Source organism: Rana temporaria, chromosome 3, assembly GCF_905171775.1.
Source record: "Rana temporaria chromosome 3, aRanTem1.1, whole genome shotgun sequence".
NCBI lineage: Eukaryota > Metazoa > Chordata > Amphibia > Anura > Ranidae > Rana > Rana temporaria.
In genome coordinates, this window is record NC_053491.1 from 37,459,782 (window position 1) to 37,603,960 (window position 144,179).

Sequence of the window (144,179 nt, forward strand, 5' to 3'; positions counted from 1 at the left end):
ACAACAACAAGTTCAATTAATGGGCCAAAAACCAAACTAAGGCACACTCATTCATCCCTAATGAAAACATATTGAAGAAAAAAACTTGCCTTTAGACTGGCAATTCCTGCTACCATTGGGCAACCTTCTGATGGTTTAGAATAGTGGTCTCCAAACTGCAGCCTGGGGGCCAGATACGGCACTTTGAATGCTTTTATCCGGCCCTTGGGGCACTATTTCATCCACTGATACCAACAATGGGACATTATCCCCCCCCCCCCCCACTGAGACCAGTGAAGGGGCACAATTCCTCCCAAGGATACCAACAATTGGGCCCAATGACATCAATTAAAGGGCACAATTCCTCCTGCTGACACCAAAGATGGGACATTGTTTTTTTCTGCTGGTGTTGTGACCTTTTCTAGTTTCAATGGCGGTGTACTGCGATCGGGTCACAGGAGCTGAAGAACGGGGAGAGGTGAGTGTAAACAAACCTTCCCTGTTCTTCTCTGTGGCAGTGTCAGTGATTGTCTGTTCCCTGATATAGGGAACGACGATCACTGACGTCACACGTCCAGCCCCGCCACCCTACAGTAAGAAACACACATTAGTGGTTAACCCCTTCACTGCCATTGTCATTTTTACAGTAATCAGTGCATTTTTATAGCACTTTTAGCTGTGAAAAGGACAATGGTCCCAAAAATGTGTTAAAAGTGTCCGATGTGTCCGCCATAATGTCGCAGTCACGAAAAAAAAATCGCTGATCGCTGCCAATAGTAGTAAAAAAAATTATTAATAAAACTATCCCCTATATTGTACATTTTATAAATTTTGCGCAAACCAATCGATAAACGCTTATTGCAATTTTTTTTTTACCAAAAATAGGTAGAAGATTACGTATCAGTCTAAACTGAGGAAAAAATATGTTTTTTTATATATTTTTTGGGGGATATTTTTTATAGCAAAAGGTAAAAAATATTGAATTTTTTTTAAAAATTGTCGCTCTATTTTTGTTTATAGCGCAAAAAATAAAAACAGCAGAGGTGATCAAATACCCTCAAAAGAAAGCTCTATTTGTGGGGAAAAAATTCAAGCAAAGCTCTATTTGTGGGGATATTTTTTATAGCAAAAAGTAAAAAATATTGAATTTTTTTAAAAATTGTCGCTCTATTTTTGTTTATAGCGCAAAAAATAAAAACAGCAGAGGTGATCAAATACCCTCAAAAGAAAGCTCTATTTGTGGGGGAAAAAGGACGCCAATTTTGTTTGGGAGCCACGTCGCACAGCCGAGCAATTGTCAGTTAAAGCGACGCAGTGCTGAATCGCAAAAAGGGGCAAGGTCCTTAAAGCGGGGGTTCACCCTGTTAAAAAAAAAAAAATGTTTTTTTTTATTATTCCATTACTTTCGGCATCGTAGCGCGAGCTACGGTATGCCGGTCCTAAATTTTTAATCCCCGTACTCACTGTGCTATCGTTGATTGAAGAATCCGGGGAATGGGCGTTCCTATGGTGAGAGAAGGTGATTGACGGCCGGCCCTGGCACGTCACGCTTCTCCGGAAATAGCCGAAATAGGCTTGGCTATTCACGGCGCCTGCGCATAGCCTGTGCGCAGGCGCTGTGAATAGCCGAGACCTACTCCGGCTGTCTTCGGGGAGCGTGACGTGCCAGAGCCGGCCGTCAATCATCCTCCCTCTCCATAGGCACGCCCATTCCCCGCGGGAGTCGGATTCTTCAATCAACAATAGCACAGTGAGTACGGGGATTAAAAATTTAAGACCGGCATACCGTAGCTCGCGCTACGATGCCGAAAGTAATGGAATAATGAGGTGAAGGAGGGTGAACTACCGCTTTAACCTCCATAATGGTCCGGGTCTTAACAGGTTAATGTATATCGTGTGTGGCAGAATCCTTCTATATTGTGTTCACCTTCCTGTCTTTTTTTTCTGATGAAAAGTTTTGCTCTCTGAGTTAGTAAGTGCATTAATGATGGAAGTACATTAAAGTACATTAAAGTCTCTTCCTTGATGGGTGGAATGCAGAAAACTGCACAATCATCTGATCAATACAGCTACTGTCAGTGCTCCAAATCTTTGATTTCTCGGGATTCATTAAAAGAAGAAAAAGACTAGCGAAGATGAAATGCACGGTCATTGATTTTGTATCAAGTAGGTTTTTGATCCTTTGACAAAATAACTCTGTGTGGATGATGACAAAATCAATTTCCTACTTCGGGAGCAACACTGTAACCCATGACCTGTAATCACAGTGGAAAGTCTATTAAGGAAGCGTTGACAGAGGAGACCTCCTGTGCATTTGTTCTCAGATAGTAGGTGTGACAGCGCTGTAACTGGCAGCTACAACGTTATGGGCAGATGAGCTCACCTGGCCTTGGAGACACTGGAACTCTAGGTGTCAGCTGCTATAAATCAAAAAATGTCAGTGGGGATCCCTTGACAATGAAAATGTCAGTGTAGATCTACTTCTTCGCTAAAAAGAAAATTGAAATTACGAAAGAATTATAATTAGGGTATTGCTGGCCAAAGTGTTGAAAACTTTGATTACAGGAGTCTCATTTTAACCACTTCAGCCCCGGAAGAATTGGCTGCCCAATGACCGGGCCATTTTTTGAGACTCGGCACTGCGTCGCTTTAACTGACAATTACGCGGTCGTGCGACGTTGCACCCAAACAAAATTGAAGTCCTTTTTTCCCATCAAATAGAGCTTTCTTTTGTTGGTATTTGATCACAAAATACAGTGCTCGTATTGCGAAACGCTCGTTAAACGCGTTACTTGCAACCTGAGGTTCCACTGAATTATATTCTACTGATTACCCAAGATGGCTGCCTTGCCAGCGGCCCCCAGGGAAAAAAGGATCATATAATCAATAAAATAAATTATAGTTCATTACAAAGTATACACATTTTTAACTTGTTTTTTTAGTAAAGTAGAGCATTTTCGGAAAATTAGGAGAATTTACCAAAACTGGAGCACAAAGGATCTCGTGCAGCTGTGCATAATAACCAATCAGCTTCTAGGCTTTATTGTCAAAGCTTAATTGAACATGTTGTAGTTATCAGCTTCTAACTTCAGCTAGGGGGCGATTAAGGGGTTAAATATGTGTTCCCTCTGCATGTTCTAACTGTGTGGGGGATGTGAGCAGTGCCGATCCTGACCTCCCTGGGGCCCTAAGCAAAATGTCCTGGCACATTAAAAATGAGAAGCGGGGGGCGCTGACGACAGTGACATGTCACATTAAAGAAAATTGAGAAGCGGGGGGAAATAACTCAGCCAGCGAGTTTAGAAGCAGGGTGAGGGGGCGAAAATGACTTCTCACAAGGCGGGGCCTCTAGTAATTTGGGGGGCCCTTCGCAGCTTTGCTGGGCCCTAAGCGGCTTGCATAGTGAGCCTATAGGGAGGATTGGCCCTGGATGTGAGTGACTAGTAGAGAAGCCCTATCGGGCTCCTGGCAATACAAAGAAAAAGAAAAGGCATTGAAAGTCATTGATTAAAAAAAAAAATGCCTGAGGGTCCCCCCAAAATCAATTACTAGGTAAGTGTCCTAATATTAAAAGTCAGCAGCTGCAGTATTTGTAGCTGCTGGCTTTTAATATTTTTTTTTTTCAGTGGACATCCGCTTTAAGTAGAATCTGTTTGTAATTTTGAACTGGTACTTTTTTAAAGTGTCGCTCCAGCCAAAAAATCTATTTTTAAGCTTTTTGGAAAACATAGAGAAGGGTTATCACCCCTGTAACATTTGTTTTGCTGTCTGTGTGCATCTGTTCAGAAGATTGCACCTCACTTTCTGTCCCAATGACAAATGATTTTTTGAAAATTTGGGTTTTTTAGTGAAACAAGGATTGATGATAAAGGATCAGTGGACAGGAGACACCTCTTACAGAAGAGAATTTCCCTTCGTATGGGTAGATTTCCTCTCACTTCCTGTTGTCTCCTTCCGTTTGCAAGTAGAAGTCGTTTGTAAGTTGGATGTTTGAAAGTATATACTCTGCATAAATTTGGGCCCTAGGTGTTGGTGTTGCCACAACACTGTAAGCCCTCACAGTTAGTTTCGGTGGACGCTGGAACGCCCTGCTGTGTGAACTATTATATCAAGAATTGTAATTACACCACGTGAAAATACTTGCAGAATGATCCCCTGCCTGTGGTATTAATATGAGCAGATCTCTGCCTGTAGGAATTAATATGAGAACACCAGCTTTACCTAGCTTTAGGTGCACACTGCAGAGGACACAGACAGTGCACACACCAAATAGCTTTAGGTGCACACTGTGCAGAGGACACAGACAGTACACACACCACGTAGATTTAGGTGCACACTGTGCAGAGGACACAGCACACCACGTGAAAATACTTGCAGAATGATCCCCTGCCTGTGGTATTAATATGAGCAGATCTCTGCCTGTAGGAATTAATATGAGAAACACCAGCAAATCTATTGACGTAGCTTTAGGTGCACACTGTGCAGAGGACACAGACAGTACACCACTTGAAAATACTGCAGCTAGCATAATCACCTGCCTGCCTGCAGTATATTAGGAAGATCGGATCTAGCTAAACTCAATACAGTGTATAAATATATATACAACACCTGGGATGCATATATATCCTCTACATACTGTAACTCTAGCCTGCCTGCCTGTCTGCTCGATCTAACTCCAAAAAATGACACTCTCTCTCTCTGTAAATCACCGCACCACACTACACAAGGCCGACTTCCAGGCGGCCTTATATAGTGTGGGGCGTGTACGAAACCCCCCAGTGGCGGGCGGTGCTTAAAATTTTTGGGGGGGCGCAAACAGAAAAAAAAATTGCAGCCTCACTGTGCCCATCAAATGCAGCCACTGTGCCATCAATTGTCACCACTGTGCCATGCCATCAAACACAGCCACTGTGCCATCAATTGTCACCACTGTTCCATGCCATCAAGCGCAGCCACTGTGCCATCAATTCGTACCACTGTGCCATGCCATCAAATGCAGTCACTATGCCATGCCATCAAACACAGCCACTGTGCCATGAATTGTCACCACTGTTCCATGCCATCAAATGCAGCCACTGTGCCATCAATTGTCACCACTGTGCCATGCCATCAAACGCAGCCACTGTGCCATGCCATCAAAAACAGCCACTGTGCCATCAATTGTCGCCACTGTGCCAATTGTCACCACTGTGCCATTTAATTGTCGCCACTGTGCCCATTGTCGCCACTGTGCCCATTGATGTCACTGTGCCCTTTAATTGTCGCCACTGTGCCCATTCATGCCGCTGTGCCAATTGTCCCCACTGTGCCTATTGTCGCCACTGTGCCCATTGGTGTCACTGTGCCCTTTAATTGTCGCCGCTGTGCCAATTGTCCCCATTGTCCCCACTGTGCCTATTGTCGCCACTGCGCCTATTGATGTCATTGTGCCCTTCGTCGCCGCTGTGCCCCTTCCCCCCCCCGCCCGACACTTACCTTTACTGGAGTCAGCCATCCACGTCCTCGACGTCTTCTCCCGCACTCGATGACGCTTCAGCCAATCAGGTTACCGGTAGCCAGAACTGACCAACCTGATTGGCTGAGACGCCTGTCAGTCTTATCCAAGGGACTGGCTTTGATAGGCACTTCCGTACAGCCAACCAGCTGCCGTTATTCAGATGGTCGGTGCCTCGTGTCCGGCCATCTGAATAGAAGAGCGCAGCGGGGACAATAACATAGATTTGTGCAATGCATGAATCTATGTTATTAGACTTAGTGGCGGTGAGAGCCAGAGGGGGCGGCGCTCCAGCGCCCTCTATGGATGAACCGCCACTGAAACCCCCTGAGCCATAATTGGCCAAAGCTTTGCCAATTATGGCTCTCCGTTTTTTGCAAGCTGTGATTGGCCAAGCATGCAGGTCATAGTGCATGCTTGGCCAATCATCAGCCAGCAATGCACTGCGATGCCGCAGTGAATTATGGGCCGTGACACGCCACTCGAATTTGGCGTGAACAGCCCGTTACATTCGTATTTCGACGAACGGTCGAACACACGATGTTCGAGTCGAACATGAGTTTGACTCGAACACGAAACTCATCCCTAATCCTAACCATTCTTCTATCAGTTGTAAATTTTTATGACAGGTGAATGAGCATTATGATTTGGCAACAAAAGTATTTTATTCTGTGTTAGCTCTACTTAAGGGGAATTGTCGGCCCCCAAAATGCGCCAGGTACCTTTTTATCTCCTTGCTGCCTCCCTGCTACAATAAACAATTATGGACTCCTAAGATGACCATTTGACACTCTTTCTGCTGAATTCAGATTTCCCAATTCGGGAGGTCATCAGGGACACAAACAGCAATGAGAATCTGATAGAAGTTCTTGTCCTACATCTCTGAGTCAAAAACTAGAAAAAAAATGTGACTGTTTATCCATGGTGTTATTTTGAACACAGAAAAACTATAGAAGACAGTGTGGATTTTTCCAAGATTTATTCAGTATCATACATCATAAAAAAAGAATCATTGCAAAGGTATTTCTCAATAAATAGAAAATAATCATAAAGACAAATCTTTCCTCTTGTTGGCCTGCCTAACATTTGCACATCGGCTGTGCTTTTCTCTGAGGTCACAATGAATGGTGCCTCTGCTGGTGATCTGTAGAACTGAGAGATACTTTATAGTTCAGCATTGTACAGCAGCCATTTTCAACCAGCGTCCCGTGGAACCCTAGAGGTTGCTTTTGCTTTGGCTGATTGACCTCCCATCTGATGATGCCTGCAGGGCCAATGCTACTTGGCAAAACCAGCATCATGACTCAACTATCCTTTTTAGCTGTCTCTAAGGGTGGCATTCTGACCACCACTGTAAGGGTTGCATTATTCCTACTCACCACCAAAGGAAGGGGCATTTTCCACATTGGCTCCTGATAAATTGGTTTTAGTAAGGGTTTCCCGAGACCTAAAAAAATTATTTTAGGGGTTTCTTAGGGTTTCCTCTAGGGTGAAAAGGTAGAGAAAGGCTCTTGTACTCTGTAGCAGTCAATATCATTCTTCCATGCTGTAATATATTTACCCTAAGTAAAAAAAAAAAAAAACACAAGGCCCCTCATGCACACAACCTCTTCTGTGTTGTGGTGTTTATAGTCTATATACTAGACTTTATGGGAACGGTAAGTCGTATTGTTACATCATCGTTAGTATTATCCTTACATTCCTTAGAAAAAAATAAAATATAACAACTTGAGAAATAGTCCTTACACAAATGCAATAAAATTTGACTATATGACATTGCCGATATGCCTTCAAGGAGCTCTCTGACTTATTTTTACAAAAGTCTTTATGATGCCATCACTGTAGGTGACATATTTGCCTGGCAGAGATTGGCTCTCCTTTATCCATATGTCCACCTTGTTACCCGGCCCAAAAAAAAAGTTCTTCTCTAGGTACATGTTCAAACTGTCCTTGAGTGTTTAACTCATTTTATAGCAAAATACTCCAAATTTCTTGTGTTTTCCTGGAAATCCAAAGCTTCGAACACCGGGTTCCGGAGGTCCACAGTTAAGTCGGGGGAAGGCAATGGGATATCGGACACTGCCATCATCCAGCCATCCAGCATCGCAGCGATCGAAGTCCAGAAATTTCCATGCAGCAAAGAGCTGGCCAAGTTTGGCGATCTTAGCGTTATCTTGCTCACACGCTTCTTTGGCTTCAGAAAACGTGAGCTTGTCAGGATGCTCTAGGAAGTAAACCCTACCTGTGGAACAGGAAATAAAACAGGTTCAACAATAGGTAGAAGAAGAAACGTCTAGCATTGATAGGTGCAAGGTTTATCATTTTCAATGGAAGAAAGTTTTTGGGTTAAAGTATTTGTACAACCAATTTTCTTTTTAGCTTTGAATAGAGTTCTAATATGGGTTAAAACCCTTACCAAGTTTTTATTGCCAACTGTGTCCCTGCTGTGGGGATTTACCTCTCTATTTTTCCTAGTCATTTGGATTTGAATATTATGGAAACTAGGGTTGTCCCGATACCGATACCGAGCATTGGCCTCGGGCCTTAGCTCCGATGCTTTACCCGATACCTGTACAGTCAGGGATGATCAGTGCGGCCGGGGGACTTACAAACACTGATCTCCCTGTAAAGATTTCAGAAAAAGCCTGACAGCTTCTCCCCGGACCCCCCCCCCCCTTTTCAGCTGCTTTAGTGAAATTTATACAGCGGTGATCGGTGCTTGTAACTTCCCCCAAAACCACACTGATCACCGCTGACTGTATCCTCCTCCAGGCCCCCTCCGTACTGCTGCTGCCCTCCTCCGTGTCCCCCTCCATTGTGCTGCTCTCCCCGTCTGTGCTCCGCTCCGTGTCCCCCCTGTGTGCTCCGTGTCCCCCTCCATTGTGCTACTCTCCCCGTCCGTGCTCCGCTTCTCCGTGTCCCCCCTCCGTGCTCCATGTCCCCCTCCATTGTGCTGCTCTCCCCGTCCACGCTCCGCTACGTGTCCCTCCTCCATGCTCCGTGTCCCCCTCCATTGTACTGCTCTCCCCGTCCGCGCTCCGCTCCGTGTCCCGCCTCCATGCTCCGTGTCCTCCTCCATTGTGCTGCTCTCCCTGTCCACACTCCACTCCGTGTCCCCCCTCCATGCTCCGTGTTCCCCTCCATTGGGCTGCTCTCCCCCTCCGCGCTCCATGTCCCCGTCCATGTGCTCTTCGCCCCCTCTGTACTCAATCTGTCAGGATGGAGACCGGAGGTAGGAGCCGGTAAACCCGACTTCTTCTTTTCCGAATGAACAGAGTCAGTGATCACATCGTAACTGGTATTTATGATGCTTCAGTTTATGAATGGAGAGGAGCTTCTGTCTCCTGTCCATTCATTTTCAGTGCAGCTGAGGCTGCTGAGAAAGGGACTGGGGAATCTGTGTCCTTAGTCCCTTTCTCTTTCTCAAATGTGAGATGTCAGGGGTCTGTTAAGACCCCTGATATCTCACCAAAGCCCTCCAACACGGCTTAAAAAGAGAAAAAAAATTGCAATAAATTATAAAAAAAAAAGAATTGTAAAAAATAATAAAAAAATGAAAATAAAAAAACACACTGACACCACCCCCCCCCCCCCCCCCTCTAAAAAAAAAAGAAAGCACTGTAAAAAAAAAAAAAAACATAACAAAAAAAAGTAAAGAATGAAAATTGTAAAAAAAAAAATACTGACACATGTGCCACTGTCACATAACATTAAAAAAAATATTAGTAATCGGTATCGGCGGGTACTTGAAAAAAAGTATCTGTACTTGTACTTAAGTCTTAAAAAAGTAGTATCGGGACAACCCTAATGGAAACCCAAGCATTTAGAGTTGCCACCAAATTAGGAATAAAGAGGAAATCTTCCAGTAAGTATACTTCTTCTAGTGACAACTGAAGGCATTCCATCATTTTGGAGAGATTTCCTCTTACTTCCTGTTATGTTGATAGCAGATGCAGTGAAGCAAATTCCACCCAATGGGACACAGATTCCAAAAAATAGCCTCATGGGGTTTTTTATTTTTTTGTTACTTTTGGTTCTAGATATACCGTATATACTCAAGTATAATGACACAATCGGATTTTCCTTCGGAAAAATCTTGGATGGTTTTTCCGACAGAATTCCGCTCAAGCTTGGCTTGCATACACACAGTCACACAAAAGTTCTCTGAACTTTCGACCGTCAAGAACGCTGTGACATACAACACCAAGACGAGCTGAGAAAAAGAAGTTCAATGCTTCCGAGCATGCGTCGAATTGTTTCCGAGCAATTTTGTGCGTTAGAATTTCCGATCTGATTTTTTTTTCCGTCTGAGAAATAGACAACCTGCTCTCAATCTTTTGCTGGCCGAAATTCCGACAGCAAAGGTCTGATGGAGCTTACACACAGACGGAATTTCCGACCAAAAGCTTACATCTGAGGCCCCGTACACACGACAGAGTTTCTCGGCAGAATTCACCGAGAAACTCGGTCAAAACCCGGATTCTGCCGAGAAACTCTGTCGTCTGTACAGTTTTGGCTCGATGGAGCCGCCGAGGAGCTCGACGAGAAAATAGAGAACATGTTCTCTATTTTCTCGTTGTTCTATGGGAGAAGGCGGCCCGCCGAGCTCCTCGGCGGCTTCATCCCAGAACTCGACGAGGAACTCGACGTGCTTGGCACGTCGAGTTCCTCGGCCGTGTGTACGGGGCCTGACTTTTGCTGGTGGAATTTTCAACCGTGTGTACGTGGCATTAGGCAGTTTTTCAGCACATTTTTTTGTGCTGAAAAAGACCCTCTCGGCTTATACTCAAGTCTCCCTGCCTCACTGTGCCCATCTGCAGCCTCAGGTACGTGATCTCGAGCTGTGACATGCAGTCCTAACTGCAGTCGGCGGCCGTGCAGTGTAACAAAGCCCCGCCTCCTTCTCGTCCTCGTCCGTGATAGGTGGAACACTGACTCACTGCTGGTAAACTGAAACAGTGTTCCGTCACGGACGAGGACAAGGAGGAGGTGGGGCTTTGTTAAACTGGATGGCCGCTGAAGATGTCAAAGCTCGAGATCAGGACATGAGGCTGCAGATGGCCACAGTGAGGCATGCATATGGGCACAGTGAGGCTGCAAATGGGCACAGTGAGGCTGCAAATGGGCACGTGAGGCTGCAAATGGGTACAGTGAAGCTGCAAATGGGCACGTGAGGCTGCAAATGGGCATTGTTGACCCTCTTTTCCACTTACAGTAGCTGCTGCATTTCTCACCCTAGGCTTATACTTGAATTAATACGTTTTCCCAGTTTTTTGTGGTAAAATTAATTAGGTGCCTCGGCTTATATTCGGGTCGGCTTATACTCGAGTATATACGGTACCTTATGTTTCATTTATTTTCACTACAACATAAGTGAAAGCTTCTTTTTATTAAGAATTATTAAAACCTTGCATTACTGACATAAAAAACAAACTCTGTAAGAGATGCTTGCAGGTACAAATGAGGCTCTTGTAATAAACTATTTGTGGATTTCCCGTAATGCACCACCGAGCTAAAAATAAAAGCTGATTTATATAGAAAGAAAATATAGGAATACATCAATCAGCCTATGTTTCACCAGTAGGCAAATAACCAAAACTGAATACGATTAAAGGGAATGTACAGTGATTTTTGTATGATTACCTTCTTTGTTTATTGGGCTTAGGGCTTAAAAAATATCAAGTTCCTTTTTGTTTTTGGCAGGGTCAGGTAAATATGAAGTATTGAGGATAATTTAAAGTGATTCTAAAGATTTTTTTTTCTTAAAATAAAAAGATATTATTTACCTGCTCTCAATATTGCATAGAGCGGTCGTTTACCTTTCTTTGACGGTCCCCCGCTGGCGCTTTCCACTCCTTCAATGAGTGCCCCTTTAGCAAGCCGGGTGCTAAGGGATAAAATAATAGTGGCGGTAAGCTATGCCCCCGATTCCTCCTCCCAGGAGTGTGCCGGACAGGAGAGGAGCCCATGGCTCCCACTGCCCTTATTGTCTCCTGAAAGCAGGAAGAGAAGAAAGCGGGGCAGCAGCCAGGACAGCGCTGGATCGGTGACTAAGTCAGGTAAGCGTTTAGGGATGGAGGGCAGTGCGTTCATAAAGGGCGCAGGAACGCCACCCCCTCTCTTCTGCACTGCTCTCTCACCGTAGATAGATTCATGCAATACATGACTCTAACTATGGTCTCTGCTGACACGCCCTATTCAGGTGTCCGACCCTTTTCGGGCGCCGGGCACCTGAATTACACCATAGGCTCTAATTGGTGCCCAAAACAGTGATCAGCGGGCGCCATGATGGGCTTCTCTAATCACTCAAAGGAATTTGCTTTGCTAACACTGAATCAGCCTCTCAGCCAATCAGGTGGCTGTGTCTGTTACCGGTCACCTGATTGGCTGAAACATCAGGTGCTGTGATTGGACTCCTGAGAGAGGACGGAAGAAGAAATGGAGGACGTGCAGGAGACCACCGTAGACCAGCTCCAAGACTGGTAAGTGCTGGGCAGCATCTGATGGGGCACACTGGCGGCATCTGATGGGGCACACTGGCAGCATCTGATGGGGCACACTGGCAGCATCTGATGGGGCACAGTAGTGGCAATTGATGGGCACAGTAGCAGCAATTGATGGGCACACCGGCAGCATCTGATGGGGCACAGTAGCGGCAATTGATGGGCACACTGGCAGAAATTGATGGGCACAGCATCAGCAATTGATGGGCACAGTGGCTGCATTTGATGGGCACAGTGGTGGCAATTTATGGGTACAGTGGCTGCGTTTGATGGCACAGTGACTGCGTTTGATGGCACAGTGGCTGCAATTGATGGGGTTTTTTCAGTTTGTTTGCGACCCCCCAAAAATTTTGAGCACCAGCCGCCAATGATGGGGGGGGGGGGGGGTAGAACAGGTAGATTAGGTAGTGCATATATTTTTTTTTCACCTTAATGCAGATAACGCAACTCTGGGCAAAAAAAAAAAGGTTTCCCATCCACACTGCACAGGTCAACTGTTCGTTTTTGTCTAGGGAAAAAAGGAAACTGTATACTCACCTAATCCTATGCTCCACTGGCAAATGGCGCTCCGCCATGATATAGTGGTGGACTGTTCCTGATGACCTCATGTCCAAAGCAGGTCTATGGGCGTAATGATGTCAGGAACAGTCAACTGCACAAGTCCACTAGACCATTGGGGGGGCAGGAGCCACAGGGACTGGTCTTCTTGTGCAGGAAGGACCGAAGGATTAGGTAAGTACAGCTACATGTTTTCCAATCCCCTAGACAGAAAAGAGCGGTTAACCCATGCAGTAAAAGCACAGCCCCAGTGCATGGGAAAACTTTCTTTTAACTGAAATATGGATTTACGGTAGAAACAAACTTGAATTTAGAACTACTTTAAAGTGGACCTTCACTCTCCCAACCCACTTTGTGTCATCTCAGCCCTACCCTATTCCTCTCTCAGAATCAGACTTTTTCTTGAAGCCCTCCTCAACACTTCCTGGATTCTCACCAAGGTGAGAATGATGTATGAAGTAGCCTACAGCCTCCTGGGAAACCCACATCATGGATGCCAGGAAAGTCTCTACTAAGCATGCCCCATGGAATATCAGGGGGCAGGCTGCCTTTTTCTGGTTCTTGCAGCTGACCCCCTGATGACACACAGCAGCATATGCACATCATCAGGGTATATATGTGTTCTACATCTGGAGGTAGTGGCGGAAGGGCTCCAGAGAAAGATGGGGGGGGGGGGGGGAATGGGAAGGGCGAGTGAGAAGAGGGGTGAGTATTTTTTAGGTTTAACCCAGTGAAATCGGTAAGGGGGTGAAGTTCCTCCTTAACGTGACTCGTGCCATACCATAACAAATATGTCATACTTGCCACCACTGTGCAGAGTGGCAAAAGAATGCATGAAGGTGAAAAATCTTTTACCTTTACAACCCCTTTAAGTGACATTTGATCTGTGCCCATAAGTGCCACCTCATCAGTGCCACCTCAGGTGCAACTTGACTTCTTTATTTAACCAGTCTAAGAATAAAATATGCAAAACTCGACTCTGAACCTCCAACCAGAAGCCTGAGCATATCATATCAACAGATGGAAACTTTCTCCAACATAAGCATTCATATGTGCCTAAGCAAATGTAAGAACATTCCAGGTACATTATGTTCATTTGTGGGGTTTTTTTTGTAAAAAAAAAACATATTATTTTAGAACTTACTTTTAAATAAAAACATATTACTTATATGCCAAATAAAAATATATGACAGTTAAATTAACCCTTACCTACACCCTTATATAAAAGATGGGTATATTTATATTGCTATGATTTTCATCCCCAAAAGGTTAGGATAGGAAGACCGGGCAACGCCGGGTATTCAGCTAGTATATATATATATATATATATATATATATATCTACAGTATATATATATCTATATATAGATCTATATTTAGAGATATCTATATATATATATATATATATATATATATATATATATATATATATATATATATATATACTAGCTGAATACTAACAATATATATATTGTTTTTTCTTTTTGCATCTTACCTTTTAAAGCAGAAGAAAAGCAGAAAACATCAAATCTGTGCAGGTGCTTGTGACGTTCTCCGTAGTTCCTCACCCCCGGAGCAGTGTCCTTTCCACCACAGGGTTCTCTGGGTAAAGTGATGGGGTACTGAACAGTACCGTCCATTACCCATCCAGCATTGCACCAGTCCAAACCCTCCTCCCAGGCTCTAAAAAGTTGTTCAAATGAAGCCATCATAGCGTCTTGTCCTTCACAGGCTTTTTTAGCTTCGTGGAAATTGAGCTGGTAGCGCCCATGGTGAGGCTGATAGGGAAATACAACACCTGGACAAAGAAACATTTGATCAGCAAAAAAAAATCATTACAAACTTCACAACTGTATGAACCATGTCTTTGTTTATCCAGTAAATATGACCAGACCATTCTATACAGTAATACCTTGGTTTGAGAGCATAATTCGTTACAGAAACATGCTTGTAATCCAAAGCACTTGTATATCAAAGCAAATTTCCCCATAAGAAATAATGGAAACTCAAATGATTCATTCCACAACCATTTATTCATAAGTCCTTCAGTTTATAGTCCATATAAAAAGATTATAGAAATGTGACCAGGTTGTGTAACCATAAAATGTCCATCCACAAATGGAAGCCTCTACAAGGGGGTAAGAAGCAAAATCCAGCAGGAGCTACAGAGTATAAAAAAGAAGAGAGGCGCCTCTAAGTGTAGCAATATGTTGGTAAATGTTGTACCTTCATTAAATTAATTCTTTACTGTTGGGACATGAAAGTTTTTAGAAGAATTTACCAGGTCCTGGTCTTAAAAAGTTTAAGAACCGTTGATCTAGATCAGTGGTCTCCGCTTGCATTTATTCAGGCTTGGGGCGCTATTCCTCCTGCTTAAATTAGTCATTATTCCTTCCAATGACACCAAAAACGAGGCACTATTCGTCCCACTGACACCAACAATGGGGGATTATTCCTTCCACTGACCCCACTGAAGGGGCAATATTCCTCCCAATTGTGGGGCATTATTCCTTTCACTGACCTCAATGATGGGGGTACAGTTTCTCTCACTGACATGAATGATGGTGCACTATTCTTCCCACTAGTACCAAGGATGGGACACTATTCTTCCCACTAATACCAAGGATGGGGCACTATTCTTCCCACTAGTACCAAGGATGGGGAACTATTCTTCCCACTATTACCAAGGATGGGGCACTATTCTTCCCACTAGTACCAAGGATGAGACACTATTCTTCCCACTATTACCAAGGATGGGGCACTATTCTTCACACTAGTACCAAGGATGGGACACTATTTTTCCCACCAGTACCAAGGATGGGGAACTATTCTTCCCACTATTACCAAGGATGGGGAACTATTCTTCCCGCAAGTACCAAGGATGGGACACTATACTTCCCACTAGTACCAAGGATGGGGGAACTATTATTCCCACTAGTACCAAGGATGGGACACAATTATTCCCACTAGTACCAAGGATGGCGCACTATTCTTCCCACTAGTACCAAGGATGGGACACTATTCTTCCCACCAGTACCAAGGATGGGACACTATTCTTTCCACTAATACCAAGGATGGGACACTATTCTTCCCACTAGTACCAAGGATGGGACACTATTCTTCACACTAGTACCAAGGATGGGACACTATTCGTTCCACTAGGACCAAGGGTGGGACACTATTCTTCCCACTATTACCAAGGATGGGACACTATTCTTTCCACTAATACCAAGGATGGGACACTATTCTTCCCACTAGTACCAAGGATGGGACACTATTCTTCACACTAGTACCAAGGATGGGACACTATTCGTTCCACTAGGACCAAGGGTGGGACACTATTCTTCCCACTAGTACCAAGGATGGGACACTATTCTTCCCACTAGTACCACGGATGGGACACTATTCTTCCCACTAGTACCAATAATGGGGCACTATTCTTCCCACTAGTACCAAGGATGGGACACTATTCTTTCCACTAATACCAAGGATGGGACACTATTCTTCCCACTAGTACCAAGGATGGGGCACTAATCTTTCCACTACTACCAAGAATGGGGCACTAATCTCTCCACTACTACCAAGGATGGGGCACTAATCTGTCCACTACTACCAAGGATGGGGCACTAATCTTTCCACTACTACCAAGGATGGGGCACTAGTATTTCTCCTACTGACCACAGGTGCTATGTAATTTTTTTTACTCCCAATGACCACCCAGCCTGAGAAATTTTCTACTGCCACTGGCCACATTCTGTCCTTCCTAAAGTCTGAAGGACAGTAATCTGGCCCTTTGTTTTGAAAGCTTGGACACCCCTAATTTAGATTAACACTTTATTAGCTTTACCCTTTTGGGGGTGCACCACTAGGGTACCTGTACCTCAATATTAGCCATTAGTGAAGTTCATGAGCTGAAGGGGGGGCAGATACAGTATATGGCGTAACATCTCTAGCACACACACCAAATCACTGGAACAATGACGGAGTAATGGGATCACACCTCTAACAAAGAACCTTAAAAACCTTCCCCTTGTTCCCCCATAATAGGTTTTCTCCACATACCCTCCACTACAGAGTATTAATATAACATCCTTGTATATTAATTTTTTTTTTTTTTTTTTTTTTTCATGTAACATAATTTCTACAATTAACAGTGTTGGGTCAGAAAGAAACAATTCATTATGGTCCCCCGATGTTCAGTATTTGTCATACACCCCCCTTCCCTAATTAAACACTCATTGTTATTTTGTAAAAACAAAATATTTTAATGAGGAATAAACATTTAAATAGGTAATGTTGGTTAATGATTATGTTTAATGACATCTATTTCTTTTAATGTGTATCCAGACCTGGGGAAGGAGGATAGATTATTACTATTAGGTCTATTGAATATATATTTGTAGACAGTGACATCTAGTGGCTACTTCTAGAAAAGCTCCATGGAATTTGTGGCTTTTGCACACGCTATGGAGAGCATTTATTATTATTATTATTAGGCTTAGAGGGGTTTTCCACCGTTTTTTTAAGTTTATTAAAAGTCAGCAGCTACAAAAAGTGTAGCTGCTGGCTTTTAATAAACAGACACTTACCTGCTCCACGGGTCCAGCGACGCGCCGGCCGGGGCTCCGCTCCTCGCCCCCCCTCGCCGGCCGGCGTCTTCATTCTTAGTGTGGGCACCCGGCAGTGACAGCTTTCGAATTCAGGGTCGGGCACCCACTGCGCATGCGCGAGCGGCAGTGCGCATGCGCGAGCGGCGCCGTCCGATTGGACAGGCGCTCGCCTACAGTGAGGGGCTGTAAAAAGGCGATTAAGCTAATCGCCTTTCCAGCCCCTCGGCGGAAGGAGGAAGTGGGACAGGAAGTCCCCTTCTCCTGAAGCCCCCACTCCCCCCCCCCAAAAAAATTACATGCCAAATGTGGCATGTAAGGGGGGCGAGGAGTGGGTTAAGCGGAGGTCCATTTTTAGGTGGAACTCCTCTTTAAGTCACATTGTTGTTTTAAAGTGCGTCATGCTGTGCATTGGGGTACGGCATTCTGTTCATTTGATGGGATGCCTATTGCAACAAAATGGGTGCTTGAAGTATTTTTGTAATATAGTGTCCCATAACTTTCACTTCAGTAAAACCTTGGTTTGAGAGTAACTTGGTTTGAGAGCGTTTTGCAGGACATGCAACATTTATAAATACATTTGACTTGATAAACAAGCGGTGTCTTGATATACAAGTAGCGTCATGTAACATCTGAGTATAAAAGAGAAGGGAGGCGCCTCTAAGTGTAGCAATATGGTTACATTTATTGAAGGTACAACATTTAGCTACATTAATGCCACGGACACACGGTCGGAATTTCCGATGGGAGCTTTTCATCTGATATTCTGATCGTGTGTATGCCCCATGTGGACTTTTTCCATTGGAATTTCCGACGGACTTAGATAAGAGAGCAGGTTCTCAATTTTTCAGAGGGAAAAAATTCCTATCGGGAAATCCGTTTGTCTGTATGGAATTCCAACGGGAAAAAAAACATGAATGCTCGGAAACAATTTGAAGCATGCTCGGAAATAATTTGAAGCATGCTCGGAAACAATTTGAAGCATGCTCGGAAACAATTTGATGCATGCTCGGAAGCATTGAACTTATTTTCTCGCCTTGTCGTAGTGTTGTACATCACCGCGTTCTTAATGCTCGAAAGTTCCGAGAACTTTTGTGTGTGTGCAAGCCAAGCTTGAGCAGAATTCCATCGGAAAAACTATTGTGAATAAATGGTTAAAACTTGTGAATAAATGGTTGTGGAACGAATCATTTGAGTTTCCATTATTTCTTATGGGGAAATTTGCTTTGATATACAAGTGCTTTGGATTACAAGCATGCTTCCGGAAGGAATTATGCTCGCAATCCAAGGTTTTACTGTATTGCATTATACCATATGTTGTGGTGCAAGTCATAGCAGGTGCATTGGTAAGGTATGTAGAAGTGCCATTAACAAATAATGGCATGGCACCGTACCAAAATGCATACAGTTAGCTAGATTCAGAAAGACTTAGGCCGGCGTATCAGTAGATACGCCAGCCTAAGTCTGAATCTGCGCCGACGCAAATTTAAGCGTATTCTGGTAACCAGATACACTTAAGTTAGGCTAAGATATGAGCGGCGTAAGTGTCTTACACCGTCGTATCTTAAAGTGTAATTTTTAGGCTGGCCGCTAGGTGGCGCTTCCATTGCGGTCGGCGTAGAATATGTAAATCACTAGATACGCCGATTCACGAACGTACGCCCGGCCTACGCAGTACAGATACGCCGTTTACGTAAGGCATTTTCAGGTGTATAGTTATTCCATCAAATAGCTGGACTAGTAATGTTAAGTATGGCCGTCTTTCCCGCGTCGAAATTTGAAAATTTTACGTTGTTTGCGTAAGTCGTCCGTGAATAGGGCTGGACGTAATTTACGTCCACGTCGAAACCAATACGTCCGTGCGGCGTACTTAGCCGCAATGCACACTGGGATATGTACACGGACAGCGCATGCGCTGTTCTTAAAAAACGTCAATCACGTCAGGTCAACCCATATTAACATAAAACACTCCCCCTCAGCCTATTTTGAATTAGGCGCGCTTATGCCCGCCGCATTTACACTACGCCGCCGTAACTTAGCAGGCAAGTACTTTGTGAATCATGTACTTGCCTCGCTAGCTTACGGCGGCGTAGTGTAAACACGATACACTACGCCACCGCAAAGTTAAGGCAGTCTTTCTGAATCCACCTAAGTGTGTTTTTTTGCATGTAAAGCCGGCCCTAGATGGAGCTATTTTCTTTCCTGCAACCACAGTCAGTGTTGATGTGCTGAAAAACTCGGCGAGTATATACATTATTTTTTCATTAAAGTGTATATTTTTCCCCCCAAAAAATAGCTTTTGCAAAACGGCTGCATAAATATCATGTGACATAAAAAATTCCCATTTGATCCCCTAGGGTCCCTGCTAAAAAAGAAAAAAAAAAAGTACAATGTTTGGAGGTTATAAGTAATTTTCTAGCCAAAAATACTGATTTAAACTTGTAAAGAAAAATTGCCAGAAAAAAGCCTGGCTGGCAAGTGGTTACATATGGACGTAACGTGAAACATGGACCAAGAGGTGAAGTTAGCCATAAAGTGCATATTTTGAACACAAAAGTGGCTATGGGGGTTATTTATAAAAAAAAGAAATTCTGGATGAATGTCACAATGAAACATCTTTTTGAATTCTGACCATATTTTGCTTATTACAGAGATTTCCTATTAATGTTGGCTCCATCTAGTGGCCATAGTGTGGTATTTCCTGATGGATGTATTTCAGAAGAAATGCTACATTATGGCCACTAGATGGGGCTAACAATCGTAAGAAATCTCTGTATTAGACAAAACATGGTAAGAATTTGTGATAGCTGGGTGAATCCTTTTTATATATATATATATATATATATATATATATATATATATATATATATATATATTGTTTTATAAATAGACCCCTAAGTGTGCAGCACATTATCCTTGTAGAACTGGGGCTCTGGCTTTGATCCCCTCTATCTGTAAAATCTCTGGATAACCGGCAACTTACTACCTGGCACCAGTCTAAAAACTCATTAACAAAACTCAGGTCATTTTAACAAGAACAAATGAGAGGGGAAAGGTCTGCCAATCTATTTCTGCATCCTGACAAGGAAACCCGGTGGAGAAAAGCAACTAGAGAACTATACAAAAGGTTGACATCAGCGCCATGGCAACAGACAGACAGTGGTTATTATTTTGTGATCAGAAGCCGTTATGACGGACCTTCATGGGAAAACAGAATATTCAGTCTGGCCACGATAATTGTGCAAGTTTACTTATTAAAGGGTAAGTTCTCCTGTACACACATTACCCCCAAAATGTCCCCATGCACCAAAGTGTCCCCAATATATTAAAATGCTGTGCTCCATCCCCCAAAAAAATGGCCGCCGCTGTCCCCAATCCATCCTGCAGGTGGGGGGATGCACCCAGCGCCAGATGCCTGGTCCCAGAAACCCACAACTGAGCCCTCCCCCGTCCTCCCTCCTCAACCGCGCATTTGCAGTCCACTCGCTTTCGCAGCTCAGCTAATTTTGCGAGTTAGGTTCACATCTACGCATGTGCGGCTGATGCGTTTTTGAGGCCCTTTTTTCTGGCATGTTTTGCTTTCTTCTTTTTTTATGTGTTTTCAATGTTTTTGGGATGTGTTAATGTTGCTAGGAAGTAGTGTCGGTTGTCATGCAGGAAAACGCACCAAAAATGAATGTGCATGCATATTTTATGTGTTTATGACACAATTTTATTAAGTCCTGGTTCACACTGATGCGGTGTGAGATTTGCAGCGATTCCTGTGCGTTTTCCACATCGCAAGTGATTGTAAAGGTTAAAGTGATACTAAAACTTTGTTTGTTTTTTTGTTTTTGTTTTTTAAATAACAAACATGTCATACTTACCTCCACTGTGCAGTTCGTTTTGCACAGAGTGGCCCCGATCCTCGTCTTCTGGGGTCCCTCAGGGGCTCTTGCATCTCTTCCCCACATCAGATAACCCCCTCTGGAAAGCTCTCCTCCAAGGGGGTTACCTTGCAGGCACGCTCCTATGTCATACACACAGCGTCCATAGACGCCGAGTGTATGACTCGGCCCCGCCCCTCAGCTCCTGTGTCATTGGATTTGATTGACAGCCGCAGGAGCCAATGGCTGCGCTGCTATCATTTTATCCAATCAAAGCCAGGACTCGAGGAGAGAAGGACGGCGGGGACGCGCCCACAGAAATTCGGGGCTCGGGTAAGTAAAACAGGGGGGGGGGGCAGTGACTGCAAAGTGTTTTTTCACCTTAATGCATAGGATGCATTAAGGTGAAAAAACACGAGGGCCAGATTCACGTAGAATAGTGCAAAACTGCGGCGGCGTAACGTATGACATTTACGTTACACCGCCGCAAGTTTTACAGGCAAGTGCTTTATTCTCAAAGAACTTGCCTGTAAAGTTGCGGCGGCGTAGCGTAAACGTCCCTAAAATTTACCGATGTGCATTGCGTTAAATGACGTCTCAAGGACGTCATTGGTTTCGACGTGAACGTAAATGGCGTCCAGCCCCAATCACGGACGAGTTACGCAAACGACGTAAAATTTTCAAATTGCGACGCGGGAACGACGGCCATACTTAACATTGGATACGCCACCTAGGGGGCATGTTTATCTTTACGCTGCATATCTCTTACAGAAACGGCGTAAATTTACTGCGACGGGCAATCGTACGTTTGTGAATCGGCGTAACGACTCATTTGCATATTCTAAATCGACCTCAATGGAAACGCCACCTAGCGGCCAGCGTAAATATTGCACCCTAAGATACGACGGCGCAGTGTATCTCAGTTTGAGAATACATTTAAACATACGACGGGATTTGGAGTTACGTCGGCGTATCTACTGATACGCCGGCGTAACTCTGGCCCACGAGGCTTTAAAACCCCTTTAATTTTCTTTGTTTGAAATAACAAACATGTCCTTCGTACCGCCTCTGTGTAAGGGTTTTGCACGGAGTGGCCCAATCCTTCTATTCTGGGGTCCCCCGGCGGCGCTCCTACTCCGCATTGAGTGCCCTCACAGAGAGGCACTTTCCATGGGGACACTCGTACGGGCGTGTGCCCGAGTCTTGCTGCTGCGTCCATTGACCGAGACAGCAGGACTTGGCTCTGCCCCCCCTGGGCCCCATGTCACAGGATTTGATTGACAGCAGCGGGAACCAATGGCCCCTGCTGCTATCAATTTATCCAATGAGGACCCGAGACACCGGCTGGAGCTGCTGGGCTCGTTCTTGTCGCTGGAACGATCGGGCTCAGGTAATTAAAAGGGGGGGGGTCTCGGGGGCTGCTGCACCCCAGAAGGCTTTTCATCTTAATGCATAGTACTGGTTCTCACTCTGTCACAAGCGATTGCGGGTGCCCGGTGCGAGCAGGGGGCACCTAGTGGCCACAATGCAAACCTGCTGCTGTAAAACTACGGTGGGCGGTCAGCAATCGGTTAAGGAGATATTTTTTGCACCTACAAGTAAGCCTTAATCTAGGCTTATCTGTAGGTGCAAGTTCTGTGGTTGGGTTTACAACCACTTTAATATAAAAAGTGGGCCAGATTCACAAAGAGATACGACGGTGTATCTCCTGATACGCCGTCGTATCTCTGAGTTCTGCCGGTCGTATCTATGTGACTGATTCATAGAATCAGTTACGCATAGATATTCCTAAGATCCGACAGGTGTAACTGTGTTAGGTGGCGTTTCGGTTTATTTACACAATGAATATGCAAATGAGGAGATACGCCGATTCAGAAACGAACGACCGCCCGGCGCTTTTTTTTTACGTCGTTTGCGTTCGGCTTTTTCCGGCGGATAGTTACCCCTGGGTTTATGAGGCGCAGCCAATGTTCAGTATGGCCGTCGTTCCCGCGTCCCGATTTGAAAATTTTACGTCGTTTGCCTAACTCGTCCGTGAATGGGGCTGGACGCCATTTACGTTCACGTCGAAACCAATGACGTCCTTGCGACGTCATTTAGCGCAATGCACATCGGGAAATTTTAGGGGCGGCGCATGCGCAGTATGTTCGGCGCGGGAACGCGCCTAATTTAAATGCTCTACGCCCCCTACCCGGCTCATTTGAATTACGCGGGCTTGCGCCGGAGGATTTACGCTACGCCGCCGCAACTTTACAGGCAAGTTCTTTGTGAATAAAGCACTTGCCTGTAAAACTTGCCGCGGTGTAACGTAAATGACATACGTTACGCCGCCGCAGAGATACGCAGATCTCTGAGAATCTGGCCCAATGTGTTTTTTCTCCTGACGAGATTCTGGCCCGTGTGTACAGGGCTTAAGGGAGAGAGGAATGGAAGGGGATTAGAGAAGAAAAGGAAAAAGAGAGAAAAGAAAAGGAGAGTCAAGAGGGGTGGTTTAGAAGAAAGGACCAGGTGTGGGAGAAAATCAAGAGTTCAGATTGATAAGAGGGTTTGATCTAATGAGGAGGGCAATGTGTAAACTGGGGGATCAGATCCAACATTTCAAACCCGTCTGGCTTTTTTAAAGTGCAATTTAAGTGCAAAAGAAAATCAAAGAGTAGAGGGCGCCAATGGTGGAAAGTGACCTCGGCCAGGGGGGGGGAGTAGGGAAAGAATTTCGCCCCAGTTCCTCACCTCTTAATTCCAGTTCTACAATGCCGCTTTCATCTTCCAGCCCATCAATGATCTCACACTTGTACTTCCCATGATCCTCCAGGCGCAGATCGGTAATGACGAGAGAAACCTCATGTGGGGCGCTCTGGAGAAGGTGGACCCGACCTTTGTACTCCCCGAAGCTCCGATGCCTCAGTCCAATGGCCACCAGCACGTCCTTCTCCTTTGTGTTGTCTTTGTGCAGCTTGGACCACTTCACGCGAAATCTTCTTGGAGCCGATAATTTCGGTTCATAGTGGAAAGAGCAAGGAAGAGTAATGTTACCTCCGCGATAACCAAAGAGGGCATCTTCGGGTGTAGTAACCACAAGCTTCACACCATTGAAGTGGGCCACTGAAACGGAAATAAATATGTTCATAAAGAAGGAATGGTAAAATCACAGCAATAATAACATATTCTTATTAATGAAACATCTCAGTAGAGTGTTATACGTACAAATAGGGGCAGCACAGGGGCTTACATTTGCCATACACTAGCATCATTTCATTAAAATCCTTCCCAGCTCCTCGCTAAGACTCTTTTTGTTCTCATTACTAAATAAAACCCCCAAAAAATGTAAATAGTGAAAACATTTGCTGCTGCAATATACACTATGGGCCAGATTCTCGTACATCGGCGTATCTTTGCGGCGGCGTAACGTATCCGATTTACGTTACGCCTCTGCAACTTAGACGGGCAAGTGCTGTATTCTCAAAGCACTTGCTCCGTAAGTTGCGGCGGCGTAGCGTAAATCGGCCGGCGTAAGCCCGCCTAATTCAAATTTGAGCATTGCTCCTAATACGCCGCAAGGACGTATTGGTTTTGACGTGAACGTAAATTACGTCCAGCCCCATTCACGGACGAGTTACGCAAACTACTTAAAATTTTCAAATTTCGTTGCGGGAATCTCTGGGGGATCTCTGATGGGGGAGTCTGTGATGGGGGATCTGTTATCTGGGCCTTTGTGATGGGGATCTGTTATGGGTGATCTGTGGTGGGGGATCTGCTATGGGGGGAAATCTGTGATGGAGGGCTCTGTGATGGAGAGGAGTTTATGATGGGGGCTCTGTAATGGAGAGAAGTCTCAGATGGGGGGGATCTGTGATGGGGGGATCTGCGGTGGGGGGGATCTATGATGGGGGTGGGGAGTCTGTGATGGAGAGGAGTTTGTGATGGGGGGGGATCTGTGATGAGGAGAGGTTCTGTGATGAGGGGATTCTGTGAAATACAAATAAGTTTATGTTGATTAAAATTCTTCTTTATTTTAAATATTGTATTGTTCTTCCATGTTTTTTTGGACTACAAATATGATGTGTGCATAGGAATTTGTTCCTATTTTTCCCGTGAACTGGCCCCCCTTTGTTATAGCATCCAGCAAGACATTTTGGCCCCTTTCTGTTCCAACATGACTGCATACCAGTGCACAAAGCAAGGTCCATAAAGACATGGATGAGCGAGTTTGGGGTGGATGAACTTGACTGGCTTGCACAGAGTCCTGACCTCAACCTGATAGAACACCTTTGGGCTAAATAAGAGCGGAGACTGCGAGTCAGGCCTTCTCATTCACATCAGTACCTGACCTCACAAATGCACTTCTGAAAGAATGGTGAAACATTCCCATAGACACACTCCTAAACCTTGTGGACAGCCTTCTCAGAAGAATTGAAGCTGCTATAGCTGTAAAGAGTGGGCCAACTCAATATTGAACCCTATGGACTGGGATGTCATTAAAGTTACATGTGCGTGTAAAGGCAGGTGTCCCAACGATTTTGGTAAATATACATACATATATATATATATATATATATATATATATATATATATATATATATATATACACACACACACACACACACACACACACACACACACACACACACACACACACACACACACACATATATATATATATATATATATATATATATATATATATATATATATATATATATGAAAAAAAGAATATATTGTTTTATGTAAAAGACAGGCAGTTGCATAAGATTACAAAGTTCGGAAGAAAGAATCTATTCTGCCCTTACAAAATGTTTGTGATTTTATATATGTGTATGTGTATATAATATATATATATATATATATATATATATATATATATATATATTTATAAATATACCGGTATTCGGTTTTTCATATATATATATATATTTTTATATATATACATACATATACACACACACATACACATATATAAAATCACAAATGTTTTGTAAGGGCAGAATAGATTCTTTCTTCCGAACTTTGTAATCCTATGCAACTGCCTGTCTTTTACATCTTGAACACTAGGTGGTGCTAATATATAACTGATATTGTTTCATGAGGCCATAAATACAGTATATGGAGTATATTTATATATATATGGCATACCAATGACAGCTACATTCCCATGATTCATAGCTGAGTAGAAATGTACAAAAAATAAATAAAGTTTTGAAGTATAATTTCTGGATAAGGTTTTGCAGAAACCAACTAGAAGTTCTGTATATGTATCTATACTCATTTTTTTTTCTTTCTAATTTTGGATAGAAGAATTAGAACCCCTGTCAGGTTTTACTGTTGTCCAGGACTCCATTAGAGACATTTCCCCTTATTCACTGCCCGAGGGATAACTTTCCCCTAGAAAGGAAGTGAAGGAAATTCTCCAATAGCAACACAACAGAAGTAAAAGGGTATATTTGTGAATGTACAATGTATATTTAAAGCGCTGCGTAAATTGACGGCGTTATATAAGCACCTAAATAATAATAATAATATTTTAAGTTAAAGCTATACTCCAGGAATGATCTTAATTGCATTATTATATTGGTCCAGCTTGGCATACTGTAAGTATGTATATCTCATAAGTGATGGACCACTAACTGACAATCACTGTAGTAGTCAGTGCTGCTACAATGGTAGCTGTGATCTTCCTGGTCCTTTGTCATCACTGTCCCCATTCACAGAACTACTATTTTAAGGCAGTCTCTGATTGGACAAGTTAGAGATTGTGACATCACTACCCCTCATCTCTGCCTCGTCTTGTAATCATTGGGATAGATTCAGGTACCTGTTACGGCGGCGTATCTCCAGATACGCCGCCGTAATTTCAAATCTGCGTCGGCGTTTCGTTACGCCGATTCACAAAGGCAGTTACGCTGAAAAAATAGGCTTCCTCCACCGACGTAACTTGATTGCGGCGGCGTAGAATTGTGTGCAATATCACTTTGGCCGCTAGGGGCACTTCCGTTGTTGTCGGCGTAGAATATGCTAATTTCCTAGATACGCAGATTCACAAACGTACGTGCGCCCGGCGTTTGTTTTTTACGTCGTTTGCGTTAAGGCTTTTTCGGCGTAAGGCTGCTCCTGCTATTAGGAGGCGTGGCCAATGTTAAGTATGGACGTCGTTCCCGCTTCGAAATATGAATTATTTACGTCGTTTGCATAAGTTATTCGCGAATAGGGCTGGACGTAATTTACGTTCACGTCGAAACCAATACGTCGTTACGCCGTACTTGGAAGCAATGCACACTGGGATATGTACACGGACAGCGCATGCGCCGTCCGTAAAAACCGTCAATCACGTCAGGTCATCATACATTTACATAAAACACGCTCCCCCTTCCACATTTGAATTACGCGCGCTTATGCCAGCCCCATTTACGCTACGCCGCCGCAACTTACGGAGCAAGTGCTTCGTGAATACAGCACTTTCTCCTGTATGTTACGGCGGCGTAGCGTAAATACGATACGCTACGCCGCCGTTAGATTGCGCGCCCCTACCTGAATCCACCCCATTGAAAACAATATTTTGTGAATGGCAGCAATGCAGAACAAGCAGCTTTCCTACTGCTCATTGACCACAAGGGGGCACTCACAGCTGCTGGAGGATCACAGCGATCACTGTAGTAGCACCAAATACTACACTGATTGTCACTTTCATTGGCGGTCCCAATGGTATGAGACATACTTACGTTGTGCCAAGCTGGACCAATGTGACAAGAGACAGATGGGAAGGTGGAGGGCCTTCTGACCTTAGGCAGATGATGAGTCCACCCGGGATGACACTGTGATCTCCCCTCCTCCTCGCCTCCACTGTTCGAGCCGGAGTGCTGGATGTGGCCGTCCATTGAGGCTGTTCCTTCTCCTCCCAGCCGAACAGGAAGTGGGTCCTGAGACTCCCTGGCCAATCGCATACCTCCCAACCGTCCCGGATTCCGCGGGACCCTCCCGCAATTTAAAGTGTGTCCCGGGGACTAGACTAGAGTCCCGGAAAACAGGGCCCCCGGGCGCGACATTTTGGTGGGGCGACATTCCGTGCCTCCATGTTTGTTTTGGCTTCCCGCCGCCATGTTTGAGTCCGGTGCCCTGTGATTGGGTGTATGGTGGTCATGTGCGGCGTGGGGCTGGCCTGTCAGCGATCATCTAGAAGTCCCGCCTCCGCACATGACCGCTACACGCCCAATCACAGTGCGACGGTACAGTGCAGTCATATTTGCACAGGTAGGAGACCCCCCCCCCCCCCTGCTGAACAACTTTGATCCCCCCCCTCAACAACTTTGATCCCCGGCCAGCGCCCCCCCCCCCCCCGCTCAACAAGATGTCCCGCATTGGATTTTTTAAATATTGGGAGGTATGCAATCGGGTCTCAGGACCTGAAGCCGCTTCCTAATTGGAGAATCAGGAAAACAATAGTGAATATTAATTCTCTATTGTCACACAACTGGGTGGGCTCAGGGCACAGTGCTCTGCGCCCCGAGCCCACCCTTTCTTGAAGCCAATTAGAGCCTCGAGCTCTTATTATGTGCTTAAAAAAAAAAAACATTGGAATCCATGCGTCCAGTGCCCTGCATGTAGATTAGGGGCCGGGCACATGCATAAGGGGGGCCCCTGCCCCCCTAATGAATGGTCCGCCACTGTGTTCAACTAACAATTTCCTGACGGGCTCTTTGGAATTGTCAATCAAAGGATGTTGAGTAGAAGAGGGCCACAGAAAGTGAATTTCAGTCAGTTCATGAACAATGAGCCAACATTTGAACAGTGTATAGTCAGCTTAACCACTTCAGCCCTGGAAGAATTCAACATCTATCTTCGCCCTCTCTTTGATATTATCAGTAGCCAAGAACTACTCTATCACTCTTATGCAGACGATACGCAACTGTATTTTCGCATCTGCAACAAAAAGGATCATCATCCCAGTTTAGAGAAATGTCTCTCTTTGATAGAAAACTGGATGACTAAGAGTTATCTCAAACTCAACAGTTCAAAAACAGAACTCCTTATGTTTCACGCCAGCCGAAAGAGTCAACTGGCAACAACCTGGACACCCCCGCCCATTCTGGGCCAAATCATCACCCCTAGCTCCAAAGTCAAAAGTCTCGGGGTCATCTTCGACACCTTCATGACAATGGACGCACAAATAGGGTCAGTAGTCAGCGGAGCGCACCATCTGTTGCGCCTACTACGCAGACTTATTCCATTTATCCCCAAAGAAGACGTAGCAGTCGTGGTGGGAACAATCGTGAATTCCAGACTGGACTATGCAAATGCCCTTTACCTCGGACTCCCAAAGTACCAAATCTCTCGTCTGCAAGTCGTACAGAATACGGCCGCCAGACTTGTGACTGGGAAAAAAAAATGGGAATCAATCTCACCTTCGTTGAGAACCCTTCACTGGCTGCCAGTAAAAGACAGAATTGCATTTAAAGCACTCTGCCTGACACATAAGTGCATCCATGGGAAGGCTCCGCAATATCTTTGCGACAAGATAGAACCTCACAATTCGAATCGCGTTCTGCGATCCACCGACCAAAATCTGGTCAGGGTACCAAAAACCAAATACAAGTCCAAAGGAGAAAGAAGGTTTGCTTTTCAGGGTCCTAGACTATGGAACGCTTTACCAACCAGCATTCGGTTGGAGGAAAACCACCTGACTTTCAGAAGACGAATCAAAACTCTGCTCTTTTGATGACATGAGACACGAACAACTAGCGCCCAGAAGCGATTCAGTTCGCATGCGCCGCGCTTTATAAGTTTTTCATTCATTCATTCATTCATTCATTCATTCATTCATTCATTCAAGAATTGGCTGCTCAATGATCAGGCCATTTTTTGCGATTCAACACTGCGTCGCTTTAACTGACAATGCGACGCTGTACCCAAACAAAATTGACGTCCTTTTTTTCCCACAAATAGAGCTTTCTTTTGGTGGTATTTGATGATCTCTGCAATTTTTATTTTTTGCGCTATAAACAAAAGAAGAGCGGCAATTTGGGAAAAAAAAAAACACAATATTTTGTACTTTTAGCTATGATAAATATATATTTTTTTTAAAAGTGAATTTTTCCTCAGTTTAGGCCGATATGTATTCTTCTACATATTTTTGGTAATAAAAATCGCCATAAGCGTATATTGATTGGTTTGCGCAAAACTTATAGCATCTACAAAATAGGGGATAGATTTATAGCATTTTTATTATTATTATTATTTTTACTAGTAATGGCGGCGATCTGCGATTTTTATCGGGACTGCGACATTATGGCGGACACATCGGACACTTTTGACACATTTTTGGGACCATTGGCATTTATACAGCGATCAGTGCTATAACAATGCACTGATCGCTGTAAAAATGTCACTGGCAGGGAAGGGGTTAACACTAGGGGGCGATCAAGGGGTTAATTGTGTTCCCTGGTGAGTGTTCTAACTAAAGGGGGGATGGGACTTATCTAGAGGAAATTACAGATCGTGGTTCCTAGCTATTAGGAACTCACGATCTACATTTCCTCAGCTCACAGAACAGGGATGTGTGTGTTTACACACACACACACGTCCTTGTTCTACCTCTCGTGCCCGGAGATCGCTCTTTGCCGGCGGTCATCGCAACCGCTGGTCATGAGCATCGGCATCCCTGCGATGTAGTGGAGCCAACCTGCCGCAGGTCCGCAAGCGATTAAAGTTCCACTTATGTATTTATTATTTTTTTATGTATATGTTAATTAGGGTTGTCCCGATACCGATACTAGTATCGGTATCGGGACCGATTCCGAAGTATTTGCGGGAGTACTCGTACTCCCGCAAATACCCCCGATACCGAAATAGAATACTCCCCCCCGCCGCCACCGTTGCCCCTGCCGACGCATCCCGCCGCATCCCCGCTTGGTTAATACGGGCGGGGAACATTACAGCTTTCATTTGAATAGCTGTAGTGTTTCCCGCCGCGTATAGACACTCCCCCTTGCTCGGGTGAACTGTCCAATCCCGAGCAAGGGGGAGTGTCTATACGCAGCGCGGCGCGAAAGACTACAGCTATTCAAATGAAAGCTGTAATGTTCCCCGCGCGTATTAACCAAGCGGGGATGCGGCGCAGCGGCAGCATGTATGGTAAGGGGGACATGGCTGCATATATGGGGGGGGCATGGCTGCATATGGGGGGGACATGGCTGGATATGGGGGGGGACATGGCTGCATATGGGAGGGGACATGGCTGGATATGGGGGGGGGACATGGCTGCATATGGGGGGGACATGGCTGCATATGGGCGGGACATGGCTGCATATGGGGGGGGGACATGGCTGCATATGGGGGGGGACATGGCTGCATATGGGGGGGGGACATGTCTGCATATGGGGGGGACATGGCTGGATATGGGGGGACATGGCTGGATATGGGGGGGACATGGCTGGATATGGGGGGGACATGGCTGCATATATGGGGGGACATGGCTGCATATGGGGGAGACATGGCTGCATCTGTGCGGGGACATGGCTGCATATGTGGGGGGACATGGCTGCATATATGGGGGGGACATGGTTGCATTTGTGGGGGGACATGGCTGCATTTGTGGGGGGGACATGGCTGCATATATGGGGGGGACATGGTTGCATTTGTGGGGGGGACATGGCTGCATATATGGGGGGGACATGGTTGCATTTGTGGGGGGACATGGCTGCATTTGGGGACACATTTAAAAAAAAAGTACAGGTGTTCGGTATCGGCGAGTACTTGAAAAAAAGTATCGGTACTTGTACTCGGTCCTATAAAAGTGGTATCGGGACAACCCTAATGTTAATGTATTCTTCACTCAAAAAAGTCAACTATATTGCTTCCTCCAAATCTCCAAATTCCTCTTTCTTTTTTAGCTGCTGTGACCTGATTTCCTCTTGGATGCAGGGCTGTCTTAAAGTGGGTATAAACCCCCAAAAAAATGTTTATGTCACAATGTAGAGTATAAGATGTCCTATCATCTGTGCCCAGTCTTGCCACAGTTAATGTTATGTTTATCATAATATGAGGTGATCCACAGTATAAAAAGTGAAAAATCCACCCCTCCCCCACATAACACATCCTGGTAATATACAATGAACTGTGGATCACCTCATATTATGATAAACATAACATAACATATGATAAACATGTCCAAGCTAGATATGTAAATAACCTGTCACTCAAAGCAAGGAGAGAGGAAAGGACTTTTTATTTAGACAGGTTTTTATCTGGAAGTCTGTTAATTTTCACTGAACAATAAAAGAGGATTGCTCAGAGCTGGATTAACTCTGTGTGGCAAGACTGGGCACAGATGATAGGAAATCTTATACTCTACATTGTGACATAAAAACAATTTTTTGGGGGGTTTACATCCACTTTAATGAGAGGGTACACCAGGACCCCTGCACTTTCCCCAAAGCAGCTGGTCTTTGAGCCCACGCTGCCCCGAAATTGGGGGGCCCATGATGGCACTGAGAGTGATAGATAGACAGGGGAGGCAGTCTGCCTACTTGATGTCTGTTTACCTGCACTGTCATCATTGTAGGGGCCCCAGAGCATTAGGCCCCATACACACGATAGAATCCATCCGCTGAAAAATCCCAGCGAATGGGTTTCAGCGGATAGATCCTATGGTGTGTACACGCCAGCGGATCTGTTTCCGCGGATATTTCTCCCCTGGGATGGATTCCAGCAGATCAAATATTTGCCGACATGCTAAACAAATCTATCCGCTGGAATCCATCCCAACGGATGGATCCGCTGGTCTGTACAGACTCACCGGAGCCATCCGTCCGAAGGGATCCCCCGCATGCGTCGCAATGATTAGACGCATGCGTGGAATTCCTCGAGAGGATTTATTGCGGAAACGGTCCGCTGGACCGTATTCGCGGATAAATCCTCTCGTGTGTATGGGGCCTTACTTTGCCCAGGGGCCCATGATGCTATTAAGACGGCCCTGGTTGGAGGAAGGCTATGTTGGTTCTCCATGGCCCCGCTGTATGTAGGAATGTAGCCACTCTCTCTTGCTTACTCCTGAGATGGACTTAGGGTTGCCACCTTTTCTTCAAGCCAAACCCGAACACTTTAGCGGCACAGGGCACATTTTTTTCGTAGTATACACAATCGGATAATAAAAGACCTGGGGCACCTTTGGGTGCCTCAAGGACAGTGGTATTGCAGCGCGCTGCGGCAAACAGTGGGTGTAGCCAAACTGCTCTTGTCGGCATCTGGGCTGATGTGATCTGGGCCTCAGTGATGCCAAACCTGACCCCAAACAGCGGCCCGCATCTCCCGAATGGCAACAGATTTTTGTGTGACTACCTCAGTTACTTGGGGAGCCACAGCCCAGTCTAAATGTGTCCGGGTTTCAGGCAGACTGAAACCCGGACACAAGATCCCAAACCCGAACTGTCCGGGTGAATCCTGGACAGGTGGCAACCCTAGATGGACTATGGGAAAAGAGATCTTGCCTACCTTCTCCATTTCCATTGGCAGAGCCGTTATTCAGGATGTGATCATAGTAGAATCCATTGTAGAAAGGAAGACATTGACACGTGGCAAAGATCAAGAGTAAAACACTGATTTCGGTATGCATTGTACACCGGTAGGGTCACTCCGATACCAATGGATCTGAAAAACAGGAAAAAACGATGAGGGTTTCATTAATAATACTTGCATCTGTCCTTCCCAGAATATTGCTCTGAGTCTCGGACTGTTATTATCCTAAAAGTTCCTTTCCCCTTTCCAAACACTGATCATGCAATGAGACAAGTTTTACTTCATTTAGCAAGATTTCATCATATTCATTACAGGTTTTTTAAGTCATTTTTCCAAGTATTGTTTGTACTCTATGAAGTCAGGGTGCAACTTCACTGAAAAACACATAAAAGTTGTTCCAGCCATGACTTCAGTTCACATCCCCTGGCATTACTTGGTGGTGAGGTCTGCTCATTAGTGCCGGACAGATGTTTATCTTATCATATCATTTAATGCTAATGCCGCGTACACGCGATCATTTTTCAGCATGAAAAAAAACTTAGGGCCAGATTCTCGTAGACTGGCGTAAAACAGCGGCGGCGTAACGTATCTCATTTACGTTACGCCGCTGCAAGTTTTACGGGCAAGTGCTTGATTCACAAAGCACTTGCCTGTAAAGTTGCGGGGACGTTAATTAAGCCCGCCTAATTCAAATGATCTGGGTAGGGGGCGTGGATCTTTTAAATTAGGCACGTTCCCACGCCGAACATACTGCGCATGCGCCGTCCCTAAAATTTCCCGACGTGCATTGCGCGAAATGACGTCGCAAGGACGTCATTGGTTTCGACGTTAACGTAAATAGCGTCCAGCCCTATTCACGGACGACTTACGCAAACGCCGTAAATTTTCAAATTTCGACGCGGGAACGACGGCCATACTTAACATTGGTTGCCCCTCATATAGCAGGGGCAACTTTACGCGTCGCAAATCGTATGTAAACGTCGTAACTTCACTGCATCGGCCGGTCGTACGTTCGGGAATTTGCGTATTTTGCTAATTTGCATACTCGATCGGGAAAACGACGGAGGCGACACCTAGCGGCGAAAAAAATGTTTGCATTTAAGATCCGAAAGCGTAAGAGCCTTACGCCTGTCGGATCTAATGGTTATCTATGCGTAACTGATTCTATGAATCAATCGCATAGATACGACGGCCAAGATTAGGACTTACGACGGCGCACATTGCGTTGCGCCATCGTAAGCCCTTTCAGAATCTGGGCCTTAGTTTTTCAGCATGTCCAAAAAACAAAGTTTTTCCAACTTCATCATTAAAAACGATGTTGCCCACACACCATCGTTTTTGAAAAATGATGAACAAAGCGCGGTGACGTACAACACGTACGACGGCACTCTAAAGGGGAAGTTCCATTCGCCTTGGGGCTGCTTTAGCTGATTCCGTGTTAGTAAAAGACGATTTGCGCTTTTTTGTCTGTTACAGCGTGATGAATGTGCTTACTCCATTATGAACGGTAGCTTTACCAGAACGAGCGCTCCCGTCTCATAACTTGCTTCTGAGCATGCGCTGGTTTTTTTCGTCGTTTTAGCCCACACACGATCATTTTTTACAACCCGAAAAAAGACATTGTTTAACCACTTGAGTACCGTGGGTGTTTTTCAGATTTGGCGTTTACAAGACTAAAACATTTTTTTTTGCTAGAAAATTACCTAAAACCCCCAAACATTATATATATATTTTCTAACACCCTAGAGAATAAAATGGCGATCATTGCAATACTTTTTGTTACACCATATTTGCGCAGCGGTCTTACAAGCGCACTTTTTTTGGGAAAAAATTCACTTTTTTTAATTAAAAAACAATACAGCAATAAATTTGACCCAATTTTTTTATATATAGTGAAAGATACTGTTACGCCGAGTAAAATGATACCCAACATGTCATGCTTAAAAATTGCGCCCGCTCGTGGCATGGCGTCAAACTTTTACCCTTAAAAATCTCGATAGGCGACGTTTAAAAAATTCTATAGGTTGCATTTTTTGAGCTACAGAGGAGGTCTAGGGCTAGAATTATTGCTCTCGCTCTAACAATCGTGGCGATACCTCACTTGTGCGGTTTGAACACCGTTTTTATATGCGGACGCTACTCACGTATGCGTTCGCTTCTGCGCGCGAGCTTGTCGGGACGGGGGGGGTTTTAAAAAAACATCTTTTTTTCTTATTTATTTTTTTTTTTTTTTTTTTTTTTTACACTGGAAAAAAAATAAAAATAAAATTGATCACTTTTATTCCTATTACAAGGAATGTAAACATCCAATCTCCCCCTGCCTCCATTGCCCCCTGCTTCCATCCCCCTCTGTGGTGCCACCGCAGCCACCATCACCCCCTGCCTCCAATCTCCATGCGCATTTCAAAGCCGAACCGATCTCGGCTATTTTCACTGGCACATTCCCGCAACCACGGACAATTACGAACGGGGGGAAAAAAGTGCTAATTTTTACTAAATGTCCATAAAAATACGGACGGTTGGCAACACTGCGCGGCGTGCTGGGGGAGGGGCCGAGTGATACACTTGGCGGCTATGGCTGCCGACTGTATCACACGGGGGCGAGCCCGCAAGCCAACCCCCTTGGGAGAGAGCTTACCAGAGGGGGGTTAGCTCTTGCTGGGAGGAGCTGAGACAGCCGCTGAGGGACCCCAGAGGACGAGGATCGGGGCCACTCTGTGCAAAGTGAACTGCAAAGTGGAGGTAAGTATGACATGTTTGTTATTTAAAAAAATAAATACCCCTTTAACCCCTTGGAAATCCCTATATGTTTGCAGTTGCATGGTTTTCACATGGATCTTATGTTAGCCAAAAAGTCAGATAAGATTCAGAACGGATCTGCACATGTTTTTTCAGTACTGGAGGTCGGGAAACACGGCCTGGATTAAAGCTCAAGGTTTTTGTGAAGTAACTTTAGTGTCTTGAAATGTTTTACGATGAAGATGTGGATTGCGGGATCCCTGGATTGTTTTACACGTCTCCAGCGGGTGAGAAATGCCTTTCGGTGGGCAGCTTCCTGAATTACAACTTCCTAGAAGCAGCGATCCGAGAAATTGTAGGAAGAAGACTCATTTTACCCCTCCCCCATAAATGGTTTATTGCTCATCAAATTTAGTTCAAAATGTTACGCGTTTTGATGTTTTAACCACTTCAGCTCCGGAAGATCTATGACCAGGCCCCATCTATTTGCGATACGACACTGCATTACTTTAACCACTTGCTTACTGGGCACATAAACCCCCTTCGTGCCCAGGCGAAATTTCAGCTTCTGGCACTGCGTCGCTTTAACTGACATTTGCGCGGTCGTGCGATGTGGCTCCCAAACAAAATTGACGTCCTTTTTCCCCCACAAATAGAGCTTTATTTTGGTGGTATTTGATCACCTTTGCGGTTTTTATTTTTTGCGCTATAAACAAATAAAGAGCGACAATTTAAAAAAATATATATATATTTTCTACTTGTTGCTATAATAAATATCCCAATTTTTTTTAAAAAAAAACTATTTTTTTTCTCAGTTAATGTCGATACGTATTTTTCAACGTATTTTTGTAAAAAAAAAAAGAAAATCGCAATAAGCGACTGGTTTGCGCAAAAGTTATAGCGCCTACAAAATGGGGAACAGAATTATGATTTTTTTTATTATTTTTTTTTTTACTAGTAATGGCGGTGATCTGCGATTTTTATTGAGACTGCGATATTGCGGTGGACGTATCGGACACTTTTGACACAAATTTGGGACCATTCACATTTATACAGCGATCAGTGCTATAAATATGCACTAATTACTGTATAAATGTGACTGGCAGGGAAGGGGTTAACACTAGGGGGTGAGGAAGGGGTTAAATGTGTATCCTGGGTGTGTTCTAACTGTGTGGGGGGAGGGGGGTGACTGGTGGAGGTGACCGATGCTGTGTCCCTATGTACAAGGGACACAGATCGGTCTCCTCTCTCCCTGACAGGACGTGGAGCTCTGTGTTTACACACAGAACTCCACGTCCCTGCTGTCACCGCCAATCGCGTGTACCCGACGGACATCGCGGCCGCCAGGTACACGCATCGGCTCTTTGGCGATACGCCGGGACAGTGTTTACCAGCTGCGCGCCCCCCAGTGGCGCGCGCGGGTAATGCACATAAAAGGACGTCTAAAGACATCCACTCGGCACTTGAGACGTCTTTTGTCTATAGCGCGGGTCTCAAGTGGTTAACTGACAACTGTTTGGACGTGCGACGCTGTACACAAATAAAATGAATGTCCTTTTTCCTCACAAATAGAGCTTTATTTTGGTTGTATTTGATGACCTCTGCGGTTTTTATTTTTTGTGCTATAAACAAAAAAATGCAGACGATTTTTTTTAAAAAAAACAATATCTTTTACTTTCTGCTATAAAGCACACCCAATAAAAAATGTAAAAAATCTAATTTAATTATCAATTTAGGCCAATATGTATACTGCTACATTTTTAGCGGGACTGTGATATTGTGGCGGACAGATATGACACTATGTGACACTTTTTGGGAACCAGTGACACCAATACAGTGGTCTGTGCTTATAAAATGCACTGTCACCAGGGCCGGACTTACCATTGGCCTTGACTGGGCTCAAGCCCAGGGGCCCCACCCAATAGGGGGCCCCCTTTAAAAAAAAAAAAAAAATTTTTTTTTTTTTTTTTTAGGGGTACGGAGGTCCCCAGGGGCCCGGAGGCCCCCAGGGCCCCGGACGGCAACCCCCCTTTTTTTAATTTATTTTTTGTAAAAAAATGTTTTTTTTATATATTTTTTATTTTTATATATATAATATATATATATATATATATATATATGTATATATATATATATATATTTTTTATTATTATTATTAAAGGGCCCAGGGGTCTCCAGGGCCCCCGGATGGCAACCCACCTTTTTTATTTTTTTATAAAAAAAATTACATTTTTTTTATATATATATATATATTTTTTTATTAAAGGGCTCAGAGGTCCCCAGGGCCCCATGTGGCAACCCCCCCTTTTTATTTTTTTTATAAATGTTTATTTTTTTATTTTTGTTTATTTTTTTATTTTTTATTAAAAGGCCCAGAGGTCCCCAGGGCCCCGGATGGCTACATATATTTATATATATTTGTTTTCTTCTTTATTTCTTCTTTTTTTTTGTAAAGGCCCCCCCGCTTCTCAATTTGCGGCAGCCCCCACGCTTCTCAATTTCAGGCGGCAGCACCCCCACCCCCCCTAGGTTCTCTGCTTCAGGGGGCCCATGCCTTAAGCTGTGCAAGGGGCCCCAAAATTCCTGATGGCGGCCCTGCGCATACCTCCCAACACGCACGGATTCTGTGGGACTTTCCCGCACAGACAGCTTCTTCCCGCAGTCCCGCAAAAGGGTTAATTTTCCCGCACTGCAAGAGGAGGCAGCACGGAAGCAGGAGGAACCGGAGTGGTGTGTGGAGGACTGTGGCTGCTGAAGGGAAGATAGCCGAGAGCCGGGCTAATGACAGTCTGTGGCCCCGGCTGTTGGCACAGGTGAGAGGCACTCCCCCCCTCAACAACTGCAAAATCCCCCCCCGCTCAACAACTTTAATGCGCTCCCCCCGCTCAACAACTTCAATCCGCCCCCCCCCCCCGCTCAACAACTTCGATCCCCCCCAATTCTCGGCTCCAGGGGGCCCCTTCAACACTCAAGCCCAGGGGCCCCCACCACCCTAAGTCCTGCCCTGACTGTCACTGTACTAATGACACTGCAGGGAAGGGTTTAAAGGGGTTGTAAAGCCTCATGGTTTTTCACCTTTATTAGATTCTATGCAGTAAGGTGAAAAACCTTCTCTCATGTTGCAGACCCCAGAGCCCCCCGTTTTACTTACCTGAACCTGGTCTTTTTCTCCCCGGGGACAAACACACCAGCTCTAGCTGGTGTCTTGTGTCCTGGTTGGATAGATTGATAGCAGTGCAGTCATTGGCTTCCACTGCTGTCAATCTAATCCGATGACGTGGGCGTAGGGTGACCACTTTCCAAATTACCATTCAGGGACACCCCCCCCCCTTCCCAAAAATCAGCTTGTGCTGTAACGAATCACAGCGCAGTGATTGGACACAAGAGGCGGGATTTATGATTTCTCCAATCACAGGCAGGGGGCGGAGACTGTGCTCCGCCAGGCATTCCCGGCCAGGACAAGTACTGTCAGTGAGTAAATCAGTGATGTGACCGCCTTTTTTGGGGGCATCAGATTGGCCCTGGGGGGGTGACTGTCTCAGTTTCATTTCGGGACACTGTATTGTCCTGGAATGAATGTGCCCGGGACAGACCTGCAAAATGCGGGACTGAATCCAGGACACACGGTCACCCTACGTGGGCACCAGGGGCAGGGCTCCGTCCTGCTTTCTGTGTCAATTGACGCATATGTAAATGGTGATCACGCCACACATGTGAGGTTAGTTGTTATTTATGGTATCTATTTTTAGTTTATTTTTACCTTGGTTAGGTTGATTTGCGCATTAGTTCCCCCCCATTTTCACACATGTGAGGTATTGTCGCGAACATCAGCGCGAGAGCAATAATTCTAAACCCAAACCTCCTGTGTATCTCTAAACTGGTAACCTGTAAAGGCGTTTAAAGCGTCGCCTAAGGAGAATTTTAGTTTGCTGTCATTCCACAGGGGGGGGGACGCAATTTTAAAGCATGGCATGTTGGGTATCTAGTTACTCGGCGTAACATCATCTTTTATATTTTACAAAACATATAGGCATTATATTTGTGGTTATGTGCATGAAAATCACATAAAGTGTATTTTTTCTCTAAAGTTTGAAAAACCGCTGCACAAATACTGTGTGACATAAGAAATTGCAACACCCACCATTTTATTGTATAGGGCTCCTGCCGAGATATATACCGTATTTATCGGCGTATACCGCGCACTATTTTGCCCTGAAAATCAGGGCAAAATCGTGGGTGCGCAGTATACGCCGATACCCGCTTTCCCGCCATGAGTTTGAATACTGCGCCCGCATATAGCGAGCGCAGTACACTCGTGAATCTTCGGCCAGTCTCGGCGCCTCTCGTACTGACGTCCTGACGTCCTGAGCGTACAGGACGTCAGTGCGAGAGGCGCCCGAGCCTGCCCAAAGATTCACGAGTGTACTGCGCTCGCTATATGCGGGCGCAGTATTCAAAGTCGTGGCGGGAAACGAGCGGGAGGACGCCGCCGAAGGACGCCGGACCCGCCGAAGATGGACGCCGGACCCGCCGAAGATGGACACCGGACCCGCCGAAGATGGACACCCGACCCGCCGAAGACGGACCCGCCGAAGAGGACACCCGACGAGGCCGCAGAAGGACGCCGGACCCGACGAGGCCGCAGATGGACGCCGCGCAAGACATCAAAACTGTAAGTACAAAACAACAAAAAATCTTTTTTTCCCACAGGATTGGGGGCTATATGTAATGTGCTGGGATGTGATCTAAGTGCTGGGATGTGATCTATATGTAATGTGCTGGGATCTGTATGTAATGTGCAGGGGGCTTTGGAATATAAAAGGGGCTGTTGAAAGTTTTTTTCCTAAAACTTCCCTCCTAAAATTAGGGTGCGCGTTATACGCCGATAAATACGGTATATATATTAGGGCTGTGGAAATTAACTTTTAATTAATCGATTAATCTTTAATTTTTTTGATCAATCAACATTTTTTTGATTGGTACTCACCTCTCAGCCGGCTTCAGGGAGTTCGGTCGGAGATCCGGTGATGTCACGGACACCGGCGGGGCTTGCCGTGTCCATCTGAAGGGCTCCTTTGCTGTGCCTTCATATCTGCATGCCGGCGGGACCTTACTATCTGCCACACGCAAGGGCTGTTACACTTCCCTCTATCACTTCCCTCTATCAACCTGGGATTCTCCAACCATCCACTGGGAGTTGTGATAGTTCCCTTCATGGGACATCTACATGCCGACGGACTGATGTTAACCCCTCCTCATCTGGATTCAGCAGTGGTATCTTTGTACACATTTTTATACCAGTATCATACTTGGCTACATGTTTTTATGACTGCTTTTGTTACCGTTTGGTATTACTCACACCATTTTTACAGTTTATGTAGCTACATCGATTTTATCTCCAGTGCCATATTTATTTTGTTACCTACTTGAAGACTATAAAAGTTTTAATGCTTTTCCCATCGAGCGCTGCCTTTGTGTGTTTTTTGTATCCTGCTATCCATTTTTCCAGTGGTTGGTAGCTGCACTGGGTATCAGCCTGCAAGGAGATCAGCTAAAAGTAGTTGGATCTGTATGTGCGTTATAATTAATCGAAATTAGTCGATTAATCGATAAAAAAAAAAAACAACGATTAATCAAACACAAAAATTTTGATCAGTAACAGCCCTAAATATTATATATATAGGGGCAGATTCACAAAAAAATTGCATGGGCGCAGCGTATGTGAGATACGGTACGCCGCTGTAACTTACTGTTCCCAGCTTCGAATCCACAAAGAATTTGCGCCGTAAGTTACGGCAGCGTAGTGTATCTCTCGCAACGTAATGGCGCTCAATTCAAATGCGGCGAGTAGGGGGCGTGTTTCATTTAAATGAAGCGCGTCCCCGCGCTGAACGAACTGCGCATGCGCCGTCCCTATATTTCCTGCCGTGCATTGCGCTAAATGACGTTGCAAGGACGTCATTGTTTTGACGTGGACATAAATTACGTCCAGCCCGATTCACGGACGACTTATGCAAACGAAATAACATTTTTAAAATTATACGCGGGAACGACGGCCATACTTAACATTGAGTACGCCACCATATAGCAGCTTTAACTATACGCCGGAAAAAGCCGACTAGAGACAACGTAAAAGAATGCGACGGCCGCTCGTACGTTCGTGGATCGTCGGAAATAGCTAATTTGCATACTCGACGCGGATTACGACGGGAACGCCACCCAGCGGACACTGAAGAATTGCATCTAAGATCCGAAGGCGTACGCCTGTCGGATCTAACCCAGAAGCCGTCGTATCTTGTTTTGAGGATTCAAAACAACGATACGACGCAGGAAATTTGAAAGTACGCCGGTGTATCAGTAGATACGCCGGCGTACTCTCTTTGTGGATCTGCCCCATAATGTTTTGGGGTTCTAAGTAATTTTCGAGCAAAAGACAGTCGATTTTCACATGTAGGAGCGAGGTGTCAGAATTTGCCCGGATGGCAAGTGGTTTAAATGCCTAATGAGGGGGATTTACAAAACTGGCAATTGGCTGCACAGAAGGACACAGGTAAGAAGTGGACAATATAATTGCTTGGAAATATTTTTTCCCTCTGACCGGCATTGCCGTATAATCTCTTCCTTTATATCAAATATCAATTGCAGAACAGAACACATTTTCTGTTAGGTTTGTTTAGGAAATGAATGCTCACAGACTCCTCTTTGTGAACTGATCTTTATCTTCAGAACAGATTCCTATTTCATGTTGGTTTAGCTATTATATAAAGGACAAGCCCAGTGGCTATGTATTTATCTACATTCCGTACAGATTGGATAATTAAAGGGCTCCCCCAAAAATGAAAGCAAACGATCTCGCTGGCTACTAATCTCGGCAGTCTATTAATTTCTCCAGACTCTTGTAAAACGTATTACTTTGTGACAATTAAAATGATTCAGCCAGCCAGCCCCATCTACTTTACTGAGAACACCTGGTCTCCTTGTCTGATGAATGTACAACAAAGACTTCTACATTCCCAGCCAGAGGAAAATTCATTGGTGCCAATTCAGGAAAACAGAATGGAACCTTCCTGGCCAATGTAGACATCAGCAACCAGCATAGGGCTCCGTTCACACTTCAGATTTCAGATACGTCTTAAAGTGGATCTAAACCCCAAAAAATGTTATTTATTTTTTGATGTCACAATGTAGAGTATAAGATTTCCTATCATCTGTGCCCAGTCTTGCCACAAAGAGTTTATCCAGCTCTGAGCAATCCTCTTTTATTGTTCAGTGAAATAAAACGGATTTACAGAGAAAAACCTTAGTCCGTTCCGCCCCCTTGCTGTGAGTGACAGGTTATTTACATATCTCATGCACTAGCCTGGAGACAGGCATTATTTTTTAATTCGCACCCCCACTTCTTTTCTGAAGTCATGTGGTTACTTTTCTGGATTTTGACTGGATGTTAGCGATCATAGCAGAATTAAGTGTAAGGAATACACAGGAAAAATGCATGTTGACAAGGGGAGTGTAGAGTGTAGAGGAGGGAGGGAAGTCTACTGACATCACGACTCCACCCACCAAGCTCCAGACAACAGACCCACCCACAGAATCTGCAGTTTTTCAGTTCTTATAACAGACATTTGACAGGTAAGGATACATGCAGGAGACATGTATATCCTTTTAGATCAGCACTATGGCAGTAGTTTAGAAAGGATGAGAGTGGCTTTACATCCACTTTAAGTCACAAAGAATCACATGACGGTGGAAAGAATCACAGAATCACAGAATCACATGACGATGTAAAGAAACATATAATCACATGACAATGGAAAGAATCACAGAATCACATGACGATGGAAATAATCACAGAATCACATGATGATGGAAAGAATCACAGAATCACATGATGATGGAAAGAATCACAGAATCACATGATGATGGAAAGAATCAAAGAATCACATGACAATGGAAAGAATCACAGAATCACATGACAATGGAAAGAATCAAAGAATCACATGACGATGGAAAGAATCACAGAATCACATGACAATGGAAAGAATCAAAGAATCACATGACAATGGAAAGAATCCCAGAATCACATGACAATGGAAAGAATCACATGATGATGGAAATAATCACAGAATCACATGATGATGGAAATAATCACAGAATCACATGATGATGGAAAGAATCACAGAATCACATGATGATGGAAAGAATCACATGATGATGGAAAGAATCACAGAATCACATGATGATGGAAAGAATCACATGATGATGGAAAGAATCACATGATGATGGAAAGAATCACAGAATCACATGACAATGGAAAGAATCAAAGAATCACATGACAATGGAAAGAATCACAGAATCACATGACAATGGAAAGAATCAAAGAATCACATGACGATGGAAAGAATCACAGAATCACATGACAATGGAAAGAATCAAAGAATCACATGACAATGGAAAGAATCCCAGAATCACATGACAATGGAAAGAGTCAAGGAATCACATGACAATGGAAAGAATCACAGAATCATATGACAATGGAAAGAGTCAAGGAATCACATGACAATGGAAAGAATCACAGAATCACATGACAATGTAAAGAATCACAGAATCACATGACAATGTAAAGAATCACATGACAATGTAAAGAATCACAGAATCACATGACAATGTAAAGAATCACAGAATCACATGACAATGGAAAGAATCACAGAATCACATGACGATGGAAAGAATCACAGAATCACATGACAATGAAAAGAATCACAGAATCACATGACAATGGAAAGAATCACAGAATCACATGACAATGGAAAGAATCACAGAATCACATGACGATGGCAATCACATTGTTTCTAATGGTGTCAGTTTACATCAATGCAACTCAGCACAGCACAATTTTGGAAAAGGTTCCTGTACTACCTTGGCATTATTCCAGCACAATTTTTGGCCCCTTAGAATATGCAAACCGTACCCAAGTTGTTTTAAGTTGTACCTACAATTAAGCCTATAATAAAGCTTACCTGTAGGTACTCTAAATATCTCCTAAACTTGCAACAGTTTAGGAGATATTCTCACTGCATGCAGCCAGTGACGTGACCAGTGCATGCGTTTGGAAGGGACGGTATACCCGTGACGTCCCTTCAGAGCTCTAGAGTCTGCAGGAGTGACGTCATTGCGGCACGGCAATCAGACGGCCGGAGGATGTGAACCTGGAAGGAAGACTAGGTGAAGATGGAAGTGCCTGTCGGCGGTGACAGTACGGCATTGGAATTGGAGGGCTTTGTTCTAAATTACGTATTTCATTATGTGCTAGTATTCGAGCATCAACAGCTTTAATCCTCCTAATGCCACTCAAAAGCATTGGGGTTTGTTGCTCTAAAACAGGGGCATCCAAGGTTGCTAGGCAAGGGGCCAGTTTACTGTCCTTCAGACTTAAGGGGGGGTCAGACTGCTGTCATTGGGAGTAGAAAAGATCTTGACGTCAGTCGGAATAAACAATTTCCCAACTTGGTGTCAGTGGGAGGAATTGTGCCCTATCATTGGTGTCATTGGGAGGAACTGTGCCCCAACTTGGTGTCAGTGGGAGGAATTGTGCCCCATCATTGGTGTCATTGGGAGGAACTGTGCCCTATCATTGGTATCATTGGGAGGAAATGTGCCCTATCATTGGTGTCATTGGGAGAAACTGTGCCCTATCATTGGTGTCATTGGGAGAAACTGTGCCCTATCATTGGTGTCATTGGGAGGAACTGTGCCCCATAATTGGTGTCATAGGAAGGAACTGTGCCCTATCGTTGGTGTCATTGGGAGGAACTGTGCCCTATCATTGGTGTCATTGGGAGGAACTGTGCCCTATCATTGGTGTCATTGGGAGGAACTGTGCCCCATCATTGGAATCATTGGGAGGAACTGTGCCCTATCATTGGTGTCATTGGATGACCATCTGCTGACACCCGTAATCGTCTGCCTCCGCAAAGATCCGCATTTGCGGACGGAAAAAAATCCTATTTTTCTTCCGTCTGCCGAATCGGATGAACATGGACATACGATCCGTGTTCATCCGATCCCCCATAGGGGAGAGCGGAGGAAAGACAGGGCGGTCCCTGCACAGTGTGGGGGGACCGCCCTGTCAGCTGCCAGCTCAGCGGGGATTTTACGGAGGATCCCCGCTGAGCTTTTGCGGACACACGGAGCGGATCATTACTGATCCACCCGTGTGAAAGGGCCCTAAAGCCACGGGTCTTAAGTGGTTAAAGTTGCTCGTCTTTCATAACCGCGTTACTCGTTAACCAAGGTTCCACTGAATTTTAAATACATCTCGTGTAAGTAGCTGTAATTGACTTGTTATGAGTCTCTAGTAATTCCCTGTACACTATTTCCCAAACTGGGGGACTGGGGCAGCACAAATAGCCAATCAGGTGTGCTGCTTGCTGACAGCAGAGTGAACAGAGGGGTGAGCTCATCACTTGCTGCTGCTTCATTGTCCAATCAAAAGCTGGGCAGAGAGGTGAACACGCTGCCCTGATTACCTGCAGCAGGAAAGGTCACCAACTTGGCTTTGCTGTCAGACAGTACCGTGTAAAGTTCAGGACTGGATGGGTAAGTCTAAAATCTCCTTGTCCTCCCTTTATAAATCCCAGTAACTGGAGTTCCCCTTTACAAATACTTTACAACAGCGATATTTTTAACCCCCATTCTCTGTAAAGCTAATCTGATTAACAAACTCCCCTGATGACAAAACAAAGAAGAAAACCATTGAATGACTTCAAACAAATCAGCGTGATTTAGATTACTAATCAAGACCATTTAATTACATGACAAGGTAGCGGAACAGGAGTCTAAAGAAAAGCAATTAACAATCCCATAATGCAACAAATTGTTATAAAAACCCAGATTGAGCCCTGGTTCACACTGGGTACGATTTGGAACGATTTGAGATGCGATTTGACATGTCAAATCGCATCTCAAATCGGCGGCAATTGTCGGCAATGGCACTGTCCTAATCAGTGCGACGCCGCATCTGCGATTTCAAAAAGTAGTTCCTGTACTACTTTTTGCGATTTCGGGCCGCGATTTACATTAAATTGCGGCCGAAATCGCGACAAAATCGCGGTAAAATCGCGCATTTTACCGCGATTTTGAATTCGCAGCAGTGTGAACCTAGGCTAAAGGGGTTGTAAAGGTTTGTTTTTATTTTCTAAATAGGTTCCTTTAACCACTTAAGGACCGGACCCATATGCTGCTAAACGACCCAAGGGGTTTTTACAATTCGGCACTGCGTCGCTTTAACAGACAATTGCGCCGTCGTGCGACGTGGCTCCCAAACAAAATTGGCGTCCTTTTTTCCCCACAAATAGAGCTTTCTTTTGGTGGTATTTGATCACCTCTGCGGTTTTTATTTTTTGCGCTATTAGTGACAATTGTAAAAAAAAATGCAATATTTTTTACTTTTTGCTATAATAAATATCCCCCAAAAACATATATACAATTAGTTTTTTTTCCTCAGTTTAGGCCGATACGTATTCTTCTACATATTTTTGGAGAAAAAAAAATCGTAATAAGCGTTTATTGATTGGTTGGCGCAAAATTTATAGCGTTTACAAAATAGGGGATAGTTTTATTATTTTTTTGATTTTTTTACTTTTTTTTTTTACTACGAATGGCGGCGATCAGCTCTTTTTTTCGTGACTGCGACATTATGGCGGACACTTCGGACAATTTTGACACATTTTTGGGACCATTGTCATTTTCACAGCAAAAAATGCATTTAAATTGCATTGTTTATTGTGAAAATGACAGTTGCAGTTTGGGAGTTAACCACAGGGGGCGCTGTAGGAGTTAGGGTTCACCTAGTGTGTGTTTACAACTGTAGGGGGGTGTGGCTGTAGGTCTGACGCCATCGATCGAGTCTCCCTATAAAAGGGATCACACGATCGATGCAGCCGACACAGTGAAGCACGGGGAAGCCGTGTTTACATACGGCTCTCCCCATTCTTCAGCTCCGGGGAGCGATCGCGAGGGGGCGGCTAGAAACGAATAGCCGCGCCCTCGTCCCGGATCGCTCCCAGAGGCTTACCGACCACTGTATGTACCAGGGGGGGACCCCCGACCCACGTCTAGGCAGCGACGCGCGGGCACGTTGTTCTGCCTGTCCGTGCCATTCTGCCGACGTATATGTACATGCGGCAGTCGTTAAGCGGTTAAGCTAGAGCATTGTTGGTTCGCTTTTATTTTCCTTCGATTTCCCTTCTAAATTTATTTTTTCTTTGTCTGAATTTCTCACTTCCTGTTCCTCCTCAGTAAGCTTGCCCCCATCATCCGAGCCGTTCTGGCTGGGGGTTAGTCAGCGTGCTCGCCCCCTCCCACAGGGATGTAGTCCCAAGGTAGGGGGCGAGCACGCTGACTAACCCCCAGCCAAAACGGCTCGGATGATGGGGGCAAGCTTACCGAGGAGGAACAGGAAGTCAGAAATTCAGACAAAGAAAAAAAAACATTTAGAAGGGAAATCTAAGGAAAAGGTAAGTGAACCAACAATGCACTAGCTTAACCACTTCATTACTGGGCACTTAAACCCCCTTCGTGCCCAGACCAATTTTCAGCTTTCAGCGCTGACGCATTTTGAATGACAATTGCGCGGTCATACAACACTGTACCCAAATTATATTTTTATCATTTTTTTCCCACAAATAGAGCTTTCTTTTGGTGGTATTTGATCATCTCTGCGATTTTTATTTTTTGCGCTATAAACAAAAAAAGACAGAACATTTTGGAAAAAAAACACAATGGCCCAGATCCACGTACCTCGGCGCAACTATAAGTCCGGCGTAGCGTAGCTCAGATACACTACGCCGCCGTAACTTACAGCGTATTTTCCGTATCCACAAAGAATTTGCGCCCCGGCGGCGTAGTGTAACTGTGTCGGCGTAAGGGCGCGCAATTCAAATGGATAAGATGTGGGCGTGTTTTATGGTAATTCCTATTGACCCCACGTAATTGACGTTTTTTTTTTAACGGCGCATGCGCCGTCCGTGGGGGTATCCCAGTGCGCATGCTCGAAAATTAACCCGCAACAAGCCAATGCTTTCGACGTGAACGTAATTCTACGCAAAGCCCTATTCGCGAACGTTTTACGCAAACGACGTACACAACGGAAAATTCTACACTGGCCCGACGTCCATACTTAACATTGGCTACGCCTCATATAGCAGGGGTAACGTTACTCCGAAAAAAGCCTTACGGAAACCACGTAAAAAAGTGCGCCGGGCGGACGTACGTTTGTGGATCGCCGTATCTAGCTCATTTGCATATTCTACGTGGAAATCAACGGAGGCGCCACCTAGCGGCCAGCGTAAATATGCACCTAAGATCCGACGGCGTACTAAGACGTACGCCAGTCGGATCGAGCCCAGATTCAGTCGTACCTTGTTTTGTGGATACAAAATAAAGATACGACGGGGGATCTTAGAAATTATGCGGCGTATCGATAGATACACCTGCGTAATTTCTTTGTGGATTTGGCCCAATATTTTTGACTTTTTGTTATAATAATATCCTAATTATTTTTTTATATATATATTTTTTTCCTCGGTTTAGGCCGATACGTATTCTTCTACATATTTTTGTTAAAAAAAATCGCAATAAGCATATATTGATTGGTTTGCGAAAAAGTTATAGCGCCTACAAAATAGGGGATAGATTTTTTTATTTTTTTTTACTAGTAATGGCGGCGACCTTCAATTTTTTTTGTCAGGCCTGCGATATTGCGGCGGACATATTGAACACCTTTGACACAATTTTGGGACCATTCACATTTATACAGCGATTAGTGCTATAAAAATGCACTAATTACTGTATAAATGTGACTGGCAGGGAAGGGGTTAACACTAGGGGTGAGGAAGGGGTTAAATGTGTATCCTGGGTGTGTTCTAACTGTGTGTGTGTGAGGGAGGGGGGTGACTGGGGGAGGTGACCGATGCTGTGTCCCTATGTACAAGGGACACAGATCGGTCTCCTCTCTCCCTGACAGGATGTGGAGCTCTGTGTTTACACACAGAGCTCCACGTCCCTGCTGTCACCGCCAATCGCGGGTACCTGGCGGACATCGTGGCCGCCAGGCACACGCATCGGCATCTGAGTGATGCGCTGGGCACAGTGTTTACCTGCTGCGCGCCCCCAGCGGCGCGCGGGTAATGCACATAAAAGGACGTCCAGGGACGTCCACCCGGCACTTGAGAGCCGCCCTGTGGACGTCTTTCGTCTATAGCGCGGCTCTCAAGTGGTTAAAGGAACCTATTTAGAAAAAAAAAAAACCTTTACAACCCCTTTAAAAGATAAAGAGAAATATATTGAATGCAGTTACTGGTCACAACACCCTAGGGAGGTCCCAGCCTTCCAGATGCATCATGGGACATTTTATGCCATTCCCTTTTCTAATCAATTATCAATAGTTACAAGAAAAGAAGCACAGTAAGGCTGCTTATGGGCACAGTGACGCTGCTTATGGGCACAGTCAGGCTGAAAATGGGCACAGTCAGGCTGCTTATAGGCACAGTGAGGCTTAAAATGGGCACAGTCAGGCTGCTTATAGACACAGTGAGGCTGCATATGGGCACAGTGAGGCTGAAAATGAGCACAGTGAAGCTGCAAATGGACACAGTGAGGCTGCATATGGGCACAGTGAGGCTGCATATGTGCACAGTGAGGCTGAAAATGGGCACAGTGAGGCTGCTTATAGGCACAGTGAGGCTGCATATGGGCACAGTGAGGCTGCATATGGGCACAGTGAGGCTGAAAATGGGCACAGTGAGGCTGAAAATGGGCACAGTGAGGCTGCTTATAGGCACAGTGAGGCTGAAAATGGGCACAGTGAGGCTGCATATGGGCATAGTGAGGCTGAAAATGAGCACAGTGAAGCTGCAAATGGACACAGTGAGGCTGTATATGGGCACAGTGAGGCTGAAAATTGGCACAGGAAGGTGGCAAATTGGCAAAGTTAGGCTGCAGATGGGCATTGTTGACCCTCTTTTCCACTTACAGTAGCTGCTGCATTTAGGCTTATATTCGAGTCAATAAACTTTCCCATTTTTTTGTGGTAAAATTAGGTGCCGCAGCTTATATTCAGGTTGGCTTATACTCGAGTACATACGGTAAGGACTATGAGGAACTAGATGCATCTGATAGGAAAAAGGCCACCTAGGCTGCGGGGAAGTAGCCTGGTGATACCAATCTCCTAAGACTTTTCTGGAAGCTTTAAGGACACTTAGGCTGCGAGGAAGAAGCCTGATGATACCAATCTCTCAAGATGCATCTGGAAGCCAAAACGCCACCTAAGCTAAGGAGTGGTAGCCTGATGATATCAATCTCCTAAAATGCATCTGGAAGTGGAATTCCAGTCTATATCCAACAATGCCGAAAACTGCTCCCAACTGCTATTCCAACTACCCTGTAGAAGAAAGATGCTAATACTTAGCTATTCTCAGGATGCTGCAGTCCAGTCACATGACCACCCCCCCCCAATGGCTGGCTTCAGGGGAAAGATTATTATTATTATCAGGGCTTTTTTTTTCAGACAATAGGTGCAGGAACTCCCCTTTTCCGAGTCACTTGGTTTCTCTGCCCCTACTCACCTCCGAGCAACGTCCCTTGGTCCCATTCCCTACCCACCTCCCAGTTCCGCCCCTTTTAGACAATACAGTACCAAGAATAATTCTGTTGCGCTAAGTCAATTGTTTGGAATTTGGTTTCCGCTTCAGCCAGCAACAATAGATCCCCCTAACATCGTACTACCCACAACAAAATTCCACCCAGCAACAGTAGACTCCCGGCAGCATCAACAGATCTCCGCATAGCCAGCATTAATAGACTCTCTGGCAGCCATCAACAATAGACCCCTCCCCCAACAGTAGATCTCCTTCAGAAACAACTGACCCCCCAGCAACAATAGGTCCCCCACCTGCAACACTAGACCTCCTCAGCAACAATAGACCCCCTGCAAAAATAGATGCCCTCCAGCTAGAAAAGATCCACCAGCAGTGAGCATCAATACCCTGCATTACACCCCAGAACCCATTGACATTACATACAGTCAGTCCAGGAGGTGCCGGAACTGCGTTCCCCCGCGTTCCCGCTGAAAAAAAGCCTTGATTATTATAATACAGGATTTCTATAGCACCAACAGTCTGCGCAACCATAGGTGTGCGCAGCCTTTTACATTAGGGTGTGCACCCCAAATCTCAAACATACATGAACGCCTCCTGCTGTCACAGGAAAGGAGGCTCTGGTGGTGGGAGACAGTTGATTGGGAGAATATTTTGTTATGCCCTAAATACAGGTGTAACGTGTTCCTACGTTGAACCTAGCCTTTAATATAATAGGGGCATTTACACTGGCCACTGGTATCCCCAACCACCCACCTGGTGCTGTCCCTGGCTAATGCTAATGCTAATGCAAATGGGGTGATTAGGGTGTACCCAGGCACACCTGGCACACCCTGTGCGCACGCCTATGTGCGCAAAGCTTTACAACATAAGACCAGACAGTATAGTTACAATGCAATTCAATACATGAGGAATCAGAGGGCTCTGCTAGTTACAGTGTAGAGTTTACAATCTAAAGGGAGGGATACAAGTGATATAAAATGTAATAACTGTGGGGATAATTTGATGGAGAAAATAAAAGTACTGTTGTTAGGGTGTGAAAAAAATAGGCTTCTCTAAAGAGAAGGATTTTCAGGGATCATCTAAAAGCAAACAGTGGAGCATATAGTCGGACCGATTGGGGTAGGGAGTTCCATAGGATAGGATAGGCTCAGGAAAAGTCCTGGAGGCAAGCATGAGAGGAGGTGATGAGGGAGCTAGAGAGCGGGAGGTCTTAGAAGGAACAAAGACAACAATTTGGTTGGTATTTTGGGAGTACGTTAGTGATGTAGCCTGGGGCCGAGTTGTGGATGGCTTTGTAAGTTGTTGTTAGTATTTATAATATCATTTGTTGGATGAGCGGAAGCCGATGGAGGGATTGACAGAAAAGAGCAGCAGACACTGAACGGTTGATAAGGGGATGAGTCTGGCAGCAGCATTCATGGTGGACTGAAGGGGGGATAACCAGGGCCGGATTTGCTCTCCCTGCCGCCCCAAGGCCAGGTTCCGCAATGTACCCCTCCCAATCAACGGAGAATGGTAACCGGATGGCAGGGGCGGCACGGTTAGTTCAAATAGTTTTTGTTTCTTTCTTTTTTTTTTTACTTTATTACTTTTTTTTTTTTTTTTTTGTAGCTTGTCATTTACTTTTTTTTGTATACTTTTTTTTTTATATATATATTATTTTTATTTTTATTTACTTTTTAATTACTTTTTTATTTTATTAATTAAATTATTATTTCTTATTTTTTTTTTCACCAAACTTTATTGCTATCACACAGGAGAAAACAATTCCCTGTGTAATAGCAATTGGAGGTGACAGGTTCTCTTTATTGACCCTGTCACCTCCAAAACAGGAGTCCTAGCACTGTGCTAGAACTCCTGTCACAGCTGAGATGGGAAGAGCACAGCTCACCCCTCTCACTGTGTACATCGGGGGGGAGGTACAGGAGACGGACTCGGCAGCTAGGGGGAGAACGGAGTCCCGAAGACAGAGCCAGCAGAGAGAGGTATGTGAGGGGGGGGAGGGGTGGACGGACAGCCGCACACATTTTACAAGTGATTTCGGCAACATCGCCACAATCACTTTTTAACGAGCGAGCGGATTTCGCCACACTACATTTTGCCATGCTAGAAAGCAACTTACCACCCTTAACTGTATGTTCCGCCTGTCGGGGGACTCCATGCCGCTGCCACCCCTCTGTGCCCTGCCGCCCTGAGGCCTGGCCTCGGTGGCCTTGTGGGAAATCCGGGCCTGGGGATAACCTATGTAGAGGAAATCCCATGAGGATCACCGACAAAGGCTGAAATGAGTGTGCGGTGACGCTGACCATAGGCTTACTGTGGGGCAACCATTGTCAGCTGTCCCTCCTTTCCCCCTGGGAGCAGATCATGTGACCAGACCACCCTGAGAATAGGGGTGTACTCTTCTTCTACAGGGTAATTAGATTATCAGTTAGAAAGGGGAACGCATTGCATGAATCTATCTATGGTCACCACCGCCGCCAAATATTCAGGTGTCTGGCGCCGGGCTTCTAAATTACAGCGGCGGGGTGCTTTTGAAAGCGCCTGATTAGAGCCATAGGCTCTAATAGGCTTCCAAAATGGTAAACAGCGGGCACAATGCTGTGCGTTCGCTGTTTACTTAGTGTTGTGTTAGGGAAGCAAATAAATAACTTTCCTAATACTGACCCGCCTCTCAGCCAATCAGGTGCTCGGGTCTGGTTACCTGTCACCTGATTGGCTGAGGCGTCCAATCATAGCAGAGGACAGGAAGAGGACAAGAGAAGACATCGAGGACTCGGAGCGTGGAGAACTGCGCCGTGACCCGAGACAGGTAAGTCCTGGGTGGGGGATCCACACTGGCAGCATTTGATGGGGCACAGTAGCGGCAATTGATGGGGCACAGTAGCGGCAATTGATGGGCACAGTAGCGGCAATTGATGGGCACACAGGCAGCAAGTGATGGGGCACAGTGGGAGCAAGTGATGGGGCACAATGGCAGCAATTGATGGGGCACAGTAGCGCCAATTGATGGGGCACAGTAGCGGCAATTGATGGGCACAGTAGCGGCAATTGATGGGCACACTGGCAGCAATTGATGGGGCACAGTGGGAGCAAGTGATGGGGCACAATGGCAGCAATTGATGGGGCACAGTAGCGCCAATTGATGGGGCACAGTGGCAGCAATTGATGGGTACAGTAGCTGCGTTTGATGGCACAGTGGTGGCAATTTATGGGTACAGTGGCTGCGTTTGATGGCACAGTGGCTACGCTTGATGAGCACAGTGGCTGCGTTTGATGGGCACAGTGGCTGCATTTGATGGGCACAGTGGTTGCGTTTGATGGGCACAGTGACTGCACTTGATGGGCACAGTGGCTGCAATTGATGTTTTTTTCTTCAGCTTGTTTGAGCCCCACAAAAAAATTTGAGCACCAGCCGCCACTGGGCACCAGGATGCCTAGGCCGTGAGGAAGACGCCTGAAGATATTGGTCTCCCATAATGCACATGGAAGTCAATAAGCTACCTAGGCTGCTTGTGACCAGAAAGCCCTGGAATCAAATTTTTTCAAATTTGTGTTTTTCTGTACAGATTATACTATTATATTTTAGGCTATGCTGTGAAGCCACCCATGGGGTGGTGCTTTATTTAACTTAGGGCCGGATTCAGATACATCGGCGCATCTTTCTGCCGGCATAGCGCATCTCATATGCGATACGCCGTTGTAACACAGAGTGGCAAGCACAGTATTCATAAAGCACTCGCTCCCAACGTTGCGCCGGCGTACCGTAAAATCGTAGGCGTAAGCCGGCCTAATTCAAAGTAGGTGGAAGTGGGCGTGATCCATTTATATGAAGCGTGACCCCATTCTAATGATGGCCGAACGAACGGCGCATGCGCCGTCCCGTGGACGTATCCCAGTGTGCATGCTCAGAATCACGTCGAATATACTCCCTAAGGCCCGGTACACACGGGCAAACATGTACGATGAAACCGGTCCGTCAGACCGTTTTCACCGTACATGTCTGCCAGAGGGCTTCTGTACGATGGCTGTACTAACCATTGTACAGAAGTCCGCGCGTAAACAATACGCGGGGCGTGTCCGCGTCGTCGCCGCGACGATGACGCAGCGACATGGGCGGGCCTGCCATTTAAAGGCTTCCACGCATGCGTCAAAGTCATTCGACGCATGCGAGGGACAGCGGGCGCTCGGACATGTACGGTAGGTCTGTACTGACGACCGTACATGTCCGAGCGGGCAGGATTCCAGCGGACGGTTTTAAAACACGTCCAGGAATATTTGTCTGCTGGGAAAAGGCCCGGCGGGCAAATGTTTGCTGGAATTCGGCCCGCTCGCGCCTACACACGACCGAACATGTATGCTGAAACTGGTCCGCGGACCAGTTTCAGCATACATGTTTGGTCGCGTGTACGGGGCCTAAGATACGACGGCACAATGCCTACGAATTGAACGTAACCTACGCCCAGCCCTATTCACGTACTACTACGTAAACGACGTAAAATACGACGGTCCATACCTTAACATGACTTACACCTGCTTTATGAGGCTTAACTTTACACCGGACATACGACTTACGTAAACTGCGTATCTGAATGCACCTGGCGGAAGTACGTTCGTGAATCGGCGTATCTCACTCATTTGCATATTTGCAATGAGGCGGCCAGCGTAAATATGCGCCCAAGATACGCCGGCGTAGGAAAGTTACGTCGGTCGGAGGAAGCCTATTTTCAGGCGTATCTACTAGTTCTATGGGCACGGCGCATAGATACGACGGCGTACATTTACACTTACGCAGCATATCTGTAGATACGTTGGCGTAAGTGTTACGTGAATCCGGCCCATAGTCTTCTTTAAATAAATTACTTCATCCACCCTGTTTAAAGACAATTTTTTTTTTTTTTTAATTAAATGGAATAGAAACAGCCAGGTCTGAGTTTAATTATTTATTTGGAACTGATTAGTTCCGACAAAGCAATTGAGGAATAAAAGCCTTGATGTCTACCAGAGAGGTTTATCCCTCTGGGGTGGTCGCTGTCCCATTTGTTATCCCGTCATGGTGCACAGAGCGTTGGTCATAATTCCTCAGCTGCTAATCTATACACCTGTGTTTAGGTATTTATATCCTGTTAGGCCCCCATTCTTTGCACATGTTCAGATGAGCTCAACCCCGTTAACTGCTATGATCTAATTTCTATAACGTTTAACTAATAAATCATATTTCCTTTCTCTTTTTCACAAGATGAGGTTATAACCTGGTAGGGTGTAGTCCTCTTATTCTGTATGTTCTCATCACGAGGACGGCATTCCTGACAAGAAGCAGACGGCAATCCAATCCTCCAAGGATCCTTTCATAGACTGGAGGGGAGTACATGTGTTCCAGGACTCTGACCTCGGCACACACAGCACTATGTACCCCATTACATTCACCATCCCAACTTAGCCACGTTTCCAATAGAAGACAATGAGCATTTAAAATGAATCTGACTGCATGGAAAAAAGTTGTCACAAAGTTTTCTGAATGGGTAGAAACCAAGCACTAATGCATGCAACGACACCAGGAAATTGGGGATATAATAGACAAAGAAGACAGTTGGCTGCTCTTCCCACTCACCCTTGGGGCTACTGAACACTAAGAGAAAGTGTCTCCGTTATTTCCAGAAGAATGAGGAATTTGCATGTCCCTTCCAAACATTGTCTCCAATGAATGATTTCCTGGCATGGTTTACTCCAGCTGATCCATTCTAGAATAGTATATGGTTGTCTAAGGACAAGACATCCAAATATTTAAATACAAGGCAAGTGCTAGAGTTGCTAGTAAGTTCTAGCTGGTGCTAGAAAATTTCGGGGGCCTTAAAGAGACACAAACAGGTACGTGATTGTGCCCAGCCGTGCCATTCTGCCGACGTATATCGGCGTGAAGGGGTCCTTAAAGCGGGAGTTCACCCATTTGTAAAAAAAAAAAAATTTCTCCCCTTAGCTTCCTGCTCGTTCGGTCTAGGGGAATCGGCTATTTATATTAAAATATGATCCGTACTTACCCGTTTTCGAGCTGCATCTTCTTCCGTCGCTTCCGGGTATGGGTCTTCGGGAGCGGGCGTTCCTTCTTGATTGACAGCCTTCCGAGAGGCTTCCGACGGTCGCATCCATCGCGTCACTCGTAGCCGAAAGAAGCCGAACGTCGGTGCGGCTCTATACTGCGCCTGCGCACCGACGTTCGGCTTCTTTCGGAAAATCGTGACGCGATGGATGCGACCGTCGGAAGCCTCTCGGAAGCCTGTCAATCAAGAAGGAACGCCCATTCCCGAAGCCCATACCCGGAAGTGACGGAGAGGATGCATCTCGTAAACGGTAAGTACAGCACATATTTTAAAATAAATAGCCGATTCCCCTAGTAAAAACGAGCAGGAATCTAAGGGGGAAAAGTGCCCTCTAAGGGTGAACCCCCGCTTTAAGGGGTTAACATGTGAGTCTATGGAAAGGGTGCCCGGCTTGAAAAATTGGTGCTCCCCGGGCCGTAGGTCCCCCAGACAACAAACTTTGCACACTTGTAGAGGAAGACTACATGTGTGCCAAGTTTGGGCCGGCCGTTACCGGCTCCCCAAAGTCCGGGAGATCAGGCGCAAAAAGGTGACTCGAGTATAAGCCGAGGGGGGCATTTTCAGCACACAAAAAATGTGCTTAAAAACTTGGTTATAATCGCGTATATACGGTAATATAACTGGATACTGGCATCTACAGGTAAAGTTGATCCAGGGAAAATTTGATTGCCGTTTTTGATGATCAGGAAGGAATTTTTCCCCTGCTGGAGCAAATTGGTTCATGCTTTGCTGTTTTTTTTTTTTGCTTTTATTATTGGTTGAACTTTTTTTTCAACCAGATTAACTATGTAACTATGAATATGTGTATGAATAAATGTAACTCATGTTCAGTCTTTCAGATGAACCTTAAAGGAGTTGTAAAGGGAAAAAATAATTACCTTAACGCTGATTGGCTAGAGCGGATGGATTGAGAGCAGCGCAGCCATTGGCTGGCACTGCTGTCAATCACATCCAGTGACGCGGCGAGCCGAGGGGCGGGGCCGAGTTATACAGCGAGCAGCTATGGCCACTCGCTGTATCACGGGAGCGCGCCCGCAAAGGACTCATCACCATGCGAGCTCTCTCGCATGAATGTGTGGAGTTCTTGTGGGGAGGACCAGAGACAGCCGCCGAGGGACCCCAGAAGACGTGGATCGGGGCCACTCTGTGCAAAACGAACTGCACAGTGGAAGTATAACATGTTTGTTATTTTAAAGAAAAAACATTTTTCCTTTATTGACCCTTTAAAGGATGCTGGTATGTGTGTAATGAGATTATCGGCTTAGCACATGCTGCCATGTTATCAGGGTATAGCACTGCATGTTACGCTTGACCTGCCAACTGATATACTTTGCATCCCTTGGGAGCCCTGGGAGCCGAGGTCTTCCAGAGTCTGGACAAAATGCTGACCAACTAGCCTGTGCTTGGGATGTGTTTCTATACCCATCCCCCTATCTAAATACAGCCTAATAAAGAATCCAATAAACCTAATATAGAATACAATAAATGTATACAGTCCAGGTGTTCTTGGCAAACATTTACCATGGTGTACATTTGTTCTATTAGCCTAAGGCCCCCTTCACACGGGAAATCCGATCAGTTCCTTCTGTCAGTGTTTCAGGCTGAGATAAAAGTGGTTGTAAACCCTTATTTTTCACTTTTACCTACAGGTAAGCCTATAATAAGGCTTACCTGTAGGTATAAAGAATATCTCCTAAACCTGTATGGTTTAGGAGATATTCCCCTCGCAATGCGCCGCTGATTGCAGCGGCGCATGCGCAGGGGGGAATCCACGGCGAAAAGGACCGGCAGCCGCCGGACCTTGCCTATTTGAAATCTCCCGCGCGCACGCGCGGGAGTGACGTCATTGCCGCTCCAGCCAATCACAGCGCTGGAGCGGCGATACCCGGAAGACATGCCGGAGCAAGATGACATCTCGCTCGGCGTGGACCAGGTAAGTGTTCTTCACCTCGTTCCGAGGTAAGTATTTCATAATCAGCTATTATGCGGTGCATACTAGCTGATTATGCCTTTTGCCTTGCAGGTTTAAAAAAAAAAAAAAAAAATGATATATGCGGTTTACAACCGCTTTAATAGAAGGGACCTTTCTGAATTAGGAATACAAACTTGAATAGATTTTTTCAAAACTTGATTTTAGTGTCACTTTAACCCAAGAAGTCTAGGAGCAGCCGCACTGCAAGGGACAGGGCTGGACTGGGACAAAAATTTGGCCCTGGACTTCATCCAGACTGGCCCACTTTAACAGGTCTCTCCCATGGCGGCCGGACAACTATATTATACACTATATTACCAAAAGTATTGGGACGCCTGCCTTTACATACCTCCCAACGTTTTGAGATGGGAATGAGGGACACCTATCAGCAAAAGTAAGTAGGCATAGGACACACCCCATGTCACGCCCCCTTAAAAGAGAATTGTACAAAAAAAACAAGATTGGTTAAACCCACAAGTGCTTTTTTTTACCACTACTATTTCTTTATATTGGCTATTCTGAATCGGCTGCTAAGGCTATGAATGTGGGTTTCAGTAGCACATGGAGCTCATTGCCCTGAAGAGATTATCCATCCCAAATCACCTTTCCAGATAGCTTACTCAGTCACAACTCACATGAAAGAAGATCTGGCGATGTTTATTCGTCGTATGATCCGTAGAATGCAAGTTACAACAGGTAAAAGAACGATTCTTCCATGCAGGTAGAAGAAACATACAGGTCACATGAATTACAGCATTAAAATGACTGATACAGAAAAGAGGGGGAGGAGACTGAGCAGCATGCAAACTAAGGAATGCCACAAGAGACAAACTAGATAGGGATTAAAGAGACAGTACATAATAAAAATAATATCATGTAACATGACACTCCCCGCCTGAAATCTTTAGATTTCAAAGTCTATTACATATATAAAGATAAGTCCAACTTGAACCTGTAGGGAAAGAAACGTTAAAGGTAAAACTGGTGTGTAAACCATAGATACGAGATACCCGCAAACACAAGAAGGTATGCAGTAAATGAACAATGAAACATGACGTCCAAAAAACAGATGGCTTGAGTCCTGCAGTCTATCGTTTATAATCGTGGGACTTCAACAGTAGCACAGTCAATAGTGATAGTGATATTCTCCCCGCCATAGCAGGTATAGCCGGTACTCCTGCCTAAGTCACTCACTTGGGAGAAGAAGCACCAATTCCGTGATTGGTCGTGAGAAAGTCCGAGCAGAACCTCCTTTTAAAACAATGGGCAATGTGTATCAAATAAGCAACAGCCCTAACAGCTGATGACCAGGTTGAGAAACGTTCAAAACGATGCGACTTTAGTTTTTGTTCTGAACTCGCAGAGGTACACAGTGTGGTGTACATAGACCTGATTTCTTTATCATCGTCAGGATGTACCAGTTCATAGGTAGTGTCCGTGGAAATTGAGTAGGAGTTTTCAGAAAGAAATCTTGGAGGCGACAGCCACAAGCAGTCGAGGAGAGCTACTGGAGATATAGCTCTTGTCCCACAATCGGCAGGATTAAGGTCAGTGGGAATATGGTGCCATTGCTTTGTCAAGGAGAACCTTCTGATACGTTCTACTCTATTGCTGACGTACACGTAAAATTGTTTAGTTTGGTTGTAAATGTAACCAAGCACTATCTTGCTGTCTGTGTAAAATGTGAAGGAATCAATGTTAATGTCCATTTCACTCTTTATGACTTCAGCTATTTCCACTGCTAGCACAGCTGCACAAAGTTCAAGTCTGGGTATGGTATGTGCGGGTTTTGGTGTTAGCTTTGTCTTGCCTAGAACAAAGTTGCAGTGTATGTCTCCATTAACTCCTGAGGTCTTCAAATAGGCCACTGCAGCTATAGCTTCAACTGATGCATCTGAGAAAATATGGATTTCCCTCTGGACAGCAGCTGAGATGGAGACTGGGGCATAGCAACGTGGAATTTGGAGCTGTTCTAATGTCTTCAGAGAACCTCTCCATTTCTCCCATCTTTGTTGTTTCTCAATAGGTAACGGAGTGTCCCAATCTATGTTATCAGTAGTAAGCTGTCTTAATAACATCTTACCTTGGATGATGACTGGGGCTATAAATCCCAGTGGGTCGTAGATGCTGTTCACTACGGACAAGACTCCTCTCTTGGTGAAGGGTTTGTCACAGGTTGACACCTGGAAGGTGAATGTGTCTGCCTTGATGTTCCACAGCAGACCTAGACTTCTCTGTATAGGGGGTGTGTCTGACCCAAGGTCAAGGTCTTTCACACTGGCAGCATAGTCCTCAGGGTGAAATGCATTCATTAGCTCTTGGCTGTTAGATATAATTTTGTGAAGTCTCAAATTTGCTACAGCTAGCATCTCCTTTGTTCTGGTAAGAAGATTAATTGCTTCTTTAGCAGTAGGAAAGGATTTGAGCCCGTCGTCTACGTAAAAGTTCCTTTCAACAAATTGACGAGCATCGGATCCATACTCAGCTTCTCCAAGCTGAGCTGTCTTTTTTAGTCCATAGATTGCTACAGCTGGGGAAGGGCTGTTCCCAAAGACATGCACCCTCATTCGGTAATCAATTACCTCTTTGTTGATGTCGTTGTCCTTGTGCCATAGAAACCTGAGGTAATTCCTGTTATCTTCCTTGACGATGAAGCAGTGGAACATTTGTTGAATGTCGGCCATCACCGCTACAGGTTCTTGACGAAAGCGAATTAGGACTCCAATGAGGTTGTTGTTCAAGTTGGGCCCTGTGAGGAGCATGTCGTTAAGTGAGAAGCCTTCATGTTGGGCACTGGAGTCAAAGACAACTCTGATTTGGTCTGGCTTTCGTGGGTGATACACACCGAAGGAAGGGAGGTACCAGCATTCTTCTCCTTCTTTCAATGGGGGTGCGGGTTCGGCATGACCCCTGTCAAAGATATTCTGTATGAAGTCCACAAAATGTCTTTCCATCTCTGGCTTCCTGCTTAAGGTACGCTTTAAGGAGGAGAATCTTTTGACTGCTTGATGTAGATTGTTTGGTAGCTTCTCTCTCGGGAGGCGAAAGGGTAGGGGTGCTACCCAACTATTGGAATCTTCCTGAAAGAACTCATTGTCCATTACTTTAAGGAATTCTTTGTCTTCTGCCGAAGGAGCCAACTTGTCGTCTTCACTGCTTACATTGAAAACTGTAGAACCAAAGCTGTCATAGTAGGTGCGGGAAAGGTTTGTGTTGCAATGTTGCAACTTGCAGCTAGTTACCTTCTCCTTTACCCAGTAGTGATGTGGGCATGGCTCAAAGTGAGTATTACGACCATTTGGCAATACATTTGTCTTGAATGAAGAAATGTTAGTAGGCCTTTTCATTTTGCCTATACAGACGTTGCCTATGATGACCCAGCCTAAGTCCAGGTACTGGGCGAATGGGGCCTCTGGAGGTCCGCTGACCTGCCTGTGTACCTTGTGGATCCTTAGAATATCTCTTCCCAGCAGAAGAAGGATTTTAGCATCTTTGTCAAGTGGTGGGATTTCACTGGCTATTGACCTTAGATGAGGGTGGTAGAAGGCAACTTCTGGTGTAGGTATTTCTTCTTTGTTGGCTGGTATCTGGTTACACTCTACAAGTGTAGGTAAGGGTAATTGTAGGTTATTTTCTAGGGAGGACACAATAAATCCATGAGCCCTTCTTCCAAAAACCTCTGTAGTTCCACTACAAGTGCCTAAGGTGTAAGGGTGAACCTCTCCTTTTGTGCAAAATAGATCGAACAGTTCGGATCGTGCAAGCGATCGATTGCTTTGATCGTCTAAGATAGCATACACCCTTAAAGTCTTTTCTGGCTGATCCTTGTGATGAATATTCACTAGGCATATTTTAGCGCAAGATTTGTCACAGTGGTCTTCCCCACAGACTTCAGTGCACGAAGAAAATACCATGGTGGAATTAGGTACGTGATCTGTACTCTTCCCGCTGTGGTTCTGCCCAGGAGGAAGGTCTGCATGTTGTGAAGGATTGGACTCAAGAGGATGGAGTGCTTGCACATGGTCCTCGGAACCGCACTCTATGCACTTGATAGGAGTTTTACATTCCTTGGCAAAGTGATCGGTGGAAGCACAGCATCTATAACATACCCCAAAAGTCTTTAGGAGTTCCTTTCGTTCGTGTAGGGGCTTCTTTCTGAAACCGATACATTTTTTGAGGGGATGAGGCTTCTTGTGGATGGGACATAATCGGTTTGGGTTTTCGATCTTGCCGCTCTTGTTTGGGGCGGGAGTGGGAATAATGTCTGTCTTCCTAACAGACACGGGACCTCTGCGGTTCCTGTAGCTAGTATGTAGGTTGTCACCTTTAGGTGAGGGAGTATTGAACTCGCTGAATGCAAAACTAGGATCGTTCTTGGTGTCAGCAATGTTCCTGACGAAATTGCAGAAGTAGGAGAACGGGGGAAAGGAAACCTTGTTTTCCCGTTTGTATGATGACCCAACTTGGATCCACTTTTCTTGTAGGCCATGCGGAAGCTTGCAAACGATAGGGTTAACTCCTCGAGCAGTGTCCAGGTAACTGAGGCCAGGTAGCTTAGGGTCAGTTTTGGCAAGCTGGACTTCGAGAAGAAGGTCGCTGAGTCTCTGGAACTCTATATTGTCCTTACCAGATATCCTTGGGAAATTTTCCAATCGTTTGAGCAATGCATTCTCTATGGCTTCAGGACTACCGTAAGTCTGTTCTAGACGCTCCCATGCTGCGGTGAGACCTGCAGTTGGATTGTCGATGTAAACTGACCTGAGGCTCTTGACACGTTCTGTAGACTGTGGGCCAAGCAACCCGATCAGCAGATCCAGCTCACGATCGGCAGTAAAACCGATACCGCCTAATGTATTTTTGAAAGCGGCTTTCCAGCTTCTATAATTTTCAGGATGGTCGTCGTAGTTTACTAGGCCTGACTTGGCGAGCTCATGTCGAAGTAAGTACTTTACTACCTCTGTTGTATCGGTTGCCTCTGACTTTACATAGGAGGTTGCTGGTTGATTGTTGTGGATTGCATTGTTTATGGTATCGTTGCAAAGAGACGTGGGAAGATATGGTGCAGCAAGGGCATTCAGCTGAATTGTTGGGTGAAGGTCTGGAACAGTACTGTTAGCAGGAGGCTGGCGACTTGCTTGCGGATTTGTGTGCCGTTTTGTGACATATGCGGGATCAGCATGACAGTCGGGAGCTGCACTGGGGTGGGTTTGCATGTAGGAAGTGGCTGGAACAGCTTTTACCTGATGATGTGGTGAAGTCCTTGCGTTGCCGTGAAACGTGGAGGTAATTGAGTGTTCACTGCTGTGGTTTAGAACATAGTTCTTAGTGCGTTCAAAAGGATCTTCTACATCTGCCTCGACGCTGACCCTTTCGCTAGCGTTTTCATCTGCACCGATAGCTTGTTCCAAAACCTTTAGTTTTGCTGCAGCTGCCTCGTAGTTGCTCTGTTCCTTTAAAGCTTCAATTGCTGCCCTTTGACGTGCCGTTTGAGCTTCTATTGCTGCCTTTTGATGCGCTGCCTCGGCTTCCATTACTGCCTTTTGATGCGCTGCCTCGGTTTCCATTACTGCAACCTCGGCCTCCATGTCTGCTCTCTTTTTTGCATATGCGGCCCGTACTTTGATAGCCTCTGCTTCGGCGCGGGCATTTATTAGCTGTTCACTAAGCGTTGAGTGCCTTGAACTTCGGGATCTAGAGGAACCTTTAGAACGTCTGGTGGATACAGATTTGTGAGATACAGTGTCCCGTGGCAGCATTAATTTTGCTTCTGCCTTTGCTTTAGTTCGCTGGATAAAGCTTTCTCTTTCCTCATTAAGAAGCTGGGCATTGTTAAGTTGCTCTAAGGACTCCTCAGTGTTGATGCTTTGCAGAATAGTTTTATATTTCTTGCTTGTAGTCTGGTAGAGTTCATATGAAGCAGAGAGATGCTTTATGGCGCCCTCTAGTTGCAGTACCTCGTGGCTGGGACATGAAATCACATCAATGTGGGTGAGGATTTTATCCCAAATCTGCTTCAAACTGGTTGCTAGTTCAGTTCTCATGGATTCATAGTTCTCTATAACCTTCCAAGTGGGTTTCACAGAGCGTTTGGTCAATGCAGTGGACTCTGGGTCCTCATCCTGGCTTTCTCTGTGTGGTGCATGCTGTGGTGTTTCATCACACACTGAGCCCTTTCCACTCATGATGGCCTGCAGTACACAGGCTTGACTGTAGTAGTGAAGAGTGTCTGTATACTGTGAGGAGCTGTAACAAGCTGTGCTGGGGTTGTATGCAGAATTCTCATGCAATACACACAGTTACACTTCACTATGATCTGTCCTGTGACGCAGTTATCTCTGTGCAGGCTGCTGGATACGTTCTTTTACTATTCTGAATCGGCTGCTAAGGCTATGAATGTGGGTTTCAGTAGCACATGGAGCTCATTGCCCTGAAGAGATTATCCATCCCAAATCACCTTTCCAGATAGCTTACTCAGTCACAACTCACATGAAAGAAGATCTGGCGATGTTTATTCGTCGTATGATCCGTAGAATGCAAGTTACAACAGGTAAAAGAACGATTCTTCCATGCAGGTAGAAGAAACATACAGGTCACATGAATTACAGCATTAAAATGACTGATACAGAAAAGAGGGGGAGGAGACTGAGAAGCATGCAAACTAAGGAATGCCACAAGAGACAAACTAGATAGGGATTAAAGAGACAGTACATAATAAAAATAATATCATGTAACATGACATTGGCTTTTAGAATTTACAAATGCAGAAATGTAGTAATCAGATGAAAGGTTTAGCGCTTGGAAACATGTTTTAATAGATAAAAAGTGTATTTTATATACATCTGTATAGATCAGACCAAAATGAGGGACACAAGAGGGACAGAGGGACATTATACAAAGAAAAAGAGCCGCTGCTCCAGGTGTATGATGATAACCTGAGGTGGAATATCTCGTAGAGTGCCATCCCCGGCCCGTCTCTGAGGGAAACTTGTAAGAAAAGAAATGGCTGCACATCTAGGAATTCCAATTGCCTTTTATTGTTCAAAGTACCGTATATACTCGAGTAAAAGCCGACCCGAATATAAGCCGAGGCACCAAATTTTACCACAAAAAACTGGGAAAACGTATTGACTCGAGTATAAGCCTAGGGTGTCCATCTGCATGCCTCACTGTGCCTCACTTTGCCTCACTGTGTCCATGTGCATGCCTCACGGTGTCCATGAATAAACTTACTTTTAACATGGGAGTATATAGAAGGGGTGCCTGGCTTTGAAAAATCATTGCTCCCCGGCCGTAGGTACCCCAGGCAGCAAATTCTGCACACTTATAGAGTGGGGCTATATGTGTGCCAAGTTTGGGGTCCAGGGGACCTACGGACGGCCGGTACCGGGTCCCCAAAGTCCGGGAGATCAGGCCCAAAAAAGTGACTCGAGTATAAGCCGAGGGGGGCATTTTCAGCACAAAAAAGTGCTGAAAAACTTGGCTTATACTCGAGTATATACGGTAATAACACCAAAGACACCAACATGAGGTCAGGTAGACACATTTCACACTAACATCTTGTGCTTAATCATTACCTAATGATTAAGCACAAGATGTTTGTGTGAAACGCGACTACATGACCTCGTGTTGGTGTCTTTGGTGTTATTACTTTGAACAATAAAAGGCAATCGGAATGCCTGGATGTGCAGCCATTTATTTTCTGACAAAGGGACATTGCTCCAAATCAAGGACAGCTGGGAGCTATGCCTTTACATGCACATGAACTTTAATAGCAGTCTTAGTCCGTAGGGTTCAATATTAAGTTGGCCCACTCTTTGCAGCTATAACAGCTTCAACTCCCCTGGGTTTGGGCACTCTGTCTTTGTTGGCTGTTTATTGCTATTTTTTGGAATACAATCATTGGAACGTTCCTGTGGTGTGTAGCCATTCTTTTCTACCTATTTTTACTACCCACTGACTACAAGTGTAAACAATCCCTTATACCGCGTACACACGATCAGTTTTTCCCACAGGAAAACTGTGGGTTTTTTTGTCAGCAGGAAAACGGCTCAAACTTGTCTTGCATACACACGGTCACACAAATCTTGACGGAAATTCCGACCGTCAAGAACGCAGTGACATACAACACATACGACGAGCCAAGATCAATGATACCCAGGTATACAAACATTGTATGTAGGGCTGTCCACAAGGTTTAGGAGGGTGTCTATGGGAATGTTTGACCATTCTTCCAGAAGTGCATTTGTGAGGTTAGGCACTGATGTGGACAAGAAGGCCTGGCTCACAGTCTCCATGGTGTTCTATCGGGTTGAGGTCAGGACTCTGTGCAGGCCAGTTAAGTTCCTCCAATTTAAACTCTTTCAAGGTCTTTATGGATCTTGCTTTGTGCACTGGTGCGCAGACATGTTGGAACAGGAAGGGGTCATCCCCAAACTGTTCCCACAAAGTTGGGGGCATGAAATTGTCCAAAATGTCTTGGTATGCTGACGCCTTAAGAGTTCCCTTCACTGGAACTAAGAGGCCAAGCCCAACCAATGAAAAACAACCCCACACCATATGTGGCGGCGGGCCGTGGCTTGCAACCAGCCCATTTGGACTGTAGTGACTGATTTTTTTTTTCCCCAGGAGCCAGCAGATCATGGGTGCAATGTCAGGCTACTGCAGATGTTTCCTCCAGCTCTCTGCCCAAACTTCTGTACAGGCTTTCAGTTACAAATCTGAATAAATGAAAGCGGTTGTATACCCTCATATACAACTTGCACCTACAGCTAAGCCTACATTAAGGCTTACCTGTAGGTGCTTGCAATATCTCCTTAACCTACATGGTTAAGGAGATATTTGCAGAAAAACGGTAACCGATGTCTACGGCGCACTGAGCGCGCCAACTCTTGAATGGGAGCCTGCCGGAATGGGAGCCTGCCGTAAAGTGCCGGAAATGCGCGCATCCGCGGGAGTGACGTCATCGCCGCTCCGGCCAGTCACAGCGCCGGAGCGGCGATACCCGGAAGTCACTCCGGGTATCATGGCGGAGGAGACGAACGAGGGTCTGTGCGGGTTCTTCCATCTAAGGTAAGTAATTGATAATGAGCTAGAATACTAGCTCATTATGCCTTTGCCTTGCAGGTTTTTTTTTTTTTTTTGGTATACAACCGCTTTAATATTCTGACAATAAAAAAAGTGCATAGGTGTGCACAGCCTATTGCATTAGGGTGTGCACCCCAAAGCTCAAACACACATAACTTTCTCTGCAGCCTCAGCTGCACTGGACAGTTAATGAATGGGAATTGATCTGTGCTGAAAAGCTTCATGTTCATTCACAAACTGAAACATAGTATACAGTTTACTATGCTTTAGTTATGATTGAACACAGTGAGTGAGTGTGTTCACTGTGTTCATTTAGAAAAGGAAGGGGCTGGTAAATGACATACTGATTATCCCCTTTCCTCACTCTCAATGCTGAAACATCCCCTGCAGCAGCTGGGAGAAAGGAGGGAAGCCAGAAGCATTACGGCGGGGGGGTTGCACAACACAGGGGAAGCCCAGGCAGTAGGAGGATTTGGCACCGCGCAGAGTGATTAGGGCATGCCCAGGCACACCTGGCACACCCCCTGCGCACGCCTATGCACAAGTGCTTGACGCACCTAAACGCATTTGCCAAAACGTGGCTTAGGCGTGTTTTTGAAACTGCTTTTTTCCTGTCTGGAGAAAAGCGTTTACAAAAGACCCAGTGTGCATGAAACCTAAAAGAGGCTTTCTGCTTCCAGAGATAAGATAGGAAAAGTCTAAGCACTTCCCCCCTCCCCCGCCCGGCTATCATCAGTATTTTCAGCACTAGCAAGCAGCTCTGAATGCACACAGCAAGGCTGCTCAGTTATCTTCCCGTGTCACCGTCTGCCTTCAGGAACTCTCATAAAACCTATGGGTGCCGGTCTGGCCCAATGAAATCCAAGCCGCGCTCAGTAATGACCACCTATAACAGCTGCCGTGGGCATTCTAAGCTGGACATCTCTGGTAATAAACAATTAAAGGGGCAAGTCTCAAAACACTATCTACATGGAGTTTGTATTGTCAGGAAGTCGTGATCTCCCTGGATTTCTAGCAGGATCAATGGGCGTGTATCAACAACAAAACACTTGTGTGTGGTGGGCAAATAGGGTGGGCTTTAACCACTTAAGCCCCGGACCATATTGCTGCCTAAAGACCCAAGGTGTTTTTACAGTTTGGGACTGCGTCGCTTTAACAGACAATTGCGCGGTCGTGCGACGTGGCTCCCAAACAAAATTGGCATCCTTTTTTCCCCACAAATAGAGCTTTCTTTTGGTGGTATTTGATCACCTCGGCGGTTTTTATTTTTTGCGCTATAAACAAAAATAGAGCGACAATTTTGAAAAAAATGCAATATTTTTTACTTTTTGCTAGAATAAATATCCCCCAAAAACATATATAAATTATTTTTTTTCCTCAGTTTAGGCCGATACGTATTCTTGTACCTATTTTTGGTAAAAAAAATCGCAATAGGCGTTTATCGATTGGTTTGCGCAAAATGTATAGCGTTTACAAAATAGGGGATAGTTTTATTGCATTTTTATTAATTTTTTTTTTTTTTTTTACTACTAATGGCGGCGATCAGCGATTTTTTTCGTGACTGCGACATTATGGCGGACACTTCGGACAATTTTGACACATTTTTGGGATTTTTGTCATTTTCACAGCAAAAAATGCATTTAAATTGCATTCTTTATTGTGAAAATGACAGTTGCAGTTTGGGAGTTAACCACAGGTGGCGCTGTAGGATTTGGTGTACACTGTGTGTGTGTGTTTACAACTGTAGGGGGGTGTGGCTGTAGGAATGACGTCATCGATCGAGTCTCCCTATAAAGGGAATCACCCGATCGATGCAGCGCCATAGTGAAGCACGGGGAAGCAGTGTTTACACACGGCTCTCCCCGTTCTTCAGCTCCGGGGAGCGATCGCGACGGAGCGGCTATAAACAAATAGCCGCGCCGTCGTCCCGGATCGCTCCCCGAGGGGACCCGACCGCCGCAAGTCGCGGGGGGGTCCCGATCGGACCCCCGACCCACGTCTAGGCAGGGACGTACAGGTACGCCAATGTGCCTGTACGTGCCATTCTGCCGACGTATATGTACATGCGGCGGTCGGGAAGGGGTTAAGTCCCATAAGCCACATGTATGTATCAATCAGCAGCAGAGGTTTCTGTGCTGAAAGCGTGCTCCCATGCTTGCTCTAATGCCTCGTACACACAATCGCGACTCCCGAAGAGAAAAGTGCGCTTTTTGTCGCGAATTCTGACCGTGTGTATGCTCCATCGCACTTTTTCTGTCAGAATTCCGGCCAGGAAAAGATTGAAAGCAGGATCTCAATTTTCGTGACAGGAAAAATACCTGTCGCACATCGCGTTCATCTGCATGCAATTACGAGAAGAGCCGAACTGCCTATTGAACTTCATTGATCTCGGCTCGTCGTATGTGTTGTACGTCACCGCGTTCTTGACGTTGAGATTTCCAGACAAGATTAGTGTGACTGTGTGTATACAAGACAAATTTCTGCCATTTTTCTGCTGAAAAACAAAACATGTTTTTCTTGTCGGAAATCGCGATCGTGTGTACTCGTGTGACTGGGCTATTTTATGCGATTCGGCACTGCGTCACTTTAACTGACAATTGTGCGGTTGTGCGACGTCCCTCCCAAACAAAACTGACATCCTTTTTTTCCCACAAATAGAGGCCCGGATTCTCGTACGAGTTACGCCGGCGTATCTCCAGATACGCCGTCGTAACTCTGAGTCCGAGCCGTCGTATCTATGCGCCTGATTCTTAGAATTAGTTACGCATAGATTTGTATTAGATCCGACCGGCATAAGTTTCTTACGCCGTCGTATCTTAACTGCATATTTACGCTGGCCGCTAGGGGCGTGTACGCTGATTTACGCCTAGAAATATGTAAATCAGCTAGATACGCCAATTCACGAACGTACGCCCGGCCGACGCAGTACAGATACGCCGTTTACGTTAGGCTTTTCCCGGGGGAAAGTTACCCCTGCTATATGAGGCGTACATGAGGCGTACCAATGTTAAGTATGGACGTCGAATTGTTCACGTTTTACGATGTTTGCGTAAGTCGTTCGCGAATAGGGCTGGGCGTCATTTACGTTCACGTCGAAAGCATTGGCTTCTTGCAGGTTAATTTGGAGCATGCGCACTGGGATACTTTCACGGACGGCGCATGCGCACTTCGTAAAAAACGTCATTTACGCGGGGTCACATTAATGCCGCGTACAGACGGTCATTTTTTGTGATGAAATAAAATGACATTTTTAAAAATGTCAATTAAAATGATCGTGTGTGGGCAAAATGTCATTTTATGTCTTCTGAAAAATGACAAAAAAAAAATTCGAACATGCTCGAATTTTTTGTGTCGTTTTTCAAAATGTCATTTTTTGTGTCAATGAAAATGATAGTGTGTGGGCAAAACGACGTTTTTAAACCCGCACATGCCCAGAAGCAAGTTTTGAGACGGGAGGTAAAACTACCATTCATAATGGAGTAAGCACATTCATCACGCTGTAACAGACAAAAAAGCACGAATCATCTTTTACTAACAAGTAACCAGCTAAAAGCAGCCTCAAGGCGAATAGAACTTCCCCTTTAGAGTGCCGTCACTTTGTTCATCATTTTTCAAAATGATGGTGTGTATGCTACATCGTTTTTGAAAATGAAGTTTCAAAAATGTTGTTTTTTTTCATCACTTCAAACGTCATTTTTTTTTCATCACAAAAAATGACCGTCTGTATGGGGCATAAGTTTATATAACACACGCCCACATCTCCCACATTTGAATTAGGCGGGCTTACGCCCGCCTATTTACGCTGCGCCGCCGCAACTTTGGTTTGAGAATACGGCACTTGCCTGTCAAAGTTGCGGAGGCGTAACGTAAATAGGATACGTTACGCCCGCACAAAGATACGCGATTCTACGTGAATCCGGGCCAGAACTTTCTTTTGGTGGTATTTGATCACCTCTGCGGTTTTTATTTTTTGCGCTATAAACAAAAGAACAGCGTCAATTTAGAAAAAAAAACACAAAGGGGGTTATTTACAAAAGGCAACTCCACTTTGCACTGTAAGTGCTCTTAGAAGTGCAGTCGCTGTAAGGCCCCTTTCACACTGACATTTTTTTCAGGCGGTTTAGGGCTAAAAATAGCGCTGCTATACTGCCTGAAAAATTTGTGCCCTGCAGTCTTCAATGTGAAAGCCCAAAAGCTTTCACACTGAAGCGGTGCGGTGCTGTTTACCGCTCCTGTGCAGAGGCGCATTGCCGGCGCTATTAACCCTTTTTCGGCCGCTAGCGGGGGTTAAAACCGCACCGCTAGCAGCCAGAATATCTAGCGGTAAATACGACGGTATAGCAGCGCTAAAAATCGCGCCGCTATACCGCCGCCACACCTCCGCTACCCTGTGTGAAAGGGGCCTAAATCTGAGGGGTAGATCTGAAATGAGGGGAAGCTCTGCTGATTTTATCATCCAATCGGGTGAAAGCTAAAATTGTGTTTTTTATTTTCCTTGCATGTCCCCCTCAGATCTACAGCGACTGCACTTCCAAGTACACTTGTAGTGCAAAGTGGATATGCCTTTCGTAAAAATAACCCCTATAGTGTCTTTTTTCTAAATTGTCGCTCTTTTTTGTTTATAGCGCAAAAAAATAAAACCACAGAGGTGATCAAATACCACCAAAAGAAAGCTCTGTTTTATTTGGGTACAGCGTCACACGACCACGCAATTGTCAGTTAAAGCGACGCAGTGCCGTATCGCAAAAAATGGCCCGGTCATTGGGCACCCAAATCTTCCGGGGCTGAAGTGGTTAAGCGGTTAAATAAAATAAGTGTAGGCCAACGTACTGAAGTGTAGCCGATCCTAAAAACCTAATGACCTGTACACACGATCGGTTCGTCTGATGAAAACGGACGTTTTTATTGGACGAACCGATCGTGTGTGGGCCCCCATCAGTTTTTTTTCCATCGGTGAAAAAAAATAGAATAAAATTTTCGGGTGGTTAAAAAACCGATAGAAAAAAAACGGTCGTCTGTGGGGAAATCCATCGGTCAAAAATTCACGCATGCTCAGAATCAAGTCGACGCATGCTCGGAAGCATTGAACTTCATTTTTCTCAGCACGTCGTTGCGTTTTACGTCACCGCGTTGGACACGATCGGATTTTTAACCGATGGTGTGTAGGCAAGACTGATGAAAGTCAGCTTCATCGGATATCTGATGAAAAAAATCCATCGGTCCGTTTTCATCGGATGAACCGATCGTGTGTACAGGGCGTAAAGGTTCATTCACCCAGGGTGAAAATATCTCCACTATCAGTAACACTGCACTCCACACCCCCATTGACTTTACACATCCCTATAGAGTGAATTCCTAGACTCCTGGCACACCTTAGTACATTGGTAAATAATGGTATGGATGTTGACTAAGGAGGCTTTCCTCGCCATACTTCCACCTTTCCCCCCATACAAGGCTGGATAATCCGGAATGGCATGTTGACCTATGGCACATGAAGAGGAAAGAGTCCAAGATAACGCATGGCAATGTATAACCAGCTCTCTGTACAGCTATTTCCCCGGGAATGTTAAGTGGTGATGAGTGACACATCAAGGTCACAGATTCCTCCTCCCTATAATTACCCATCATGTCTGACGAGGAGATGGAACGCCGTCATGTGTCTCCTATTATCTCCCATTCATGTCTTTTATCTTGTCAAGCCACAATGCACAATTCTTACCATTTATTAGCATCTATTACTATACATTAGCCCCATATATACGCCGATCTCATATTCATTCTATAGGAAGGAAGGAATGCTACTAATAAAGAATCACCACTTCTCCTCTGATGGTTAATATTTAAAAAAAAAAAAACAGAAGAAACTACAAAGTGAGGTTAATGTGTAAACCAGAAATAGTAAATGAAGGGATTCACAAAGACAAAACCGGATCAAAGTGGTTGTAAACTCCTCCTCCCAGTGAAGTGACCGGCCTCGGGTGATACACAGAGATGTAACAAATCCTCCTACATAAGTTGTACCTGTTTATCTTAACCACTTCCTGACGGCCGTGCGACTTTATACGGCCGCAGTGTGGACCTAAATCTCCGGGAGGCCGTCTATATACGGCCTCCAGCCACTGGGGGCGCGCGAGCACCGCCGACGGCGGCACGCGCGCATGCCCGCCTCATCACTGAGATGCCGATGCGCGTGCCTAGGGTTGCCACCTCATCCCTTTAAGGCTGGGTTCACACTACTACACTACTTTGATCCTACTTTGCTCTGTGTTCAATGTTTCCCTATGAGAGCGTCTTGTAGCGTCCTACACAAGTCGGTCCGACTTTGAAAATGCTCCCTGTACTACTTTTGGTCCTACATTGATCCTACTTCAGGCCCATTGAATATCATTGAAGTCGGACCAAAGTAGTATCCTGTTCATGAAAGTAGGATGGATGTAGGACCAATGTAGGATCAATGTAGGACCAATGTAGCAGAGCAAAGTAGGATGAAAGTAGTGTAGTAGTGTGAACCCAGCCTGACACCTTTTGGATCTGAGGCTGGGTTCACACTACTACACTACTTTCATCCTACTTTGCTCTGCTACATTGGTCCTACATCCATCCTACTTTCATGAACAGGATACTACTTTGGTCCGACTTCAATGATATTCAATGGGCCTGAAGTAGGATCAATGTAGGACCAAAAGTAGTACAGGGAGCATTTTCAAAGTCGGACCGACTTGTGTAGGACGCTACAAGACGCTCTCATAGGGAAACATTGAACACAGAGCAAAGTAGGATGAAAGTAGTGTAGTAGTGTGAACCCAGCCTGAAACAGAACACATATGAATTACACAGGTTCTCTGGCTAATTAAGGTGGTAATTAGACTCATTTGGTGCCTTACCTGCATTAAATCAGCCACAGAACCTGTGTAATTCATATGTGTTCTGTTTTAAAGGGATGAGGTGGCAACCCTACGCGTGCCTGCCGGCCGCGATGTCCGCCAGGCACCTGCGATCGGCGGTTACACAGACATGGATCCCTGTGTGTAAACACAGAGATCCACGTCCTGTCAGGGAGAGAGGAGACCGATCTGTGTCCCTTGTACATAGGGACACAGATCGGTCACCTCCCCCAGTCAGTCCCCTTCCCCCACAGTTAGAAACACTATGCAGGGCACACATTTAACCCCTTCCTCACCCCCTAGTGTTAACCCCTTCAATGCCAGTCACATTTATACAGTAATCAGTGCATATTTATAGCACTGGTCGCTGTATAAATGTGAATGGTCCCAAAAATGTGTCAAAAGTGGCGGATGTGTCCGCCATAATGTCGCAGTGCCGATAAAAATCGCAGATCGTCGCCATTACTAGTAAAAAAAAAATAATACAAAATAATAATTCTGTCCCCTATTTTGTAGGCACTATAACTTTTGCGCAAACCATTCGCTTATTGCGATTTTTTTTTTTTTTAGCAAAAATATGTAGAAGAATACGTATCGGCCTAGACTGAGAACATTTAAAAAGAAAAAAAAAAATTGGGCTATTTATTATAGCAACAAGTAAAAAATATTGATGATTTTTTTCAAAATTTACACTTTTTTTTTGTTTGTAGCGCAAAAAAATAAAAACCGCAGAGGTGATCAAATACCACTAAAGGAAAGCTCTACTTGTGGGGAAAAAAGAACCATCTCCATAGACAACAATGTAAAATCACCCCTCCAGCGGCACGAGCGTCGGGCGTAAATACGCCTAGGTGTGAATGGAGCCTCAAGCCTAGCCATACATGTGTAAAGCCTAGTACACACTGTGACAAAATCGGATGAATGACCATACAATTTTCCATGAATGTGTGTATCATGATGCAACCGAAAATTATATTAGAGAGGATAGATATAGGAATACTTGTTGAGATTTTTAAGGTGCATGTACTAATAAATTAATCCAAGGAGGTATATTAAAAAATATACATGTATTTTAAACAATGATTAAAAAATTGTCTAAAAACAATTCCACGACAAGTACAAAAAATATAATCCTTATGGATACAGCAGATTTGATGACGTTCCCAACATGTTTCGCCCTCAATCTGGGCTTCTTCAGTGTCCATAAAGATTGTACTTTTTTTACTTGTCGTGGAATTGTTTTTAGACAATTTTTGTAATCATTGTTTAAATAAGTAAATACATATTTGATCCTCCAATAGGATCACTAATATAGGTCTAACATATAGTTCTCATAATCCTCTCTAACCGTTTCAAATCTTTTAAAATTTAGCTTTGAAATCATACACATAACACATTAAGTACCGGTTCACACAGTGGTAACCCGTCTTACAGCGCGACTTTGCAAGGCGATTTGGAGGTGACTTCATCGTGACTTTGAGCAACTTACAACGCGACTTAAAATTGCCTCCAGGACAGGCGACTTTGGCTGTGGCCAATCACAGAATAATCAGCTCTGTGGGAGGGAGGGGTTTGCCTGGGTAAACTATTTTATTTTCCTGTAAAGTTGCTTCAGTTAAGATGGAGATCCGACTTTGGAGGCAACTTCCATTGAAATTTATGGGTACAAGTTGCCTAGAAGTCGCCTTGAAGTACAGGAACCTTTTCTGAAGTCGGAGCGATTTCAATAGTGTACATTAACTTCAAAAGAATTTCTTATGTCCAGCGACTTGGGGCAACTTCAGGTCTGACGAGTCGCATCCCAAGCTGTAGTGTGAACCGGCACTTAACCACTTAAGGACCGCCTCCTGCACATATACGTCGGCAGAATGGCACGTCCTGTACAAGTACCCAGCCGTGGGTCGTGGGCACCCGCAACCCGGTCTGAAGCTCCGTGACCGGGACCGCGGGCCCGATCGCCGCTGGAGTCCCGCGATCGGTCCCCTGAGCTGAAGAACGGAGAGAGCCGTGTGTAAACACGGCTTCCCCGTTCTTCACTGTGGCGGCGGCATCGATTGTGTGATCCCTTTTATAGGGGGACACAATCGATGACGTCACACCTACAGCCACACCCCCCTACAGTTGTAAACACACTTCAGACACATAACCCCATCAGCGCCCCCTGTGGTTAACTCCCAAACTGCAATTGTCATTTTCACAATAAACAATGCATTTTAAATGCATTTTTTGCTGTGAAAATGACAATGGTCCCAAAAATGTGTCAAAATTGTCCGAAGTGTCCGCCATAATGTCGCTGATCACCGCCATTAGTAGTAAAAAAAAATTGATAAAAATGCAATAAAACTATCCTCTATTTTGTAAACGCTTAAAATTTTGCGCAAACCAACCGATAAACGCTTATTGCAATTTTAGGTAGATAGGTAGAATAGGTAGAAGAATACGTATCGGCCTAAACTGAGGGAAAAAAAATGTTATATATATTTTTGGGGGATATTTATTATAGCAAAAAGTAAAAAATATTGATTTTTTTTCAAAATTGTCGCTCTATTTTTGTTTATAGCGCAAAAAATAAAAACCGCAGAGGTGATCAAATACCACCAAAAGAAAGCTCTATTTGTGGGGAAAAAAGGACGCCAATTTTGTTTGGGAGCCACGTCGCACGACCGCGCAATTGTCAGTTAAAGCGACGCAGTCCCGATTTGCAAAAAGGGGCCTGGTCATTTAGCTGCATTTTGGTCCGGGTCTTAAGTGGTTAATTGTATATAGAAAAATAATGATACATAAATAAGGGTCATCTGAACTGTATAGCAAATGTTTATGTGAAATAAAGAGAACATGACAGTCCTTAAAGGGGTTGTAAAGGTAAATGTCTTTTCACCTTAATGCATCCTAGGCAATAAGGTGAAAAAACATCAGACGGTACCACCTTCAGCAAAATAGAACAGAAAAGTCTTTCTTGCAACTTTGCACGCACTTGTTGGGTTGCTACAGTCAATGGCACTGCAGCGCGTCTGCAAAAAAAAGATACACGTTTCTTGTGCACCGTGGGAACGCCCGTGGTTTTGTGTGTGTTTAGGCGTCACACAAGTGTGAATGGAGCCTGATAAAGGGGAATGCCTATGGAGTCACACCAGTAGAGGGTGACAGATCCCATCTCCCAAAATCTGACATCTGGAACAGCAACATGAAATGGACTCAGGAAACAATTGTGAACGTGAAAGTGCTGAGAGAGGAAATCAGATCTAAGGAAAGACGAGGCAGCATGGGGATCCAAATAGGAAAAGGCACAGCGAGGAAATCCCTGCTGATTAATTCCATCAATACAGCCTACTATTATTTTTATTATTATTATTATTATTATTATTAACATTAGATGATTATTATTATTATTATTATTATTATTATTAACTTTTGATTATTATTATTATTGCTAACATTAGATGATTATCACAGGTGTGCGCAGCCTAATGCATTAGGGTGTGCACCCTTAGGCTGCATTCACACTTCGGCGTACAAAATCGCGGCGTTTTGTCCCGCGAATTGCGGCGACAAATAGCGGCGTTTTGTACCGCGATTTGCGGCGACAAAACGCCGCGATTGTGAATGCAGCCTTCACCCCCTCTATGGAGATGGTTCACATCTCCTATGCCGAACGCCGAAAGCCGCCTGAAAAAAAGGTCCGGGACTTTTTTTCAGGCGACAGGCGTACGGCGTTCGGCGTTCGGCGTGGAGATGTGAACCATCTCCATAGAGGTGCATGTGTTTTCGTCCCTCTGGCGTCTCGGGGCTGCTGCGGCGTCACACTACAGGCGACAAAACGCCTAGGTGTGAATGGGGGCTTAAGCTCAAACACACATGCATGTGTATGTATCTACATATATATATATATATATATATGACCCTAGCACATTGATCTCCCTGCTGGCACAGTTAAAGGGAAGAGCATAAACACGTCTCTTATGGCACATCCGGTAAGAGGGAGCTTTTTCCCATGTTCCTTTTGCTACACAGAGCCATAACACTAATGCACATGGGGTGATTAGGGTATGCCTGGGCACACCCGGCACACCCTGTGCGCATGCCTATGATGATGATTATTATTATTATTATTATTATTATTATTATTATTATTATTATAAACTTTAGATTATTATTATTATTATTATTATTATTATAAACTTTAGATTATTATTATTATTATTGCTAACATTAGATGATTATTATTATTATTATATTATTATTCAGGATTTATATAGCACAAACAATTTGCACAGTGCATTACAAAATAAAGGGAGACAGTACAGTTACAATACAATTCAAGACAAGAAGGTTAGGGGTCCTGATCACAAGAGCTTACAATCTAAAGGAAAATGTAATTGCTACAAAAGGTAATGGTGTGGGGATGAGTTGTCGTAAACGAATGACGCTTTTGGATTCAGCATTCAAATGTAGCAATGCAAAAAAATAATTAATATATTCCAAATGGAGTACATGGAAACTGGAAGATAAAACCTTCTGTTATAAGACTCCCAGGTATGTAAAGTTATGTCTTTTTAAACAACCTGTCCTATTGTTTTGCTGTCTCAATACTGATTGGATAATGAATACATCTTAATCAATGTCTCATTAATTCATTATACTGTGTCTTGCTGACTATGACCTCCATGCCTTGCATACTTCATTGTAATACTACTTAATCCTTCAATAAAGCAATGCTGATTGTAAAAAAAACAAAAAACATGAAACTGTCACCCATCAACTACTAGAATTCGTATTTCTATTGCTGTGATGAAGATTTCCCAGAACTGTACGCTTGTACCTGGCTGGGGAAATAAATCAGAAGTACAGAATACTGTGTTTGTCACTCATAGTATTGTTGGTAAATGTAAGGAGCAACTTAGAAAACATTGGGGTTGTTCAGTTTTGATGTTTCGGAAATCTGTCCAAAGAATTGATCTAGACTGTATAGATAAAGGAGGAGGAGGAGGAGGAGGACAGTGATGAGGATGATGTTGAGGATTGAAGTTTGAGTATGCAGTGATTCATATACTATAGGTTAGTGCGAATGATGATGAAGAAGAGGATAGGAGTGTCAGCACTGAGCATGCAGTGCTTCATATACTAGATGATCATGAAGATGGTGATAATGATGAAGAAGAGGATGATGATGACAATGAAGATAGGAGTGTGAGCATGCAGTGATTTATATACTATATGATAAGGAGGAGGATGATAGGATTGTAGTCATGCAGTCATTTAAATATGATGATGAAGATTATAGTGGTGTGCAATTATTCAAACTCTATATGATGATGATGAAGAAGATAACAGCAGTGTGATCATGCACTGATTGATATACTATATGGTGATGAAGATAAGGAGTATGCGATTATTCATAAACTATATAATGATGATGATGAAGAGGAGGATAGAGATGATAGGAGAGTGCAGTGATTCCTATACTAGGTGGTGGGGATGGGGATGATGATAGGAGAGTGCAGTGGTTTGTATATTATATGATGATGAAGATGGTAGCAGTGTGCAATGATTATTATTCTATATGAAGATGAAAATGATGATAATAATGATTAAGAGAGCAGTGTGCAGTGATTGTTATACAATATGATGAGGAGGAGGATGAAGATGGTAGCAGTGTGCAGTAATTATGATTATTATAGCAGTGTGCAGTGATTTGTTATACAATATGAAGATTGTGATGATGAGGAGGAGGAGGATGAAGATGTTAGCAGTGTGCAGTAATTGTTATACAATATGAAGACAGTGATGATAAAGAGAAGGATGAAGATGGTAGCAGTGTGCAATAATTATGATCATTATAGCAGTGTGCAGTAATTTGTTATACAATATGAAGATAGTGAGGATGAAGATGATGAAGATGTTAGCAGTGTGCAGTAATTGTTATACAATATGAAGATAGTGATGAGGAGGAGGAGGATGAAGATAGCAGTGTTCAGTGATTGCTATACAATATGAAGATAGTGAGGATGATGAGGATGAGGATGAAGATGGTAGCAGTGTGCAGTGATTTCTATACAATATGATGATAGTGAGGATGAGGATGAGGATGAAGATGGTAGCAGTGTGCAGTGATTGTTATACAATATGAAGATAGTGAGGATGATGAGGAGGAGGATGAAGATGGTAGCAGTGTGCAGTGATTTCTATACAATATGATGATAGTGAGGATGAGGATGAGGATGAAGATGGTAGCAGTGTGCAGTGATTGTTATACAATATGAAGATAGTGAGGATGATGAGGAGGAGGATGAAGATGGTATCAGTGTGCAGTGATTTCTATACTCACAGTTGCAGAGTCCTGGACGATCCTTTGTATATCCCGAGCACAGCCTCCTCTCTCTCTCTCTCTCCGGAGATCTGTAGTAGAATGTTTGGGCTCTCAGCCTTAATGACTGTTCATTGGCAGAGGGGAAGCTCGTGACGTCATAGAAGCCAAACCCCGAGTCAGCCCCCTAAATCAGGCAGTGTATGGATAGGTGGGATGCCAATGGCCAAAGAACACACACAGTGTACCGTCCTCTGTAACTCTACACCCCATATACTTCATACACTTCATAGACTTCATACACTCCATACACACGGCTCAGCTGAGTCCGCTCTCTGCAGGGTATAGGGAGCTCCTTCCATTCTCATAGGGATCTATCCTCTGTATTGGGGACACCGAGCACATGGATATAACCCACTTGTTGTGGTCTCTGTTATTGGAGGAGAGGAATGAGGAGGACAAATCCCGGCCGGTGTATGGGAGGATCGTCCGATCTCCTTCCAGTGCTGAGATAGAGATCACAGAGAGTCACTGCCAGACACCTCTATACAGAGATATCACCTGGGAGGATAGACAGCACTGCTCACCAATCATAGGGCACTATTCACCCATCCATGCCACCAATATTCGCACACTCATACCACCAATATCCACCCACCAATACCACCAATATTCACCCACCAATATTTGCCCACCCATTCCACTAATATTCACCCACTCATACCGCCAATATTCACCCACCAAAGCCACCAATAATTAACTCACCAATACCACCAATATTCACCCACCAATACAACCAATATTCACCCACTCATACCACCAATATTCACCGATTCATACCACCAATGATGGAGAAGTATTCACCCACTATTCCTTCCATACAGATGGTGGGGTATTATCCATCCCACTGACACCAACAATGGGGCATTATTCCTTTCACTGCCACCATTGGTGGAGCACTATTTCTACAACCAATGATGGGGAACTATTCACCCACCGATACCACCAATAAAGGGGCACTATTCCTCCTACTGATACCACCAATGATGGGGCCAGGGCTGGACTAGGACAAACATTTGGCCCTGGACTTCATCCAGACTGGCCCACTTTGACAGGTCTCTCCCATGGCAGCCGGACAACTCCCGCACCCCCCTGGCCACCCAATCCCCTTCTCCCCCTTTACTAGCCACTAGCCATTCTACTTTATTAGAGTAGAACGGCTGGTACTGGTACTCTTATAGGCAGTACCAGTGGGGAAGCTAGACATTATTTCACCCGGGGCAAAGAATCAGTTTGGTGCTCCCCTAATGGCACAAGATTAGGCAGAAGTGAGAAACTCCCAGGCCATATCTGTTGAGTCAGCTGTCTGTCCCCTCCCCCATGCTCCTCTGTCACCCCCCCTGCTCCTCTGGTCCTCCTCCTGCTTCTTTGCTCCCCCCAGGTGAGTGCTGCGGTGAGGGAGAGGAGGTGAGCGCTGTGAGAAGGGAGAGACAGAGGAGCGGGGAGCGGCGGTCCACTGTCACTGAAGCCAGCCCACTGAGCCATCGGCCCACCGGGAAACTCCCTGTAGTCCCAATGGCCAGTCCATCCCTGTATGGGGCACTATTTACCCACTGATACCACCAATGATGGGGAACTATTCACCTGATACCACCACTGATGGGAAACTATTCACCTACTGATACCACCAATGATGGGGCACTATTCACCCACTGATGCCACCAATGATGAGGCAATATTCACCCACTGATACTTAAAATTTGCCATATCTGGAATACAACGTTAAAAATGTTTTTGGGGTACTGTGTGCAAACAAGATAATTAAAAAAATATTCCAACAGTTTGACATAACATTAAAATAAACTTTATGGTAAAATATGTTGATATGTAGAGCACGTGCTGCCATGCATTACAGTGGTGGTAAAACTGCTATAATACAGTGCCTTGATAAAGTATTCATACCCCTTACAATTTTCCATGTTTTGTCATGTTACATCCAATATTATAAATGTATTTAATTGGGATTTAATGTAATAGAACAACACACAATGGTTTTGCATTGTTCTTTACAAATTAATATGTGAAAAGTGTGTCATGCATTTGTATTCAGCCCCCTTTTCTCTGATTGGCCTAACTAAAAACTAGTGGAACCAATCGCCTTCAGAACTTGTCAGCTAATTCGTAAATAGAGTCCACCTGCGTGTCATTTAATCTCAGTGGGGTAGATTCAGGTACTGCTGCGCACTTCTTACGGAGGCGCAGCATTACGTTTTAACGCTGCGCCTCCGTAAATTACCTGCGCTACGCTTCATTCATGAAGCAGTAGCTACAAAATTTGCGCGGGCGCTCCTTAAAAATGGCCGGCGTAAGTGCGCGTAATTTAAATGATCCCGTAGGGGGCGTGGATCATTTAAATTAGGCGCGTTCCCGCGCTGAACGTAGTGCTCATGCTCCCTCGGGAAACTTTCCCGACGTGCATTGCGGCAAATGACGTCGCAAGGACGTCATTTGCTTTAACGTGAACGTAAATGGCGTCCAGCGCCATTCACGATTCACTTACGCAAACGACGTAATTTTCAAACATCGCGACGCGGGAACGACGGGTAGACTTAGGCCCCTTTCAGACTGGGGCGGGAGCTGCGGTGGCGGTATAACGCCGCTAAAAATAGCGGCGCTATACCGCCGGAATTGCCGCGGGTATCAGCCGCTAGCGGTGCGGTATTAACCCCCGCTAGCGGCCGATAAAGAGTTAATACCGCCCGCAATGCGCCTCTATAGAGGCGCATTGCGGGCGGTATTGCCGCGGTTCCCATTGTTTTCAATGGGAAGGAGCGGTGAAGGAGCGGTATACATGCCGCTCCTCTCACCGCTCCAAAGATGCTGCTGACAGGAGATTTTTTTGTCTCCCGCCAGCGCATCGCCTCAGTGTGAAAGCCCTCGGGCATTCACATTGAGTCTGCAGTGCAGGAGTTTTTCAGGCGGGATAGCAGCGATATTTTTAGCGCTTTACCGCCTGAAAAACTCCTCAATGTGAAAGGGGCCTAAGCATTGGCTGCCCCTGCTAATAGCAGGAGCAGCCTTAGGCCCTTTTCACACTACAAAATAAATCCGTTTTAATAATCCGTTTTAAAATCCGTCAGATAATGTTAAAAAACGGAAGTTATACGTCCTTTATAAAATATCATTAAAGTCTATGGGATTTTTTTATGTTCCGTAAAGATCCGTAATAGTCCGTTATAACATACGGACGTTAGTTATAACGGAATATGTGACGGGTCTTGCACTATTTTTTGTAAATTATTTGTCCGTTGCAAGTAACGGATATATTAACGTCCGTTATATTTTAACATTGAAGTCTATGGCACATGGACGTTAGTAAATGTCTCTGTAAATGTCCGTTATGTTAACGGACGTTAATTTTACTGAGCATGGATATTCAGGGGAACCCCGCTGTCAATTTAAAACAAAAATGACGTGCGGTTCCCGGTAAATATCCATAACCAGACCCTTCAGGTCTGGTATGGATATTCAGGGGAACCCCGCCGTCAATTTAAAACAAAAATGACGTGCGGTTCCCCCTAAATATCCATAACCAGACCCGTTATCCGAGCACGTTAACCTGGCCGGCCGCAGAAAAGAGGGGGGGACAGAGTGCGGCCCCCCCTCTCTCCTGAACCGCACCAGGCCACATGCCCTCAACATGGGGAGGATGTCCCCATGTTGATGGGGACAAGGGTCTCATCCCCACAACCCTTGCCCGGTGGTTGTGGGGGTATGCGGGCGGGAGGTTTATCAGAATCTGGAAGACCCCTTTAACAAAGGGGACCCCCAGATCCTGACCCCCCCCCTGTGTGAAATGGTAATGGGGTACACTGTACCTCTACCATTTCACGAAGGAAGTAAAAAGTATTGTAAAAAAACACACTGACACAAAAGAATAAAGTCCTTTATTTAAAAAAAAAAAAAAAAAAAAACTCCAGCGCTGAAAAATCCACTCGTTCCCGGCTTCCAGCGTTGTCCTGATCCTGCGACGGGTGCGGGTGATCTCCCGCGATGAGAAGATCCAGCGTCGGGTGATCTCCGCTCCGGCGATGTGAAGATCCATCCAGCGCAGCATCCCGGACCTCCTCTCACCGCTGGGCACAGCCCAGCGAATGAGCGGCTGAAGCGGTGACATTTCTTATATAGAGGAGGCAGAGCCACCCGTCACGTGACCCTGCCCCCTCTGACGTACCTCTGCTACGTCACTGGGGAAGACCATGAAGAGGAAAGGTCTTTCCTCTTCTTGGTCTTTCCTCTTCTTGGTCTTCCCCAGTGACGTAGCAGAGGTACGTCAGAGGGGGCAGGGTCACGTGACGGGTGGCTCTGCCTCCTCTATATAAGAAATGTCACTGCTTCAGCCGCTCATTCGCTGGGCTGTGCCCAGCGGTGAGAGGAGGTCCGGGATGCTGCTGCGCCGGATGGATCTTCACATCGCCGGAGCGGAGATCACCCGACGCTGGATCTTCTCATCGCGGGAGATCACCCGCACCCGTCGCAGGATCAGGACAACGCTGGAAGCCGGGAACGAGTGGATTTTTCAGCGCTGGAGTTTTTTTTTTTTTTTTTTTTAAATAAAGGACTTTATTCTTTTGTGTCAGTGTGTTTTTTTACAATACTTTTTACTTCCTTCGTGAAATGGTAGAGGTACAGTGTACCCCATTACCATTTCACACAGGGGGGGGGGGTCAGGATCTGGGGGTCCCCTTTGTTAAAGGGGTCTTCCAGATTCTGATAAACCTCCCGCCCGCATACCCCCACAACCACCGGGCAAGGGTTGTGGGGATGAGACCCTTGTCCCCATCAACATGGGGACATCCTCCCCATGTTGAGGGCATGTGGCCTGGTGCGGTTCAGGAGAGAGGGGGGGCCGCACTCTGTCCCCCCCTCTTTTCTGCGGCCGGCCAGGTTAACGTGCTCGGATAATGGGTCTGGTTATGGATATTTACCGGGAACCGCACGTCACTTTTGTTTTAAATTGACGGCGGGGTTCCCCTGAATATCCATACCAGACCTGAAGGGTCTGGTTATGGATATTTACCGGGAACCGCACGTCATTTTTTGTTTTAAATTGACGGCGGGGTTCCCCTGAATATCCATGCGACTTCTGGAGCTGGACTTCAAGAAAGGGTGAAATGTTTTTTATTAACGGACGTTAGAAAGGAATGATATAACGGATGTATACGGATATATACGGATAAACATTATCCGTTTTCAATAAAGGAAGAATGGTAAAATATTTATCCGTATGTATCCGTTATTAAATCCATTAATAAACGTCCGTTAATAGGTGTAATACGGATATTATAAAACGGACATACAATCCATAGTGTGAAAGAAGCCTTACGCGGAACGCGACGAACGCAAAAGACGTAAAATGCGTACGCAGGGCGCGCGTAGGGTTGTGAATCGTTGTGAGTATGCAATTTGCATACTCTACGCTGACCACTACGGGAACGCCACCTAGCGGCCATCGTAAGAATGCAGCCTACGATACGACGGCATAAGAGCCTTATGCCAGTCATATCTTAGGCTGCAGTTGGCGTAACAAGCTTTCTGAATACAGAAAAGTCGTTACGCCGGCGCAACTAAGCAATTGTGCTGCGTAACTATGGTTACGCAGACGCAATTGCTTACTGAATCCACCCCAGTATTAATACAGCTGTTCTGTGAATCCCTCAGAGGTTTTTTAGAGAACATTAGGGGGGAAAAAAGCATCATGAAGGCCAAGGAACACACCAGACATTTTTATTATATAAAAGTACATGTAGGACACTGGGCAGACCACTAGGGACAAGGGGGGTGTGTATTTTTTACACACAGTGCTGTAATTTATAAGATTACAGTATACTGTATGTATTGTGTTTATTAACTTTTTAAAATTTGGCACCGATCTCCGTCCCCGTAAGTCGTAACGTCGCAGGGAACGGAGATCGGCGGCACACAGGCACTTGTGTTCAGCCCCCTTTACTCTGATACGCCTAACTAAAAACTAGTGGAACCAATTGCCTTCAGAACTTGTGTGAATTGAGCGAGGAGACACCGCTCGATCACACAGCGGGGCGGCATCGCAGGATCCAGGGACAAGGTAAGTAAACTCTGCCTGTAGATATTGCGAGGCGATCCCGAGTCTGGCTCGGGGTTACCGCTTTTGGTCCTGAAATTCCACCCCGAGCCAGACTCGGGAACACCGCCAGGGGGGCTAATCCTTTATTCGGCCGCTTGTGGGGGTCAAAAGCGACTCGCTAGCGGGCAAAAAGCGGCGCTATTACAGGGGTAAAAAAACAATGCCACTTTACCGCTAACGCCCGCTCTGCCCCAGTGTGAAAGGGGTCTCCCCACTGTATATACATCTTTCTTGTTTCCAATTATTTTTATTGAATTATTATACAAATATAAAACCTTACATACTTTTCCAAAACAAATGTACAAATCATTCAAAAATCACAAATACCTATTTCAACGCCCGTTTTAAATACTACACTCCCCCTAGCCGCGGAATTTGAATTCCGCCGGGGGATTTACGATCCGCCGGTGCAAGGTAAGTGCTTTCTGAATACTGCACTAGCCTCTCAAATTTGCGCCGGCGGATCGTAAATCAGATAGGTTACGCGGATCTAAAGATCCGCGTAACCTATCTGAATCTAGCCCCGGGATTTTTGACTTCTTTCTGACTTGACTGATCTGAATGTTTGTTCTGGTTCAGTCCCTCACAAGATTTTCAAACCAGAGGCAGCCAAACAACCAGGGATGGACTGGCCATTGGGACTACAGGGAGTTTCCCGGCGGGCCGATGGCTCAGTGGGCCGGCTTCAGTGACAGTGGCCTGGGAGTTTCTCACTTCTGCCTAATCTTGTCCCATAAGGGGGGGCACCAAACTGATTCTTTGCCCCGGGTGAAATAATGTCTAGCTTCCGCACTGGTATGTGCCTATAAGAGTACCAGTACCAGCCGTTCTACTCTAATAAAGTAAAACAGCTAGTGGCTAGTGAAGGGGGAGAGGGGGCTTGGGTGGGGGGGGGGGTGCAGGAGTTGTCCGGCCGCTGTGGGAGAGACCTGTCAAAGTGGGCCAGTCTGGATGAAGTCCAGGGCCAAGTTTTTGTCCCAGTCCAGCCCTGCAAACAACTAGCATTTTCTAAAGAGCCACAATAGCAGCCCCTGAATTTCTCCCAAGACAGATTTCTTTCAAACACTCTTTCAAGAAAAGGATCTCGCTTCAGAATAAGTGGCATGTTCTATAAAGCATCGGGAGAGACTGGAATATGTCATTGATCCGTTTCTTTTACAAATCCCCATGCTGTGCTTTCTCCACTTTTGTAGAACTTTATTCACGTCTTTGATAGCCGTTGTGTCTGACTCCTTCTATCTCTACAACCCTTTCTGATTTGTTCAGCGATTCTGGTTTGTTTTGCAGACAATGACACCTTCTGTTGCCCGGAAATGTGGTACATGAAGATCCAAGAAGGATAATGCGGACCTAGATCAATGCGGATCAAGAGTGAAATGATATATTATCCCGTCTGTAGTGTCCTTTGTTATTCTGCTGTTTGTCAAAAGAAAGTAGTGAAGGCTTGAGTCAGTCACCGCCAGTACACAAGCGGAAACAAAACCAACCAAATAAAAAAAAAAAGACTTCATACAATAATATTATGCAATTGCAAGTGTGACCCTGAGCCAATGGGGTTCCACGAGCCTACCTACCTACCTACATGAAAAGACCTTTTTATCACCTTGAAGGATTGTGCAAGTAAATCTCTCAAATGTTTTCTTTAGAGCAAGTCTCATGTAAAGCTTAACTGTGGTGAATAATTATCATTCGTCCTTTTTTCCTGAAGGACAGTCCGTCCGATATCTGTAAGGTGGTAATTCTACCCAAGGATCATGGAAAACAAGTGTCCCCTGCAGTGGCGGCTGGTGGTCAAATTTTTTTTTTGGGGGGGGGGGGGTGCAAACCAACTGAAAAAAAAAAATCAAGCGCAGCCACTGTGCCCATCAAACGCAGCCACTGTACCCATAAATTGTTGCCACTGTGCCATCAAACACAGCTACTGTACCCATCAATTGCAGCCACTGTGCCATCAAACACAGCTACTGTACCCATCAATTGCTGCCACTGTGCCCATCAATTGTTGCCAGTGTGCCCCATCAAACTGCCAGTGCACCCATCAATTGCTGCCAGTGCGCCCATCAATTGCTGCCAGTGTGCCCCATCAATTGCTGCCAGTGTACCCATCAATTGCTGCCAGTGTGCCCCATCAATTGCTGCCAGTGTGCCCCATCAATTGCTGCCAGTGTGCTCATCAATTTCTGCCAGTGTGCCCCATCATTTGCTGCCAGTGTGCCCCATCATTTGCTGCCAGTGTGCCCCATCATTTTCTGCCACTTCATCCCATAAATTGCTGCCAGTGTGCTCCATCAATTGCCACTACTGTGCCCCATCAAATGCTACCAGTGTGCCCCATCAAATGCTACCAGTGTGCCCCACCAATTGCCACTACTGTGCCCCATCAAATGCTACCAGTGTGCCCCATCAATTGCCGCTACTGTGCCCCATCAAATGCTACCAGTGTGCCCCATCAAATGCTACCAGTGTGCCCCATCAAATGCTACCAGTGTGCCCCACCAATTGCCACTACTGTTCCCCATCAAATGCTACCAGTGTGCCCCATCAATTGCCGCTACTGTGCCCCATCAAATGCTACCAGTGTGCCCCATCAATTGCCGCTACTGTGCCCCATCAAATGCTACCAGTGTGCCCCATCAATTGCCGCTACTGTGCCCCATCGAATGCTACCAGTGTGCCCCATCAATTGCCGCTACTGTGCCCCATCAAATGCTACCAGTGTGACCCCCCCCCCCCCTCGGGACTTACCTGTCTCGACGCTGTCCTCCATGCTCCAAGTCCTCCATGTCTTCTCCCGTCCTCTTCCAATTATCTCTGCTATGATTGGATACCTGATAGGCATCCAATCACAGCGTCTGTCGCTTCGGCCAATCAGGTGACAGGGTAACCAGACCCGAGCACCTGATTGTCTGAGTGGCGGGTCAGTGTTAGGGAAGTTATTTATTTGTTTCTGTAACACAACAGTGTGTAAACAGCAAATGCACAGCATTGGGCCCGCTATTTACCAATTTGAAAGCCTATTAGAGCCGACGGCTCTAATCAGGTGCTTCCAAAAACACCCCCACCACTGTAATTCTGATGCCCGGCGCCCGACACCTGAATAGGGGGCGGCAGCGGCGATGCATGAATCTATCTATTGGTGATAGACAGGTGCAGAAGAGAGGGGGCGACGCGCCTGCGCTCTCTATGACAGCTTAACTGTGGTGAATGATTATCATTCGTCTCTTTTTCTGGGGGAACAGTCCCGTCTGAGTGGTCTGTCCCCGTTTCTAGTGGTTTGGAAAACAAGTGTCCCCTGCCATAACTTTCATTGTGTTAAAGGAGGGTTTCTCAACTTGGATTCCTCCAGAAGAAGAATTTCTGCCTCTCAGATAAGTTTCCACTCACACCGTTGATCTTTTTAGATATCTGTAAGGGAGTAATTCTTTCCAAGGATCACATGTGCAAACGTGAAAAAAGATGGCTGTGATACTTTCTCAACTTTTTTACGCAAGAGGAACCCTTGAAATAAATTTCAGGTCTCGGGGGAAACCCTGGAATTCATTGGGGGGGGGGGGGTCAATGGAAAAAAAGTGCCACTTACATTGGGGGGCAGAATGCCATCCAGACAGATAAAAAGACTATTTGCCAGGTTTGCTAACATTCTGCCAAGTGATGTTGTTGGATCAGGAGTAGGGTGACCACATGTCCCGGATTGCCCGGGACAGTCCCGCATTTTGCAGTTCTGTCCCGGGTCCCGGGCACCTTCATTCCAGGACAATACAGTGTCCCGGAATGAAGCTGACATAGCCACCCGATGACCCGACAATGGAAACTGTCTGTTTCCCAGCCCAGGGTGTTCAACCCGCCAAATGCCCTGCAATGCACTGCGCCCAACTAGGGCGCAGTAAAAGCTGATTGTTAAGGAGCGGGGCTGGGAAGTCGGCATCCTTAACAACTGACGAGTCATCAGCTGTCAATAGGCTTCCCCGCTGACAACTAAATAAAAAAAGCTGCCAATACAAAAAAAAACGGCGTGGGGTCCCCCTCCCCTAGTCCATTCCAGACCCTTTGGGTTCTTTGGGGGCTTCCAGATTCTGATAATCCCCCTGCCTGCATGCCACCACAACCACCAGCCAGGGTAGGATGGGGACAAGGGGCCAGATTCACAAAAGGGATACGACGGCGTATCTGCTGATACGCCGTCGTATCTCTGTTTCTATCTATGCGACTGATTCATAGAATCAGTTACGCATAGATAGGCAGAAGATCCGACAGGTGTAATAGTTTTACACTGTCGGATCTTAGGATGCAGTACCGCGGCCGCCGCTGGGGGGAGTTCGCGACGTAAACCAGCGTCGGGTATGCAAATTAGGAGTTACGGCCGATCCACAACAGTTTTTCGCGTTCGCTACGTCGCCGCTAGTCAAGTTTCCCGTCGCAAATTTACACTTTTTTTTGGTGCCTTAACTTTAGTCAGCAAGTGGAACGGAGCATGCGCGGTAGGTCCGGCGTGGGAGCGCGCCTAATTTAAATGGCACACGCCCATTTGAATTGGCCCGCCTTGCGCCGGAGCCCGCGGGCGTAGGTTCTCATCGCAAGTGCTTGGTGATAGGATAAGTCTAGGATAAGTTACGCCGCCGCAATTCTACGTGAATCTGGCCCAAGGTGCTTTTGGGTGGGGGCAAAGCCCGAGGGGTCTGGTATGGACTGGGGGGAGGGGGCACTATGTTTTTTTGTGCTTTTTTTTCCAATAGCAACTGTGAGTCAATTTAAATGTGACTTGACTCTTTAGAAATGTAATTTTTGCTGCAGCAGGTTCTATACGTGGTACACATGCACCAGGCAGACTAAGGGGACCCCCCAGCCACTATATTTAGAGAATATGTTGCACTTAATAGAATCACTGTTCCTGAAAAATTAAACAAAAAAATTGCATTGATACATCCCCCCCCCCCCCCAAGGCAGTACCCGGACCCCCATACCTATTATGGCCAATTACGGTCAATTACTTGCATATAATCCTTTAAAATTGGCAAATTTTTGTGAAGAGGGGGGAGTCCTTGAATGGCAGTTTGGAAATGTGGTCACCCTAATCAGGAGCCACAGCTCAAAGAACCCCTTCCAACCTCTGGAGGAACTCTGGGGCCCTGTAGAACTCTTGTTGAGAATGGTTATTCTTAATTCATGTGGATAATTGAAAGGAAACCCACCATGAAGAAAAGAAAATAAGCACAAAAATCAAGCCGAGTGTGTGTGTATATACAAGTAATACATGTTCAGCCAAGCAGAAAGATAAGGCCGCTTCCTGGAAAGTCATAGACATGGTAGTAACCTGCACTAGACTAACGATGAAGGTCTTACATATGGCCTGGAGTATTTGAAGTGGTTACACATTTATTGGGTCATTTGTAGATTTTCATCACTTTATTCCCTTTTGCTTCCTGCAATAAAGTCTACATGTACACATTCAAAACTGTCCACACTTTTTTTCAGTATTAAGCTGGTTATTCCTCTTTGCTTTGAAGACAGAGATGTTTCTTTTGACGGCATCACCCGAGGCTTTCTCTTCCCTTCCTCTGTTTTGTCTTAGTGAAAAGTGTTGTGTACCTTGTCATTTTTCACTCCCTGGACTTGATTTTGACAGACACCAAATCCAGCTGCTCTACTTTCTGTTTAATCACTTGCTGGGAATTGCATTCTTTGTGAACCTTCATCACCTGCCATCGAGACTTGGGAAGATCCTGCTGAGGAACACACAGGAGGTTTAGAAGAGACCCCCTGCCTGGCAGCAGGCCATTCAGTGTAGCAGTCGCTCGCTAGTCGTAGCACTTAGCAAATAACCTTTTGCTCATTTTAGCGCAAGCATGGTATATAACATATTTGATGCGTTATGATAATTGTACGAGGGTCATGGAAAAATATTCTTGCGTCTTACACAAGAAAATCCTGCTCATTAACCACTTCCATACCAGGCGCTTACGCACCTTCCTGCCCAAGCCAATTTTCAGCTTTCAGCACTGTCGCAATTTGAATGACAATTGCGCGGTCATGCTACATTGTACCCAAATGAATTTTTTATAATTTTCTTACCACAAATAGAGCTTTCTTTTGGTGGACTTTGATCACCTCTGCAAATTTTATTTTATTGCGCAACAACTAAAAAAGTTTTTATTTTTTTCTGTTATTTTTTTTGTAAATAAGTAAGTTTTCTTCTTCAATTATGGGCACTGATATGGCGGCACTGATGTGCACCGATGAGGTGGCACTGATGGGCACCGATAGGCGGCGCTGGCATGCTGCACTGATGGGCACTCATAGGCGGCACTGATGGGCACTCATAGGCGCCACTGATGGGCACTCATGGGTGGCACTTATGGGTGGCACTGATGGGTACTTATGGGTGGCACAGATGGGCACTGATGGGTTGGCACTGGGCATAGATGGGCACTAAGAGGTGGCACTGATGGACACTGGGTGGCACTGATGGACACTGAGGGGTGGCACTGATGGCATTGCTGGGCATCATTTTAGTCAGTGCCCATGTTGCCAGTCAGTGCCCATTTGTGGGATCTGATTGGCATCGATTGTGTTAAAAAAAATGTTATTGTTTTTTTTTGTGCCTATTTTTGCTCTATTGAGCACCGGGGGGGCACTCTCTGGTGGTCCAGTGCTGGCATCCGAGGGGGGGCTGCGCTGATAAACAATGAGCCCGAACCCCCCCCCCTGTCAGGAGAGCCGCCGATCGTCTCTCCTGTACTCGCGTCTGTCAGACGCAAGTGAGGAAGAGCCGATCAACGGCTCTTCCTGTTTACATCGTGATCAGCCGTGATTGGACACGGCTGATCACGTGGTAAAGAGTCTCCGCCAGAGGCTCTTTACCGAGAACGGAGAAGCAGGGTGTCAGACTGACACCCCGCATCACCGATCGCTGCGCTGCACGCCCCCATGAAATCCTGCAGGACGTCAATAGACATCCAGTCAGGATTTCAGAACCACTTCCCGGACGTCAATTGACTATTGACCGGGCGGGAAGTGGTTAACCACTTCAGCCCCGGAAGAATTTACCCCCTTCCTGACCAGAGCGCTTGTTGCGACTCGGCACTGCGCCGCTTTAACTGACAATTGCGCGGTCGTGTGATGTTACACTCGAACAAAATTTACGTCCTTTTTTTCCCACAAATAGAGCTTTCTTTTGGTGGTATTTGATCACCTCTGCGTTTTTTTTTTTTTTTTGCGCTATAAACAAAAAAAGAGCGACAATTTTGAAAAAAGCACAATATCTTTTACTTTTTGCCATAATTACAATCCCATTTTTTTCCTCAGGTTAGGCCGATGTGTATTTGTATACACATTTTTGGTAAAAAAAAAAAGCGCAATAAGCGTATATTTAATTGGTTTCTGCGACTAAAAAATAGGGGATAGTTTTATGGCATTTTTATTCAATTTTTTTTACTAGTAATGGCGGCGATCTGCGATTTTATGGCGGACACATCGGACACTTTTGACACTATTTTGTGACCATTGTCATTTATACAGCGATCAGTGGTATAAAAATGCACTGATTACTGTGTAAATGACACTGGCAGGGAAGGGGTTAAACACTAGGGGTCGATGAAGGGGTTAAGTGTGTCCTAGGGTGTGATTCTAACTGGCAGGGGGCTGGGCTACGAGTGACACGACAGTGATGACTGCTCCCGATGACAGGGAGAAGTAGATCACTGTCGTGTCACTAGGCAGAACAAGGAAATGCCTTGTTTACATCTCCCCATTGGGCCTCTCCGTGAGACGATCGCAGGCACCCGGCGGACATTGAGTCCGCGGGACCTGTGGGCACACTCACAGAGCGCGCGGCAGGGGCATGGCGGTTTTGGGACTGTAAATGAAGCAAGGCCTAATATGGTCCTATGCATCCATCCTTATTTATTATAGAGGAAAGGTGAGAGGTTGGGGCTTTATATGAAGCATGCGGTGGTAAACAATGAATGGATATAAAAATATTTATTAGTTCATATATGTATATATACAGTACAGTGGCAGCTGGTGCTCAAAATTTTTGGGGGGGCGCAAACGGAAAAAAAATTTGCAGCCTCACTTTGCCCATCAAATGCAGCCACTGTGCCATCAATTGTCACCACTGTTCCATGCCATCAAACGCAGCCACTGTGCCATCAATTCGCACCACTGTGCCATGCCATCAAATGCAGTCACTATGCCATGAATTGTCACCACTGTTCCATGGCATCAAATGCAGTTACTATGCCATGCCATCAAACGCAGCCACTGTGCCATCAATTAGCACCACTGTGCCATGCCATCAAATGCAGTCACTATGCCATGCCATCAAACGCAGCCACTGTGCCATGAATTGTCACCACTTTTCAATGGCATCAAATGCAGTCACTATGCCATGCCATTAAACGCAGCCACTGTGCCATGCCATCAAACGCAGCCACTGTGCCATCAATTGTCACCACTGTGCCATGCCATCAAACACAGCCACTGTGCCATGTCATCAAACACAGCCACTGTGCCATCAATTGTCGCCACTGTGCCAATTGTCACCACTGTGCCCTTTAATTGTCGCCACTGTGCCCATTGTCGCCACTGTGCCCATTGATGTCACTGTGCCCTTTAATTGTCGCCACTGTGCCCATTAATGCCGCTGTGCCAATTGTCTCCAATGTCCCCACTGTGCCTATTGTCGCCACTGTGCCCTTCGTCGCTGTGCCCTGTAAAATCCCCCCCCCCCCCCCCCCCCCCCCGCCCGGCACTTACCTTTACTGGAGTCAGCCATCCACGTCCTCGACCCTCGATGTCTTCTCCTGCCCTCGATGACGCTTCAGCCAATCAGGTTACCGGTAGCCAGAACCGGCCAACCTGATTGGCTGAGACGCCTGTCAGTCTTATCCAAGGAACGCACCCCCGGGCGTTCTGAGGATAAGCTTCCGGGGACCCGAGGGCTGTACTCAGAAAGCCTATCAGAGCCACTGGCTCCCGTACAGCCAACCAGCTGCCGTTATTCAGATAGTCGGCGCCAATGTCTGGCCATCTAAATAGAACAGCGCAGTGGCGACAATAACATAGATTCGTGCAATGCACGAATCTATGTTATTAGACTCAGTGGCGGTGAGAGAGGGGGCGGCGCTCCAGCGCCCTCTATGGACGAACCACCACTGATACAGTATAATGTTAATCCCAAAAATTTTGAGCACCAGCCGCCACTGGTGGTAGGTCAATCCTCTATGTAAGGTCGCATACATAAGCTCTGGCCATGATGACCTCCGAGCACTAGGGGGGGCTTTCATTTGGTTATAGAAACAGCACAGCCTCTGACTGGTTATCATGACATTTTGTATCTTCAGTAAAGATTCCCAGGTGGCGGGATACTAGTTTGCCTTCCAGAAATAGGTCTTGCCACAGCTGGGACCACGGCGACCTCTGTTCCTATGCCACTTTCGCTAATACCAAACAGATTATCATGTGCTATCTGGATGTTGGACCGCGGCCTTGGTTTCTCACTTAGGTCATTTGCACTTATGTTTCCCTTTACTATTGTTTACCTGCTCATGAAGTTGCATTATATCATAATGTGCCCAAATGCTAGGAGAAAGTTGGCTTTTCTATTAGCCAATAACTACATATTCTAGCAATAAAAAAAATCTATTTCATGAAATTAGAAAACAAAAGTGGTGGCTGCCATATGGCCGGGGTTCTCGGGGCAGGCTGGAAAGTTCTCGCTGCCATAGGTTATTCAATCTGCTACAGGGCCGTGTTTTCTTTGGACTGATTAAAATACACACAGGCATGTGTTCAGCTGTAATAGGAAGAATGCGGGGAACAGACATAAGGGTATTCAAGTTTATTCTCCTGCTGAGGTGACACAATCAAACGAGTTTAATTAGCAAAATACATAAACATCAGTACAATTATAGAATTTTATTTTAGCTGTCTATTACTGGAGTCTATACAAGTTTATTATTTCATCCTTACATATGAAGAACCCATTGGATTTGTCCAGCAAAGAAGTTCCTAAAGCTGAATTAAAAGAATTATCATATTTATCGGGGTATTGCGCGCTCCGGCGTATAGCGCGCACCCCTAGAGTGGACCCGCAATCCTGTGGAAAAAAGATTTTTGTACTTACAGTTTTGGTGTCTTGCGCGGCGTCCATCGGCGGCCTCGTCGGGTCCGGCGTCCGTCTGCGGCTTCGGGTGTCCTCTTCGTCGGGTCCGGCGTCCTTCTGCGGCGTCCTCCCTGCTCGATTTCCGCTTTCCCGCTAGGGTGACTACGTGTCCCGGATTGCCCGGGACAGTCCCGCATTTTGCAGGTCTGTCCCGGGCACATTCATTACAGGACAATACAGTGTCCCCGAATTAAACTGACACAGTCACCCCCCCAGGGCCAATCTGATGCCCCCAAAAAATGGCGCCACATCACCGCTTTACTCACTGACAGTACTTGTCCTGGCCGGGATTGCCTGGAGGAGCACAGTCCCGCCCCCTGCTTGTGATTGGAGAAATCAAAAATCCTGCCTCTTGTGTCCAATCGCTGTGCTTCATTACAGCACATGCTGATTTTTGGGAAGGGAGGGTGTCCCTGAATGGTTGTTTGGAAATGTGGTCACCCTATTTCCCGCGCCGAGTTTGAATACTGCGCCGGCATATACCGAGCGCAGTACACTCGTGTATAGTCGGGCAGGTTCGGCTACTCTCGCGCTCACGTCCTGTACGTCCAGGACGTGAGCGCGAGAGGAGCCGAGCCTGCCCGACTATACACGAGTGTACTGCACTCAGTATATGCCGGCGCAGTATTCAAACTCGGCGCGGGAAAGAGGGTATCGCGTATATCGCGCACCCACGATTTTGCCCTGATTTTCAGGGCAAAAAAGTGCACGGTATACGCCGATAAATACGGTATTGGATTATAAACTTACCTTGGACCAGCTTGGCACAATGTAAGTATTACTCATATGCTGGAAATCACTGTATAGGTTGGCAAGAGTGCAGTAAAAATCATGATCTTCCAGGTCCTGCTCGGGTTCTATGCCAGCAGCCTCCCTTTTGCACACTGAACATGGAGTATTGTTCGCTTGGCAATGCCACCATTTATAGCATGCCTTGTATTTTTTCAGTGAATACATTTTCTGATTGGATTAGGTGAAAATCATGACATCCCTAACATCCCTCCTCTCCACCCTGTCCAATCATTGAAACACTTTGGGCTAGATTCAGAAAGAATTTACGCTGGCGTATCTATTGATACGCCGCGTAAATTCAAAGCTGCGCCGGCGTAGCTTCTTTCTGTATTCAGAAAGCAAGATACGCCGAAATTAGGCTAAGATCCGACTGGCGTAAGTCTCTTACGCCGTCGTATCTTAGGGTGCATATTTACGCTGGCCGCTAGGTGGCGCTGCCGTCGATTTCAGCGTAGAATATGCAAATGAGCTGGATACGCCGATTCAGAAACGTACGTGCGCCCGGCGGATTTTTTTTACGTAGTTTGCGTAAGGCTTTTTCCGGCGTAACGTTACTCCTGCTATATGAGGCATAGCCAATGTTAAGTATGGACGTCGTTCCCGCGTCAAATTTTCTAATTTTTACGTTGTTTGCGTAAGTCGTTCGCGAGGGCTTTGCGAACGACATCCCTGATGAATCCGGGATCTGTGTGTTTACACACACAGATCCCGGTTCTTACTTTGTCACGAGCGACCGCCGATCATCGTGCCCGCCTGGCACTCGCATCGCCTCCGGTAAGGCAACGTCGCTTCGCCCAGCTGTGCCACTCTGCCGCAGTAAAACTGCGTTGGCTGGTTGGCAATGAGTTAAAGAACATTAATTGTTATCAAACTGTTCTTGGACAAGGTTGTATATGTACTGGCATAACCAACCTGGCATAGCTGGATTTTGTGAACCGGATTCGTTTATGACACCTTTTGGGCAGGCCCCGTCCTTTTTGTTTTTATTCTTTTTATATGGTTGACTTTTAGAGAATTAAAACTAGAATGCCTTTTAGCAAGCATCAGCGGACTGTGTGATCTACCACTTCAGAGCTTGGATCGAAAAGAAAGGGATATGGCAATATGTTTCCTGCAGAACAAGAGTCTTGGGACTTAGTAGACTTTATTTATAAAACCTGTCCATTTCTTATCAGTATTATGGTTGGTTTTCCTGTTACTTTGAAGTCACAAATGTTTCTTTTGAACACAATACCCGAGGCATTACATTTTACATGGCTGTACACTATGATTATGTACAACTTACATGGCCAGTTGTTAGGATTGTCTATATACACTGGGCTAGATTCAGGTACAATTGCGTTTTTTTTACGGAGGCGCAGGGCAAAGTTTTTGCCCTGCGCCCCCGCAAATTTACTGCGCTGCCCTTGATTCACGGAGCAGTAGCTCCGTAAATTGCGTGGGCGCGCCGGCAAAATGCCCGGCGTAAGCGCGCGCAATTTAAATGATCCCGTAGGGGGCGGGAATCATTTAAATTAGGCGCGTTCCCGCGCCGATCGTAGAGCGCATGCTCCGTCGGGAAACTTTCCCGACGTGCATTGCGGCAAATGACGTTGCAAGGACGTCATTTGCTTCAAAGTGAACGTAAATGGCGTCCAGCGCCATTCACGAATCACTTACGCAAACTACGTAAATTTGAAATTTCGCGACGCGGGAACGACGGGTATACGTAACATTGGCTGCACCTGCTAATAGCAGGGGCAGCCTTACGCGAAAAACGCCATACGGAAACGACGTAAACTGCGTACGCAGGGCTCGCATAACGTTGTGAATCGGTGTTAGTATGCAATTTGCATACTATACGCTGACCACAACGGGAACGCCACCTAGCGGCCATCGCAAGAATGCAGCCTAAGATATGCGGGCATAAGAGCCTTATGCCGCGCATATCTTAGGCTGCAGTCGGCGTAACGAGGTTCCTGAATCAGGAGCATTCGTTACGCCGGGGCAAGTAAGCAATTGCGCTGTGTAACTATGGTTACACAGGCGCAATTGCTTCTTGAATCCGGGCCACTGCAAAGCCCCGTACACACGATGGGAAATTTCCGATGGAAAAAGTCTGACTGACTTTTTCCATCGGAAATTCCGACCGTGTATATGCCACATATATTCCGATGAATTCCATCAGAGTTTAGATAAAGAACATGTTCTCTTTTACTCTGATGGAATTCCGTCGGAATTCCGATGTGAGTTTGGCCGGGCAAAAGCCTGATCGTGTGTACAGGGCTTAAGTTCAGTGTAGGTATGAATGTAAGGTTATTATACACGATTATTATTATACACGATTTATATAGCGCCAACAGTTTACACAACGCTTTACAATGTAGAGGAGGGACAGCACAATTACAGTACAATACAGAAGGTGCAGGAGGGCCCTACTCGTAGAGCTTACATTCTAAAGGGAGGGGGTGGTGGTACAAAAGGTAATAGCTGCAGAGAATGATTTGATGGGGGTGGCTCGGGCACAGTTGTTAGGTGGGTGTGGGATAGGCTTCCCTTAATAAATTAGTTTTCAGGAATCTCCTAAAGGTGGACAGGTTAGTGGCTGATTGGACACACTGGGGCAGGGAGTTCCAGAGGATGGGAGAGGCTCTGGGGAAGTCCTGAAGGCGAGCATGGGAGGAGGTAACAAGGGAGCTAGAGAGCAGGAGGTCCTGCGAGGAGTGAAGGGGGCGATTTGGCCGATATCTGCAGATGAGGTTGGTGATGTAGATGGGGGCGATGTTGTGAATGGCCTTGAATGTTGTGGTTAGCATTTAGAATTTTACACAGTGGGGAAGTGGAAGCCAGTGAAGGGATTGGCAGAGAACTACAGTCACGGATCGGTTAGTGAGGAGTATTAGTCTAGCAGCAGAATTCATAATAGACTGAAGGGGGGAGGAGCCTGTGTAAGGGTAGGCCATTAAGGAGAGAGTTGCAGTAGTCAAGCGGGGAAATAACCAAGGAGTGAATAAGTTGCTTTGTGGTGTCATTAGTCCGGAAGGGTCGGATTCTGGAGATGTTGTGCAGGTTAAGGTGGCAGGATTTAGCCAGTGGTTGGATGTGGGGGCTGAAGGAGAGGTCCGAGTCAAGGATTACACCCAGCACCCTGTCATGTGTGGAGGGACCAATGGTTGTGTTGTATGAATGGTAAAGTCATGGGGGGGACCAGGGAGAAGGAAATATAACAAGCTCAGTTTTAGAAAGATTGAGTGTGAGGAAATGGTGTGACATCCAGGGCCGCCATCAGGGGGTTACAGGCAGTACACCTGTAAGGGGCCCGGATGGCAACCCCCTTTTCTTTTCTTTTTTGGGGGTCCGGAGGTCCCCAGGGCCCCATATGGCAACTCCCCTTTTTTTTATTTATTTTTTATAAAAAAAAAAAAAAACATTTTTATTTTTTATTAAAGGGCCAATTTTTTTCGGGGGGCCCGGAGATCCCCAGGGCCCTGGATGACAACCCCCCTTTTTTTTATAAAAAAATAAAATAAAATTATATTATTTTATTTCTTTTTTTTTCTTTTTTATATATATATATATATATATATATATATATATATATATATATATATATATATTTTTTTATTAAAGGGCCCAGAGGTCCCCAGGGCCCCATGTGGCAAACCCCCTTTTTTTTATATATTTTTCTTTATTTCTTCTTTTTTTTTTTGTAAAGGGCCCCCCGCTTCTCAATTCGCGGCAGCCCCCCCCCCCCCCCCGCGCGCTTCTCAATTTCAGGCGGTAGCAACCCCCCCCCGGTTCTCTGCTCCAGGGGTCCCATGCCTGAAGCTGTGTAATTCCTGATGGCTGCCCTGGTGACATCCATACCGATATGTCATTCAGTAAGTTTGTGAACCATGAGGAGATCAAGGGGGTGAGTTGAGGAGCGGAGAGAGAGATAGTAAGGTTCGTTCTGAACACAAATTAAGACCAAAACTTGGCTGTTAAAGCGGATTAACACCCGAACATTTACTAATTAGGCAGAAATATTATGTAGGATAGTGGTATTACTTCCACTACTATCCACTTGATCTCCAGAAGATTTACCCCCCTTCATGGCCAGGCCATTTTTTGCAATATGGCACTGGGTCATTTTAACTGACAATTGCGCGGTCGTGCGACACTATACCCAAATAAAATTCATGTCCTTTTTTTTCAGACACATAGAGATTTCTTTTGGTGGTATTTGATCACATGTTTTTTTTTATTTTTTGCACTATAAACGAAAAAAGGGCGACAATTTAGAAAAAAGAATGCTAAAAAACGAAGAATTGTACAGGTATCACAATGAATGAAATTACAACATTTAAAAGGCTGGCCAATAGGTAAAATACATAATCCACAATGTAGCTTATATTCAAGTTTACACAATACTATGCACATTGTTACATATCAGATTGCTGAACGTGGTAGAATCCCCGACGCGTTTCGACCTCTATAGCAGTCATCATCAGGGGGAAATTAGCTCTATAAAACACATTACATAATTTCAGATACAGTATAGGAAAACATCATCATAAATCCCATTTGGGGTCTAACATGGTGAAATATTTACCGCTGAAGTGGAGTGGATGGTACCATGGCCAGATGGGTTGTGAATCACCGGGTGATGAGGAGGACCTCGTAAGGGCACCCACTCCCCCTAGGTGGAGACTATTTTGGGGTTCGCAGCGCTTATATCTCTCCCCCATGTGTCCTTTCCCATAGCTGGATATCTGGAGGGAGCCCTTATCTTAAACAGGCTTCCAGATTCTAATAAATCACCAAAACCACAAGGCCAGATTTGTAGGAAAGAGGTAATTGTCCTCATCAACATGGCCTCCCCAGTGTTGAGGGCATGTGGCCTGGTGTGGGTTAGTAGGGTGGGGCAGCAAGCTACTTTACCTTTCCTGGTCTGCCAGGCTGTGGGCTTGGATTAAGGATCTGGTATGGATTTCTACAGTTTAGGTGGTAGAGATGTGCCACTTCATAACACAAGTTTAGGGGATCCCCCAAGCAGTATTTTTAAAGAAATAATGCATTTTAATGTTGCACTTTAAGCATTACTAAATTCACTGCTCCCTGCAAAATTATGTTGTTTATATATATATATTTTTTTAATTGAACATGTTCCCTGGGGCAATTTACAGCCCACCATAAACTCCCTTGGCTATTAGGTTCCATGCACACTGGGCTTGAAAAAAAAGTATATTCTCTTTGGAGTAAAAAACATCCATATACAGCAGTTTTTGTACAAAGTTTAGACGAGTTTAGGAAAGTTTTAATTTTTTTCTGCCAGTGAGCTCCAATCAGAAACGTGAATGAGAAGGTTTTTTTTCTGCCTCGAAACGTTGTTCTCAAAATATGCCTCTTAACGTCCTTAGGGCCCAGATTCACGTACAGCGGTGTATCTTTGAGCGGGCGCAACGTATCCGATTTACGTTACGCCTCCGCAACTTAGACGGGCAAGTGCAGTATTCTCAAAGCACTTGCTCCGTAAGTTGCGGCGGCGTAGCGTAAATAGGCCGGCGTAAGCCCGCCTAATTCAAATGTGGAAGATGTGGGCGTGTGTTATGTAAATTGTATGTGACCCCACGTAAATGACGCTTTTTACGAATGGCTCATGCGCCGTCCGTGAAAGTATCCCAGTGCGCATGCTCCAAATTAACCCGCAAGAAGCCAATGCTTTCGACGTGAATGTAAATGACGCCCAGCCCTATTCGCGAACTTACGCAAACGACGTAACATTTTCAAAATTTGACGCGGGAACGACGTCCATACTTAACATTGGTATGCCGCATCTACGCCTCATATAGCAGGGGTAACTTTACTCCAGGAAAAGCCTAACGTAAACGGCGTATCTGTACTGCGTCGGCCGGGCGTACGTTCGTGAATCGGTGTATCTTGCTCATTTGCATATTTGACGCTGCAAACAACGGAAGCGCCACCTAGCGGCCAGCGTAAATATGCAGTTAAGATACGACGGCGTAAGAGACTTACGCTGGTCGTATATTAGTGAAATTTTGGCGTATCTGATTCTTTGAATCAGGCGTCAAGATACGACGGCTCAGACTCAGAGATACGCCGTCGTATCTCCTTTGAGAATCTGGGCCCTAATGTGTATGGACACATAGGATAACATTGAGTTGCTTCTACAAGCAGAACATAAAACTCCTGTAGAAGCAACGTTTTTTATGCCAGTGGGTATGGAGCCTTAGAGCCGGTTCACACTGGGGCGACTCTTTAGGTGACTCAGCTGCCTGACAAGTCGCGTCCCATTCTATTCAATAGAACCATTCTAATCGGAGCGACGCAAGTCGCTCCGACTTAGAAAAAGGTTCCTGTACGACTTTGGGGGCGACTCGGAGCGACTTGCATTGACTTATATACAGAAGTCATTTTGCAAGTTGCCTCTGAAGTCATCTTCAGGACGCCTTGCCGAGTCGCCCTCGAAGTCGTGCCGCCCCAGTGTGAACCGGCTCTTATCCTTAATCATTGAGAAAATTGTTTTTACAGACTCGACTCCCATTGACTTCAGTGGGGTTTGGATTCAGAACCTCCACAAACCAAATCCAGGTGTGTTCAGCTCTTCCGTAGTCCACAGACAGCTAGGGAAGGTATAGGAGACATGACATGTAGTAAATCAGATACATTTGGCCATCCTTCAGTAATGTGAACTCTGCACCCAGGCTCGGCTGGCTGTACATAAACTCTAGGGCATGTATTTGCATAATTTCTGTCATTCTTCATATAGAAAAGAGATATACAGGCAATAATAAGCGTTGAAAATAAGGGTTTTTGGTCAACAAGAGTATTTGGTCAACACCAATACCGAACAGTAAAGCCCTACTGTACATGGATTAACATTCAGCCAGTTCAGCAGGGACCAGCCAAATTTTGCTCCATGTATGTGCACCCTCATTGTACACAAGTCAATCTATCAATTAGTTTGTGTACAACCAGTCTGTCATTTGTTTCCTAAACAATTAGTGGCGCTGGCTATAGCAGGCGCCACTAATCATTGTTCCCCTCGTTTCCGCCGATAGAACACAATAGAGCTGCAGGAGGAAATCAGTCAGTGTTGATGGGGGATTCAAGCAATTTTCTTTTTTTTTCCACCCATGGTGGAAGGAAATAAAATTGTATAATCTATGGCCTGCCTAAGGCTGATGGCGCACTAGAGACAAATCACCAGTAGCAGGATTGCTAGCGGCAGAGTCACCCACATCTCATGAGCCTAAGAGAGACAGGCAGAAACCTCAAATTGGGCTTTGTTTTTTGCAAATACGACCCTGGCTCCTTCTTCTACCGAATTTCATAACCTTGGTAGTCTACTAAATTACAACTTCTTCCAATTTCCTTACATCTGACATTATAGAAGTGACAGTACTATAAATGCGCCTGTGGTTAGAGATCAAACGTCCTGCAGAGTTCAGGTGCCAGTCAAACCAATCTGGGAGCAAACAGAAAACTTTAGACAGGCAAGGAACGCGTGCTTCCATTGACAACATCTGTAACTGGTTACCTGGCTCCAAGGGTTTGTCCAGCCCCGTATTAGAAAAATCATAGCGAGAATCTGGCTAATGTATTAAATGCCTTTCCTATTTTTTTTTACATCACTCCAAGTGAAAAGGGGAGAGAATGTTCTAATCTAAAGTAACAAGTTGGCCCTGGATAATATAAATAATCAGAGTAAACACTGTCCAGGGAGAGTAGTTTAAAAGCCCAGGTAACCAGCCAAATGATGAGACAAGAAGTACCGTAACTGTTACTAAACAGGTACAAATTTCTATTCGATAATGCACAGCGCGTTTAGGATGGCAAAAACGTGCAGAATAATACAAATCAGAATATGAAAGCTATGATTAAGCATTGTAAAGTGTGAAACGCGTCAGTACGTCTGTCCTATTTTTGCTGTGGCTTGTATTTTGATATTTTTTACAATAGAGGCTAATTTCCGGAGTGCGGCTGTCCAGAACCTTCCCTTACCAGGTACGTAAAACTTAGATTCATGTACATGTTGGAAACTCTTTCTCCGAGAAGTTGAGCTGTTAGGTGTTTGGAGCCTGATGGGGATATTGAGAGGCCCCATCAGGTCTGTCTTCCTTGTGCTTGATGACTGATAACAGTGTGTGAAATTCCATAGCCACTAGACAGCCCAATGGTGGCTATGGAATCCATCACCTGCCATCCGCTGTCAATCACAGGGGAGGTCTACCTGATAGGGATCCAGTCTCACAGCATCAGGCATTGCCCATCCAACAACTCAACCTCTCAGCCACTGCGTCAGTCTGTGTGACAGGTGCAGTGGCCGAAATATTAGGCTGACAGATTAGGCCCCATTCATCTGTCGGCTGGGATCTCGTTACTGATAAAATATGGCCATTGCCATATTTGGGTAATGGCATCAGCCAGTATCCCTTGCTTCGAAATTTGCTTTCAGCTGTTGACTACGGAAATGCCTAGCTGGAGGCTGCATGGGGCCATGGATGCACCATGGGGCCAGGATGTTGGCATACTAGAAACCCATGAGCCCTGAGTGAGAAACTGTCACATTCATACAGCTTTCCAGCACAAACATTCCCCACTATGAGCACTGGCCTCTCTCTGAATGCCAGCTTATAGTTGGCCTTAATTAGGGCCAGTGTACTTATCTGGCGGTAATTCCTTTCCAATTTTTGTCACAGCCATAGCTTAAAGTCTTGCAGTTAAAAATTACCTGAATTTGTTGTGCTTGTCATAACTCTTAAAGGGGAGTTCCAGCCTTTTTAGGTTTATTAAAAGTCAGCAGATACAAAAAGTGTAGCTGCTGACTTTTAATAAACAGACACTTACCTGCTCCACGGTCCAGCGACGCGGCCGCCTGGAGCTCTGCTCTTCCCACCCCTCTCTGGCTGGCGCCGTCTGCGGTGATACAGCCTATGCAGCAACACCATTTGAAAGCATATCTAGGTGCTCACTCCTGACACCCCTGGCCACAATCCAGCATTACACCCTTGTTTATAGGGGCGACATATACGCTTTGCGCACCTTTGTGACAACCTTGGGCTTGCTTGGAAGAGAGGGAGGTTTCCTGCCCTATTGGGTGCCCCTATTTTCTTGTTTAAGGGGCCTCGTGTGCCACTGCTTTGACGTTTGTCGGCTTTGTCATGAGTTCATACATATGGTAACGGTGTGACCCCACATGGACACTGGCCCCTCATGAAGGGACAAGGTCTTGAAACGCGTGGGGCCTGAATGAACCCCTGTGGACTAGTCAGACACCTACCTATGAACTTTGATTTTCAACATTTCTATTTTTCTATTTATTGTATAATAAACATTTATTACTATTATTACGCCTTTTGAATTAATGAGTTGTTACCGTTAAAGCCCCACCCTGGGGGATTCCTCTCTTTCCTATTCATATAGGGGTTTTGGTAACACATACAGGTTTTCCTTGTTGATGTTTTTTTGTATTCTCATAGGCAGAACCCCTCAAGGTAAAATCCAGGGCAGCTCTGGTAACATGGGCAAACAGTTGGAGAAGTGTAAAGGGTCACTGTTCTGGAACCAGAGTTCTCTGTTTGGAAAATGGCTCTCCTACTATAGCCTGGTCTTCCAGAGAAGCTGCATGCTATTAGGGTCCTGCCTGGCTGCCTGCGCGCTGGTTCTGATAGTGGAGGGCCTCCCACCTGGCTACAGATCACAGGCCCAGCTACCTTTGTCTCATCAGGCGTGGACTCTCTGAGCTTCTGAAGTAGGAAAGCAGAGGAACGTATCCTACTTGATTATGCCCAGGAACTCAGAGAGTTGTTGGAAATGTAGTTAAAAGCGCCTGCGCCTGCATCTATGCATGGTAAGTGAATGGGCACTGGTAGTTTAATAATGTTAAAGTAGCATTACTGTATAAAAGAATGAATGTTTTAGAGTACTCTGCCTAGAGTATTTTTGCATTATTTCTGCTTTTCCTGTACCGTATTGCTACCTAGCTGGGGATTTCATCTTCCGACATACAAGTTATGTTATGAAGATGATATGATGATTGATGAGTGAAAGAATTCATTACTCTATAAGACCCATGTCTCCTGAGCAATTTCTAAAAAAGAGAATGAGCAAGTGCAATAACTTTGGTGTAAAAACAAGGCATTAACCAGATCCCTATCAGCCTTTGGAGTTCTCAAAGAGGAGGATTTGGGAGCTTAGCGAAGGGAAAAGAAAGCAAGATTAAATGACATAATAAACAGGTCATATCAAGCTGGTGGCGTCTGTCAGTTATCACTGACACATCTTTATTTTACCTAGGATGTAAGTCGGGGATATTAAACAAACAGTGAGTTCATCACAGCCTGCCTCATCCATCATGTTCAGTTTTACATTGCAGTTGTAGAATCTGTTCCCGTGTCATTGCGTCTTTAGTAATTAAACCGTCTCCCATATCACAGCTGGAAGGCTCGTGAATACATGTCTGGGCATTTAAAGGAACTTTTAGTACAAATAAAAAAATATGTAAACCCAACATTTCATATTCCTCATATGTGACTGCTGTACCATGTACTTGTATGAGAATGTGTCCTGTTCTCTTTGTATTGCTTCCTTTATGTAAAATCCATGGTGTTCCTGGCAGCCCCTCTGCCTTCCTATTAAAAACTGACCACCACACTAGACATGAGAGCATGGTCAGACCAACTGACCAAAGCGTGGTCAGTTTTTTGGTTGTACTGGGAGCTTATCCAATCATCAGGCTCCCATTCAGTGTGAAGACCAGTTTGCTGCTGTTTCTCCTTCCCCAGCTCCTTATGCAGCTGAGAAAAGAGCGATCAATTATAAAAAAGGGAAAAAGTGTATTTGTACTATAAGGTGATTGTTTACATTTACTTCATTATAGAGAGCTAGCTATGTCACATTGTTATTCATTTTTAAGGGGTACTTTCCAGTCAAATATGAATAATTTGCTCTTTAACCCTTTGACCACCAGGTTACATTTATAAACGTCCTGTTATTCAAGGGGATAAAACAAGCTCCCGGCTGCAGCATGAACATGGTATTGTTTTTTTCTTCACTAAGCTCTGGGTTTTCATGCTAAAGTTATAAAGTTAGATATAGGTAGAAATGTGTAGCACTGTGATAACCTAGAGACAGTAATTCCTCTTGGTAAGTGCTAAATCAATAGACACTGTACTGAAACAGTGATAAATACCATAAACAAACATATAATGGTGAAAACATGTGAACTAGTGTTATAAGAAACATAAACACAAAATAATGATATATAAAAAGTCCATCAAAAAGTGAATTGATGGTACAAATGACCGTGTGGATCCTCAAGGACGGGATATCGCCTTCTTAAATAAAATTGGAAAAAGGCTTACCAGACGGTGTGGATCTGCCTTTCAGAGACAGCAGATCACAAAGGCATGGACGTTCCCGGGGCAATCAGCTCGGCTTCCTCTGACTGGAACCAAGATGGAACTTCAATGGAGGGCCATGGATTCGCAATATCCCAGACGGACGTCCAAACTGCTCTCAAAGGGATGTGGAGTGATGGAAATGAACCCCTTAAGGGTAGGATGATATAGAAATGATGACTCCAAACAGCATGTGGGGGAGAGAAGAAAAACGCAGCCCCAATGGGGCAGGTCAAAAAATATAGGTTTTATTTGAATAAAACCACAATACATATAAAAGTGATCACAGAGTATAAAAAGGGGCAATATGGGAAATGGTAAAAACCAAGCCTTAGGGCTTGGTTTTTACCATTTCCCATATTGCCCAAAGTTGATCCAAAAAGAAGGCAGGAAAACCCTATGAGACATGGTCCAATTTGCTCCAGCAGGAAAAAAATCCTTCCCGATCCCCTAGGAAACAATCATGCCCCCTACACACGCTCGGGATTTCCGATGGGAAAAAGTCTGTGGGAATCCCGACGGGAAAAAAGAGAGCTGGTTCACTTTTTTTTGCCGGTGGGTTTGGCAGTTTTCCCATCTGAAAAACTGTGAGGGAGCATACACACGGCCGGGATTCCCGATCATAAGCTCTCCTCGCAGTTTTCCCATCGGAAAACCCGGTCGTGTGTAAGGGGCATTTGATATTCCCTGGATCCAAAATTTCTGTTGTTATGACCTATAAATAATAATATCCAGTTATATTTTGTGCATTTATGAATGCATTCAGCTCTTTTTCTCGTTCAATGGTTTTATTTTTTATTTTTTAATTTTTGTATATTAAATTATTGTATATTTTTTTTAAATTTTGTATATTGTTTCATTGCCCTTAAAATCCCATTTTCTGGGGGTTATTTTTCTTTTCCTTGGTTTTATTAAGGTTTTCTAATAGGAAGAAAGCAAAAAAAAAACAGTAACTGGTAAGCCCTTGCAGGGGCTATGAAATAATTTGACAACATATCATAATAAGGTAAACGGTGCTACAAGATCAATGTAAGCTGTCAAGGGGCAAACATTATAGGCGTATTAAAATGTTATAAACAACTAGTAAAATGTGTTACCTCGAGAGATTATGCTCTTTAGATTAGTGAGAAATGGCGGAGATGTTAGATCTGGATAGGGAGGCAGGAAAGAGACAAGGGGTAGGAAAGTAGGGATGGGAAGGGAGGTTGAGAAAGGTAGCAGGAGGTCCCCACAAACTCAGGTCCCTGTCCCGGTATGAGGTGAGAGGTAGGATTAGGATAGGCTTGCAGGGCTTACAGAGGGCAGGGCAGGGCATAATTAAGTCAAGGTTCTCAAGTGCGCAAAAATTTGGGTTGGAAATAATCAAGAATGCCAAGCATTTGTTCATTGATCATCATTAAAGTCAAACGGTCCCTGACTTCCTGTAAGGAAATGGAGAGCTTCTTCCAGTCCTTAGCTATTGTTTGTTTGGCCACCAAAAAGAGGTACATGTCTAGACATTGTTGATAAGCATAGAGGCCTGGCATTGGGCACATCCAGCTCTTTTTAAAACAATCTAATGAGCTGGCCAAAACTAGTTTTTGAGGGTGTCTATTCCACATTTTCACAGCTTTTACTGTGAAGAAGCCATTCTATATGTGGAGGTTACATCTCTTCTCCTCCATCTGTAAATAGTGCCCCTATGTCCTCTATAATGACATGTAAGTGAATAACTCTACACCAAGTTCACTATATGGAATCTTTTATTTATTTGTACATGTTGATTATATTTGTCCCTGAGCCCGACGTGCAGGGAGCGGCTGCCCTTACTCCTCTGATCCTGGGACCCCTGGTAGAGTAGACAGGGAGTTCGGGAATGCAGAGTCGCACAAGCGCCTGGTGTAACGCTGGTGCTGGAGCTGGGTGAGGCTTCTGTGGTCTCTGAGGGTGCTTCAGAGTAACAGGTGCAGACTGACGGTTTGCAGGCAGAAGATAGAGGCACAGGAAGCGGAGAGCAGCAGCAGCAGCAGGGGGAGGTGTACTGTAGTACAGGCAGCAACAGGTCCCAGCAGATCAGTCCATAAACTGGTTGGCGGATCAGGTACAGGTACAGCTGGCAAAGACAGGGTAGTGATTCAGGCCGGGTCAGTAACTGGCGGTTAGCAGAGGTACAGAGGATGAGGCAGAAGGATGGTCAAAACAAGCCGAAGTCAGGGCAGGCGGAAGGCAGGGCAAAACAGGAACAAGCCAGGTTTCAGGAGCAGGTTCAAGCAGGGGTAACAGGTGCAGGTGGTCTCAAGGAACGCTGTAGACCGAACAGCAAGAGGCCAAGGTGTCAGATTGCTTAAATGTCCTTTTTGGTGCCAGAGTGGCGTCAGCACGTGCCCGTGTTACGGTGCCACAATTGCGTGCGCCTGCCATCTGGTGGCTGGGACTGTTCATGACAGTTGAGCTCCTCCATTCCTCTTATCAGGTTGGTTTTCCTTCATTTCACTTTCTCCAGTTCTCTGATATCCTTTTTTAAAACTGGTGCCCATAACTAAACTGCATATTCCAGATGAGGTCTTACTAATGATTTGTATGGGGGCAAAATTCTCTTCTCTCTCTCTCTCTCTCTCTCTCTCTCTCTCATTTTTAGCTCCTTTAATAGAAGAAAGTAGTTTGATTTAGAAACTGCAGCTTGCCATTGCATGCTATTGTTAAGTATGATCTACCAGAACACCCAGATCCTTCTCCACCATTGACTCCCCCAGCTGTTCTCCTAGAATGAATGTTTTTATTCTCCAATTGCAAAACTTTTCATTTTATCAACATCTCCAATAAACCTAATTTGCTATATAGTTGCCCAATTAAACAGTGAATTGAGGTTGGCTTGAAAATTGAAGTTATTCCACTACATACCATAGGTTGGGGTTATCTGGACTGTAAATACTGAAATGGTACTTTTAATCTCAAACTCTATATCATTTAAAAATATAATAAAAAATGAAGGATCCCAGGGCTGAATAATGAAGTACACCACTAATAACCTTAGACCATTCAGCGTACGAACCATTAATCACTACTCTTTTTGCCAGTTTTCTATCAATTTAGGCCTCGTACACACGACCGAACATGTCCGCTGAAACTGGTCCACAGACCAGTTTCCGCGGACATGTCCGACCGTGTGTACGGCCTAGCGGACCGGTTTCCTGGCCTAGCGGACAGGTTTCCAGCAGACAAAAGTTTCTTAGCATGCTCCAGTGCAAAATCCAGTGCATGCGTCAAATTGATTCGACGCATGCGTGAAGCATTGAACTTCCGTGTCAGAGAATGTTGGTGTCTTCTACGTCACCGCGTTCTCTGTCCGCGGGGATTTTGGTCTGATGGTGTGTAAACCTCTCAGCAGACATGTCCGATGAAAACGGTCCGCGGACCGTTTTCATCGGACATGTCTGGTCGTGTGTACAAGGCCTTAGAGAACTGAATTTTCTAAGCCTGTAGACTCTAACTTACATATTAGCTGGGCGGCCTGGTCCAATGTAAGTGTGCATATAAAAAACAAGATAATACGGCGCTAATATTTAAACCTGTGAAAAATATATATGTGAAATATATCTTAAAAAGTTGAATGCAACATTCATAAAAATAAATGTAAAATAAATGACCAAAAGAATGATCAAAAATTTGATCATTCTTTTGGTCATTTATTTTACATTTATTTTTATGAATGTTGCATTCAACTTTTTAAGATATATTTCACATATATATTTTTCACAGGTTTAAATATTAGCGCCGTATTATCTTGTTTTTTGTTTCTTTGTTTACTATGGTATTTTAGTATTAATACTGGCAGCTTTTCACAGAAATTAATTTTTTTCACTGTTAATTTATTTACACGTTAGCGCAGTGTTTTTTTCTGTCTATACAGAGAAATCCCTTTCCGTAAGTGTGCATATGCCATAAGGCTGTTTTCACATTGGGCAGTGGAGGTGCGGTGACGGTATAGCCGCGCTATTTTTAGCTCCTGCTACCGCACCGCTTCAGTGTGAAAGCCTTCGGGCTTGTCTTGTCTTGAAAATTATTAGTGCAAATAAAAAAGTACATGGACAGTACTCAACTGTCATTCAGTGAAATGGCACATCTCCGTAGAGGAATAATTAACAACCAGAAATAAGTCACATAGACTGTCAAAAGGATGTCATGTGAGATGTACTGGAAAGGTTTTTAATGGTCCATAAACCTGAAGGGCATCAGGGGTCATAGAAACCAAAATATATAACAACAAATTCATTTTGTATGGTATGCCTACAATCACCTTGAAGCTTGCATTCAACCCTCAAACCCTTTCACTCTTTATGTACTAAGCCAATGACCAATCACAATGGGATCTATGGTTAATGGCTTCAGTAAGTTCAAAGCACTGCAACTGTGTCATCAATTTAGAAAATCTACCATACAAAAATGAATGTTCTGGAATTTATTTTGGTTTCTATGACCCCTGATGCCCCTCATTTTGTATGGGCCATTAAAAACCTTTTCCAGCACATCTCACGTGACATCCTTTTGACTGTCTATGCGACTTCTATTTTTGGTCTTTAATTATTCTTCTGAACAGATGTGTCATTCCATTGTTTTATAATATAGGAAAAAGCTGCATGTTGCCCCCCAAATTTAAGTGCACGTTTCCTGCTTGGCCCTAATGATTCCTATCTGATTGTTGCTGATTCGTTATGTGATGTTTATAAATGCTTATCATCCAGTTATATCCTCTTTGTAGAATTATTATAAAGTACAAGTCTAACAATGATATTTGTTTCAGTACAGTCTTCCAGTGTAATGTCTAGACAATCTTACCAGCATGGAAAAACAAGTGGATGTCCCGGACAGACAGTGTTTGTGTTCATTACATAGAATCTCCAAGTACAGAGGAAAAGAGGCTTTTGTTGAGATTGTTCCCGTATGAATGAAAAGATATGTTTCCTGCAGTTTTCACTACATAATACATTGGAAGAGAGGAAGAATTTGGAAATATATAAAAAAGACTTTCATCCAGCTGCAAGGCACCGGGGGATGACTGGTGGCAGATAATTGATTTGTGCACCTTCAAAAGATTTCCTGTGATCTATTTACATGTGTGGAAGTATAACATAGAAAACCTTAAAGTGGTTGTAAATCCTTTACAACCACTCTTACCTACAGGTAAGCCTAGATTAAGGCTTACCTGTAGGTGCTCGAAATATCTCCTAAACCTCCACGGTTTAGAAGAGATTTGCAAAAGAGATGGACGCTGATGTCTATGGCGCATGCACCATAGACAACGGCGCAGGCGCACTGTTGAAATCTTTAGAAACTGCGATTGTGCAGTTTCTAAAGGAGATCGTGCCGTGACTGGCGGCTCCCGCGCACATGCACGGAATTGGTGTCATCACGGCTCCAGTCAATCACAGCGCCGGAGCCACGATAACCGGAAGGAAGAGCTTTGGCTCTTGGTTTAAGGCTTGGTTTAAAGGGTCACTAAAGAAAAAAAATTTAAGCTAAATAGCTTCCTTTACCTTACTGCAGTCCTGGTTTCATGTCCTCATTGTTCGTTCATGTCTTCTCTGTTCTGAACACTTCCTGGTTGTCTGTTTCCTGATGAAAAAAGTCATGGGAGCTTTTTCTCTGTGGTCACTAATCAAGGAGGTGTGATTACTGTGTGTCTAAAACCCTTCAACACAGTTTCATTTTACACACCATCACTGCCCCGTATTGGCTCCGAGTCTCTGTACATCACACAAGCAGGAAACAACATGCAAAAAACGAAACTGAAACTGCAGGTACATTATATGATTGATTTTTATCTATTTTTAATCATTTTTAAAAGGAATCAGTTAACTATTATGTCTCTATACCCTGTAAACAGTCATTTCAGCACAAAATGTTTTTCCTTTACAACTCCTTTAAGGCTTGGTTTAAGGCTTTGGTTTAAGGTGAGTGACACATAATGGGCTACTATGCGATGTATAGTAGCCCATTATGCTTTACCTTTGCAGGGAAACAAAGAGGAAGTAAAACCCATCAGTGTTTACAGTTGGCCATATGAAAATCCCCAGTACATTCGATCACTTGACCAATGTTCGAAAAGTACTTCAAAACCGCTTTTGTTTTTAAAGCGGAACTAAACCCTCCTCTCCTTTTCAGCCAAGGAAGCTGCGATCTTAGCCACTGTTTGATCTGCAACTGCCATGGTAATGCACATTTGATGGTTTGACAGTTTTGTTGAGAGCACAAGCAAATGTGACAGTTGTGATGAAGGCCCATCCCTCTGAAGACATCACTGCTGATGAAACGCGTAGGTCAGAGCTAACCACGGCGTCCATACGCACCATTTGCCAAACACTGTTGCCGTTTTCTGTTTGCTATTTGCGAACTATCAGCCTGACGCTTTTATCCTGCTGTATGATTTAGCTTGCCAGAAGGAGCTCTAATCTTTTAATAAAGGATATTGTTTGTAATGGAGTTGTGTCTTTTTTGTTCCACCAACATTACAGTAAATAAAAAAAAAATAGCATACAATCCCATATACCCATTTCAATACCCACAGTTGATCCAGAGGAAGGTGAAAACCCCCAGCAAAACATGCTCCAGTTTGCTACAGCAGGGGAAAATAATCCTTCCTGATACTCCGAGAGGCAATCAGATTTTCCCCCGATCAACTTTACCTATAAATGTTAGTACCCAGTTATATTATGTACATTTAGGAAAGTATCCAGACCTTTCTTAAAGCAATCCACTGAGCTGGCCAGAACCACGTCTGGAGGGAGACTATTCCACATTTTCCACAGCTCTTACTGTGAGGAATCATTGAATGTGGAGTGGCGATCATCTCCCCTCAGCGGCAGCCAAGCCTGTGAGTTATATCTCATGTGTTTCCACCCATTATAATCTATGGCCCAACTGTTCTGGTAAGAGGTGCATGATAACTACAACTAGCCAGTGGCGGATTTAATCTTCCTTCCTTGCACCAAAGTTTGGGGAATTACATGTTGTGAATGGTTCTGTGATGGGACTTTTTGTTCACTGGATCAATTTATTTTGATTGATGTGTGATACATAGACACTTGAATAAATACAGTACATGCACTTTATTTAGCATTTTTGCACTTTTAGTAAATTGAAATTTATATAATCTTTTCACACTCTGTATATCTGATGAATTAGGTGTTTAGAATTAATTGAAGTCTAGAATGCCCTGTACACACGATCAGAATTTCCAATGGGATAAAATCTGATGGAATTTTCCGTCAGAATTCTGTTCAAGCTGTCTTGCATACACACTGTCAGACCAAATTCCGACCGTCCAAAACGCGGTAACGCGGTAAGTACTACGACGAGCTGAGAAAAATGAAGTTCAATGCTTCCGAGCATGCGTCGACTTGATTATGAGCATGCGTGTTTTTTTCTCCGTCGGAGTTCCACACAGACGATAGGAATTTCCGATAGGATTTTTTTCCATAGGAAAAAAATAAAACATGTTATATTTCTAAACTCAGATGGAAAAAAGTCTGATGGGGCCCATACACGGTCGGAATATCCGATGAAAAAATTCCGTCAGACTTTTTTTCATCAAAAATTCTGATCGTGTGTACAAGGCATAACTTTGCACTTTTTGCACATATTATTTGATATTATTTGATATTTCATATTACACTTTTTGCACTTTACAACTGTCACTGCTGGAATATTGTGCACACAGATCAGTAGCACTGCTCTTTTTGATTGTATTTATAATAGGAACTGGTATCACAATTTTCAGCGAGCTGCTCAATTTTTATGACTCATTTTATATTTTCTATATTGAAAATGTGACAGTTAGCATGCCCGGTATGCCAAAAATGTAACAGTTTTTTTAAACTATTAAATTAATGGGTTTAGCTACATTTTAAAATTTGATTTGGAATCAATGGACTTTCTCCAAGTGAAAACCATTTTCCATCCTGCTCCTTCATATTGTCTCATCACTGCAGTCAAAAACAAGCATCAATCTGATCCCATAAACAATTAGAAAATCAAACAAACATTCTTAAAATGAAACATTTAAAATTACTGTATTTCTCGGCGTATAACGCGCACTTTTCCCCCCTTAAAATCAGGGGGAAATCGTGGGTGCGCATTATACGCCAATCCGCTGTCTCTGAGTGCCGCCGACGACATATAATGAGCGCAGTACACTTGGGTACACTCAGCTATGCTTGGCCGCGCTCGGCAACGCTCGCGGTCACGCCCTGTGCCGCCTCCTAGCCTTTATGCGAGAGGAGCCGAGCGTGGCCGAGCATAGCCGAGTGTACCCGAGTGTACTGCGCTCGGTATATCTCGGCGGCGGCGCTCAGAGACAGCGCGGGAGAGCTCAGAGACAGCGCGGGAGAAGCGGGGAGGACACCACCAAGGCCGCAGACGGACGCCAGACCGGACAAGGCCGCCGATGGACGCCGGGCAAGACACAGACAAACTGTAAGTAATTCTTTTTTTTTTCAGGAATTTCCCTTCTAGAGTATGGGTGCGCGCTATACGCTGGTGCGCGCTATAGGCAGATAAATACGGTAAATTCTAGCTTTAGACCAGCCAACTTTGAGGCAAACATGATCTTTGAAACTAAACTGTCCTGATATGGTCGTGTCCCGGGAAACGTCCCAGAACCTATACTGTGCCCTCCTGATCGCAGTGTGGTGCCCTCCTGACCCCGCCCCCCTGTACTGTGCCCTTCTGCATTGCCCCCTGTACTGTGCCCTTTCTGCATTTCCCCCTGTACTGTTCCCTTTGTGTTGACTAGTCTTTGATTTATGGAATGTTTTCCTTTTGTAAGTCGATTTTATTGAAAGTACTAATGAATATATGTTTAATTCTATCAACTATTTATACTTTATTTCTTGAAAGTAGGTGTGTAAATTGGGGCAAGCTGGGGGGGCCCCAAGGCATTACTTTGCCCAGGGGCCCATGATGCTATTAAGACGTCCCTGGCTACCACAAGGGAATAAATACGAGTTTTTGTTGGAGTTTACATACACTTTAACAGTAAATACTGTATTTGTATCTGGTCACATAGGGAAGCAAAAAAAAAAGCCATCATACTAATGAATTTTTCCTTCTAGCCATTAGGGGCCAGATTCTCAAAGGACTTACGACGGCCTATCTCCACGTACGCCGTCGTAAGTCCGAATGCGAGCCGTCGTATCTATGCGCCTGATTCTTAGAATCAGTTACGCATAGATTTGGCCAAGATACGAGCGGCGTAAGTCTCCTACGCCGTCGTATCTTGGGTGCATATTTACGCTGGCCGCAAGGGGCGCTTCTGTAGATTTACGAGTCGAATATGTAAATTAGGTAGATACGCCGATTCACGAACGTACTTGTGCCCGCTACGCCGTTTACGTTTGGCTTACGTCCGGCGTAAAGTTACCCCTGCTATATGAGGCACAGCCAATGCAAAGTATGGACGTCGGCAAGCGTATCTTTTTACGTCGTTTACGTAAGTCGTACGTGAATGGGGCTGTGCGTAGGTTACGTTCACGTCACAGGCCTTGGGCCTGTTGTATCTTAGGGCGTAAATTTCGACGTGATACTGAGCATGCGCGCGCATGCGTCGTTTGTTAGGCGCGTCATTTACGTGGGGTCACGGGTCATTTGAATGCAACACGCCCACCTCTCCAAATTTGAATTACGCGGGCTTACGCCGGCCCATTTACGCTACGCCGCCGCAACTTACGGGGCAAGTGCTTTGTGAATACTGCACTTGCCTGTCTAGAGGCGTAGAGGCGTAGCGTAAATAGGATACACTACGCCTGCATAAAGATACGCTCTCCTACGTGAATCTGGCCCTTGATATACTGTATGATGTTGAAATTATAATACATGGCTGAGTTTTTTCCTCCCTATACAATACATTTTAGGCTCCTAGGGTCAATGATGTCCCTAATAGCCTAAAATGCATTTATAATTGTCCCATGGTCATTAATCCTTTACTATACAGTATGTTCATTCATTTGACCAAATTGTCTAAAACTTTGACCACACTTTGAAAAGTGAAAAGCTAAATTGACAGAAAATTACAAGCAACTGGAGAATTTCACTGCGTCTGGCCCTTTCACTTCCTGTTGTGAAACTGGAGTCCCCTCTTGACCTGTCTCAATTAGGAGGGTCTCATTTGCGTCTGTCCCCTGCAGTCTTGAAATTCCTTGTTTCAGTAAAAAAAACACTAGAAGTCAACACATTACATCCACTCTGCATAGTCGGCATGCCTGGTGACGGCTGTGCCCTCAGGAGGTTTGTGTGGTCCATAGGACAGCTGTTCTTAGGACTTGGGCAGGGTCATGGGGTGGAGCTGGACATGGAATGCACAAGTTCAGGCAAGGCTTACTTATAGGGGTTGTAAGGCTACGACACCAACATTTTTCCACTGCCACTATTTTAATGAGTTGATGTACAAGAACATTATCTTTTTGACCTTGCCCTGTTGAGCATAGACAGGAATTACATACCTTATGCTTGCTATAAAGTCTCTTGCCCTTGAATGCAATCTCAAACCTGAGTAGAGATTTTCGAAGATATTCATATATGACTCACAAAGGGACTGTGGATTTCTAAAATCAGCGTTTCTCAAACTGTGGTCGAAAAAAAATTGCTAAGTAATCTTTAGCAGTCTTTCTATCCCGTGGTTGTACTGGTAATGGCGGTGGTGGGTGGATGGCAGATGGAATGTTTGCTGCTCCAGCTTCCCACTTGAGGGATGATTTCCCTTTGGCACTTCGTCTCATTACAGTAAGCAGACCACAGTTCCAACCACTATCAAAGCTTATGGTTGAAATTAGAAGGAACCCAGGAACACTAAATAGTGATTTCATGGTGCCATTGTCCAGGAGCTATTCTTCTGCTGGGTGAAGGGTACTCTCAGATGCCTGGATATAGATGGACGTTACCCTCTGCTAGAAGATAGTACTTCTGGGATCAATGAGCCAGAGAGTTTGAAGCAGTGGCGGTGCATCCATAAAGGTCGCAGGAGCGCCACTCCCCCTCTCCTGTCACTCTCTCTCTATCACCATCATCATCGCATGAATCTATTTATGGTCGCCGCTGCCGCCCCCTATTCATGTGCCCGGCCCCTTGTCGGGCGCCGGGCATATGAATTACAGCGGTGGGTGTGTTTTGGAAGCACCTGATTAGAGCCATAGCCTCTGGGCTCTAAGGCCCCGTACACACGACCAAACATGTATGCTGAAACTGGTCCGCGGACCAGTTTCAGCATACATGTTCGGTCGTGTGTAGGCGCGAGCGGGCCGAATTCCAGCAAACATTTGCCCGCCGGGCCTTTTCCCAGCAGACAAATATTCCTGGACGTGTTTTAAAACAGCCCGCTGGAATCCTGCCCGCTCGGACATGTACGTTCGTCAGTACAGACCTACCGTACATGTCCGAGCGCCCACCGTCCCTCGCATGCGTCGAATGACTTTGACGCATGCGTGGAAGCCTTTAAATGGCAGGCCCGCCCACGTCGCCGCGTCATCGTCGCGGGGACGACGCGGATACGCCCCGCTTATTGTTTACGCGCGGACTTCTGTACGATGGTTAGTACAGCCATCGTACAGAAGCCCTCTGGCAGACATGTACGGTGAAAACGGTCCGACGGACCGGTTTCATCGTACATGTTTGCTCGTTAGTACCCGGCCTAATAGGCTTCCAAAAGGGTAAACAGTGGGCGCACTGCTGTGCGTTTGCTGATTACTCAGTGGTGTGTTAGGGAACCCAATCGCTTCCCTAACACTGACCCGCCTCTTAGCCAATCAGGTTGCTCAGGTCTGGTTACCTGTCACCTGATTGGCTGAAACAACAGGCGCTGCTATTGAACCCCTAACGAGAGGAGAGGACGGGAAAAGTGCGAGAGACATGAAGGACCACACTCATTGCCGTCACCCGCTGCCCAACAAGACAGGGTAAGTGCTGGGCAGCCGGCGAGCCGGCGGGGGCACAGTCATACTGCCAGCATTTGGCACATTGGCAGCATTTGATGGGCATACTGGCAGCGTTTGATGGGCACAGTTGCATCACTTGATGGCACAGTCGCAGCATTTGATGGCACAGTGGCTGCAATTGATGGCACAGTGGCAGCGTTTGATGGCACAGTGGCTGCAATTTTGGGGAATTACATGTTGTGAATTGTTCTGTGATGGGACTTTTTGTTCACTGGATCAATTTATTTTGATTGATGTGTGGTACATAGACACTTGAATAAATACAGTACATGCACTTTATTTAGCATTTTTACACTTTTAGTGGGTGTTTGCGGTGATTTGATTTCCCCCAAAAAGCCATACAGTACTTACCTTCTAAACAAAGAATTCTGCCAGGTAATAGGATATACTATTCCTATTTTATTATTTTGTCAGTGTACCTCGTGGAAATTATTTTAGAGATAATTTTTTTGACTGATGTTCAAACGTTATCTCCACAAACACTGATCAGTAATCACAGCCCTCTAAGGGCCGGGTATGAAGCTAATCAAAGGAAAGTATATTTACTTTGTCAGTTTGTTAGGCTGTCATTAGAACCACTTTTCGCTAATTTACGGAGTTCTTTACAATTAGTGCTCAGTGGGAATTCCATTTACATTTTCACAACCTGTTGTTATAGGATAATTAGTTCTCTTTTATATGGATCTTGCAGTAAATGTTTCTAACATGCACACACACACTAGACCCCATTTGGTCAGACCCCAATTATATTGCCATTATTTTTGTGTAGAGAGGGGAAACTGAGAAAACAAAGGAAACCCATACAAACTCTATATAAATAGAGACCCTATGGAAGGCTTTCTCAACTAGGATTCCTCCAGAAACTGTTATGCCGCGTACACACCATCACTTTATGTGATGAAAAAAATTGACGTTTTTAAAAACGTCACTTTAATTGACCGTGTGTGGGGAAAAACGTCGTTTTATGTCTTCTAAAAAACGACCAAAAAAAATTGAAGCATGCTTCAATTTTATGTGTCGTTTTTCAAAACGTCAACTTTTACTTCACAGAAATTGACCGTGTGTAGCAAAAACGTTGTTTAAAACGACGTTTTTTCATCCGCGCATGCCCAGAAGCTACTTATGAAGCGAGCTTCAATGGAAAAACGTGGTGGAACGTAACCTTGCTTTGCTAGAACATTGTGAGAAAAACGATGGTGTGTAGGCAACTTCGTCTTTGAAAATTGAAGTTTCAAAAACGTAGTTTGTTACTTCACAGAAAATGTCGTTTTTTTTCATCACATAAAGTGATGGTGTGTATATCGGAATTTCCGATGGAAAAATTCAACCGTGTGTATGCCCCATCAGAGTTTTTCTATCGGATATTCCAAGGAATTCCATCGGAGTTTAGATAGAGAACATGTTCTCTTTTACTCCGATGCAATTCCGTTGGAATTCCGATGTGAGTTTGGCCGGGCAAAAGCCTGATCGTGTGTACAGGGCTTAAGAAGTTCATTGAGTAATCAGAAATATTGATATGTAACCACTGACACCAGTAATCTTTTTAGATATCTGTAAGCCAGGCATTGTTCCCACTAACCACCAATGTAAGGAGCATTCTTCCCACTGATCACCAATGTAAGGAGCATTCTTTTCACTGACCACCAATGTAAGGAGCATTCTTCCCACTGATCACCAATGTAAGGAGCATTCTTTTCACTGATCACCAATGTAAGGGACATTCTTCCCACTGATCACCAATGTAAGGAACATTCTTTTCACTGATCACCAATGTAAGGAACATTCTTCCCACTGATCACCAATGTAAGGAGCATTCTTTTCACTGATCAACAAATTAAGGAGCATTCTTTTCACTAATCACCAATGTAAGGAACATTCTTTTCACTGATCACCAATGTAAGGAACATTCTTCCCACTGATCACCAATGTAAGGAGCATTCTTCCCACTGATCACCAATGTAAGGAGCATTCTTTTCACTGATCACCAATGTAAGGAACATTCTTTTCACTGATCACCAATGTAAGGGACATTCTTCCCACTGATCACCAATGTAAGGAGCATTCTTTTCACTGATCACCAATGTAAGGGACATTCTTCCCACTGATCACCAATGTAAGGAGCATTCTTTTCACTGATCACCAATGTAAGGGACATTCTTCCCACTGATCACCAATGTAAGGAACATTCTTTTCACTGATCACCAATGTAAGGGACATTCTTCCCACTGATCACCAATGTAAGGAGCATTCTTTTCACTGATCACCAATGTAAGGAGCATTCTTTTCACTGATCACCAATGTAAGGAACATTCTTCCCACTGATCACCAATGTAAGGAGCATTCTTTTCACTGATCAACAAATTAAGGAGCATTCTTTTCACTAATCACCAATGTAAGGAACATTCTTTTCACTGATCACCAATGTAAGGAACATTCTTTTCACTGATCACCAATGTAAGGAACATTCTTCCCACTGATCACCAATGTAAGGAGCATTCTTTTCACTGATCACCAATGTAAGGAGCATTCTTTTCACTGATCACCAATGTAAGGAACATTCTTTTCACTGATCACCAATGTAAGGAACATTCTTCCCACTGATCACCAATGCAAGGAGCATTCTTCCCACTGATCACCAATGTAAGGGGCATTGTTCCCACTAACCACCAATGTAAGGAACATTCTTGGGCTGACCATCAATGTAAGGGCACACTTTTCAAGTGACCATCAATGTAATTACAATTTTTTCCACAGAACACAAATGTGAGGGAACACTACAATCTTTCACTGCCTGACATTTTTTTCTAAACAACATATAAAGTGTACCAATATAGATAATAATATGCGCTGAGTATTAACTCCTGTGATGTGAAAACTTTAAACAAAAATACAGATGATTCAATACTCCAGTATATCAAATCAAAAGTGTGCATACAAAACTATAAAATATATATAGTCCAAATGCATGCTGTGTATGTGCACATATAATGCTCCTCCTATGTGCAACACCCAATACTGTGTACTGACTTGAACGATGTATGGTGCGATCACACTCTCAGAATCTTAGCTGGTTGTTTCACATACAGTATGTGTAGCAAATCCTCCACACTAGCACAGCTCATAGGAAACAAAAAGAGAAAAAGAAAACAATCCTCATAGCGCAATCTTGCATGAACCATCAATGAGAAACAGATAGCAAGCTTGTAACAAGGGCACACTCACGAATCCACCGATCTAAACAAGCAACAAACAATCCTCCATTAGCCGCTCAGCTTTAGATGTTTCTCCTCATTCGGATGTATGATCCGTCCCGCTTGTAGCTCCTTCCCCATGCGTTACGTCACTGGACACATGACTTAGTCATGGGTAACATATAAAGTGTAGCGCTAAACACATAAAAAATACACCAAGTGATATTAACACCATGTTCAACAATGTGTAAAAATAATCAATAGACATATGTCTATACAAAAACATATGAAAAGTCTCTGATAAGCAAAAAATTGTGAATATTGCAAACAGTCCAATGTGGATAAAAGTGCTGGTGCTCCCACAATCTGAATGAAACAGGTAAAGTGAAGATGACCACCACCAACATAAGAGAGGCTTACCAGAAACAGTGAACCCTAAAGAACATACATTCAAAGGGTCAACTGGACATGGTATAAACCACTGAAAAGACCGGATCCTCTGCTGTAGTTCCCACACAACGTCTCACACTCCAAGCCGCTGTACAAAGGGTATGTTGATAATAGGTGCTTACGGGCAATGACCCAAAAGATGTCGCGCAATGGAACCAGATGAGATATATTTAAGAAAAAAGAGATGGGCACATAGCGTGATACTTGTGTTAAAGGTTTTGGTAAGTTTGCTTGTTCACTCGCTTCATTTCTGTTTGTTCGTATCAGCTGGTCAGAGAGATACCAGCCTCAGTATTTCTCTGACCAGCTGATACGAACAAACAAAAATGAAGTCTGATGGAACATCAAAAGCTCACATCAGACTTTTGCTGGCGGAATTTCCGCTCGTGTGTATGGGGCATAAGAGTCCCTCAAGTGTTTTTTTGAGGTTGGAATTATTCTATGTAATATGAGATAATATTCGGTAACTGGACATTCCCCAAAAGACATGCAGGAGAGTACTTCTGTATTGGCTACACCTCCAATATTTACTGGGGGGGGGGGGGGGTATTTTATAGAGGTTGATAGGGACTCTCTACTACTGTATGTAGCTTAGCCTTTTTTCAACTGGTTTTGTGGCGTTATGTAGGACTCTCGCAAACCATCATGCTAATATCTCATAAGCTGTAAATTAGTAATTATTGGCAGGGGTTTCCTGAGGCTGGAAAGTTATTTTAAAGATTCCTCCACATTAAAATTGAGAAAAGCAGGTCTGGTTAATAATATAAGGCTACAAGACACAAGGGCCCAGATTCTCAAAGGACTTACGACGGCACAGCGCCATGTACGCCGTCGTAAGTCCTAATCTGACCAGTCGTATCTATGCGACTGATTCTTAGAATCAGTTACGCATAGATATCCATTAGATCCGACAGGCGTAAGTCTCTTACGCCGTCGGATCTAAACTGCATTTTTTTTTGACCGCTAGGTGGCGCTTCCGTCGAATTCCGCGTCGAGTATGCAAATTATCTAGATACGCAAATTCCCGAAAGTACGCGCGGCCGACGCAGTAAAGTTACGACGTTTACGTTAGGCTTTTCCCGGCGTAATGTTGCCCCTGCTATATGGTGGCATAAGTGCAGCGCAACAATGTTAAGTATGGCTGTCGTTCCCGCGTCGAAATTTGAAAAAGTTACGTTGTTTGCGTTAGTCGTCCGTGAATGGGGCTGGACGTCATTTACGTTCACGTCTAAACCAATGACGTCCTTGCGGCGTACTTTGGAGCAATGCACACTGGGAAATTCCACAGACGGCGCATGCGCCGTTTCGAAAAAACATCAATCACGTCGGGTCACAGTAGTTTTGCATAAAACACGCCCCCCTGATCCAAAATTGAATTTTGTGGGCTAACGCTGGCCGAATTACGCTACGCCGCCACAACTTACGGAGCAAGTGCTTTGACAATACAGCACTTGCCTGTCTAAGTTGCGGAGGTGTAACTTAAATCGAATACGTTACGCCGCCGCAAGGATACGCCGTTCTACAAGAATCTGGCCCAAGGTCTTGTTTGAGACAACAGATTTATGGCCAAAGTATAATATGTAGTTGCGTTTTTGTGGGATAAACATGATCCCAAGTTCTTTTTCCGATTGTTATAAAAGGGTGTCTAAGAGACAGTCGGGGGATTGCTAAGAGTCCTAACTATCTTTGCTCTTCTTAACCACATCCCACCCGGCCACTGCACATATACTTCCTCCTTCTGAGTGGACATTCAGGAACGTCCCTCAGAAGGTGGGGGATTGGGGCCGCGTGCCCACGCAGCGGCGCGATCCCGATGCACTCCTGTCTCCAATCGGCGGGAGGGCTCTGTGCTTGGCCCTCCTGTCCAATCACAGCCATCATGTGATGTAAATAGAGAGCCAGTTGCTAGGTGATCGGCTCTCCTCTCCTCACACGGAAGTCGTCAGTGAGGAGAGGAGAGCGGATTGCTGGAGCCAGCTGGTGATCAGTGAGTATGAGCTCAGTGATCACCGGCCTAGTGTCACCCCACATTGTAAACACACAAATCGGTAGACTCAGAAAGAGTTAGGTCTGTGTATCAGTAGATACGCCGACCTAACTCAGAATCTACGCCAACTTATGTTTAAGTGTATTCTCAATAAGAGATACACTTAAACATATCTAAGATACGACGGCTAGCGCCGTCCTATCTTAGGTTGGAATATTTCGGATGGCCGCTAGGTGGCGCTTCCATTGCGGTCGGCGTAGAATATGCAAATTAGTAGATACGCCGATTCACTAACGTACGCCCGGCCGACGCAGTACTTTTACTCCATTTACGTAAGAGATAGGCCGCGTAAAGTTAGAGCTAGGCCCTAGTTGGAATAGTAATGTTAAGTATGGCCGCCGTTCCCGCGTCGAAATTCGATTTTTTTACGTCGTTTGTGTAAGTCATCCGTGAATCGGGATTTACGTCGTTTACGTCCACGTCAAAATCAAAGCCGCTTTAGGCTACGCCGCCATAACTTAGCAGGCAAGTACATTGTGAATCATGTACTTGCCTAGCTAACTTACAGCGGCGTAGCCTAAACACGCTAAGCTACGCCGCCGCAAGTTTAGGCAAATCTACCTGAATCTACCTAATTGTCCCCACACAATATCCCCACACAGTAAAAACACCTGTCCCCCACATATGTAACAGTAAAATCACACGTCCCAATGATCATCTGCACACATATGTCCGTGATCACCTGCGCACATCTGTACATGATCATCTGCGTACATCTGTCCGTGATCATACAAACCTCCCTTCTAGATTGTAAGCTCTAACGAGCAGGGCCCTCTGATCCCTCCTGTATTGCTTTGTATTGTGACTGTACTGTCTTCCCTGATGTAAAGCGTTGCGCAAACTGTTGGCGCTATATAAATCCTGTATAATAATAATAATAATACACTTAACGGGATTTTTCTTCTACATATTTTTTGTAAAAAAAAATCGCAATAAACCTTTATTGATTGGTTTGCGCAAAAGTTATAGCGTTTTAAAATATAGGGGGTAGTTTTATGGCATTTTTATTAATATTTTTTTTTACTAGTAATGGCGGCGATCAGCGAATTTTTTTCGGTACTGCGACATTATGGCTGACACTTCGGACACTTTTGGCACATTTTTGGGACCATTGGCATTTTTATAGCGATCAGTGCTATAAAAATGCTAGGGGGGGGGGGGAAGGGGTTAAGTATGTTCCCTGGGTATGTTCTAACTGTAGGGAGGGTGGCCTCACTAGGGGAAACGACTGGTCGCTGTTCATACATTGTATGAACAGAGGATCAGCATTTCCCTCCCTGACAGGACCGGGAGCTGTGTGTTTACACACACAGCTCCGGTCCTCGCTCTGTAACGAGCAATCGCAGGTGCCCGGCGGCGATCGGGCCCGCCGGCCACGCGCACGGGAGTCAGGGAAGAGCGGGGGGCCTAGTGGCCGCTTTCGAGAGCCGACGTATAGCTACGGGCTCTCGCGCAGGGGAGCCGACCTGCCGCCGTAGAACTGCGGCAGTTGGTCGGCAAGTAGTTAATTTATGACAACATTTTATTGGATTTCTTTTAAAATAAAAAGAAGAAAATATTGGGGTTTTTTTTCCAAATTCCCGCAGTTTTTTTGCTTATATCGCAAAAAATAAAAAACAGAGTCGTGAATAAATACGACCAAAAGAAAGCTCTATTTGTGCGAATTTCATTTGTATACAGCGTAGAATGACTGCGCACTTGTCATTGAAAATGCGAGAGCACTAAAAGCTGAAAATTGGCCTGGGAAGGAAGGGGGTGAAAATGGCCAGTATTGAACTGGTTAATAATAATAATAAAAAATAAATAAAATACCCATGCAATTTTATTGTATTAAAAACTCCTTTGTCTGCACAGCTCCAAAGCAGACGTTTTCCCCATTGCTGACCGGTAAGCCCTATTTAGAGCAGCCATTGTCTCTTATTATCATAACAGATTGGAACGTCTTTGTCACCAGATAGAAAGAGGACATCTCATTTCAACAACAGTGTCATAGGTGTTGCGGACATAATAATAAGCTGGCAGGAGATGCTGTGACAAGGGCCCATTATTGCTCTTCTACCGGCCTGGGCTATGAAATAAATATGATCAGAAATACAGTATCAGCATCCTGTAGCATGCAGACACCGGGTCTAGAGGAACCACATCTGGAGAACTTGTGTTCTGCCATTTCCTGGCATGAGGTGCAGATGAGGATGCCACACAGTAACCCTGCTAAAGGCATTAGCAATAACACGCGGGAGTGCTGACAGGCCTGATTAGCTGGAGCCTCTGACAGTGACCAGTTGTGTTGTTTGAGCCTTGAGGTGCCAGATCTCTCTGACATGTTTCCTGACCCGTGTATATGCAAAAATAAAAGAAACTCCTGTTCTGCTTTTCATTATGATTCAAAAAGTGGTTTTAGATCATTTTATATGCACGTGGGAAAGTTCACATGGCTATTAATTAAACCCAACCACAGCAGATGCCATAATGCCTATTTGTGACAAGATAGGTGAATACTCTTTGCATCACTTTTTCACATTTTTTTTATTTTTTATTAAAGGATAATTGATTTGTATGTCAAATTTAAGCCTCCCTGTAAATAAAGCCTCTTACCCTTACCTTTTTCCTTCCCTTAGCTTTCACAGCTGTCATCATGTGACCAGACCAGAGTAAACTTTGCCCTCTCTCCAGCATGTCTGCAGTGTGCACTAGGGTTGCCACCTTTTCTTCAAGCCAAACCCGAACACTTTAGCGGCACAGGGCACGTTTTTTTTCGTAGTATACACAATAGGATTATAAAAGACCTAGGGCACCTTTGGGTGCCTCAAGGAGAGTGGTAATGCAGCGCGCTGCGGCAAACAGTGGGTGTGGCCAAACTGCTCTTGCTGACATTGTGGCTCCCCCTCAGTGATGCCAAACCTGCCCCCAGACAGTGGCCCGCATCTCCCAAATGGCAACAGATTTTTGTGTGACTACCTCAGTTACTTGGGGAGCCACAGCCCAGTCTAAATAATGTGTCCTGGTTTCAGGCAGACTGAAAACCGGACACAAGATCCCAAACCCGAACTGTCCAGGTGAATCCTGGACAGGTGGCAACCCTAGTGTGCACTGTTGTGTGCGCAATCCAACATGCCTGCAGACCAAGACTGAGAACAAGGAAGGCATCAAGGAGCACTCCAAATGTGCATTCTGCTTTGAATCATATATATACAGGTGTGTGTGGGGGGGGTGGGGCTGACATATATACAGGTCACGGTGTGAGGGGGAGGCTGGCATATATACAGGATTGAGGGGGGGCTGAGTGCGTACAGGTGAGGTAGCCGGTGTGTGGAGTGGGTGGGATGGCCCGTGGGCAAGCCCTGGGAAATGTTGGAGGTCAGCTCAGGCGGGGGGGGGGGGGGGTAGGCCTAAAGCTGTGTAAGGGACCCAAAAATTTCTGATGGCTGCCCTGGGTAAGTCTATAATAAGGCTTACCTATAAGTACTGTAAATATCTCCTAAATGTGTACCGTTTAGGTCTAGGAGATATTTACTGTAGATGCTGTCAGGAGTCTGTGGTAGTGAGCTCTTGTAGATTGCCAACTCAGGGTTCCCCAGTCTAAGTCTAAGACCCAGCCTGCTTCTTCACCAGGGCCCATGATGGTGGGGATGGACTTGCAGCAAGCTGGAACCAGGTCGCGACCCCCAGGTACGCCTAGCTGAGGATGCGAAGACCACTAGCATGTGCAGAGTACAAGCAGCAGGCAAAAGGGAATCCAGAAGACAATTCGAGATCAGGGCAGGCAGCGAACAAGCACAGGCGGTAAACTAAGCCGGGGTCGGTACACAGGTAGTCAGACACAGTATAGACAAGAGGCAAATGGGAGCTCAGAGAACTGCCGGACATAAAAAAAAAAACAGCTCTCTTTTTTCCCGCCAGGTAAACTGGCAAACTTTTGCCCGGCGTTTTTTGGGAGTTTTCCTATGGGAAAAACTGTGATGGAGCATACACACGGCTGGGATTCCCGACCAACGCATTATTCCTTATGGGAAAAAACAGTCCTGTGTAGGGGGAAAGACTGCCCAACGGATTTCCGACGGGAAGTTTTACCGTCGGATATCCCGCACGTGTGTGCGGGGCATTACACAATTTCTCCAATACAGGGATCTAAATCTTTCCAACTTCAGAAGCTCAAGCCTTCTCCAATTGTTATGGCTTTCCAATAAGATAAATAAGGCCGTCTTTGGTACTCTAACTGGGGGGAGCCCCCAACAAGTAGAGTCTAGTTACATGAGGCTGTGGTCCTCCTTGTACTTTGCCATCCAAGACCTAAGGCCCCCCTTGTGTTTATTGCCGCCACAAGGGCGCAGAGCCGTGAACACCCAGGGGCAGGCAGCCTTAACTCCTTCCCGAAACCTGGGCAGCCTGATAGACACAACATACTAGCCACCATTACCCATTAAAACAGTGCAATAATACAACATGAGGTAGAACCTAGTAAAGCATGTACCCCTCCAAGTAGGCACTACACACTGAATTGATGATGGGCAAATAGCCTGAAACAGCCGTGTGCTGCTTAGAATAAATGGCTTTATTACATTAGACTTGCGCTATACACCAGAGGGGCCAAAATTATGATTTTAATGGTTCTGCCCATTGGGATGAAATGAAGAATAATCCATTTATTTTTGGGATATGAGACGAAATGTGACATGTATATTTTCTGTTTCAGAAAAACACTAAGGCCCGGATTCACAAAGCACTTACGCCGACGTATCTCGAGATACGCCGGGTAAGTATAACTATGTGCCGTCGTATCTGTGCGCCGTGCCCACAATCTGAGATACGCCTAAAAATAGGCTTCCTACGACCGATGTAACTTGCCTACGCCGTCGTATCGTGGGCACATATTTACGCTGGGCGCATTTGCCGCTCCCATTGATTTTCTATGCACATATGCAAATGAGGGAGATACGCCGATTCACAAACGTAGTTGCGCCTGGCGCATAATATACGCGGTTTGCGTAAGTCGTACGTCCGGCATAAATTTATTTCCCATATATGAGGGGCAACCCATGCAAAGGTATGGACGAGGGAACACAGCCGTTGTATTTTGCGTCGTTTGTTTTGCTGTCTGTCACTGTTCAGAAGATTTCACCTCACTTTCTGTCCCAATGACAATTGGATTTTGAAAATTTTGGGTTGTTGTGGAAACAAGGATTGGTGATAAAGCTTCAGTGGAGACACCATTTTCCCATAATAACTCTTACAGGAGTGAATTTTCCTTCCTTATGATTTCCTCTGTTGTCTCCCTCTCTTTGTAAGTAGGAGTCGTTTGTAACTAAGGGACCACCCGTATTCTAGTCTGCATCTGCCCAAGGTAATACTTAAATTCTGGCCTGTGGGTGGGTCCTAAAGGACTGAAGTTGAAAACCACGGATCTCGAGGCATCGCTTCAGTCTGGAGCGGAGTTCTACCCTAAAGTGGAACTTCCACTCATCTAATCCCCCCCCCCCCCCGGTGCCACAATTGCACCTTTTGGGGGGAGGAGGGACAGGATACCTGTCTTTAACAAACAGGTATCCTTTCCCACTTCCCGGGAGTCGAGCCGCGGCCTGTGACATCACCGCGGGGATCCCTCCTCCTCCCTCGGCCGCCGGGCCACCAGGAGAGAGGAGCGGGGCCTTGCACATGCGCAGTAGGGTTCCTGACGTGAAGCCGAAAGTCTACACTGCCCGGGTTCCCTTACATGCAATGGCAACGGCAGCACCCGTCAGCTGATAGAAACATCAGCTGTGGTGCCGACATCGCTGGTCTCCAGGACAGGTAAGTGTCCTATTATTAAAAGCCAGCATGCGTAGCTTCTGGCTTTTAATTAACCGCATATTCTTTGTGAGTATAAGATTTTTTTTTTCATTAAATAAAAACTTTCTGTTGTGCTAGGCTCCTAGCCCTGAACACCCAGATTAGTCCTAGTCTGCAGGTATGTTGCCCTCTAATGTAAACCATTTATTGCAGGTAGGTAGGTGGTATTAAAACAAAGGAATGTGCCAAAACCTGTTCATGACCTGTCTTGGGGCTACATTTACAAAAAGCAGACATTGTTTACTTAGTAAGGTGAATGCGCAATTAGCTCAGTAAATAAGGGGAAGCGGAGTTCACTCTAATCCCCCAATTGTGCAAACAAAATCCTGCTTTTTTTTCTTGCCACATCGTGTCCCTATGTATAAAGCTAGGTCAGCCGTACTCAAAGAGGGTTCCTCCAGGGGTTGCTAAGGGTTCATTGAGCTTTGGCTGATTGACCTCCCAATTGATGGGAGCTTCATAGTTATGGGTCAAGCCCACTTGACAGAGCCAGCTGCATTACACCAATTATCTTTAATTCTTTTTGTAAGGGTGGCATTCTGACTACCACTTCCAAGGCATTCTTCCCATTGACCACCAATGAATTGGCTTTAGTAGGGGTTCCCTAAGACCTGAAAATTATTTCAAGGGTTCCTATGGGGTAAAAAGCTTGAGAAAGGCTGAGCTAAGTGACTATACACCTTGCAACGCGAACACCCTGAAGCCTCGTACACACGACCGAGTTTCTTGGCAAAAACCATCAAGAAACTTGCTGTTTTGTTTTTTTTTTGCCGAGGAAACCGGTCGTGTGTACATTTTTCGACGAGGAAACTGTTGAGGAACTCGTCGAGCCAAAAAGAGAGCATGTTCTCTTTTTCCTCGACGGGAATGGAGAAAATTGGCTCGCCGAGATCCTCGACAGCCTCACAAGGAACTCGAAGAGCAAAACGATGTGTTTCGCCCGTCGAGTTCCTCGGTCGTGTGTACGAGGCCTGACTCTCTTACTAAATCACCCTGTGTTTTACAACTTGAGCCATCCTTTAACCACCTTACCCCTGGAGCATTTGGCTGGCCAAAGACCAGAGCACTTTTTGTGATTCGACACTGCGTTGCTTTAACCACTTAATTCACGCCGATATACGTCGGCAGAATGGCACGGCTGGGCACAGGCACGTACCTGTACGTCCTCTTTAACTGCCCAGCCGTGGGGTCGCGAGCGCGCCGGCAGCGGTGGGGTCGCAAACGCGCCGCCAGCGGCGCGCACAGAAGCACAGAAAGAGTTTATGCTCTCGGTTCTTAGACACATCGGACTTGGGGGGCACATGTTACGCTGAATCTCCAACATTTACTCGATACCAACAGCCCAAGTCAAAGCTAATGGAGTCCTCTCTGACCCTTTCGACATCTCAAATGGTACCAGGCAGGGCTGCCCCCTGTCGCCCCTTCTTTTTGCCTTGGCGCTAGAGCCCTTTTTATGTAGGATACGCCAGAATCCGGATATCTCCGTAATTACCATAGATCAGGCCCAATATAAGATTTCTGCATATGCGGATGACCTCCTATTTTCCCTAACTAACCCGGTCGTGTCCCTTCCAAATCGAATAAAGGAATTTCAGAGTTATGGGACATTTCTAATCTAAAATCAGCAGAGCTTAACCTCATTTCAGAGCTTCCCCTCAGATCTACAGCAATCGACAGCGACTGCACTTACAAGTACACTTACACTTACTTGTAGTGCAGAGTGGATTTGCCTTTGGTAAATCAACCCTATTGTGTACATGCATTTACAGTATCTCACAAAAGTGAGTACACCCCTAAAATTTTTGTAAATATTTTATTCTATCTTTTCATGTGACAACACTGAAGAAATTACACTTTGCTACAATGTAAAGTAGTGAGTGTACAGCTTGTGCTGGCAACAAAAGTCAGTACACCCCTAAGTGAAAATGTCCAAATTGGGCCCAAGGTGTCATTATTTTGTGTGGCCACCATTATTTTCCAGCACTGCCTAAACCCTCTTGGGCATGGAGTTCACCAGAGCTTCACAGGTTGCAACTGGAGTCCTCTTCCACTCCTCCATGATGACATCACGGAGCTGGTGGATGATAGAGACCTTGCGCTCCTCCACCTTCCATTTGAGGATTCCCCACAGATGCTCAATAGGGTTTAGGTCTGGAGACATGCTTGGCCAATCCTTCACCCTCAGCTTCTTTAGCAAGGCAGTGGTCGTCTTGGAGGTGTATTTGGGGTCGTTGGAAAACTGACCTGTGGCCCAGTCTCTGAAGGGAGGGGATCATGCTCTGCTTCATTATATCACAGTACATGTTGGTATTCATGGTTCCCTCAATGAATGCCTGTTCACACGATAGAAACACAGTCCGGATGCATTCCAGGTGCTTTTCTGCATGCGCGTTTTTAAATGCGTTCCAGCACATTTTTTGATGCAGTCCGGTGCATTTTTGCCCCCCTTTTTTTACTTAACCTTAAATAAGGACATGTGTGTTCCAGTGCATTTTACAGCATTCCAGTACAGTCCAGTGCGGGAAAAATGCAGCATGTTCTACTTTTTTTTCCTGGAACTGCAAGCACTGGTGTGAACTATGCCATTGAAAACCATATAGCCTACTTTCCATGCATTTTTGATGCAGAAAAAAAAGTACTGGACTGCATGTGGTGTGAACTGGCCCTTACCCATCTCTCTGTTTGAGTATAATATACATGTCGATTGTAATATTGCTTTGATACTCTTTGAAACCCAAATAAAAACTCTTTGGAACAAAAAAACCCTATTTAGGTATGTTAACCACTTCCTTACTGGGCACATATACCCCTTCCTGACCAGGTGAAATTGTGGCACTGCGTCACTTTAACTGACAATTGCGCGGTCGTGCGACGTGGCTCCCAAACAAAATTGACGTCCTTTTTTCCCCACAAATAGAGCTTTCTTTTGGTGGTATTTGATCGCCTCTGCGTTTTTATTTTTTTGCGCTATAAACAAAAATAGTTAGTAGTGGTTAAAGAGCAAGTAAACACCGTTTTTTTTTTCATTCATGCAAAGAAAAGGCATAATATGCTAGTAGGCATACTAGCACATTATGTGACACTTACCTGCAAACGAAGCCCGAGTCCTCCCAGCTGCAGGCTGCATCCATCTTCGCCCGTGTTCCTTCCAGGGGCCACGGACTCCGGCTGTGTGACTGGTCAGAGCAGTGTGATGTCACTCCTGTGCAGGAGCCACCGATTACGGCACTGACTTCTGAAGAAACGGCACAGGTGGCCTTCCTTCAAAGCACATGCGCCAATGATATCATCGGCACAGTATACAGTAAATATCTTATAAACGGCACGCGTTTAGGAAATATTTACGGAACTTATAGGTACGCCTTTTTCTAGGCTTACCTATAGGTACAAATAAGGGAAGGTTTACAACCTCTTTGATAGGGGCTGAAATGCATTAGAATGGATGAAAAACATGTCGATACGATCAACTTCTAGGAGCCCCAAATGCATGAAAGCAGATGAAAAAAAAAAAGACTAAGGCCCAGATTCACAGAGAGCAAGGCGCATATTACGCCGCCGTAGAGTAACCAATGTACGCTAAGCCAACGCAGCGCAGAGAGGCAAGCAATGCATTCAGCAAGCCAGTGCTCCCAACGCTGCGCCAGCGTGGCGTGGGATTTGAAGGCGTACGCCGGCGTAGGTGGAAGTGGGCGTAGCCCATGCAAATGAGGCGTGACCCCATGCAAATGATGGGCCGAGCGCCAGACAGATACGTATAACGAACTACGCATGCGACGTGACGTCGACGCATCCCCCTGCGCCTGCTCACAACCACGTCGGAACAACTACCTAAACTACGCCGAATCACTGCGTATGGCGTGAACGTAACCTACGCCCAGCCAGACACACGTCCAACGTAAAAAATGCCGGCTTGTGTTCCCTGGTGCAGACCTTTGCATGTCTGCTGCTGGGTTGCACCTCCTTTATGGGGAATAACTTTACGCCGGACGTACAACTTACGCGCACCTCGCGTAGCCTGCGTCGGGCGCACGCAGGTTCGTGAATTGCCGTATTTCCCTCATTTGCATGTTTGAATGGCTAATCAATGGGAGCGGCACCATGCACCCAGCCTAAATGTGCTCCCACCCCACGCCGGCATAAGCAAGCTACGTCGGCGGGGTGTAGCCTGGTTTTAGGAGCATATCTGTTTGTGGGTCTAGCGCACAGATACAACGGCGCACATTTGCACTTACGTCGGCGTAACTTGTTATATGTCGGCGTAAGTGCTTTGTGAATCTGGGCCAAAATCTCCAACATACCCAAAGCCAGATACAAGTCCAAAGGAGATCGAAGATTCGCAGTCCAGGGACCTCGGCTGTGGAACGCTCTACCAACCACCATCCGATTGGAGTTGGACCACTTGGCCTTCAGGAGAAGGATTAAAACCCATCTCTTCTGAGGTCAAGGGGTTTTACACATGGGACGGATACAGCGCCCAGAGGCGATTCAGTTCGCATGTGTTGCGCTATATGGCCCAGATCCACGTACCTCGGCGCATCTATAAGTCCGGCGTAGCTCAGATACACTACGCCGCCGTAACTTACAGTGTATTTTCCGTATCCACAAAGAATTTGTGCCGTAAGTTATGGCGGCGTAGTGTAACTGTGTCGGCGTAAGGGCGCGCAATTCAAATGGATAAGATGTGGGCGTGTTTTATGGTAATTCCTATTGACCCCACGTAAATGACGTTTTTTTTTAACGGCGCATGCGCTGTCCGTGGGGGTATCCCAGTGTGCATGCTCGAAATCACGCCGCAAATAGTCAATGCTTTCGACGTTAATGTAATTTACGCAAATCCCTATTCGCGAACGTTTTACGCAAACGACGTACACGATGGAAAATTCGACGCTGGCCCGACGTCCATACTTAACATTGCGTACGCCTCATAGAGCAGGGGTAACGTTACGTAAACGACGTAAAAAAATGCGCCGGGCGGACGTAAGTTTGTGGATTGGCGTATCTAGCTAATTTGCATACTCAAGGCGGAAATCGACGGAAGCGCCACCTAGCGGCCAGCGTAAATATGCCCCTTAGATGCGACGGCGTACTAAGACGTACGACAGTCGGATCTAGCCCAGCTTCAGGCGTATCTTGTTTTGTGGATACAAAACAAAGATACGCCGGAGCATCCTAGAAGTTACGCGGCGTATCAATAGTTACGCCGACGTAACTGCTTTGTGGATCCGGGCCTATACGTTTTTCACTCACTCACTCACATTGCCATTGATGACAGATGTTCTAGCAAGTTCCGAGGCGGCATTAAAACGCGCGTCACAAAATAAAATAAAAATATGATCTCATGACTGCTTTGGGATTGTTCAGATCATGAGACAATTTATTATTCACGTTTTTATTATTGGCCAGATGTGTAATCCAGCTACAGGTCATAGATGGGGATCGCTTCCAGAATTACAATTAGTAGATTGAAGGATTGGAAAACACGGAGGTGATTGTAATCTCTGCAGCCAAGCGGGACTCGCTAATATCCACTCTATGCCTAATAGTGAAATCTCTTTTTCTACGGACGGAAATCAATGTTTTGTTTTTAGGGAATTCAATTTTCAGTCTGAAACAATTCTTCCAACCAAGTGAAACGGTTTTCTTTTCTCATTTGATTATCAGGCTAATCCTTGTTTACTAGCAACTCTGCACTTTAGCCACAGGTAGGTAGGTAGGTTGGTGAGATTGATGGCAGCATACCTCAGCAGAGCGGTGTCGGCAGTCCTGGCCCCATCAGTTCTGCTTTAGCGCATGACAAATGTCAGTTTACAGAATCGCTTTTCCTTTTTTTTCTGCTGTCAAGAAAGAACTAATTGCAGCATTTGTCAGAATTTGCTCTCAGACCAGAGTCCTGACCGCACATGCCAGACCGCGGACATTGATTGATATAAAGCAGAGACGTGCCCTTAGCTGCTGAAAGGAATCGGACAATTATTGATTTAAAAGACTAAGGCCGCGTACACACAATAGGATCGCCAAAGGACAACGGTCTGAAGGACCGTTTTCATCAGTCCAAACCGATCGTGTGTAGGCCCCATAGGTTATTTAACCTTCGGTCAAAAAAATGAGAACTTGCTTTAAAATTGAACCGATGGACGCCTAACCGATAGGTCAAAAACGATCGTTAGTATGCAAAATCATCGGTTTAAAATCCACGCATGCTCAGAATCAAGTCGACGCATGCTTGGAAGCATTGAACTTCGTTTTTTTCAGCACGTCGTTGTGTTTTACGTCACCGCGTTCTGACACGATCGGTTTTTGAACTGATGGTGTGTAGGCGCGACGGACCATCAGTCAGCTTCATTGGTTAACTTAAGACAACTGTCCTTCAGACTGTTTTCATCGGATGGACTGATTGTGTGTTCGCGGCCTTAATACCGTATTTATCGGCGGATAACATGCACCTTAATTTTAAGAGGGAATTTTTAGGAAAAAAATACAATTTTAAATAAAGAATTTTGAAGCTAAATAAGGGTCAGTGCCCATTAATGCAGCCTTATCAATGCCCATCTGCAGCCTCACCGTTGCCCATTAATGCAGCCTGATCAATGCAGCCTCGTCATTGCCCATTAATGCAGCCTGATCAGTGCCCATCAATGCAGCCTTGCCATTGCTCATTAATGCAGCCCGATCAGTGCCCATCTGCAGCCTTGCCATTGCCCATTAATGCCGCCTGATTAGTGCCCATCTGCAGCCTTGCCATTGCCCATTAATGCAGTCTGATTAGTGCCCATCTGCAGCCTTGCCATTGTCCATTAAAGCAGCCTGATCAGTGCCCATAAATGCAGCCTCGCCATTTCTCATTAATTCAGCCTGATCAGTGCCCATCTGCAGCCTTGCCATTGCCCATTAATGCCGCCTGATTAGTGCCCATCTGCAGCCTTGCCATTGCCCATTAATGCAGTCTGATTAGTGCCCATCTGCAGCCTTGCCATTGTCCATTAAAGCAGCCTGATCAGTGCCCATAAATGCAGCCTCGCCATTTCTCATTAATTCAGCCTGATCAGTGCCCATTTGCAGCCTTGCCATTGCCCATTAATGCAGCCTGATTAGTGCCCATCTGCAGCCTTGCCATTGTCCATCAATGCAGCCTCACCAGTGCCGGTGTAGTGTCACAGTTTGCTGCCTATCGTAGAATGCTGCGGAAGTGACGTGGCGGCCAACTGCGCATGCGCGATGCGTTCCAAACGCAAGTGCGATGCGTTCCAATGGATTTTCGACAGTACACACCAGCGAACCCGGCATTCAGGGCGACGTGGATTTAGAGGAAAGTGGCCAGTCAATCTCACGTCCTCGATTCGCTCAGACGGCTCGCTCCGCTCGCTCGGCCTCCTGGCTTTTTTTATAACATCCTCCAATCCACGGGGATGTTGAGGAAAGAGCCTGGATGCCGACCGAGGTTTCACTGGTGTGCACTGTCGTGAATCCATTGGAACGCATCGCATTTGCGTTTGGAACGCATCGCGCATGCGCAGTTGGCCGCCACGTGACTTCCGAAGCATTCCAGAATGATTTCCGGATTTACTTGGCACTCGCAGTCACACACAGTCTCGCCTCCTGAACCGGCTCCTATGATAGACAGAACACCAGTCCAATGCCGGGACATGTGACACCTATCCTAGGAGCCGTCCAGAAGGCGGGACTAGGTGTGACTGCGAGGGTTGAATATACAGGAGATCCCAGCTCTGTGTAATCCAACATCGCTCGCCCCCCTTCTCCTATGAGGCTGCCAGATAAAATATCAGCGTATAACACGCACCCATGATTTTCCTTCTATATTCAGGGGGAAAAAGTGTGTGTTATATTCGCCGATAAATACGGTAATACTATTATGCCGCGTACACACAATCGGATTTTCCGTCGGAATAACCTTGGATGTTTTTTCTGACAGAATTCTTGGCTTGGCTTGCATTACACACACGGTCACACAAAAGTCCTCTGAACTTTCGACCTGTCAAGAATGCGGTGATGTACAACACTACGACGAGCCGAGGAAATGAAGTTCAATGCTTCCGAGCATGCATCGAATTGTTTCCGAGCATGCATCGGAATTATGCGCGTCGGAATTGCTACAGACGATCGGAATTTCCAAGTGGAATTTTTTCCGTCTGAAAATTTGAGAACCAGCTCTCCAATTTTTTTGGGCGGAAATTCCGACAGGAAAAGTCAGATAGAGCCTACACACGGTCGGAATTTCCGACCAAAAGCTCTCATCTGACTTTTCTTGTCGGAAATTCCGACCATGTGTACGGGGTATTTAAGTTATTTCTTAGAACAAAGGAAAATTCTTCTACCTCTCTGATCACACATGTAGTAACCCAGTGTGGTCCACCTATTCCTCTACCTCTAACTCCAGACCCAGGACTAACAGAGCTAACCTGCAAATCCTTGTATCCTTATATCCCAGCTCGGCCATCAATAAAATACATTGCAGCATGGGCAGAGAAACAGAACACATATCTCTGGCTGCATACAAGAAAGGGGTCTTTACCCGCATCATGTCACAGAGCACCTTGCATTCATTGAAAAGAATGCAAGGCTTTTTATGAATTGTGGAGGTGCTGAGAAAGGGACCCACAGCGATCAAGCCATTCTGTGAGTGGGGGGGAGGGGTTGACGTTCATCGATGCCTCCTCCAATGATAGAGCCTCAGTTGGAATACTGTGTACAGTTCTGGAGACCGCACTTACAATAAGGTAGAACAAGTCCAGAAATGTGTAAAAATGCTGAAGGTTTGGGGAAAAAAACATATGGAGAGAGTCTTCAGGAACTTAAAGCGGAGTTCCAGTGATAGTTACATAGTTACATAGTTAGTCAGGTTGAAAAAAGACACAAGTCCATCCAGTTCAACCACAAAAAATAAACAAACAAAATAAAAAACACAATACAATCCCATACACCCAACTCCATACCCACAGTTGATCCAGAGGAAGGCAAAAAACCCCAGCGGAGCATGATCCAATTTGCTACAGCAGGGGAAAAAATTCCTTCCTGATCCCCCGAGAGGCAATCGGATTTACCCTGGATCAACTTTACCTACAAATCTTAGTACTCAGATTAGTGCCGATATGGTTCCGGCTATCGTGAAAGTTCCTGTGCAGGCGCAATCTGATCTGCCGGTATGGTTCCGGCTAACGAGAAAGTTCCTTTAAGGACTGCGCAGGCGCAAACTAGCCGACGGAAATCTCCGAACCTCGGCCGGCATTCAGGGCGACGTGGATTTCGAGGAAAGTGGCCAGTCGGCCTCACGTCCTTGCTTCGCTCGGGCGGCTCGCTCCGCTCACTCGGCCTCCTGGCTCTTTTTTTAACATCCTCCAATCCATGGGGATGTTAAAGAATGAGCCTGGATGCCGGGCGAGGTTCGGAGATTTCCATCGGCAAGTTTGCGCCTGCGCAGTCCTTGAAGGATCTTTCACGTTAGGGGAACTTTAAGGACAAGTCACCGGCATTCTTACTGTGGGTGCCGAGCTGTGGCTTCACAGCCGGGAACGCACTGCACATGCGCAAGCCGTGCAGCGCACTGTGAATGGTCAGGAAATCTTCTGGGACTTGTGCCAGAAGATTACAGGGAGGGAGGGGGGAGAGGTGAACTTCCTTTCCGGTGCCGCGAAGTGGGAGCTGAATGCCTCTAAAAAGAGGGTATCCACTTCCTACCCAAAAAAATGACATGCCAAATGTGGTATGTCTGGGGGTCATCTGCACTTAAAGTGGAAGTTAAAGTGGAGTTCCACCCATTTTTTTATGTTTGTCTGTGCTGCATGCCCTAATCTCATAGGGCCAGATTCACAGTGAGAGTACGCCGGTGTATCTACTGATACACCAGCGTACTTTCAAATTTGCAGCGTCGTATGTTTAGTTTGAATCCTCAAACCAAGATAGGACGGCTTCTGGCTTCGATCCGACAGGCGTACG

General features: G+C 45.2%; 1 protein-coding gene across 1 annotated transcript; it reads right to left on the bottom strand.

Annotated features, from left to right (window-relative positions):
* Window positions 1–6,435: 6,435 nt before the first annotated feature.
* HAPLN3 (hyaluronan and proteoglycan link protein 3) lies at window positions 6,436–82,371 on the bottom strand. The gene is made up of 5 exons (XM_040342405.1): window positions 82,269–82,371; window positions 33,487–33,642; window positions 23,737–24,108; window positions 14,029–14,331; window positions 6,436–7,715 (listed from the first exon to the last, which is right to left on the bottom strand). The coding sequence occupies exons 2-5, from the start codon at window positions 33,605–33,607 to the stop codon at window positions 7,432–7,434; spliced, it is 1,080 nt and encodes a 359-aa protein (XP_040198339.1). The 5' UTR covers window positions 33,608–33,642; window positions 82,269–82,371; the 3' UTR covers window positions 6,436–7,431.
* Window positions 82,372–144,179: the final 61,808 nt, after the last annotated feature.

Bases quoted from the DNA above. Each gene is read 5' to 3' on its own strand.
- HAPLN3 (XM_040342405.1), bottom strand. From the start codon at position 33,607: ATGCATACCGAAATCAGTGTTTTACTCTTGATCTTTGCCACGTGTCAA. The intron at 24,109-33,486 runs GTAGGCAAGATC...TTTCCGTTTCAG, and splicing joins TGCCAATGGAAATGGAGAAG to TGGCCCACTTCAATGGTGTG. The intron at 14,332-23,736 runs GTGAGGAACTGG...TTCTTTGTCCAG, and splicing joins TGTAGAACTGGAATTAAGAG to GTGTTGTATTTCCCTATCAG.